General features: G+C 46.5%; 2 protein-coding genes across 2 annotated transcripts; one reads left to right on the top strand and one right to left on the bottom strand.

Annotated features, from left to right (window-relative positions):
* Positions 1–5,178: 5,178 nt before the first annotated feature.
* Positions 5,179–11,339, bottom strand: LOC121836675 (protein ALP1-like). The gene is made up of 7 exons (XM_042291633.1): positions 11,001–11,339; positions 10,673–10,798; positions 10,270–10,429; positions 7,551–7,714; positions 6,491–6,699; positions 5,541–5,954; positions 5,179–5,264 (listed from the first exon to the last, which is right to left on the bottom strand). Exons 1-7 carry the CDS (start codon positions 11,216–11,218, stop codon positions 5,179–5,181), a joined length of 1,377 nt encoding a protein of 458 aa, XP_042147567.1. The 5' UTR covers positions 11,219–11,339.
* A 16,171-nt stretch (positions 11,340–27,510) lies between these two features.
* LOC121836417 (venom metalloproteinase 2-like) lies at positions 27,511–134,666 on the top strand. The gene is made up of 10 exons (XM_042291306.1): positions 27,511–27,556; positions 41,857–41,993; positions 79,293–79,364; positions 81,661–81,806; positions 81,898–81,941; positions 90,590–90,695; positions 116,926–117,063; positions 129,448–129,577; positions 129,670–129,795; positions 134,616–134,666. The coding sequence occupies exons 1-10, from the start codon at positions 27,511–27,513 to the stop codon at positions 134,664–134,666; spliced, it is 996 nt and encodes a 331-aa protein (XP_042147240.1).
* Positions 134,667–144,179: the final 9,513 nt, after the last annotated feature.

Raw genomic sequence — 144,179 nt, 5'->3', positions numbered from 1 at the left:
CACACAAAGAGAAACACGGGAAATAACACTCTGTGACGAGCAAAGTCTCTGGGCGGAAAGCCCTCCATGACAAATGAGCACTGTTGGGTTACGGCAACGGCGTAATACACAGGTTCTGCTTCTTAGATGCCTTCACCGCTGCGGTGGGTGGTCGTAGCTAGTCGTAGCAGATAGTGTCACGTTTGTTGCTCGTACCAAAACACCAAAGCCGTGTAGTATTCTTGTTGCCGAAGTTCATAAGCCTACATTCCCGGTCTACACACACTACACAAAGCCAGCCACGAGTAAAGCTAGCTAACCCCGTTTCTGCTTCGGCGACAAGCCGCCAGGGCGGTGACACCGCCGCTGAAACTTCTGCCTCGGCTCTTCAAACCAGGGCCCTTCAGTGCACAAGCATGACACTTGCTAGGCTGCTCTGCCTGTACCAAGTGACACGCGCCCGCATGTTCCCTCTCATAATTCTTCTGACTGTACATGCCCCGTATTTTACACGGTCATACTGTGCACACGGCGAAAGTTCCCTTTTGAAAGTGCTCCACGGTCGGCCTACAATGCTGCAAACACATAGCACATGACCACTATAGGTGACGACACTTGGGATACTTGCCATCCGTCGTTGTGGCGCAGTCGCTTTCTCAGTCGTCCTCACAAGGGACAAGGAAAGGCAGGCACTGCATAAAAAATCAATACATATTATAACACTGGCTGTGGCAAACTAGTTTCAAAGATGATAGAGTCATGTCTTCTTAATATGGACACCTCCGTACTATAAAAAGATTTTTTTTTCTATAATGTAAGGTGTTTATATGAGAAAATTAAATTTAAAACAAAGATTGGATAACAAGCATAACCAAACAAACAGTCTATTCAGCTAAAAGATAATGAGATGTGAGTTTGCTCTATCGCTTTATGGTACGTTTACACTTGCGGATCCGCTAGCGGATCCGCCCAACTTTTGCCGCTGGAGCGAAACGCTGGGCGGGAAACGCGGCGGCGAGCCGAATAGGTCCCGGACCTATTTCTGCCGCCGAACGAGGCGTTTCGCTGACCGGAAGTGTGACCGGAAGTGACATTTTTGCGTAGCGCGAAGCTGCTACGTCACGAGTATGCGCTCTCCCACTTCGTTTTTGGCAATGGCGTCGACGGCATCCAGCGTCTCTGGCATGGCTGGGAACGAGGACAACTCAACCGCCCCATATTCAGCGGAGATGTTGATTGACATTGTGAAAAATTACCCTTGCCTCTACGACCTTAGGAATGCGTCGTACAAAGATAACAAGTACAAAGACGAACTGTGGAACAAGATCGGTGCGGGATTCGGAATGAAAGGTATGTGCTTTCAAAATCTTGCAATTTTTAGAGGGAGCGGGTTTGGACTGCAGTGCGCCGTAAGCTTCCCCCTATTTGGTATTATCTTGCGAATTGCCAGCTACCTTAGCATGCGACCCCGATATTAGTCATTTGTTCTTGTAACAATGTACCGGTGTGTCGCGGAAGCGAGGAAGCAATGCGGGCGTGTCGGTTAACTGAAGAAATGAACGCAGCACACCAGCGACGAAGAAATCGCAAAATGCAGCGAAAATGACAAGTACTCTTTTGTGCTGTAAAAACGGTGCCAGGTCTCGTCGGTCATGTGCGCCACAACTATCGTCGGTGCCGAACAGCACTTGTAAAACCACTGTATGTTGTGTTTGCAGGACAGAAGTGCAAAAATAAATTAAAAAATTTAAAGGACTCGTTCACGAAGGTGCGAAATGGAATTTCCACATGCATGAAGAGTGGCGCCGGCGCAGCGGACGTGCCCACGGTGAAGTGGAAACACTTCGAACAAATGATGGAAGTGATGGAGCGGGTCTCCGAAGCTCCGATGTAAGTAACAAATTTTTATATACGCCTCAGGCTGGTCCGTCCAGCAGTTTTGAACCAGTTTCGCTGATTCAAGGGCATGTTGTGTGAAATAGATTTGCGCATTACTTTAAACATCTTTCCGCCATGTTTATGACGAATCGGTTTTCATTGCAGCTGCGGACTAACATCGTATTGGGCACAGAGGCACGGTATGTTTCTGGCATTAATAATGCCGATCTCTACTTCAAAAACTAAGCATACAAAAATATTGATCATATAAAATGCAAATTATTACAAGTTGGGAGCACAGACTGCTGCAAATGACTGCTCCGTTCTGGTGTACAGTGCTCATGTGGGCGTAGTGCTATTAGAGTGGTACACAGCTGCAGGCACGTAGCCAGGATTTTTTTTTCGGGGGGGGGGGGCACGGGGCACCCATGACAAAATGCTGTATGAGGCGGAGGGGGAAAAGGAAATCCCAGCAAAATGGAAGATTTCGGGGGGGGGGGGGGGGGCATGCCGCCCCCCCTGGCTATGTGTCTGCACAGCTGTGATGCCTTACGCTCTAGTTCGTGTACTGTGCTAAGTCATGCATGTTATTGGTTAGCTTACTTTTTTTTAAATGCAAATTCAGTCGAAGGCATTTTCTGATTTGAGAACATTTGTGTTTATTAGAGACAGCAGCTCGCTGTCGTCCGACGGCAGCATCGCTGACCAACGGCACGTTGGGGAAGAACAGGCCGACAGCCCGTTTCTCAGCTACCAGGACTTGGGTGCAGCTGGTACATCCAGCAGCTCCACGGAACTGCATACAACTGAAGAGAGTTCAAGGTAAACAAATGACACAAACAAAATAAATGTAACGTAGGCTTATGTGCCCTCTTGGGACTGGTATTGTTGCAAAAACGCTGAGACGTTATACTCAGCATGCGGATGCAAGCGCACAGCTTTCGAATGTGCCTTTTGTGCAAGCGCTCACACAAACGAAGCACTGTGCAAAGCTCTGCCCTCATGCTCTTTCCTTTGCCCTCAGTGAACACAAATTGTGAATCGGAGTAAAGGCGTTGGTTTTGCTAATTGAAAGCCTGCTACTCCACGATCGACACTCAATATGCAAAACAAAGAACCACTTATGTTGTCAGTTCAATGAAAAAAAACTAGCACACCACTCTCAAATTAGATGTTACTCATATGCTAACATCAACAATCAATTTGAAGATTCTACAGGACCTAAAGAGGTGCTCCTTCTATCCATTATTGTGTGAAGCAGATATAGTTTGCTACCATTTTCTTTCGTGCTTCCAGGTCCCAACAAATGAGAGAAACGCTGCTGGAGCAGGAGAACTCTGATGAAGAGAGGCAAGTGCACTATTGTTTTTATGCAACCTGAGTCCAGCTATGACCGCTTTACCAACTTGATAAAATGTAAACATTACTTCTGAAAAGTCGGGGGAGGGGGGGGGGGGGGGGGGAATTGCTTTTGCACCACTTTCGACTGCAGTGACACTATCGGTGTTCCCTCTCCTTTAAAAGTTTGTCTTTTATTGCTTCTCAAACCACTGCATTTCCCTATGTTAAGGGCCCGAAGACCACGGAAAGTTGAAAAAAAAAAAAACGGAAACAAGCAACCACAACAAAGGTATGGCATGATTGCACTATTTGTAATCTGTTCTCACACCAAACACCTTTTTCAGCCCACAACAAAGCAGTGCGCCATCAGCTGTAATTGCTGCTGCCTGTTTGAGACAGATCGAGCTCAATAGAGAAGAGAGGAGGCACCCTCCTGATGCTGTACATCACTTTTGCATGTCACTGGCAGAGCAGCTGCGGTCACTAGGTGCAGATCAGCAGCTGGACACAATGCACAACATTCACAATTTAATGTATACTGTGATGAAAGAGAACACGACCGAACCTGCAAACTACATTCCATAGTTTTAAGCCAATGCATGCCAAACTTGGCAAAAGGCTTGTACCCAGTCCTACTAAAACCGTGCAGTGCAGCCGAAGCGACAGCCCCCGTAGGCCAATAAAGAAAAACCGCATACTTATACCCCACGGAGTGACTGTGCAGGGTGACCTTCGATCTTCTGATTGGCTGACGGGGGCTGCAGCTTGGCTGCACTGCACAGTTTTAGTGAGACAGAGTGGAGTTTACCTTGATCTTGCTTTTGTATCATGCTCTGCTACGTCTAAGAAGTGTCTGTGCTTCATGAGTGTGTGTTTTTTCTTTTTCCAATGTTTTTATTGTTACACTTATCTTGTGTCAAGCAAAAAAAAAAGGCAAGATAGGTAGTTTATTGAACGCCACATTTTTCATGTCAGTGTTTTTATTAAAAGTTAAATATCCCATAATAAAAAAGGCTCAAGGTACCCCATAAACACTGCTTATGAGTTGTGAATGCGCAAGCATGTACCTATGTCATTATTCCGCTCCCCTATTTTGTCTGCAGCGTATTTGTGTCGACGGCAGGGCGGCGCGCTCTGCCCGCACCCTGCCGTGCCGTTTGGCGCGGTTTCAAAGCTGATGATGTCGGCTCGCCCCATGAGACAGTTAATGCTTTCCCATTAAAAAAAAAATAAGCGGAAAATGAAAAAAAGACAACTTGGTGTCATACCTTCATCTATCTTTCTGTTCCTTCCCCATATATCTTTATCATTCCTTATATATCTAATAAAATGACAATTTGAGTTGAAAGTCAGCACTGTGTGTGTGTGTCACTGACTGTATATTTTATTGCATGCCACTTTCCTCGTGAAGCATGCATCATCTGCCCAGCTACCAACATTTGAGATCAGTGCTTGATTTCGATTTGCAACTGGATAAATGAAGAATCCCACCTACTTGTTCCTGCCAAGGCATCACACCATGTCGTCTTACCATGGCACCTTCCCAGCAGTGATGAAGTAGTGGGACAGCTTGTCCCTCATGGCATAGGCCAAGCTGGATACACCACAATAATGTGTATAAGATTTGAGACAATGTCATTGAACCTTAAGGATGCAATCATGCATGAATTCCACAACACAACGAATGAAGTCTACATTTTTCTGCTTTAAACAAGCTTTTTGCACAACATAAATGTCATCTCTGGTATTGCTAGTCACCTTATGCAAACATAACAAATACCTTGTTTCAACAGAACTGAAGAAAGTACTTGCTATGGAACGAGCTGATGGTGCATAGACTTTTGCACAATTACCCTTGCCATAAAAAAGTGTAGCGCAAATGTAGTTGCATATGCCGATGCCTGTAGCAGCAATTTTTTTGTAAGCAAACGTCAAATTGGCACTTTGCACAAACGTTCCTCAACGCCTTTTTGTAGCGATTTACTTCCACTCAGCCCTGTAACTATTATTGTGTATCCAGATGCAAATGGTCGACATGTAAAATTTTTCGCTAATGTACTTGAGCTCTGGAAATTGGAATTAAGAGAATATACTATGCTACGAGTTTTTCATATTAAGAGTAATCAAACTCGACTAAAACACTACCTGTGAAAACCTATTTATTCTTTGTACAGCTGACATGATACCTCTGCCACAAATATGCTCGACATTAGATTAGTGACAACATGTAAATGGGACTAGGGAACAGGTCATGGGTACCTGCATGTTGCTGCACTGCATTGAAGCCGAAATGACATGTACAGAAAAGTGAAAACTGGCCTCTCTGCCTGCTCTGGTCCTACCTGGTGGGACGACCACGTGTGTTTGCTGGCTGGTGAGTGCAGCAGTGGAGTTGGGCTCTGCCCGCCAACTGCCAGCTCTTTTATTGCCTTCCCAGTCGTCAGTGTCGCCAGTGCCTGGTGGGCAATAGGACGTTGAGGAAACCTGCGATTCCTTGAGCAGGAAGTTATGAAGCGCAATGCAGGCTGCCACATATCTGCTTGTGTTTTCTGTGTTCGCCCTAAAAGGGCGTCGCAGAATGCGCCACTTTTGGGCGAGAATGCCAAAGGCATTTTCTACAACCCTTCGGCCCCTACTAAGCCGGTAATTGAAGACGCGCCGCCGGTTGCATGCCTCGCGTTCCCCAGATGGCCTCTCTTCATTAGGTGCTTGGTCAGTATCGTCCGTCTGGCCTTCAGTGCGTGTGGGCTGTAGGCCTGCAGCACAGAGTCATTTTCATATTAGCTCGAGAGAAGCATATGCAAAGCCATTTAATGCAAGTAAGACTGATGGGGAATTCCAATGGTCGATTTGGCATGGATGTTCAGCGGTCTTTTGTTGCTATCTTTATGCACAGACAAGCGCGAGTTAGCATTTGTCGGTCTAAAGGCGAGAGCGAGGATCGCTTTTGAATCGCTCCAAAACGACGAGTGGAATTCGCCACGATTGTGAGAGACGTAAAATGCCCACTACACCACATTCATCTCCAGGCATGCCCTCATTATGTACCATCGCTTTACCCGGTGTGTCACTCCTCCACAAATTAATTTTTGAAGGTTACTTCCATCATGTAGTTGTGTCTCCTTTGGGTTTTTGTGACACTATCAAAAGCTGGCTATTCTGCACTGCTACACTGCCTTGGGAACTTGTTATATCCACAGCAAATAAATATATTCTTTGTGACCTAGATTTTATCTATAAATAAAGGGGGGAGGGGGAGACGGAGACGGGAGAGAGAGAAGAGGTCACTTGCTTTTTCTTGGATAAGGCCGCATAAGGTACTTCTTCAGTGGGAAGGCCTCGTCCCCAACCAAGAAATAAGGCACTGTGCCAATGTTGCCTAGACTAGAATCTGGGGGAATGCCCTGTTGGTCTGCGACAATGCGGCGCTGTAGCTCGCTACGTGCGAAGATGCCTCCGTCCGACTCGCTGCCATGGTGGCCAATCTCCACATACAGTAACCTAATATGCATGAAAAAGAGAAAACACATCAGTGCATTTAGCTTTCTGGTCTCCATATCATTTAAAGAAACATGTGAAATATCAGAAGCATTGACAAGACAAATCGGTAAATGTGAACTGCACAGTTTTCACGTGACAACATCCACTTCACCTCATTTCTGTAGCAGCAACGGCAGTAAGTGCTCAGTAACTATAACCTCTACATTTTTCAAATGAGACACCTGTGCAAATTGGAAATGACCACCCATAAACCTTTGAACAGCAGCCACCTGAGCAACTTCGTTTCTTCTGGCCACCCTGTACGGAAAAGAATTCTGTGTGTATGTGGGCGGGGGGAGTGGGGAGTTGCTGATGAACCATCCCTCCTTTCCCCCCCCCCCCCCCTTCCCTTCACTTGAAACAAAATCCTGGCTACGCTACTAACGTCACAAGCGGCTGAAATATGCCGACGCTGAAGCGTCAAGGTCTGGCATTCTGGCTAGCTTAGTGGCGAACAAATAATGCACTCCATGCAAAAACTACAACAAAAATAAATGTTTCATATTGCACAAGCTTTGCGCATATTCTTGCAATTCTGCAATGCGCAGTCTTGCATGCAGTGCTTTAGGAAAGTAGCCAGTTGCAAGCCTACTACTGATGTGCTCACGCGTGTATTATACATGCTTGTAGGCGTGGGGCACCACCTAGGATGCCTTTTTTGCAAATGCATATAGGAGAGGCATAGTCAAATTTGTGTTTTATGTCATCTCACTGATAGCCGAGATACTTATTAGCTCCTCTGATGTTTCCAGGTAATTAATAAGGTATGTAATAACTATCATACATTCATCATATTTCACAGGAAGCCTCACCTGTAGTAGGCGTCACTAACAGCAAGCAACGACTTGCTGAAGCCATTTTTATAATTTCTGTCCTGGCTGCAGGACTTCGCAGGACACTCGATGCTGACGTGCTTGCCGTTAATCGCACCCAAGCAATGTGGCAAATTCCATCTTTCCTCGAACTCGCCAGCAACCTGAAAAACAAAATTTGGGGGTTAAGTGTCACTCAAATAAAGTATCTGGTGCACACCAGCATAAACTTGCGATGCATTTCAACCACACGGGTGCTTTTGGACGTGCAACTGAAACCAGGGTCATAAGGTGAAGTTTTTGCACTAAGCCGAAATGATATTGTAAGCACATTGGCTGAGATTCAAACCCGTCAACTTGATATCCATCAGGGTTGCGACCCCGGAGTTGGAATGGTTCTGGAACCTTTCCACATTTCCATAGATCCAAAACGGAATGAGAATGGAATGGGGTAGTGGAGGGAGGGAGGAATGGGAGTGTGACTGGACCCTTTAATTCCGAAATGGAGTTCCGGCTGATGCACCATCTGCGTACACGTGCAGCATGCACGTGGAGGTTGCTTTGACAGGCTTCATGCGCATGCTGCACGTGTACAATTTTTACTCACATACAAGCGAAGAAATGGTGATGGCCGGTTGCCCTGCTTGCAATCGTCTACACATGACTAGCACCGACGTCCTATCAGTGGCCATGTTGGTGTTATCTGTGCTGCTGCTGAGCGCATACCTTCAGCAGCGTGCACTTCGCACCATCAGATTAGTTTTTCTCAGCTGGAACAAGTTGGAATGACCACCAGCACGGTCCGATGACGCCATGTGCAAGCCATGTGTGAGCAAAGCCAAGTGTGAGCAAAGCCGAAGATAAAAGCGTTGCCTTGAACAACACTTGCGTAGCACGAGCTCACGTGTACCACAGGCAGGCTTAAAACGTGAGGCTCACTCTGTAGCTTTGCCTTGGCTCGTACTAGTGAAACAAAGTATAGGTGCATTCTCTGATGAAGGGGCTTATTGTGCAAAGAAAAGCGGGTCATCGTGCAGTTGCAACGTTGACAGCACCAATATATAGAAGGAGCAGCCGGGGAAAACTTCAATTTGTCAGTAGTGTATCAATCCGCGTTTTCACGCCCCAAACGTCGCAACGGCAGCCACTAAGAAATTGGCCAGCCCCGTGCACGGGGGCAAAGCAAGTGGTCGTGAATAAAAGCACAGTAAAGTATGTGATCATTTCACTTTCACTGCCAATATGTCACTATGGCGGGGTATTGTAATAGATCTAGGGAACATATCGGTTGGATCTTACATTTCATTAGGAGCAAAGGAAAAGGCTTGACAAGCTTTTAAACTTTAAACAAGAAAGCTGTGTTTAGATCTTAAAGGGATGCTGAACCGAAATTTGAATTCTCCAAAAAACGCGGCAAAAGCGTGCAACGGGATGCTACAAACACCAAAACATCACTCATACAGCAATATCTCAAACGGATGACCGTATTTTTCAAAAAAGGAGGAGCATTTGGCAGGAATGTTGACGTCATGCTCCTCTGAGAAGGAGAGGGAACAGCCTCGCGTCTTCTCCGCCTCGCGGCCTTGAGGGAGCGAAGCAAAGAGAGGAGGAAGCACGGTATCTTGACGTCACGCGCCTCCTCGGCCTGGTTCAATCTCGACCTCCTTTTTCCAAAATATGGCCGTCCATTCGAGATATCGCATTGCGAGTAGTATTGTAGGGATTGTAGCGCCCCGCCTACATCTCCTGCATTGTTTTTTTTTTTTTTAAATCCAAATTTCGGTTCACCATCCCTTTAAGCACTTCGCTTTCGCGACATCGTCCCCTTTTCTCGCACAATATTTTGTTTTATTTTGATCACACATCATAGACAAGTGCGATGCACTTCGAGAGCTTTGGAAATATGAAAATGTCCTAAAGCACAGACGCATCTTAATATAGACCATACATTTCGAACACCTCACCGCTTTTATATTCAAACTTCCGAACTGTCACAATGCTCTTTGTGTCGGTCATCTGTCTTTTCTTGCAAGCTTTTATATTTGCGGTGCCATTGTCTTTCATCCACCGTTATAAAAGGGTTAAGTTTGTATCAAAAACTCTCATTTTCTATCCTACAACAGAAGGTTAGGTATGAATAAGCAGTATATTGTGGTGAATAGAAATGCTTTCATGTAGCGAGAGTGAATTTTGGATGTACGTTAAAGAATGTGCGCAAGTTATAGCCTGCATGCAAGATCTCGTGTATCAATACACACGATCACATGACAGCTGTATACAGAGCTTGAAGTTGCCAATAAGGACATGCTGCTTCGCTGTTATATTGGAATTTATTCAACTTATCCCTATTGCTTTCTTTCGTATAATGCTTTCATTTTTGTCAGCTTCGAAGTACAAACACCATGGACATTATTTCATATTGAAGAATTAAAGGAATGAAATAGGAACGCCCAGCCACGTCTGGAGAGGAATGGGCTAAGTCTCTCCACTACAAGAAGTTGAAAGGAATGGATTTCGCACAATCACCACTCCCAGGAATAGGAACAGACTTGAATGGGTGGCCACATTCCGCAACTGCGATATTCATGGAACGACCGAAAGGCAAATGGGACTTCATTTCTGTTTGTGCCCGTTGATACTACGACACTGACGCCAAGTTTACAAATGCGACACTAGCAGCACCTAACGGCATATCAACACCAGAAAGTTTGAACCATACCCTGATCCAGGCGTCTGCGGTCTTCGGGCATACAACGTAAATGGGACTCAGGATGTCCCAGATAGCTGCACATACCTCCGACACAATTTTGCACGCTGTTGTTCTCCCACAGAGGAAATTGTATGAGGAGGACCTCAGCGTTTCACCTGCTGCCAAGAATCTGCAAATAAAAATAACTATTTGTTCACATTCTCAAGAACCCAGGTGGCATGCTGATGAAATTCTTGGGGGTAGTAGGCCAAATAGGCAAATCAACATCGGACCTCTGGCATGCCACAGCGAAGAGCTGAAGTTTAATTTCAACCACCTGAGGTCCTTCTCATGAGTATTGACATCAAATTACGAGCAAGCATGTCGAGATGAGGTTTGCCGATGGTACGTTTTCAAATTTTCAAATCTTTACCTGACGGCCAAAGCCAGGCGATCGTCGGGAGAGATCGGGCGTCGGAATCGGGTTTCCTCCTTCGTAATGTGGGGGCCGACGAGGCTCAAAAGAGTGTCGAAGGACCGCGGCGGCATCCTAAGAAAACTGTAAGAAACCCGTACACAAATGATCATGGGACAATTGAGCATGGTTACCTCGTACAGTCGAGGAAGGGACACTATCCGAGTTTGTTTAAACTGCTTGAGGAGAGCCATAACAAAGAACGCAACGTTTTCAGCGTCGTTCGAGCCAACATGCTCGTACTCGCGGCATAGCGCACAAGTGTATACATTCCAAATTCACTTACTCTCGGTAATACTCCTCGTCATACGAGCGAAGACGAGGAAGGAGGCAGCTGGCTTGTCCCGTCCTTTCGCGGTCTCGCAAACATGGGCGAACCCACCACCGCCGACGGCGACGCTGCTTTTTCGGCGCTCGCTGCTCCTCTTCCTCCATCGCAAGCAGCGAAGACGAGAGGAGAATCATTGCGATCTCCTCTTCTTCATCTATGTAATCGTCCATCATCAGCTTCGCGCCGTGCTTTCCGTTTGGTGCAGCGTCAACGTGAAGCGCACGCCTACCCGTCGAGCCAAAACAAAAACAGGTGAGCGGCGAGCCGGGGAGCAGCGACGCCCGGGAGAGACAGCCGAGGTGGGAACTCTCGCGCCTTCTCGTCGTATTTGACGGGATGTCACGAGAACAGCTGCCGCAGCCGGCGCCGCCGCCGCCGCCGCCGCCGCTCGAAGGAAACAGATGTAAACACAACCCGCTTGTCGCCGCCGCCGCCGAGAGCGGATCCGCTCCTGCGGCAGCGGATTTCTTCTCAGGTGTAAACGTACCATTAGAGCCGTTTAACATGTAGCACTACGGTCCTTTACAAAAACAGATACCCAGGATGTAAAGTGATGATCGGCTGAATAGCAAAAGATGTTGCACTGTATGCACAAGCCGGATGTAATTGACACTTAGCTGCCGGCAGTTAGGATCCTATAATCTTATGATCGCAGACGGGAATTACATCTGGTGCCTACGGCTGGAGTAATGTCTTGCTTCGTAATAGAAAAAGCACAAAAAAAAACACAGGATGGAGAAACCGGGTGTCACAAATTCAGGCTTCTCTTCATTTTTTTAAATACTTTTATGATATATTTTTTTTGGACCACTTTAAGTATTTGTACGGTCAAAAAGGGGGAGTGTGGTGCCACTTTTAATCTCAGTTCGTCCCGTCGTAGTTCCTTTCCAAGTCCCTAACGAATTTGCTCGTTTGCGGAATGGGTTTTTGTTAACGGGCGACGTAGATCATCCCGGGTCACAGTTTGTGGCTTTGACCTCGCGGACGGACGGGTGCGTATGCTGGCTCGCGTATGGTGCCGATTTGACATGCGGGGGCGCCGCCAAGATACAAAGATGTTTACGCTGGCTAGCGCGCTTTTTGAAGGCGGCGGCTTTGCTCAGTCTGCCGCCAGTCGTGGTCTATGTATCGGCGATAATTGATGTTTTTGGACTCGTACGGGGGAATGGATGGGCACATATGTTTGGTTGTCTGAAAAATGTAATAGGTTTTGCCATTTGGGTCGTTGCTGTGTAGCTTTGTTTTTCTTGAAAGTTGACTGACCCGAAAGTCGGGGAAACGGGAGGTTGGTCGGTAGACGAGCCTATAAAAGGGGGTTCGGGAACCCCAGAGCTGGCCGGGTCGCTGCTCAACGCGCTTACTCCCTGCAGATGAGTCTTGGAACGTGTAATTTTTGGCTTCTGCCCTGCCTGTTGGGCAAGTGTTTGAGTTCGTTGTGCTGAAGCGTGTGTGGCTGTGTGGTGCGCGGTGTCGACCTCATCAAGCTTCTAATTGGACCGCCGGACTCCGAGACGCCGTTCTTCGACCGACAACTCCAGACTACGGACTGCTCTGGACTTAGCACCTACCGGAAAGCTAAGCCTGGTTTTCTAGGACTTGTCTGCTTCATTCTCTGGCTCTGAAGTATGAATTGTTGAATGTTGAGAAGATTTTTACACAGTGCTACTTTCTGTCGCGATTGTTTTGGGGGATTATCCCATGAGTGTAGCGGTAACGTTCGAGTTCCATCTCGGTTTGCTCTCGTTGTTAGTGTCGGGTTTTCTTCACTGTTTTGTTGGCTTATCCCGGTTTTATGAGCGCCGAGCCTTTTTAATATTAGTTTCTGGCTCGCAGGGCTCCATAGCTTTGAGCTGGAGTGTGGTTTGTATTGAGTGCTCTATTGCCGTGTACAGCTTAGTTTTTCACTTTATTAAATCTGATCTTTTGTTTGCTTATCCTCCCTGTGTCATCGTCTTTCTCTACTGATTATACACCAGGCGTGGACCTAGTGCTAGTCAATGGTCGAACTTAGCTCTTCTGTTCTTTTCCCGTAATTTCTCGTTTATCCTCAGAGTGGATCATTGAATTATTTTTATTAATTTGAACCCTACTCCGTGACACCGAAACAGATGGGAAAGCACCACAAAGTATTAAACTCGTCGAACATTAAATGTTCTTGAATTACACCTCACCTTCGAAATAAATAGCGCGAAGGTCAAAAACAAACTGACGGTATAGCGCTTGTACCGTCAGTTTGTTTTTGACCTTCGCGCTATTTATTTCGAAAACGCATATCCAACTAGCCCACCTTAATATTTTAGTAAACCTCACCCATGCTTGCTACGTGATGAAGCCCAAAGCTTAGTTCAATGCCAATCAATAATAAATGTCTTTATATGGGCACCTGCTGCCCGATCATGGCCTTTATTGCAAAGCACTGTCCACACATTTGCGAGTCCTGCAGTGCCTTGTGGAATGGTGGGCAATACTTGCCGTTCCGCAAGGCACTGCAAGACAGATCAGGCTCAACTTTTGAATGTCGACGTGCTTACGGAATGCTGCAGCAAACCAATCATTCGCCGAGGGAAAAAAAAAGGAAGCTGCATGCCTCCGTGTGCTGATTGCCAGTGTTTTCTGCTCTGCTATGTACCCTGCTTGTGTGCTGTGATTTGCAAGCCAGCGTGTGATATATTTCCTTGATTTGTTTGTGTGTTCAGCTGTGCGAGGTTGTGATTGCAACAACCAAGAAGTATAGACCGCCATTCTTTTCATCAAGCTAAGGCTTCGCTCATTCGAACCGGGGACGATGACTGCTGTTGTTTACACGATTTTCGACAGCTATGTGGAGTGGCTTTGTGTTTAAAATTGCAATCCCAAGTGCAAAAAGAAGTTACCGCAGACTATACTCTTAAAGGTTGATGTTTAGAAATTTCAACTGGCAGGCTCTGGCTACAACCACATTAATATTCATTCAACATTGTTTGCATTTCTACTTATCCGTGATCGCTTCATTTGCCTAACACGTTAGTGGCCGGTCACCTTACCAATGAAACTAATGTGCTGGTGTCTCCGGCGAAGAATTCCCTCAGGGCTACATGCCATGCACAACCCAGTTTGTAGCCCGTTGTGACTGAAAGCTTTCACACTGGGGAAACGTTGTTGTCACAAACGCAGTCAAAGAATGCGATATGATTGAGAGAACAGGGGGATTGTCCAAGTTGACTGACTGGATGAGCATATGTCTCTATCGCCACCGTGTTTCCTCCACGCAGGCGACGGAGAAAACGATATAGAGACTCCTCGCGCTTGCCAAGTTTCTCTAAAACGTCGAAATACGAGACACCCGGCAGCGAAGTGTCGATATTGCCGGAGAGAGCGGCGGGACAACGATCAGCGCAGGATCGCGGCTTCGCCACTTGCGACGGTGTCTTCGGTTTCCGCTCTCTGCAGCTTCCACCGGGACGCTAGCCGTGCCTAATTGTGCTAGCCACGAACGTTCGCGCAAAAGAACCGGCGAGCAGTCGAGTCGTTTCCAATCGACGGGGTGGCTAAACGCCGGTTGTGTGAATCGGGCTTAACGCCTGAGCCGGCTTGCTCAAAGCAAATCTAACGTTCTTGAACGGCACGTTATAAAAATCTGAGACGTGCTACATCCTATACAAACTTGAAAAAAAAAAATCAAACACTCACCTTCGGCTGCTACGTCCGCCGTACCGCTTCGAGGCAGAAGCAACATGGCGCTCGACGTTTTGGGGTGTTGGGCTGGGGTGTTTTCAGTGTTGCTTTCACGCCTAGTCGTGTAAACCGAAACCGAAATACCAATTTTTACTACCCCAAGTAATTTTTTAACGATTTATCACTAGCAGAGCGTGTAAGAATATGCTAGCGAGTGAAAATGGGGTGTAAACAGGCGTAATATTACATTTTCGCTAACAGTGTACGTTCCTGTTTTTGTCAGCGTGACCACGCGTTTGCAGTTTGCATTCTAATGACGCAAGACGAAGTGTCTGGAAAGCAAACCAATTTGTAGGTGGGCGGAAACAAACTTCAAAGCAGCGGAATGGGAAGTGTACTGTGACCTGAAGAACAGCACCGTCGAAGGAACCCAACCGACGACTTCTTGCTCCAAAAAAGAGCTTCCCAGAAGCGACTCGCCGATCGCAGGATCAGGCGTATGTGTTGGAGGTCGCTTGTCACGTGCCGCTGGCCGTTCGTACAATTGCTGCGACGAAGAAATCTTAAGGCTCTTTCACTTTCCTTTCAAATACTTTTATTCGTTTTATGCTAAAATATGGCATTGTTAGCAAGCATCGAGAGCCATTATCACATAGTCTGACATTATGGTATTTAATTCATTTCTTAAATATCTGTTTCAAGGGGTTCAGACAAATGTCTGTGAGAACGTAAATAATTCAGCGTTCGTAATAGGCAGCCGGCAACGGCCAGGCGGCGCCAGCAGGGTGAGAGCGCACGGTTATACCCTATCTCGTTGTAACTTGGCAAACGGCGAAAGATAAGCCCCACATTGCGTGCCGAATGCCTCGAAATGCGCGACGTATTCGAGCGCAACGCACAGATATTGGAGCATGACGCAGCGAAAAGCCTGATACTTCTCCGGAGTTGAGACGCGCTCCGGTGATACGCAGTCACGTTCCGATTGGCCCGCCAGGGCCATAGCTTTCGCTCTACTGGCACGTTACGCGGTCACGGCTTCCTGGGATACCCAGTATTTCTTGCTTCAGACACTAGGCCCAGCGGCGACACCAGAGTAATAACTCACGTTTGAACAATGCAGCCGTCACTCCCAGGGGTACCCAATATTTCTTGTTTCAGTCGCTAGATGGCGCCAAACCAAACAGCATTGCAGGTTGCCTATAAGAAGCGTATGCTGATGCTGCCTCAGTTGAAAATATAATTACGAGCCCGACGATCATTTTTTGAAATAATTCTTAATAGAATGAGATCCTGAAATGGGGATTTATTTTGCCTAATTATTTTCCAAATTATCTATGCACAAACCATGACAAGTCGTAAATCCACGAACTGTTGTTCCTGTGTCATTTTGTTCGAATAAGCTAGAAAGTGTGATAAATATAACACAGCAGCTTAAGCTATGGCACCGCAAAAAAAAACAGTTTGTCAGTATAAAAATTTTTTAAAAGCTCGACCTCAGGCAACTAAACGCTGATATTACTCACACTTTAAAACATTTCATATTTGTTATTTTTGATTAGACTAGAGAGCATCGGCAAAGACAATGACCGACGACAAAAATGCATTAAACATTTCTGCTAAGTCTGCCAAACGCGATGGCAAAATCATTTCGAGAAAATGCCTGTTTCAGAGACAAACATTTATATAATTTATACGATTCAAATGGTTGCACGTTATTTTAACATCAATGTAGATCCCCGGCAGAGACAATAAACAGAACATGGCCTTGAGATGTGTAAAAGTAAAAAAAATCACTTAACAAAGTATCCGCCCCCGGATATCTTTCTATTCTAATTAGCACAGTAATTGAAGTTCCCCAACCGTATATTTCAGCGTTCGTAAATCCAAGATGACATAATTTAAAAATCCCCTAGAAACGCGGCACGTGTGGATAAAAATTAATGCGCACGGTTAGGAAGCTTTTGGCATATAAAGGTTCAGGTGCGAATTCCGGATTCCTAGTTGTGCGAGCAGTCATGTCCAAGTAGCGCGCAGTTATCCCTGCTTCAATATCACTTAAAGGTCTACCCATCTTCACGAACGACGCATTGCCGAGCAGATGCAATTTTATTCAAATGCGTGAGTATCACATAGTGCGCAACCGACTAAGGAAACAAAATTTAAACGGGTCTCATTCGATTAATAAGGTTATTTTAAACTTTAATGGATCAAGTGTTTTGTATCTGTGTTAAGCGAACTGTAATGCTTCCACCTCATTGACTAACCATTGTGGCATTGGCTTAACTGCCTGATTTTTTCATGTATTAAAACATGTGTTTGTTTGTTTGGTTATATGTTTGTTCCTTTTGTAAATCGGGTTGTGTTAGAATCGGTAGTTAGGTTATCGAAGGATCTAGACTAGAGCACAATCAGAAGTGTATTTCGCGCATAGGATGAGGAAACACAACTGCGGATGTGCAGTTTTTATCGCCTCCATTTATGACAGCCCCACGCAATTTTTTTTTTTTTTTTTTGTTTGAATTTGTTATCGCCTCATGCTTTACAATGATACTGTTTCGAGATGTTAGAAATGCACGCCCACTTCAAAGCCCGCTCTGTGATGAGGGTGTTGAATACGATGCACCCCGAACCATACGGACAACGAAGGATCCATCGTCATATTTGCGAGATTGACGGACTAAACACATTGGGTGCAAGAATGATACGTAAACGGGTCAAAATATTTAAAGGGCCACCGATAATTCAAAATAAACATTTGGCTGTGGCAAACGACGGAAAATAACCCTCGGTGATTAGCCTCAAAGTTAAAGACCGAACACTCCGTCCATTGCGACAAATAAAAAATACTTTCAAAAATTTTGATTTCAACTTCCAGCGGAAGTTGATGACGATGATTGGGAGCTGGTGCGCCGCCTTGCTGCTCCTTGCATTTCCTCAACGAAAATGTCGTAACACTATGGCGCCTAGACGAACGCGTTTCCGACCGGAATGTGTAGCGTCCTATGCTGCTCCTGCGTCGAAACTGGTCCAGAAGTGGCGACGAATGACCTCAGAAAAGCACGAGTGTCATGCCAGAGAAGAGCCTGGATGTAGAGAGTGTCCAACTCAAACCGTGGCGAGTGTTTGCTATTTAATGGTGGCCGCTTCTCGCGTGAATAGATTGCAAGTACGCATGCAGCGCGTTTTACGCGTGGCGAGGAGGAAAGCAGGCGGAATGGCAGAGATGCTCGCAAACGATCAACGCGTTCGTCACCTCCTTGAAGCTGCAAACGCGGTCCATAAACCACGTGACCGCGATTGAGACTTCCTATATCAGGCTGTAGGATGCCACGATCCCGGCGGTTGGCGCTAGAAGTACCGGCAGAAAACACGAACGAACGGCCAGAACCCGGCAGCCGACGTCGGGCAGGTAGCGGTTGGGTGTAGCAACATCAGCGTCGGCCCGACCTCGGGACCCGACGCTGGGCCGACAATTTCTTCCGATTTCTCAGGAAGTAGGCCCGACGTCGCGCTGACTTTTTGTGCTACCTGGGGTAACATCTTAGGCCCTCTTTTACCTTACTTATATATAAATTCTATTGTTAACATCAGTGGAACCCCCTCTTCCATCATTTATACTGATGATACTAGCTTTTTTTTTTTTTTTTCACGCACCGAGATGCAGCAACCGGTGTATGAAACCAACGTCACATTACGGCAGCTATATTTCACGAGTGACAATTGATGATGCGATGAAACTGAAGCAAAATAAATGCTTAATGGGGCGAACTTGTGCCCAAAACAAAACAGATTAAGGCTAGCGTCGCAGGCGTCGAATGGCGGCAAAACTGCAGGATCGAACGCTGGGGCGAGACTGCCAGCAGATCGCCACGCGGAGCCTCTTTTGTACACGCGTCGGGTTCAGGAGCAATCGGCGTGCAAGGTTCGGCGCGTCATTCGGACCTCGAACATGGAACAGGGATCTCGAATTTACCACAAGTCTAAATTGAAAGAATAAATAAAATAAGTGTCCACCCAAGGGGAATCAAACCCAGGGCCTCCACACGAAAGTAAAGCGCGGTAACCACTCGGCCATTCACGCGCTCGCTTGCTGATGTGCGGTGCAACATGAATGGAGAGTAGTAAACTTGTTAGAAATTAATATGAGCAAAAGTCAGGCGATCCTTTTTTAACCTAAGTATAGAAATGTTAGTTCCACTTTTAATACTGTACTTTGCCCCTCCGAAATTAAACTCGTTAAATGTGAGATCGCTTGGAATTTATTTTAATAACCACATGTCTTGCAATTATCACATTGTTAATATAGCTTAAAAACGTTCAAAAGTGCTCGGTAAATCGTAGTTTAAAAATATACTGCCTTGTCGTTTATAGTTCCTTATATATTAAGCTCTTTTTGAACTCCTTTAAAATTACTGTAGCTTTATGCGGAGCACTACAGCCCTGTACAACCTAACTGATTTACATATCCTTTAAAGAAGGCTCTTCGCATAATACGAAGTGTGTCTTTTGACACACGCACTCCACTTCCATTCAAAGAGCTGCATTTAACATATATTCTTGATTCATTGGAGTATATCCTCCTCCCACGACATAGATCATCCTTTCGATGTATTGAACCATTTTTTACTTGTATTTCAAATTTAGCTTGCATTTCCAAACCCCATGACGTTAGAAAAAGAAAGCCCTAGAAACTTCTATTAAACCACACGAACTATGGGTTTCAAATGTTAAGCAACAATCTTCCGTCGTTCTTAAATAAAGTTGGCAAACATAATTTGTCAAACATTGAAATTCTACATCTAAATAAAATTCAAAAACTTTGTTTTCTCAAATATAAAAAAGAATGCCTTTGTGAGCTGTAAGTACGTTTGTTTTAAGTATTTTGTTTCCTTTATAGATCCAGTCACTTGATGCTGTCGTTCTTTGTGTATAAGGACAACATCCTTTCTCTACCAGCAAAATGCACAGTATAGGTGTTGATCATATACGTGTTTCCTTTCCTTCCATCCCATGTCACTGTTGCTTGGTTTTCCTGTTTGCTGTTGTTTTTGTTACCGTATGCCAATTGTGAGGCTGCAGAGGCTTTGTCAGGTCAAAACTGTTTTGACTTTTTGCCTCTGCAGCCCACATCACTACCTGGTGATGTAAATAAAATTGATTGATTAATTGGTTGAATGAATCAAGGAATGAATAAATGATTGAATATTTGATTGATTGATTGATTGAAACGATTGATTGATTGATTGACTGATTGAGTTGATCGATTGGTTGGTATTCAGAGGCAAGTAGAGGGCGCAGAGCCTGTCCATGCCTTTTCTGGGCCCTATTATTTTACACTTGACAAAAACGACTTAGTGCAAGCGCAGCAATCGTGAAAAAGGAGTTATTTGAGGACACTAGTTTTTTTTTTTTGTTTTTTTTTTTATTTGCGTGGCTCGTGACGCATTACTGAATTGTGATTTGAGAATACTGTAATTTGCCGCCGTAAACATCACCGCAAGGGAAAAGCCCGGTGGAGGAATTTTGTTCAAGGCGTTTTGAGGCGCTAATTTTTTATTGTGACTTTTAATGTTCTGCATGGTCATGTAACTCCATCCTGAAGCGTTTGAACAAACAAAAAATAAGGATTTTAGAGTTATTATCGGCGCTGTAGTGAAGGACAGACCACCGTTCACGAATTATTTACGGGGCATTAGGCCGTCTTTGGTCTCGAGTAGTTTAGTGGGGGATGTAAACAAAACAAAGCTTGTTCAATTGACGCTTTGCAGCTTCTGATTGTGGAGTACATGTCCCTAAAGGTATAAAAATGTTACTTTACGAAAGATCTGCAACACAGCTCAGTCGCATAAACCGTTTCTACAATTAAAATTCAGAGGACTTCTGACATTCAGACGCATTAATTGTGCTTCATGCGTGTCACGACGCATGGAGCACACGTCTAGGAGATATGTATCAAAACACTTGTAATAACAGGACAAACGACATCGGTTTGTTGCATCGAAAAATAAATTAATGTGAGTTTCTAATTTTGAAACATCATTCAAAACACAACAAAGAGTAAATTAAGATCAATGAAAATGATAAATTTCGCACTTAATGTCTAATTTCAAAACATAATTTTATTTTTACACTGCTCTTAAGTTTTTGCTTGTGGGTATTTTTATAGATGTTCAATAAATATATGCAAATACTTTTATACGCCGTGTTAATCATACTGAACTTAAAATAAAGCTTCCTCTGTCGGTGAAGTGCTAAACAACCACGTTCGCACGTGACATACAAGCATAATACACGCACATACACATTCTAAAGGACCCTTGAAGCCGTAGTTTTTTTATATATACCTTTTTGAAGACTCAATAACGGTTATAAAAACAAAACTAAGGATAGTACGATGTTGTGGTGACAACACATATAGTGCATCAAAAAAGAAATAGATGTCTTATCCCCTCCTTGATCCTCGGAATTCGTGACCCTTAATCTTTCACATGTTGTTGCGTAGAACCATCTATATCAAAATGCAAGAATAAAAGAAGCTTCCCCTCCCTGACAGTCTACATGAAGGCATCGTTTTGGCGCCCACACGTCGGAGGTGAACAATGGTATCGTTACACAACGCGCGGAAGCCTCTGTTTTGGTTTTAAGCTCTCATGCTCTAAAGCAGTGCGTCATGACAGAAGTTGTTGCAAGACCTGCAGTAACCTCGGAAATCATACGGATGTATTATTGTTTAACGTAACCTTTATATGTTGAAGCAAAACAAGTTGTGTGACGCCTGTAGCCTTTTCAATAGCCGAGCAAAGGTCAGTAGCTACTGCACTCGTAACAGAAATATCTAGAAGGAAGTGAAGTAATTTCCGTGCATTCCAAAAACAACGTTTCTAAAGTGTGGATTTTCATTTTGTATATGTACTACGAATTTAGTTTTAAAAATTAATTAAAGTGCATCCCGAATTTAGATTGAACTCGTTGGTTATACTGAAAACGACTTAACTAACCCTAAAGACACAAGCACGAAAAATGAAACACACAACAAGGACAGACGCTGCCGTTAGCCTGCCTTTTTTCGTCCGTTTTTTCGTCCTGTTAAACAAACCTGTGCGCCTCTAGCAGCGTGCCAGCGGCAGCGCGCATGCGCGATAGGGTGCGTGCAAGAGCCGCGACGTGTCCCATCAACAAACGATTGAAATGCGATGTTGTTGTGGTTGGATTGGAACCCCGTGCTCTTTTTTGCATTGGATTTGTTGATTGTGGAGTTTCCTGACATGTTTAGTGGCCTCGGCGATATGGACAAGCCCCATTACACTGTAAAACGTCGCATGACTTATGTGACTTACAGCAATTCATTTTGCGCGAACACCGCAGAATGGACGCTTCACCCTGATTCACAAGATGAGATTGTACTCGCTATTTGCAGTCGAGACGACGCTCGGGCTGCAAAAGGAGCGTGAACAGAGCTTAAGATTCGCGGCATCGATACTGAACATTGCAAACAGGATTGAACCGTATTATTCAGGCATAACAAATCGGTAATGGCCATCGGTCACAGTGATCAACATCCCTTTGTATTTACTGTTTAAACTGCGACCATTAATCTTGAAAAACTTCAAAATCTAAAAATCTTTTGAAGTCTGCACCCCCTTCTTATGGCATTTTCAGCATCAATGGCGCCTAACCTTTGATGTGGTCGAGGGATAATTGTCGTTCCAAAGAGCAAATGACATGTTTAACGAGCATTGGACAGTTTGAAAAAGCATACGACTATTTCGGCGATCAGACGTCCGGTTTAATTTGGAGACTCCCTAAGCGTGGTCTTGGTTTTCCGAACCACTCGACGGTTCTCCCGCGTTCATGTTATAATAATACAAATAAACTGTACAACCACTATAGTTTCCGTTCTTTCAACCCAAAGTGCCTCCCGCACAGGAGATAGCTGTTCGACGGCGTCTAGTTTTTTCCTTTTTACGGCACCTGTCCCGGCGCTCGGGAACCCGCCACGCAGAACAGACGTGAAAACGGATCTCGGCAAATTTTCTAGCTCTTTCGGAGCACCCCTAGCCGCGGCGTTCTGAGGAGAAGGAAGGTTTCAGTCTGGTTCATCCAAAACAACACATCCCGCATGGCGTTTCTCGTCCACACTCCAGACCGGAAGTCGCCGCGGCGTGACGAAGGAGGGTTTAGTTGGTGCGTAGTCACTGTCAGGGTGAGAACGGCCGGGAGTCTTCTTCGAAGGCCCGGGTTTCAGATAGCGCACGTTGCCCCTCGCACATCCCTGTAGGCTTGGAGCTGGACGCATAGGCGCTGTCACGCACCCCGCGTCCTTAGCACGGGCACGGTCGCGCGCCTCGTTGCCTCGAAAACGTGAGCGCGAATAAGAACCGTTCCTCGATGATGATGATGATGATAATGATTCTGCGGCTTTTCCCTTTGCAGCGGGCGAGCTTGAAGAAATTTCTTTGCCCTGGCCAGAATACTAGAGAATACTATATGAAAAAGCAAAAAAAAAGGAATTAAAGACGTTTACAATCCCCTGTAACGCCGAATTAGAGCGCAGCTCTTGAGGAGGAAGAGGGGAACGAGGAGCATGAGAAGAGGGTATGTCCCTCCTCCTCATCTGTACCCTCCCCTCCTCCTCTCCTGCTCACCTCCCTTTTAGCGGGAAAATTTCGCTAAGTTTCCCGCTAAAGTTAGCGATAAATGTTTCACCTAAATTTAGTTGGGAAGTTTTTGCGCTAAATTTAGAAGGGAATATTTTCCGCTAAGTTTAGCGGGGAACTTTTTTCCCCGCTGAATTTAGAGAAAATTTGTTTCCGCTAAGCTTAGCGGGGATTATTTTCCGCTAAGCTTAGCGGGGATTATTTTCCGCTTAATTTAGCGATTTTTTTTTTTGTTAAATTTAGCGGGCAATTTTTTGAGCTTTATTCAGCAAGTATTTTTTTCCGCTAAGTATAGCGGGGAAATTTTTCCGCTAAAATTAGCGGAACAATTTTGCCGCTATATTTAGGGGGAACATTTTTCCGCTAAATTTAGTGGGGATTTTTGCCGCTAAATTTAGCGAGGAAAGTTTCTCTCATAGTTTAGAGGGAATTTTTTTTAGCTAAATTTAGTCGGGAATTTTCTTCGCTAAAATTAGCGGGGAAATTTTCCCGCTGAATTTAGAGGGAAATGTTTTCCACTAAATTTAGCAGGGAATGTTTCCTGCTAATTTTAGCGGGGAATGTTTTCCGCTATGTTTAGAGGGGAAATTTACCTATAATGCAACGCGCGGTGAGGTCACACTTGACGTCACGTGTGACGTCATTATGGGAAACGTCCCATAATGCACCGCGCGGTTACTCCGACGGCGACACCGACGCCGCTCAAGCCGGAAACAGGCACCTATAAGAGCTGCGCTCTAAAAGATACCGTGCAAGAACTACCTTGTCCCAGTGCCAGCAGTGCCCCATCCTCGCCTTTCTCCTCTGATGAGACTGAGCTCTGAACCCTTTGCCTCACGCCAGGGTGCTTGCTGTGGCCACCCTGGTCGTACTAAGGTTTCGACTGGCATCTGCTTCACTCGTGTCGGTATCGTCGTCAATTGGAGTCAATGTCAACAATAGGGAATCCCTTGGGGTCGCTTCGGATTGAGGCTGAGGATGATCTATCACAGGTGGTAGCAGGCACTCAGAAGAGGGGACCAAATTTTCCATTGTCCCAAACCCGTCCCCTCACGCCCGCTCCAGATTAGATTCAACTTTGGGCTAGAATGGGTCCCGGGAATCTAACCCTCACAAAGCTCCCGCTCTGTCTTCGAACAACCATCGGCTGCCCAAACAGTTATCTTACAGTTGCCTTTTGGTAGCACGCTATTAGTTACTTATTTATCCAGTAAAATTATGGTTTCGGCTTTTTCTGGGACGCTTCGAGTAATCGGAGTGCCTTCCTCTCTCGCACGCTTATCCACACTTTAATGTCCCCCTCCTGTCATGCTGTGCCATCTCAGGGCGTTTGTCAGAAAAGGAAGCGAACCTTCGACACGCTTGTTCCGAGGTGAGGCGGCCACCGTTCAAACACATCTCTCCTCTTTCACCGTGCTCACTACTCGCGAGACGCCCAAGTGTCATTGAAAGTAGAAGGCTTGCGATAGAACAACACCGCATAGACTGACCAAAGCTTGTGAACAACCTCCTCTGCCTCCAGGTAACCTCATCACACTCGGATGACGCCAAGACAGCACTTGGGCCCGAGCCCAACGCTCAAGGTTCTTCGACGCATTGAGTGGACACGAAGCCCAGTTGAAGGCTGACGCAGCTCTCGTGACAATCAGTGACTGCGCTCCATCTAAATGTGATGACGTCGAAATGTTAGAGCATGGGGTTTGATTGTTCTAGATTTAGTTGGCTGTAGGCGGGACACATAAATGACCTCCATACAGTTCTCACCTTGTCAGTGACTACAATAAAATATGGGGTTATCACATGACGTGGTAACATAACGTGACAACCATCTGATTAAATTTAAGAGTCACTTTTTATTTATTGAAACCAAATCATATACGCAGTTCAGCTGGTTCAATGCTGATATGGTAACTATGGAGCGAGAGAAAAACGGGACGGACAACGACAAATTTCTAATTTCCCCGCTCCTGGATTACCATGTCACTTTTTGTTGTACGTTTGTTCCTACGTAGCCAGGGCTGTGACCTGTACATATGGCTCCGTGTTTTCGGATAAATCCGAAAAATGCAGAAAAACGCTTGCCTGTATATTTATCGCCAGTGAAGATTTATCGGATAAACTCCCATTTTCAAAATCAAAAAGTAAAAAAGCAGTCTACTACTAATAACATAGTTAGGTGCACAGATTCATTGGTTCAAAGTTTTCTTTTAAATATCAGATCATTTCCGAAAGGGTGCACCGCTTGTTTTGCACAGCTTAGGTCAAAAATATGTGCAATTATGCTTCTGGGTTACGACAAAACAAAACTTACAACAAAACTTTGGGTTTCCAAGTAGAAAAATACATTTTTTTTTTGCATTTTGGGGGCAGGAGGGGTTATGTTTTTATAACAATGTAGGCTATAAACCCTTAAATTTTATATGAGGGGGGTTAAGGACGGTTTAAATATCTGTATCCCTCGCTTCGACACTTTCGTGAAACCGTGGGGTGGAGTGATGGGATGATATCAGAAAACAACTGGTATCCCAGCGCTACGCCAGTGAGTTTCTAGATTTTAAGGCTCCAATATTCACTGAAGCACCACTCGTTTGCAAGTTTTGTCGTGGGACAGTATAGTATTACCAATCTTAAGCACGCTAACGTCAAATTCAACTCAAGGAATATAATTCGATAATGAAGGGTTTTTATGAATTTAGGGTGGAACTTTGAAAATCTGGGAACAGAGCGAAATAAAAATCTGAATTAAGGATGATTAAAAACTTAACGAAAATAAAACCTATAAAGTCCAAATTTTTTTGCAAAACAAAAGTTAACTTTTTAAAACACCCTCCGAATTTCAGGAAAATCAACTCTGAAAGCACGGAATCCCACCTATGCTCCACTAAAATAAGTAAAACCCGATTCGAATTTTTTCTTGACTATGCAGCGCAACAACATTAAAGTGTAACGTGACGTAGTCAGTATCCAAGGTGCATCGGTGACCTGATACGGATTGGGGGGGGGGGGGGGGGGGGGGCAGGGCGGCCGAGTTCGACTGAGAGACCGTACCCCAGCATTGCGTTACCACTAAGCTTGTAGTCGATAGCAACCAATTCGTGAGCAAATAGTTCGCTACACGTATGTAGGGTATTCGTTTGGCAACAAAAATTGCCGATCTCTAACAATTGCTGGTGCACCGCAGATAGTATTAACAGTGCTAACCAAGTACGTGACTGTTATGCACACTGGTGGTACTAGTCGATAAACGAACACATGAGGGCTCATAAATTTATAAAAAAAAGTATAGAAAGACTTTACGTGTAGTTTAGACAATTTCGCAGCAAAACTTACGTATCTGGTTCCCTGCTCTCATGTGCTAGTATTTGTATAATCTCAATCGGCAATGCGCACCGCTTGTAAAATTTGAACCCGATATAGTTTTGTATCACCCTTAATTTTCAATACAATTGACCGAAAAACGAAAAATATTTAGACTACCAAGTTGCTAAACAATAGTACTTCTCCGCGCGCGCGTGGCACAGGCATTGGAAAAACAAAATCAACGTAATTCACAGTCCTAAGTGCCTTCAGTTTTTCCGATGTTATAAACCAGTAATACGAATAAGGCCGCTTATAAAATGAGCGCAATTGACAATTAAAGAACGTTTCTTTTTTTCAACCAGACTAAAAACAACGTTTCAAATTCAAAACTCAAGCAAAGTTCATTTATTCTGCACGATGGTACAGTGCAGAACGTTGCCTGTTCAGCCGTCAAAGCTCGATTGCTGGCAGCAGTCAGCATTAAAGGTTCTTCGGTGGCCATGAATGTCACAAATCTCTCTGGCATTGCCTAAATACTATACAAATAAAATTTTGATATAATTACTAATAAAATTTACATAAATAAATAAATAAACCTTCGTGAATTAATAATAACTTAGTTTGCTCTTATGGAAAATTCGAAAAAGCTGGAATACCTAACAGGAGAAATGACAAACACTTTTTCTATGACGTACGTATATCCTGTTTTCTCCTACACCAGTCGACAGCTTGTTTACTTGTTGGAACAATCTTTTACCCATTGGAGGCTTGGCACTTCAATCTAAAGGTCGGCAACAGAGTCTGAGCTAAACAACAGTCAGTCGTCTTTGGGGATTCGAGAGCTTTTATCCAATATGAAAACTTTGGTGATGTTCATGGCTCTGGGAAGCATTATGGTCGGTAAGTCAAGAGATTGTCTTTGATTAAAATGTAAATACGCTCAGCAAGTCCTCTCTACTTTAAACTGTTGAATTAATTTCTTATAATATGTGTGCAAAGCAATGAAAACTTACAACGACTAATTGTTTTTCCTTTTCTTTTGTTTTTGTTTTTAGACAAGGCTAAACATTTGCCGTCTAGGATAGTGCTACGAATAGCATTTTCTGCGGTTCTAGTAGTTTTGATGCGGGTCTGAGGAAACGCTAACAAACTCTATTTTTATATTATTTGTCGGTATTGAAAACGCAGTGTTTTATGGTGTGTTTCGCTTTACTTCTCCTTATGAACAGCTTAGTGAACATTATAGTCTCTTTTAATGCGAAAGCAATAAATGGCTCATCAAGCGATCCGGTGTTATTTGAGCTTGAAGCCGGCTTTATTCTGTGTGTGTAGCAATGAATGATAAACGGCACTTAAGTTCCCATTGGCTGCGATGCGTCATGTGGCTCCAAAGCAACGTCGTCATCGTTGCTAGGTGGTCAGCCGAAATGCTGGTGGCGCAGCGCAAGGAATAAAAACACGTCAAAACAAAGTAAATTAACGGCTTTGGAAGGTAAATTTTGTACATTTAGGTCTGGGTGGGTAGCGAACCCGGGCTTCCGGGGTGCGAGCGGAGCGCCCTTTCCCGACGTCACGGCGGCTTCATGGTTCCGGCTGACCAAATCTGTGGCCAGTACGTGCGTCATGCTTTCGTATTCCCACACGCAAGCAGTCTGACACCGAGTTCCTTTCAAACGCACTGGCCCCGTTCGAGTTTTCTCTCAGAATGCATCGCACTAGCGGAGTGTCGCACGGAGTACTCGCCTCAAACAAACTTGCCGAATCCACCGAGTGCAGAAGAGTCATGCTGCCGCCATCCATGTTGTAGAAAGAGTACCGACCTTAAGCCGAAACTAGCGCCTTTTTGTTCGACGTCATGGGTGTGAATGCGAGAGTGCAGTCGCTATCAACGTTTATTTATAAACGTTGGTCGCTGCAGCCTGTAGTTTTTATTTGCGATGACTTCAAGCAACTCGGCTGTCGTAAAGATATTTACAGACGGCGTGAATTTCCGCAACCAGCTGACTACAAAGCACCTGGGGTTTACATTCGAGGGAACTGATGATGCTGTTTGCGCAGAAGCTTGATCCGTTTGAGCATAATATTATAAGTGAACCACTGAAAGGGTGTGTTGAATGTCCAGCAAAACCTTCCGTGGGACTTTCGATTTCTGTCATAGTTACTGGTAGATCAGATTTTAGCCATGGTGAAGGCGTCCAAAACGGGAGCTTCCTCAAAACAAAAAACGACGGGGCAAGATAGCTGACCTAAATGCTGAACATGGTGATGTTTCCTAAGCATCGGGTGAAGTCACTAGGTTTAGCTTTCTCGGATGTTTATGGGACAGTCACAAATTTCTGCTGAGGGTCCTTTGTCGAAAATCACTCCATCTTTCGCCAGCACACGGATGGTGATAAAAATCTCGGGGCAGCTGTTGTGTTTGCTCGGAGCATTTCTTTACAAACTGTTATATTTCAGCGCCTGCACGGCAACGGAGCGACAAGAACTTGCAAATAAAGCACTGGTTGTCAATCGCTTCCTTCATGAAATAGCAGACGCTCACAATTCAAGCTCGCTACGTTTTCGAAGGAACAACAGGTGGAACGGTGTTACTTTTTTGTAAATTTATTTCCAGTTTTACCCGCATTTATTTAGGATCTACGTTTTTTTTTTTAATCGACGAATTTAACCTTTAACTTCAATGGAAGAGAACGTGTCTGGCTTATTCACCACAATATCTCATTAAATACCCGAACGTAACGTTAATGTAACGACATGTTCCTCCAGTCTTTAAAACAAGTAACGGGAACGCGTTCCTTACAAGCCACTGAAACTTGTTACGAGAACTCGTTCCAAAATGGAGACGGAACGAGGAACAAGCCTTCGTTCCTGTTTTGAAGGAATACGCGGGTTTCGATTTCAATGATCGTACGGATCTGGGGTCGAAATTATGTAGTTTCGAGCAAAAAAAGATGAATGTTCTGGGATCATTCATGTAATGAAAGAGATCGCAAACAAAAAGTTGGAGGCCTTTTTTTTTTAGTTATTATTATAGAAGTGGCCGAGTAAAAAGTTGACGTTACTGCCAAATGTGATGGATTGCATGTTTAAATACTCGCAATTGTCTCTTTTCGATCGAAACAGAGCACTCCGACTCTTTTGTAACACTCGCGAAGTAAATTTCATTAGACTTAAAAATTTAAAAACAAATCACATATATAATAAATTTTTCTTAAATTGAATGTTGTAATTTTTGTTCTATTTCGCAATATTTGGCGCGCCTTGAGGTGTTGCGTATGGAAGGTATTTAAATTAACTTAACATCACAAAAATATCTCATCTTGATCTTTGCAGTTAATACAAATTCAATGATATATGTAAAAAATATAGTTTGTTTCATATATTTGATGATCGAAAGATTCGGAAATCTACCAAATTCAGGGTTGATTTTTTCTTTATTTTCGATAAAATCAAGGCACGATCATTTGTCCTTTTCCAAAAAAGGAAACACAATATGGAGTATTTTGTTGATATCAGCAGAATTAAAAGTTAAACGTTATCAGATGTTTGTTGTATTGGCGCAAGCTTTGTTGCGGAGTAAAATACTTTTTTGCTCCGGATTACGCCCGGTTTCACTTATTTTAAGATTAGTTGGTAATTAAAGTATCATTATTAGGTAAATAAATAAACCACGCCAATCTTGGCCGGAATAGAACTTATGCGAGGAAGCAGTGGCAACGAACTACTGGCAAGAATCAAGCTTTGATTCCGGTCATACAAAAAATACTATATTTCTTAATTGTGTTCAGTGAAAGAGCCTAATCATAGCTACAAATAAACACCGAAGCTACTAAATATTGGGGGTTTTGAGAAAATCGGTGTTAAATTTAATGGGTTTCGAAATATTCGTTCTTTAAAATTTATGTAACTTATTTGAAACATATCACATATAAATTTTATTCAAAAACAAGGGCCATCTTTACATATACCGGTAGTATCAAGGTCATTCAAATTCCTCACATAGGCGACACAGATATTCCCAAACTATAAAAATTAACAAAGAGAGACAGTCCGACTTCTTAATTAGTTCAAAAATTATTATTATTTTAATTCATAAAGTGTAATACACCTATGTTGAAAGTTTCACCGAAGAGACTAAGTGGAGTATTTTGACAGGGAACTAATTAATGAGAGGTCAAACATGCGATTTCCGACAGATGGCAGAAAACACGCTGTGTTCTTTTCATCATTTTTGACACAGTTCGGCAATTCGTTAACTGTCACATATTTAAGATATATAAATGACGTCATCACGGTAATTCCCAAACTTAATTATTTTCATTTACTAAAAATGAGATAGGATATGTAAATACCAATAAGAAACATTTCTGGGAAAGATGCGTCACGTGGTGAGTGTCAAACAAAACCAACATGAAGGGACACCATGACCTATGAAACGCAGCAAAATACACCCTGAACTTTCAAACACAACAATCGCACAGGGCGATTTCAAATACAAAAGGGATTTCGGAAGAGATCACAGCGCGCACTTTGCAAGACGACGAAAAGGGCATAAACAGTCACCCCTGATCATGGTTCCGAGCTGGCCTTGAAAGGTTAAATTTTCAAATTTTCGATTGTTATAGTTGTATTTTTAACGCGACAGCGTTAAGGAGCTCGTGCTGCAGAAAAGCCGGCGTCGATAAAGTGACGAGAAAATCGTGAACGCGAAAATCCTGATTTGTCAATAGGATAATGCCGTCAAAGCCACATGACTACGCGCGGGAACTTCAAACAACCCACAACTCTCACCTGAAGCGTGACGTCACTCGGGGAATGGAAATGATTTAAAAAACATAACACGCAATGCGAATCAAAGGTGAGCGTATGTCTTATATTATTTCAATTTATATAGCAATTCATTTGCCTTGAAAAAATATTTTGAAGAATTTTAGGCGGGATTCGAAACCCCGTCCCTTCGGTCTCGAGTCAGACAGGCTACTGGCTAGGCCACCGTGTCCGCCGACTTAGTGCTGGCTGGCGGGAAGAGCATGAGGAGCGAATCAGAAGGCGATGCGAACAAACCCGATACGCTTTCGCGTTCCTATCTTAAAGGCGAAGCTTAAGCTTCCTCCAATGTTTCCTGTTCAAATACATCTTAATGGACGGATATTTCGAACATGCAGCGAGTTCGAGACCAATATTCTCAAAGTGTTTATTTTTTAACTTGCATTTGATCGATTGCGATTAAGATATAATTATGTTTTATCAGTAAATACAAACATAAAGTGGAGTAATTTGAGTGCACGACATCATTTAAACCTTTAATATTGCGAGTTGTTCGTTGTGACCGCGACCTCGCATATATGTATATATGTGTGTGCTATTCTGCCCAACATTGTGGCGTGGAATAGTTAATTATCTGATATTATTGCTTTAATTACCATAAAATTGTGCGTACTGCGGAGTCAAAAAGTATATTACCCCGCAACAAAACTTGGCGTTATAGAATGCATTTCTCTCAAGGTTCAAGCCTGACTTCCAGTGACAAACAAATTAAAGATGTTATATTGATATTTTCTTATAAGGCACTATTATACTTTGCTGGTAGAAAATTAAGTAAATAAGCAATGTATTTTTATAGAAAATCGATACCAAATCGGGTATATTTTATTAACGTTCGTGCCTTCAAATGTACGTACCATATTTTATTTTTTTACATATAACATTAAATTTGCATTAAATTCGTTGACAGTACGTATATTTCAGTTCTCTGGTGATGCCACAGTCAATAAATTAGCTTAAATATGCAAAACTTAAACCCTTACTAAACTTTGCTGAAAATTATTAAAATAGAACAGTTCAAGGAAGTAGGTCGGCAAGCTGGTTAAGGATAGTGGGGTGGACTAGTTCACGCTCGCAGGTGTTGTGACACAGTTAGACGGAACACAAAGACATTGTGGTTGGAAACAATAAATATGATTAAGGATTTAAGACATTATATACAGATTATTAAAGAAACAGCACAAACGAATGTCACTGACAGTATGGAATAAGAGTGTTACAGGCCTTGCCGGGGAGCGATGCAACAGTGTTCGAAGCCTGCTGAGCGTTGCAGGGATGGCTTGGTTGGATGTCTCAGCCCGTCTGGTGACGTGTGGCTAGGGGGCGGCGTCTTCGTAGTCGGGTCTTGCGTGTAGCTGCAAGACTCCGTCGACCTGTCGACGGACGACCTTGCGTAAAGTTGCAAGGCACAACCCGCCGGCCTGATGCTGTCCCGTCGAGTTCCACACTTCTTGTTCTTCTTCGACTTCCTTCTTTTTCTTCTCCCACAGTAAAGGCTTTCTTTCTTTCACGTGAAAATCACCACGCTCACCCTAAATCACCGCAATCACCCCCCGCTTAAGATAGTTGTTTGGTTCAAACAACTACTACCACGTTCACTGTTACCAAACTACCATATGCTATAAATTATGTCCGTTGACCATACACGCACACACACACACACAAAACGTTTCTACGCGAAGGAGAAGGCATTAATAGTTACTGTGCGTTGAGAAAAAAAATATCTTTAACACAAACAGTGGTATATACGTCAAAAGTCACTGAATAAGGACCGTCGGCCACACGTGCACTTAAAACAAAACTACGCACCTAAAACCATGAATGACCTAAACAAATATTCTTGAGCAGCAGAAATCCGACTCATATATTCAGCGCCAACGTTTTCACTACCTTTGATATACTCAACGGCAAAGTCGTATTCCATATTATATATATATATATTTATATATTTCCAAATATATATTTTCTTCGTTTTCCTTTTTCAAGTAATAAAGTTTCAGTTGCGAGTCAGCGCTTGTACCGTCTGCGTGTTTCTTCTCCTTCGTCCGTGTTTGTTTGCGCTGTTTTTACATTATGATCGTATTCCATAAGAGCTAAGCTCCAGCGCAAGACTCGGTTGTTCACGTGCTTTGCAGAATTTATATAAACAGGTGGCTAGTGCTCACTCTGCAAAATGATTGACCTTCCGAACAAAAATACATGAAATTTCTTAACCGCCACGTAAGTGCCAGACCTTCTCGTTCGATTGTTGAATAGCCTGCTTAACGCGGGAGAAGTCGACGACTTGCGTAAGTGACCGGGTGAAGAACATCATCATGCCGTTGCATGAGAACGGCACCCACGCTGGTGCACGACGCATGGGTGCGTAGCACGAAAGGTTTCCAGAACTTTGGTGCTTTTAGAATGGGTTCTTTGGAAAATTATTCTCTTAGCTTGTCAAAAGCCTCTTGTTCCCTTTTTCTCCAATTTACCCTGTTTGGTGCCCTCTTTCGTGTCAGTTCGGTTAGTGGATGAGAAATCTCAGCGTACTGAGGGACGAAATCCCGATAATAGCCCGGAAGGCCGAGGAATGATCGCACCTCTTTTTTCGTCCCTGGCTGTTTAGCAGCTTGAATCTTCTCCAGTGTCTCGACCTGCGCCCTCAGGAGACCATTGCCAACGATGTGTCCGAGGAACTTCACAGAGGAAAAACCAACTTCGCTCTTTGTAGGTCAGATGGTTAAACCGGCATCCTTAACCCGCCGGAAGAACAACTCGAGCGCCTCCAGGTGTTCCTCCCAATTATTTGTGGCAATGAGGACGTCGTCAAAGTAGTGGTAGACCTTTCGGAGACCCTGGACCACTTTCCTCATCAGCCGGGTGAAAATGGCCGGTGCGGTTTTGATGCAAAAGGGCATAACACGGAACTGGTAGAATCCCAATCTGGAAGAGAAGGCGGTCATCGGTTTTGCGTCCTCATGCATTGGAACCTGCCAGTGCCCCTTCGTGAAGTCGAACTTTGAGAAGTACCGGCTTCGTCCTAATTGTGCAAACATCATGTCCACCCTTGGTATTGGTTCGTTGTAGGAGATCAGCGCCCTGTTCAGTTGTAGGAACTCAATGCACAGCCACATTGACTTGTCTTTATTCTTTACCACCACAACAGGTGATTGATACGGAGACTCCGATGGCTCAATTCTGCCTTGCTGTAGCATTTGCTAGATTTCACTTTCCACAGCTTCTTGTAAAAAGAATGGTATCGAGTACTGGTTCACTTGAACAGGGGCGTCTGTTGTAAGCTTCAACTTGCATCCACCAAATCGGTCTATCCTGGAACATCTGAAAACTCCCCTGATGTGCCACCAAGAGGATAGCAACCTGAGTTCGTTGATCGCTAGTTAATTCGTCAGAAACTTTCGCGTCTCGGTAAGTTTCCTTTTGGTGCAGCGTCAGCACAGGTACATCCTCTTCCTCCACTTCTTCGTGTTGGAATGCGGCTGACGCACGTTGGGGTGTCTGATCGGTTAGTGGCCTTTCTTCATACTTCTTCAGCATGTTGATGTGGAAGAAGCGATCGTTCTGGTCCCGAGGTCGATGACGTAGTCGACGTCGTTTCGTCTTTCTAAGACGGCAAAGGGACCTTTCCAAGTCAAGATAAGTTTGTTAGCGTCAGAGGGAAGGAGTAGAAGAACCTTGTCTCCAACAGAGAGTTGGCACACTCTTGCCTTTTTGTCATAGTATTTCTTCTGTACGGCCTTCGCTTTCGCGAGATGTTCTTGGGCGATCCGGCATCTTTCCTCTAACCGCTGGCGCCAGGGCTAGTCTGTGGAATTTTGCGATACGCGAATAACAAAGGCGCTAAGTACCTGTCCCAACTTTTAGGGCACTCCTGACACACCCGGCGTATCATTTGCTTCAACGTACCATTAAAGCGTTCTACAAAGCCATTGGCCATGGGATGGTATGTTGTGGTCGGCAGCTGTCTGAACGAGAGCAGACGACTGAACTCCTTCATGAGTCCAGACAGCAACGATCTCCCACGATCGCTAATGATTTCGCGCGGAAACCCCAGGCGTGAGAACATTTCGAGGAGAGCTTCGGCTACCTTCTCGGTCTCAATGCTTCGCAGAGCAATGGCGTCAGGGTAACGTGTCGCGAAGTCCACCATGGTGAGGACATAGCGGTTTCCCTTCTCTGAGGTTGGTGCTAGTGGGCCCACAAAATCGATGGGTACCCGCTGAAAAGGTGCAGCAATGACCGGCATGTTTCCGAGAGGCACACGGCCTACTAAGTGTTGTGGCACAGTTCGCTGGCAGATGTCAAACGACTTTACGAACCGAGTGACATCTCCCTGCACACCCGGCCAGTAAAACTCCTCGAGCACCCCATCTGTTGTGCGCTTAATTCCCTGGTGTCCAGAAAGAATCCCCTCGTGCACCATTTTCAGCACGAAGCTTCGAAGGTTGCTTGGAACGACCAGCTGTTCAATTTGCTTAGCCGGTGGTAACCTGTAGTGACGGAAAAGAATTCCATTTGTCAACACGAACTTAACATCATCTGGAGAACATAATAGCGCTTCACGACAGGGACGAAGAGTAGGAAGGAGACAACACAATGCGCTAACTTCAACTGGTTCAATCGTCAGAAAATCAAGAGTATAAATACTCTGCATCATTGCGCCATTCAACCAACCCCAAGCCACGCCACTGATCGCAAGGACTGTGTTTCTTGGACGGCCAAATCGATCGACGCCACGCTGACACATCGATCCCTGTAGTTTTTTATCAGGTCTGCCTCTATAATTTCCCTTACCGTCTTATCTCTATGTTTTCTAATGACAGTGCACAAATTAAATTCAGGTTTGCACCCACAGTCATGGCGGTGCGTCGACAAATGACTTTCACGCTGTCCGCTCACTTTTTGGTTGTGCTCGCGCAATCTGTCATTTGGACATCTTCCCGTCTGTCCAACGTACTTTTTACCGCACGTCAGCGGGATCTCAGAAACGACGCGTTCTGCGCAATCTACAAGCGGGCTGCGATGCTTCTTCACGCAGCCAACCGGTGGTTTGCGGTAAGGGTCCGTCATTTTGCACAACTTGGCAAGTCTTTCCGGTGCAGAAAAAACCACCCGAGCATTTACGCGGTTTGCCTGAATGGCTTTAATGGTAGTAAGGTTTTTAGTTTCGTCGACAATTATTTAGTTTTTCTTCACCATGATATTTCTAACTTTCCCTCGGTGGTGAATAGCCTTTTAACAGTTTTGAGTACCGTCCTAGACCCTCTCAAGCTTACGCACGAGGTACCTGTGGACATCGTCATACAGTTTTTAAATATCAGGCTCACACTTTCGGAGCTACATGTGTGTTGGAAATACCAACCAAGAGCAAATAAGCCCCTGCTGCCATTCAATTCATCTCATTCGAAACTTGTTAAGAGAGGAATTGTAAATTTGTGCTTTGTCAATGCCATCAGAAGGCCGTGTCATCATGCGATGCCTTCAGGTCTGAAGAAGCAGTCAGAACGCTTGGTGGCTGCCGGTTTTCCGGGGTCGCTCCTGGTGTCGGTTGCAGAAAAGTTTTTAAAGAAGCTACGAGTAGTAGCAAGTACAGGCGAGGATGTGGCCCAAAAGAAACAAAGAGTGGCGGTTGTGCCTTACATGCACAAAACAGCGCACAATCTCAAAAGGATAGCAAACCGCGTAAATGCTCGGGTGGTTTTTTCTGCACCGGAAAAACTTGCCAAGTTGTGCAAAATGACGGACCCTTACCGCAATCCACCGGTTGGCTGCGTGAAGAAGCATCGCAGCCCGTTTGTAGATTGCGCAGAAGGCGTCGTTTATGAGATCCCGCTGACGTGCGGTAAAAAAGTACGTTGGACAGACGGGAAGATGTCTAATCGACAGATTGCGCGAGAACAACCAAAAAGTGAGCGGACAGCGTGACGGTCATTTGTCAATGCACTGCCATGACTGTGGGTGCAAACCTGAATTTAATTTGTGCACTGTCATTAGAAAACATAGAGATAAGACGGTAAGAGAAATTATGGAGGCAGACCTGATAAAAAACTACAGGGATCGATGTGTCAGCGTGGCGTCGATCGATTTGGCCGACAAAGGGACACAGTTCTTGCGATCAGTGGCGTGGCTTGGAATTGGTTGAATGGCGCGATGATGCGGAGTATTTATACTCTTGATTTTCTCCCGATTAAACCAGTTGAAGTTAGCGCAATGTGTTGTCTCCTTCCAACTCTTCGTCCCTGTCGTGAAGCGCTATTATGTTCTCCAAGTTTCAGTACCAACTCGCCCAAGAATCCGCATTACTAACATCAGCTGCTCGTGACACCACCTCGCGTCCAACAGCTTCAAAGCAGCCGTTTAGCGAAGGGTCTTCTCTTTGCTTGGTTCGCAGCTCCTCTGGATGAATGTCCACTGGATTGACCGTTGCCACTGGTAGCCGGCCAGCTGCACCCTCAAGCTGCTTGTCCGTCGGATCCATAGCAGCCAAGAAAGAGGGCGTATTTGTACGAGTTGGTTGACCGTCAGACAACTGTGGCTCTCATTCGAGGTCTCTGGTGCAGGCTCTTCTTTCTGGGTTGGAGCATACTGCTCTGCTTCCAGTTGATATCAGGAGCAGAAACATCCCGTACGCCAACAACGTTTCCTAATACGACGTCGTACAGCGGATTTCCCGTGCACGTTGCAGTCACTCTGCCCCTGGAATAAGGAGAATCGATGTCCACCTCCACTTCAGGTAGACACCTGACTGTCCGGTCCAGCAGGTAGAGCATTCGGCTTTTTCCTGTCAGTTCGCCATCAGGAACTAATGACCGCTTTACTCTTACTTAGTTACATCTGGAATCCCGGAGAACAGTGACAGGGTGTTCCTCAAGCAGTCCTGTAGCCGTCGGCATATCTTCCGCTTGAACCTCGGTCCCCTTTGTCCTTGTCGTTCCCACCGGATAGTGCTTCGACAAACAGGCGTCGGAGCCCAAGTCCTTGGGACTGTTGCAGTGCATCCCTGAGCACGACGCTTTACCACCAACGTCTGAGTTTTTGTTATAACAAGCCTCGGCTTTATGCCCATTATCGCGACATTTCCAGCAGAAATTCGCATTTTGTTTAGGTCCTTTTGAGTTGAACCAGCAGTCTGCGGCCCGATGGCCCAGTTTGTTACAGAGGAAGCACTGCGGCTTCCTTTTTTCATCTCGATGGGTGGGAATTCTAGCTAACCCGAAGGCTTGCTAGAACATTTTTCTTCTTTATTTTTTTCCAAGGTTGGTCAACCCCTGGGCCTCGAGGTAGTGGTCTGTGGCATCCGCTAGCTTATCGGGGCCCTGGCAGCCCCTTTCCTTTAAAAAGATCACGAGCTTCTCGTGGCATTGTTTTAGGAACTGTTCGGACACTATTTTATCTCGAAGGGCGTCGTAAGTGCGTTCCGTTTTTGCCATCTTTTGCCAGTGGTCAAAATACCCTAAAATGCGGCCAGAAAATTGCCTACCCGTCTCCGTGTCCTCCTGTCTCGCGCTCCGAAACTTAGTGTGGTACCCGTCCCGGTGTACAGAAAACGTTGAAGGAGGGTCTGCTTGAACTTATTATCGTCCATGGCGTCGTCAGGAGCCATGCGTCCGACCACACTTAGCGCCTCTCCTGTCAGGCATAGGCTGAGGGACAAGGCCCATTTATCCGGGGGCCACTCCTGACTAGTTGCCACCCGCTCAAATCTTTGAATGCACGCATTAAGCTCGTCGCGCCTCTCGTTAAATGCCGGTATTAGCTTGTGCGGGCTCCGATGTCCGTGTACAGCGCCAATTGACGTACCCTCACCAGCCGCATATGGAACTACCGTTCCTGCGATCCCCTGTCGCTCCTGTAAGCGTAACTTCAGCTCTAGTACTGCGCGTTCTGCATCTAATCGAGCGCGAGCATTGGCTTCCGATTCTTTGACAGCCTCGCGCTCTGCCACACGCTGATCTCGATCGTGAACACGTTCATCGTCCATCCATTGTTTTAGTTCTGGCCCCGAAAGCCCCAACTCTTTGCCAACCTTCATTAACTTCTCGAGATCCATTCTCGGTCGTCACACAAACACTAGTGAGGTGAAGCTCTTTAGTGTGGAAAACAAGAACAAAGTCCTGCCGCGGACGCCAGATATGCGGTGGACTAGTTCACGCTCGCAGGTATGTGACACAGTAAGACGGAACACAAAGACAATGTGGTTGGATACGACAAATATGATCAAAGATTTAGGACATTATATACAGATTTTTACAAAAACCGCACAAACGAATGTCACTGACAGTATGGAATAAGAGTGTTACAGGCCTTGCCGGAGAGCGATGCGACAGTGTTCGAAGCCTGGTGAGCGTTGCAGGGATGTCTCAGCCCGTCTGTTGACGTGTGGCTAGGGGGCGGCGTCTTCGGAGTCGGGTCTTGCGTGTAGCTGCAAGACTCTGTCGACCTGTTGACGGACGACCTTGCGTAAAGTTGCAAGACACAGCCGGCCGGCCTGATGCTCTCCCGTCGAGTTCCACACTTCTTCTTCGACTTCCTTCTTTTTCTTCTCTTTCAGTGAAGGCTTTCTTTCTTGACGGTGGAAATCACCACGCTCACCCCAAATCACCACATATAGACATGGTAACCCTGGAGAGAGAGGTTACCATGTCTAACAGAGTCCGGCTTTATGATGATTACAAAAAAATAGTAAGGTGTTTTTTTTCATTTTTTGAGTTTAATAAAATCGACTTCGGGAATGTCACAAAAGAGTAGGTGCTTTATTTTGAGAAGTACGAAATATTGAGCGGTCAAACATCCGATTCTCGACCGGTGGGAGGAACATCAGTTCCTCCCACCAAATGTCAAAAGAAGTTTTAGTCTAGTTCTCTTTTAACCGCACATTTTGTATCAAGGTATAATAAGCCCCTTTACAAATTCAGTGCCGTCTGGTGGCTGAAATGTCCGTCCAAATTGCTGTATGCTCATGGCAGATAAAATCTGTTACCTAATCATCAGCGCTAGACGTACGACAGTTGCTTCAGTTTCGAGGGTGTCAACAAACTACCTCTGCAGGTATAGTTGAGTAAACCTCTCGATAAAATTAACATTTCATTGTCACGGGCTGTCTGGGGCGTGCCGAAAACGAGCATTCCAAGGAATTACGTGGCAGCCAGAAATGCGTAGCGCATAGAAGCTTATAAGTCTCGTCTCCGCGTCATCGAACAACAATACAGCGAACAAAGGTCTGGATGCTCAGGCTCCGCATCGGTTTCTGTCTTCAAATTCCTTCTTCACCGGCCATCAAAATGCCGCCATTAGCATGTACAGATCATACACACTTAGGTGATGATAGCTCTCCAAGTGACCAGACTGAATTTATGAAAGAGTCTATTCAGAAAGAAACGGTGGTTACACTTAGAAGAATGGATAGTTGGGCGAGTTTGTGGGAATTTATCTTGGGACACAGCGCGAACAACAGACGTGGACGAAGAAGAAACACACGGGACGAGCGCTGACTATCAACTGAAATATTTTAAGAGGAAAAAAGATGAAAACGACCATTCATAGAGTGCCTTCATACACACGCGCTTTTGCTTGAGTGGTGACATCTCAGCCATTTTTCCGCCCAATCGTTTTTTTTATGCATTTTGAAGTGCGCGCAATTCGGTGTCACTCAGCTCGAGCGCGTAGCTTTGGCTGATGCATAGACGCCATCTTACCGCCCAAGTCACGCACCGAGTGCGCGAGAGCGTCACGCGCTGGCACATTCCGGACAACAATGGATGTCTTCACCCTGGGACAGACAGACATCTAGGCACCCTAACCATTCATCCTTTGCAGTTCACCCCCCGTCAGTGTATTAGGAGACACCTTCATACCAGCGTGATGGCACGTGTTGCTATCCCATAATCAAAAACACCACCTCACTGTCCAGCAGTCCCAAAGACAGTTGGCTGACACACGAGGTACCAAGCGTACCAAATAAAAAGGGCGGGAACCTCGTGTCTCAGCCAACCATCTTTGGCACTGCTGCACAGTGAGGTGGCGTTTTTGAATATGGGATAGCAACACGTGCCATTACGCTGCTATAAATGTGTCTTTTAATACGCAGACGGGGGGTGAACTGCAAAGGATGAATGGCCGTTTTCATGTGTTTTCCTATTAAAATATTTCAGTTGATAGTGAGCGCTCGTCCCGTGTGCTTCTTCTACGTCTACGCCTGTTGTTCGCGCTGTGTCCCAAAAAGAAACGGTGGACCCAATAAAGAGGCTATTGGCGGATGCACATCACGGCTTAAGAAATGCTACGCAGATGCTTTTGCTGTAATGAATGCATTCAAATTTCAAAAGAAGTTATATATTGAGGCTGTCTTTCAAGCTTGTGCTCCTAATTTCACTTTTCAGGAGCGAATACCATATCCATGATGCCAAATATAACACTAGGTGTGCGTTTTGTATGTGACACTTCGTTGGTGAAGGCACGCCAAGACAAAAATCATACTACAGCTCTTCGGGAATACATAAGTATATTTCTTAATACGGTAAGTGTCGACTGTGTGCGTCTTCCAAAATTCTTATTCAATTCTGAACGAATGCTACGCACTCCTTCATGTGTGGCTCAATCTGTAACTAACAAAGTATACTGCATGCTTCTGTAATATATTATAGCTACTTAACTTCTGCGTATGGGGGTAATGCGTCCAACGAATTTGATGTGGTATATTAGATTGTTTTATGTACAAATTAAGGTATTTTCAATCAATCCACATGAAACCTTCTGCTTAAGCCACGCTAAATTTGGCGGGAAAATTTCTGCCTTTAATCTAATCATCAATACCGTTTCCCCGCTATATCTAGTGGGAAAATGGCCGTCACTTTACCTATACAATTCAGTTTCCCATTCAGTTTAGGGGCAAAGTATACGTCACATGAAACACCGAATTCCTTTCCCCATTTCTCTTCCCATTTCATATATCTTCCCGTCTCTCCCCTCGTTCCCCCTCCCTCTCCCTTCTCCCATCTGCCTTCCTTCCCTGCGTTCCCCCTCCATCTCCCCATCTCTCCCCCATTCTCTTCGGTGCCGTACAAAGATGTAAGAACAGAGTCAGATTCGACGTTATCCAGTGACTTCGATTCGCGCCGGATCCATTTAACCGCTTCGATTGTTCCGGTCGATTCAAAACAATCCTGGCGATTCCAATCTCGCCTAATCCAGCCGAAATTGTTAATTCTTCAGCTTCCGACATAAAGAGCCGTAGGACGAAGGAGATTTAGGATTCCAGGAGGTTCGAATCGGAACCCGTATTTCTCCACGATCGATTTGCTCTGCTCTGCCCGTTCGATGGCCCCGTCGGCTCCTCGTTAGTGGCTGCCGTACGCCTTTCACTGCTCCGGCGGCCGATCCCGCCTATTACTGGCGTGCTTAGGGAGCATTTAATACGACATTGATAATTCGAAACACTTTCAGGTACTCAAAGCGGGCACGGTTTTAGCGCCTGCAGGCGCTAAACTTCACTGGGCGCCGTCTTCCTATGCATGTAAAATCATTTTTTTTTTACCCGAACTCAAAGACAAGAACGAAAAATTTCAGAGGGTTTCATATGACCGCGTACTGATTATAACGTTTTAATATCGATCCCTTGTAAGATCTCTTATAAGTGGCAACATTGAACCAATTCTAATTTAAGCGATACATTTTTTTGCTGGCGCAGTGCTGGAGACAGGTGGGCTAGTCCTCCATGCTTGGTTATCTGGCTCACATCAGGAAAGGGATTTCCAGGGTGCGATAACTTACGTGGTGGTTTTTGAGGATGATAAGAAAATGTGGATGGCATAGCCGTGCACTTAAGCTTCGTAATGCCAAATTTTACAAGATAGCCGTTTCACATTTTTCATCTGTTAAACAGAAACTCTACGGCGTTGATGCATTGGACCATCTGTCCAAGCCTCTCATAGTGAGCATTAAAAAGGAAAGAAATTAGTGACAGGCGAGCAGTACCAAAACATATGAGGTCACTCTGCAACTTTGAATTCATAATTCATAAAGAAATTGCAAATTCAGTCAGACAGTTCTTGGGGTTCGACGATGATGCACTACAACTTACAGGCGTTTGAGAAATATCTTGAGATCAGGGTTCTAAAACAACCAGGCTATTTCAGGGACTTTATAGAGCGAAATTCAGAAAATTTAACCAGTTGGCGTTGACCGGCAAAGAAGGAAGTCACCCACAGCTCCCGATTTCGGGCCGGCGGGTACCATTAGAAAGGATACAGAGACACTTAAGACTGCTGATGTGTTAGAATGCGAAAGCATTCGAATATGTAGCGTATTCCTACAAACTACGCTCCGCTTGGAGGAATACCTAGCGTATTCCTACAAACTGCGCGCCGCAGACGTCACTGGGCCAGGCTGAGCCCGGCCGAGCGACATCTGCGTAAGCTGCCCGGGCGGGCAGTGCGGCCGGCCGTTTCGCGCGCTCTGCAAAGCCCAGCCACCCTCTCCCTCTGACAGGTGGCCGGGCCGCTGCGCCATGAAGAAGGGTTCTGTGTGGGGTGGCGTTCCTTGGAACTATGCCACGCGCCAGCCAATGGGAGTTTTTCATCGATTTGCTCCTACAGACTGCAGGCTTTGCTCCATGAGACAGGGTAGTTTAGGTGCCGTTTGACGTGGCTTCAAAAGCTGATAACGCCGGCTCGCCTCCATGGGACCCCCCCCCCCCCCCCTCCACAAGCTAATGCTTTCTTATTAAAAACAGAACAAGAATTCCGCTACAGCTCCGATGCTTTCAGGTTCTTTTGGTGCATTGATTATGAAAATAACTCGCCTTTCACAGCCTGTTCGAGGTTGCACGCTTCAAGATTTTAATTTCAATTCTCTGCTGCCAAATGTTACGCCTCGCAACAGCTTGGTTACCGAGGGGAACGGAAAATATTGCCTTGTCTTTGCCCGACTACGTTCAACAGCCAACAGCAAAGCACCCCGTCAGGTCATTGTTGAATCACACCGTGAACCGAATTTAGCGTACCGCGTGGGCTTTTTTTTCGAGAGTAGCTCTTAGAGCGGCATCGGCGTAACCGCATGACGTCACACGTGACGTTATGAGGACCATGAGTGACGTCACGAGGGTGACGAGTGACGTCACGAGGGCCACAAATGACGTCAAGATGGCCACCAGTAACGTCCCGAGGGCCACGGATGACATCACAACGGTCACCAGTGACGTCAGGATGGCCACGAATGACGTCACGATGGCCACGATTGACGTCACAAGGGTTATTCGTTACGTCACGAGTGCCACTAGTGACGTCAGTAGTGACGTCACGAGGGTCACCACTGACGTCACGAGAGCCACCAGTGACGTCATGAAGGTCACGTGTAACGTCACGAGGTTCACTGGGGTCACGGGTGAAGTTGCCATCGTGACGCCACACGGACATATTCTCCCCTCCCTTCCGCCTCCTCAAAAGCTGCGCTCTGAGTCGATATTACAGGGAATTGTAAACAGCTTTATTTTTTTTTTAAGTCAATTGCTAACAACCGCTTTTGTATCTTGATCGTTGCACAAAAAAACACCCAGGAACAAAATGGCTGACGGAAACGGAAACCTGAAACGGAACGCCGGCGTGGGCCAATGGCAGAGCGCGTCGGCACATCCATTCGCAAGTTCCAGCTACGGTGTCGCCGCACTGGCGGCTAACCTTAGAAACAAAAAAAAAAGAGATTTGCTTTGTCAATCTATGCTGGCAACGCAGGTGAAAGATGCTCACAAACTCCGCCAGAACTAATATTACGCGGCCATAGTACGATATACCGGTAACGTGGTTTTCTACTAAACCACACGCGGCCACAAGACCTCAAAGAAAGCGCGGCCTGCGTCCGCTAGGCGCCTAACCCTCCGCTCGATGGTGCTCGTTCGGCCCAGTGCCATGGGCTTCTCCCTCCAAGATGTGAAGAAGCTTCGCTACTACTTGACACTGAAAACGTCTTCTCCATGGTCAGTGTCTGTTCTGTGGTTGGATGATTCTCGTGGAGCTGCTTTGGCAGCTCCCGTACTAGCCCTGAGCGGAAGTTGTGACGGGCGACGGATAGTGAACAAATGCTCCCGCGTAGACTCTAAGGATTAATTTTGACAAAAAAGGTGGGTTAAATATTGCATTATTTTTTATATAACCAATGTAAGAACACTAATTGCACTATGAACACTTAATTGCTGTTTTAATGAATGCGCGTAACACTCTGCTTCACCGCTTTCGTCCAAAAATATGTGCACTGTTAACTTAGCAGTCGTCCGGTTTCTTGAAGTGCATCTCGGAATTGTCGATGTAGTTATATCAAAGTTTGTTCTCAATGTTTATGATAAGCACAGAAACGTATTAGTCGGGATACAATCGCTACTGCGCCTGGAGTTTCCTCGAGACTGAGCATAGAATAAGTACCCCTAGCGACTGGAAATTATCGTGTTTGGCATCAAATAAATTGTTATGAATTCCGGGACTGACTCTTAGTTATTTTTGAAGCAGTGCGAAATGACTGCATATAATTGCATGTTGGGCCTTGCTCCAGTGCGTAATGCACGTAATGTCTGCGGTACACAGCAAGTTAAAAGCGAAGGGTTCGGAGCTTCTGCCGAGCTATTATATGTTGCATTGTGTGTAGCGATCCACTTTTAGTCCAGCGTTTGTAATATGGGTGTAAAAATATGATTTTAATCATGTTCACGAAAGTGGAATGATCCTGGCATGCTTGTCATGGTTCGTTTGTTCGCTATTTCCGAACATTTTTGTGCCTGCTTGAAGAGAGCAGTGAGCAGGGTTAGTTCACTTTTCTCGAGATGTTCAAACCACTAGTCGTTTTCTGAACTTTTTTGATAGTTGGCGGTCAGAGCTCACCACAAAACCAATCGTGGCATAAAATGCATCGCGTTTAATGCAGCGGCACAGCGGTGCCTCACTTAGTATTAATGATAGGTATTACAGGGTTCAAATTAAATACGAACAGCGGAGCGCGTGGCTGTCAACACGTACGATGCCTGCTGGGGCTCCCTGGAAACTGATAAAGCTGACGGGGAGAAGAGTAGGGCAAGGCGAGATTTTGAGTCCTAGAGTAAATGTGCATCAGACTCCTTGCTGTACATGCTCAGCGTCAGGAGCACACTATCGCAATGGTGCTCTCAGGGCGGCCATGTTGGTTCCAAGCTAGCCTACAGGAAGTGACCGTCGCTTCTTCAGGGGACACGGAGGGGCGGCTTACGTGGCCGTGATTCGGCGTGCTACGGCTTGAAGAGCAGTAAAGTTCCAGTGCGGCGACACGTCACGCGTGTGCTGTCGTCCCGTCATTTGTCGCCTGTTTCCCTCTATGCCTACCGTAGGACGTGGTGGCCGACAAAAATGTGGCCCCTTCGCAAGTCATAGCTGCGCGCTGTTTTCTGGTCCGAGGTTCCCTGATGTGCCGGTAGACTGCTACTTTGCGAGCGCCGGAGATGCGAGCAACGCGAACGTCCTCCGTGTCTGCTTCCCACACTTTAAAAAAAAATGTAAAACACGGATCTGGTTATAAAGCAACGCTGTCATGCTGTACCCATTGGGTACAGATAATGTACAATGGTCAGGGAACCTCAAATTTTCTCCGATTTTAGTGTAGGGTGTATATTTAGCAAACACTAATAGTGCACCGCCTGAAACTCGGCATCTGCCAGGTTGCTTTCCCGCATAAGGTTTAGATCCAGCTCGGTGCACATGATCGCTTTTCCACCAATCAGGAATTGGCGGTGAAGGGTAAGTGAGCGCAGTACCCTCATTCTGCAAGCTTAGCCTGTACAGTTAACTAGTGCAGGGCAGCCAGCACGGAAAGTCAAAAGTTCGCTAACAAACGCCTGAAATTTCCCTCTTTCTGCCTAAATTTCCAGCACTCTCCAAAGGAATTATATAATAGCTGTTTTCTGCATCACTTCTATTTTTACGTTGAGAAATAATTATATCGCCGTACGTTTCGCAAAAATGAGTTTATCGGACCGAAACCGTGGAGATTCAAACTGACTATTGAAACCCTGTATTCGCCTTAGATGTTATATACATCACCAGAAAATAACAGTGCTTTAATAACTTTATTTGGAATTTTTATAATAGTTATTCGAAAACAATAGGTGTAAATCAAGCGAGTTCTCAAACTCCAACACACAGAACACGGGACACAGTAACTACTATTTCGTGCAAGACACTTCACGAAATATCATTATTTATAGCAAGTCTAATCTACAGACATTGTACTATTTCATCATTTACTCAAGCTTGCTTTTTCCAGAACGCACAGCAGCGCTTTCAGTAGCTTCGACATGGCAGCTCTTTTCTTTCACAGTTTCAACGGGGACAATAAAGAGTTAAAACCTGATTATGCAAAAAAGAAAAAAAAAGTGTCTGAATGTTGCCAGATGGTCGCACAACCAACCGTCAAACGGTTGGAAGAAATAACCCAACTTTTGCCAAATCCGCTCAAATAAAATAGAACCTCGAAAACAAAAGACGTAATTGACCCATAAAATTCCAGATGCGGTGGACAAAATTTCCCTCAAACAAACATCCTCATATAGACTTAAATACTACCTTAATCTGGAACATTTTCCTCGGGGTGGCGGCCGTGCTCTAGTGCGTCTGACTCCGATGAGTTTCACCCTTGCCCAGCACAGCCCAAGCTTCTACGCTGCGGCAATGGTGCGCTGGATGTTCGATCACAGCCATTTTTCTTGCCTTGTCACGAACCAGGAGAGCCTCATTGCTGGAGTCAGCGACGACGTACTGGCGCTGTGAAATCGCAATCTCTACACATTGCAGTCCATAACTGGGAATCCTCAGGCATATCCGAAGAAGGCTCGACACTTGGCATTGTCGCGTCTTTTGGAGCTTCAGCGTGCCTGCGGCCAGCATCCCATCACTGCCACCTGTCCAGACTGCCTGCAACTTTCAACCTATTATCACTTGCATCAAGGGGGCTATACCTTTGGCGCATCGGAGCTTGAACACTTTGGTGGCGGCAGCGACGACGTGCTGGCGCTTTGTAATCGCAGTTTCTCCTATTTAGAGTCGATTGCTGGGAGTCCTCGGACATCTTTGAAAAAAGCTCTAGACTTCGCATTACCGCTTCCTCTGGAGCTTCAACGTGCCTTCGGCCAGCCAGAGCCGTTTATACTGAGAGCCATATCAAAAATCTGTCCCTTGGGCCCCTACAGTATTTCTGAAACGTTTTGACGTATCATTTAAAAATTATTGAGGAGTTTGAGATGTTCTTCAAGTTTTCTAAAGGGCCTGACGTGCCTTTTAAGGATTCTTAAAGGTGTAAAAGACCCGTCATTGTTTTTGAGAGGCCTGTGGGAACTATCCCAATCCTATCGAAACCACTCCACCCATCAAAATCGTTTTAACGGGTCTGTGGGAGAGGTCGCGTGGCCCTTCAGGATATATGCGTTGGGGAAGCCTCTTGGCCATTTTGTATCGGCCAGGCGATACGAGTGTTGGAAATAGTGGGGTCGTTCACACGTCCCTCCTTGCGGAGTCTGCGTGTTCTGTGCATCTGTTTCACGGGCTGGACTAGAGAGAGAGAGAGAAAGAGATGGCGTTTTCCCGACACCTAAGGGCGCCAAGCCCTCGCTCACGTAGGAAAGAGGGGGCGTGGGAAATTGGGAGGGGGTCTTTTGGGGTGTTTGTTTGAAGATAACCTGTTTTAGTCGAAATGCCGCCTTCGTTGGAAGCTGGTCACCCTGTTTTTTTCTCGGTCGACAAGCGCAAACTATATGCGCAACAACCAGCGGACGCAGTTTTGGCTTCCCGTCCCAAGCGTGGGACGTATCTTCCAGAGCAATCGGGTCTGTGGAACAAGAATGTGTCTTAGATCCCTGTTTCTTGTGCTTTTTCGTCTGTTCGGCTCCATGAATATCCAGCGATCAAAGACGACGCGGCGGCGGGAGACGTCACCGCGACGCTACTATGGGACGACACAGTGGCTGTGCTAACGACTTCTCTACAGCGGCGGATGTTGGTTGCGCGTTCATTGGTTTCGCTAAACGTGCTACTGACAGTGTGTGTGCACGTGCGGTGCATGTGCTCGTTTTTATTTGTCTAACCACCGTACCTCTCAGGAATTTACTTTGCGGCATTGTGAGAACCGCAAAATATATTTTTGCGACAAATAACTCGGTTGTCCCTGTTTGGTCTGAATACTGCGCTCTTGTCTACAGCATCTTGCGCCCTGGTATGAGTAAGCGTTGGTTCTTATCGTATTCTTAGTTACAACAGGCATGTAAATATAAATTTCCACTAAGATTTTAGACATAATTTTGGTCGTGTATGATTCACGGTCATTTTAGCGTTTAAAAGGTTGAAAGCCGGAGGGGGTCCCAAAGTCTGAAGGGTTTGAGGGATGAAGGCCTGAAGTAGTTTGGAGGGCTCAGAGGTTTTATTGCCCGAAAATATTTGAGGCGCTGAGAAGGTCCTGTAAAAGATAAGGGCAGAAGTGTTATTTTCAATAGGGAGAGTTTCGCCTTTTAAGGAGATTTTGATAGTCTGTCAACAACAGCAGTGTGGTCGGACAACCGATGACTACTTCCGTTCGCAATTTTGGGGTTCTTACTCATAGGAATTATCTCGGATTTCTCATGAATAAAGAAGAGACAATGTCACACCATTTTGTGTTATTGCGAACTACGCTGGTCCTAACAGGCAAACAATTTTGCCAATTGGCCAAACTCTTTCACTATAAATGGCTCTTTGGCCAGCAACCTAGGACTGCCATCTGTCCAGACTGTCTTCCACTATCAATTATCGTTTCCATTAAGTGGGCGCTGGATGTAGCACATGGCAGCTTCAACACTTTGGTAGCGGCAGCGACGACGTACGGGCGCTGTGTAATCGCAGTATCTGCACTTTACAGGTTCGTCGCATAATTTTATGAAGTTTTCAGCGTTCATCTGACTTACCGTCTTTGCTGTACTTTTTTGTAAACCGGAACAAGCTATTAACTACATCGGTAGTTGTTTTCGAGATATGAGGGACAAACCCTCCGGAAACCTTAATTACATGGTTAAGGCCATAGAAGAGAAGCAACCAAGTATCATAAAAGAAGTTGTCAAGGTTCTAAAGGACTCGGTACAGAAGCTGGATGCATTTGCTACGGACATGAGAAATGATGTCGAGGAAATGACAAGTTCCTATGCTGAAATCTACACAGAGCTTGTCAGTATACGAGAATCAATCACGTTCTTAAAGGCGGAAGTATAAAAAACTATGTGGATGGCTTCTTTCGAGACATAGTGGAGGTGAAAATCCGTAGCTAGCAGCATCACAAAGAAGACCAGCAGTTAAGCAAAGCACTCGAAGAAGCGAAACGATAACTAGCAGAACTGATACAATATTGTATAAAAACGAATCTCGAAATCAAAGGGCTTCCAGTTGCCGTAAAAGTAAACTTGCGGAAGGTTGCGGGAACTATAGCTACCTGCCTTGGCACCGGGTCACTGAAGGTGACATTGATGTTGTGCATCTGGTGCAATCTAAAGACAAAATAAAGCCTAACAATGGGCTAAAGTTCACCACTCGTACAGTACAGGACAAGTTTCTGCCTGCGACAGGAACACGAAACTAAACACTCGACTTCTTGGCTTCAAGGCTAATGATCCCTTGTACGTAAATGAACACCTCTTTATTAAGATTAAGAAACTGCAAAGCAAAGCTTTTCAAGAGAAATGAGAGAACTTTAAATTTATTCGCGCATCAGAAGGCCAGGTTTTAATGCGACAATCCGACAGCTCGCCTGTCCTGCAAGGGTCGCCTGAAGAAGACCTGGCAAGAGTATTGTAGCTATCATTATGCCAGTTTTCATAATTGACTTCTTGTGGTCATCTTGCTTTGCATTTTTCATCAGGTTAATCAATTGCAACAAAGCGGCGATACTTCTTTCATATTCCGTACCAATGTACGTAATGTCGGAAAAAATGTAATGCCCTGGTTTTATATATTTCTTTGACATGAGTGTTTTCATGTAATTTCTGTACGTGAAACAGGACTCCAAAATAATGCAACACCTTTGATACCTGGAAAGAGTTTTCCTCCCTTCCATGGCTTTCGCGCGCAGGAGGACGTGGCGTCACGTTCTCTCTAAAAGATGGAATTGTCATTGAGGTTTTATCTGCTGCTTTTGTCACCGGGGATATTATAGACGCATATTTTATAAAACTACCTTATGGTGTAATAATTGGCGTGGTGTACCGCCCTTCTAGCTCTTCCCGACATTATTTCTCGAAAAATGCAAGCAATCTCTCACGACACGATTTCATGACCATAAAGGTTGCATTGTTGCTGTAGAATAATTTAACGTTGATTTGTAATGAATGCTTATAATTGCTATGGCCTGCTTCTTAATTCACTTAACTTGCGCAATCTTACGAATAAACCTACTCGCACAATGTTGTGTTAGAACGCCCTGCCCTCACTGGTTCTGACTGAAAGATAGTGGGTAGAACTCAAGATAGCTTGCTTTGAGGTCTCCCCACTATGCTTCAATCAGAGCCAATCAGAGATCAGGCGTCGTTCTGACATCACCGCAACTCCTGCGCAAGGAGCCGACGACTTGCTCTACGCATAAATTTTACCCTTCGTGGTTTGTGGTGCCAAAGTCTATCACAGCCTGCATTCGCTGTGGATGGTAAGGGCGCGGGCTGTACTTTGGGCATCGTACTGTAAATGCCATGAAAACTAGGGTTTCATGCGAATGAAAACCAGAATATCCGCTGACGCACCGAGCTTAGCGTAACACAAGCGCATCATTTGCGTAGTGGTCAGCGTCTGAAATTTATTTATGGCACAGTCAGTGCAACGATAGCGATAAAGGCATGATAAGCTGCATCCTCCTGGCTTAAACTTTATACTTACATAAGTTCCTAAAGAGTTCCCCTTGGCAGACAGTTGGCGTGGCATTGCATTCAGCCTCTTCGGGAGACAAAACATTGATCTTATAAATAGCACAAAAAAGACGTGTAAAAAAAAAAACAAAGAAGCAGACAGGACAAGCGCTAACTCCCAAGTAAAGTTTATTGAATTCTTCTAAATTTGCTACCGCCCTGCACGCGCGTAATCTCGTCTCAACAAAAAAAAAAAAAAAAAAACGGTGCACCGCCAAGTTAGTAGATATAGCCCACCCACTGCCTGTTCAAAAAGTTATCAAAACAGATAGATCACCCCGCCGCACTGTTTGAACGAGGAAAGGAAAAAAAGCGCGGTGTTAATATTTGCAAGCTAGATAGTGTTAATAAAGCTGTACTCTTTCTGTTGCATATACACCGATGCGACGCTGATGCAAATGTATTTGTTGCAAGCAAGTGTACTTGGTGCCTCCAGCAACTCTCTTTAAAACCTTCCTTCGTTGCGTCCCTACCCTTGCGCAGCGTCCAGCATGGGGGAACAGCCACAAGTTTTACAATGCCCCGGCAAGTGGGGACCGAAATTGTTGCTAAGAGAAGCCGCATGTTTTTGAAGTCTATCATTTAACCAACGTCCCGTCTGGCCTATGTAAACACGACCGCAAGTTAAAGGAATCCTGTGAACCACCTCAGTAGCACAAGGCACAAACTTTGTGACTTGTTTCTTGCGGCAAGCAGGTTGCTTCACTTTTGGCCCGGTCACCATAGCGCACATTTTTGACAATCTGCACGGGACAGTGGAAGCAACATCCACGTCGAACTTTTATGCTATCCTTTTCAAATTTTGCGAAACTTTAGGAGTATAGGGTAGCACCACAAATTTCTTTGGTTTCCTCTTGGGTGCAACGGTTGAGCTTTTCAACTTTTTTTAGAAGGGATTTTGCGACTCCCTGTATTATAACCGAGAGAAAACCGGGGTGTTAAGAGCGAAGTGTCATCACCTCGTAGTTCAGATCCCCGAGTCGACGAAGCACTTTGTAGGGTCCAAAGTAACGTTTCAGGAGCTTCTCGCTGAGACCGCGGCGGCGAATCGGTGTCCACACCCACACCCTGTCTCCGGGCTCGAAGTGGACGTCCCGACGACGAAGGTTGTAGCGGCCAGTGTCGACACGTTGTTGAGCCTGAATCCGAAGTCTGGCGAGCTGACGGACTTCTTCTGCCCTTTGGGCAACCACCTGGGCGTCGTCGCTTGCGTCGAGAGCCGCTTCGTGGGGTAACATAGCGTCCAGCATTGTCGTTACCTTGCGCCCATGCACCAGCTGAAAGGGTGTCATTCCGCTGGTCTCTTGTACGGCCATGTTGTAGGCGAATGTGACGTACGGCAGCACCTCGTCCCATGTCTTGTGCTCCACGTCGACGTACATGGAGATCATGTCGGCAATGGTCTTGTTGAGTCTCTCCGTTAGCCCGTTAGTCTGCGGGTGGTACACCGTGGTGCGGCGATGGCTGGTGTGGCTGAGACGAAGGACTTCTTGCGTCAGCTGGGCCATGAATGATGATCCACGGTCTGAGATCAGGACTTCGGGAGTGCCGTGCCGGAGGACGATGGATTCAATGAAAAACTTGGCAACTTCCACAGCAGTTCCGGAAGGAAGGGCTTTCGTTTCGGCATACCGCGTGAGATAATCTGTGGCGACGATGATCCAGCGATTTCCCGACGTCGACGGCGGAAAAGGGCCAAGTAGATCCATTCTAATCTGCTGGAAGGGTGCTGTTGGCGGAGGAATTGACTGCAAGAGTCCGGCCGGCCTCGTCGGAGGTTTCATTCGTCGTTGGCATTCATGACATGATCGTGTGTACAGGTGGACGGTTTTGGGGAGCTTGGGCCAGTAATACTTTTCACGAATACGGGCCAGGGTCCGGCTGTAAGCAAGGTGTCCGGACGTCGGGTCGTCGTGGCAGGCTTGAAAGATCTCCTCCCGAAGGTCGGTCGGGATTACCAGCAGACATGGCGAGTTGTTGTTCCCGAAGTTCTCTTTGTAGAGTACACCTTGTCTAATGGCGAAGGTCGGCAGCGCTCGTGAAAAAAACACGTGGCATGGCACTCCCGCGCCCTTCCAGGTGCTCTATTAGTGCGCGCAGCTCAGGATCGTCTCGTTGACGCCGGGCCATGTCGTCGATGTTCACTGCGCCCAGAAAATACTCGTCGTCATCGTCGTCGCTGCTGCCGGAAGGTGTTGCGACGGGAGCTCTGGACAGGCAGTCGGCGTCGCTGTGCTTGCGGCCTGACTTGTAGACGACGGTCATGTTGAACTCTTGTAGTCGGAGACTCCACCGCGCGAGGCGTCCTGACGGGTCCTTGAGGTTCGCAAGCCAGCAGAGCGAGTGGTGGTCCGTGACTACCCGGAACGGGCTCCCGTATAAGTACGGACGAAACTTCGTGATTGCCCAGACGACCGCAAGGCATTCTTTCTCAGTCGTGGAGTAATTTCTCTCCGCCTTGGTCAATGTCCGACTTGCGTAGGCGATGACTCGCTCGGTGCCTTCTTGTACTTGAACCAAAACCGCGCCAAGCCCTGCGTTACTTGCGTCCGTGTGAATCTTGGTTTCTGCATCCTGGTCGAAATGTCCAAGAACAGGAGGAGTCTGCAGTCGTCGCTTCAGCTCGTCAAATGCCTGCTGCTGTTCATCGGCCCATTCGAACTTCTCGGCGTCCTTCGTGAGGTGTGTGAGCGGTGCGGAAATTCTTGCGAAATCTCGAACGAAGCGCCGATAGTAGGCACATAGCCCAAGGAACCTTCGGACGGCCTTCTTGTCTCTTGGCGCTGGAAATGCTGCGACGGCACGAGTCTTTTCGGGGTCTGGGCGGACACCTTCGTTACTAACCACGTGGCCGAGGAATTGCAGTTCGTCATAAGCGAACCGACACTTTGACGGCTTCAGGGTGAGTCCAGCGGTCCGTATGGCTTGGAGAACTGCTCGGAGTCGTCGCAAGTGCTCGTCGAAGTCGCTGGAAAACACGACGACGTCGTCGAGGTAGACGAGACAGCTCTGCCAATTCAGTCCTGCCAGTACGGTGTCCATGACACGTTGGAAAGTTGCTGGCGCCGTGCACAGTCCGAAGGGCATCACTTTGAACTCGTACAGTCCATCCGGCGTGACGAAGGCTGTCTTTTCTCGGTCCCTTTCGTCGACTTCGATCTGCCAGTAGCCGCTCTTCAGGTCCATCGATGAGAAATATCGAGAGTGGAGCAGCCGGTCTAGAGTGTCGTCGATGCGGGGGAGTGGGTAGACGTCTTTCTTCGTCACCGTGTTCTGCTGCCGGTAGTCTACACAGAACCTAAGCGTCCCGTCTTTCTTCTTAACCAGTACGACTGGAGAGGCCCAAGGACTGCTTGAAGGTTGAATTATGTCGTCGTTCAGCATTTCTTGAACTTGCTCCTGGATCGCCTGCCTTTCTTTAACGGAGACTCTGTATGGCGATCGATGCACAGGGCGCGCGTCGTCCTCGGTAACGATGCGGTGCTTCGCAACGGTGGTTTGGCGCACCTTCGACGACGTGGCAAAGCAGTCGCGGTATTCGGCGAGAAGGTTAATCAACTGTCGTCGTTTCGGGCCCGGGAGTTTAGGGTCAATGTCGAGCTGCGCTGGCGACGCACTGTCTTGCTGAGGTGGCGAGAATTCGTCAGTAATGGCGGCGACTGCGGCGGAGTTTTGGAGTTCCTCGACCTGGCCCACGGCTGCACCTTTTGTGAGGTGTTGCGCTTCATTTCGGAAGTTCGTGACGAGGACCACAGTGCGGCCATCCTGAAGTTCAGCAACGCCTCTTGCGACGCCTATTCCTCTTCCCAGAAGCAACTGGAGGCTTCCTTCGAGCAGAACTTCGCCGCAGAAGTCTTCAGTGATCCCGACGGGTACGAAAACACTCGACCGCGGCGGTAAGTTCACGTGGCTGGCGAGGACTCGGACCGCAGATGACGTAGCTTTGGGTTCCTCCGGTGGTGAAACAGGCTTTCGCAGCGTCAACCGGTTTGCTCCGAGGTCGATGACGGCGCCATACTCGCAGAGGAAGTCCATTCCGAGGATAAAATCCCTCGAACAGTCTTGCAGAACGACGAACTTTACAGGGCACGTCTCACCGTGGATCTCGACGCGACCGGTGCATCGCCCGACTGGTGTGATGAGGTGCCCACCGGCGGTTCGTATTTGAGGGCCCTCCCACGGCGTTGTCACTTTTCGCAGGCGACGGGAGAGCCTCCCACTCAAGACTGAGTAGTCTGCTCCGGTGTCCACGAGCGCTGATGCGTCGTGGCCGTCGATGATGACGTTTAGGTTATTGGACACCGTTGCAGGGGCGTGCTTTCGATCTCTGGTAGCGTTCGAGTGGGGGCCCTCCGACGTTCGTGGAGGATCTTGGCGTCGGTCGTCTTCGGCAACTTCACCTCCAGGGGTTGCCGCGCCTAGTTTCCCCGGCGAGGAGCGAGGGGCGACAGGCTTTCACGTCGGGGTCGGTGCATCGGCGAAGCTGGACGTCGTGGCGACGGCGACCGGAACTCTCGGCGGGACGTAGGCTCGGGGGACTGAGGTCGTCGCAGGTACTCGTCGATCTCCCGAGGGCGTTCACCATATCGGGGTCGCGGGTCGTTCGGGTGGAACCCGCGCAGCCCGAGTCGACGGTATGGGCATCGGTGGTAGGTGTGGTCTGCTTCTCCGCAGTGGAAGCACAGAGGGCGTCGGTCGGGCGTTCGCCACACATCGGTCTTCCGGGGTGCACGGGGCTCCTGACTGGCGTACTGGAGCTGGTCGTCGCGGCGTCGGTATTGCTGCGGCGCTGGACAGTGACGTCGGGGGTACTGCGGCGTTGGGGCGTCTCTTCGGGGTGGCGCCGTGGCTTGGCGGGAAGCTTGCGGCGGTCGTCGGGCCATGGCGGCATAGCTCAACGTCGGTTCCTCGGGTGCCACCCTGGTGACGGGAACCTCTGGTTGGAGCGCTCGATGCACTTCTTCTCGGACAGCCTCGGCGACGGAAATGGTTGGCGGACGGCTGGTGGTTGGCAGCAACCTTCGCAGTTCCTCCCGGACAACCTCCCGGATAATTTCGAGGATGTCCGTACCAGGCACGTTTTCACCGCTAAGCGGCGCGGTTGCAGTGACGCTTGGCTGCCGCTGGTAGTGGGAAGCGCGCGCTTGGAGGGCGCGCTCGATGTTTGTCGCCTCGCTGACGAAGGCGTCGACCGTTGCCGGCGGGTTGCGGACGAGGCCTCCGAAGATGTCGTCCTTCACGCCCCGCATCTAAATGCGCAGCTTCTTTCCCTCGGTGGCCTGAGGATCGGCGCGGGAGCTCAGGCGGAGCACGTCTTCCACAAAGCTCGTGACGCTTTCATTGGGGCCCTGGGTCCTGGTTCGCAGTAGGTCCTCGGCTCTCTCTCGGCGGTGGTGGTTGACGAACGTAGCCTTCAGGTCGGTCTTGAAGATGTCCCACGACGTCAAAGAGGACTCATGGTTCTCGTACCAGTGCTTGGCGGTTCCCTCAAGCGAGAAGTAGACGTTGTGCAGGCGTTGCTCGTCGGTCCAGCCATTGTGGCGGGCAACGCGTTCATACTGGTCAATCCAGTCTTCGACGTCTTCGTAGAGTTCACCGTGAAAGGGGGCAGCCGTCCGCGGTGCGACGGGCATGTACACACTTAAAATTTTTACACCCTTATTCGTGTAAATGGCTCGTCCTCTGGCTAACGCCTTTATTCGTGTAAGGGTGTTAGCCGCCGGAGGTGGTGAAAATCGTGTTAACTGCTAACACCCTAAAAACAATATGGCGGCCAGTATGCGACAGGCGATACGAGCCTGGCGAGCCGTACGCGGCTTGTCGCCGGAGCAAGAGCATACGGCTCGCACGCTCGTTTGGTGTCATCTGTAGGCGCAAAAAACTTTCCAAACATCTCTATGTCCTAGCGCCAACACCGCAAATAGTACGAGTAAGGCCGAAACCGCTGGAGAATGAACAGCAAAGACTGTCGCCGAAGTCTCGCTCGGCCTGCTCGATGCCGGTCGCATTTTCATCGCATCAGAAGCGCTTATAAAGCTTTACAAAACACTGACAGGCTGGCTTTATTGAACAAAACGCCCACTTGCCGTGGACGACAAGTTGACAACGAATCGCTCCGACACCCTCTGTCGACAGCGGCTAGGAGGTATCGCACTCGCGCTCCGTGTGGCTCTCGATTAACTATTGCCTGTGCTCACCTCTGTTACGTGCGTTATCCACTCATGAACGTTTGTGCGTGAACAGCGGCATTCAGCACCTAGAACACGCGCTGGGGAAGCCGCCTAACCTCCTTTTGTTGCAATCAGGCAGCATAACACGACGACACAGCTACCAGCGGAACGAGCGGAACCGAACAACTCGGAGCGATCAACACGACGGATGGACTAATGGCATCCAGCCCTCTAATAGTTATAGATCACCAACCGCCACACTTTTCAAATTGGGCGGCGACAACCCCCATCTAGCGACGAAAAAAAAAAGTGATGAACATTTGAAAAAACAAAAAAGCAGATTTTTTGCTGCCCACCGCGCGGTTACATTCACTTACGACATGGACATACACACAACACTGTACATACACACGGGCATACAAGCGCTGATCAATTGCACAATACACATCAAATAGTATATGCATCCTACTTATACAAACCAACAAGTGCCCCGAGCGGTATATATGCCCTCCTATTTCGCGCATCGGTTAGCCCGGTGACCACGCTGGTCTTAATCAAGATATGAAAAGATTACGCCAATTTTATTTTTCAATAATATTTTTTCTGCATTTGTCTTAGGCAGGTACACATATCCCTTAATAACTTCTTACAGCATAATGTATTATAATGATACGCGCCTAACTTCTAGTAACTCAACGTGAGTGACGAGAAAAAAAAATCGTGAATTCTGTCTGGCAACCACACTCGCGGCGTGGTTGCTATGGTGACGCTGTCGGTACGCGCGCCGGCAGCCGTCCAGCTGGTTCGGCCGTTCGGCTACGGCCGAGTGCGCGAGTCCACGGTGAACGCCGCGAACGCAATCGAGAAAACAAAGCGTCGACTACTGAAGCTGTACGTAATCGAGTTTCCGCCCGTTCGCTGCCGAATTCTTCGTAGTCTTCTTCCGCCCGCTCGAAAGGGAGCAGCCTACCAGTCCGATTACCGCCGTGGCTTCAGTGGCTTCATCTTCGGAGGGAACTGTCAACTGAATTAGTTCCAAAACGCGGGTGCATCAGGCAGCGCAACGTGGCGCGGTCCACGCACAAAGTCGGTAAGTAAACAAAACACTCAATGCCGTTCCATTCTTTTTTTTTTTTTTTTTTTTATCTACGGGGGCGCGCGGTGTTTCTGGGTGGCTCAAGGTATGGGAAAGCAACCGGAAAAATCGGCGCCTGATCGACCATGGGGTGAAAATTTCAAGGCGTATCGTATGCAAACGACAGCGTTTGCCAGCGGAAGACTCGGTCGTCCGTGGCGAACGCATTTTTAGTATTTTTAAGGATGTTCTAGCTGCAAAAGAAAGGAGCGCCTTAAAATTTCACAAGGTAAAATACACTGCTGAGGAAACGACGCCCCTTTGCGTGCAGGCGCCGATTTTTCCGGCAGAGTTTAGCGCGCTGTGGAATGCAGTGTGCATTTAGGGAGAGTTTTGGCATAATATAATGTTGCTCATTGGAAATAAAAAAAAAAGAAATGCTGGCATCATATGTTTACAGACTCTTAGTTATTTTTGGAATCTTAAGTACCCTTTTTGTGGCAGGTATTGAACGCCAGCACATTTTACGTAGGAACGAAGAGTGGAATCCGGCCAATTCCCTTCCACATTAACATCAAATGAGTGCTGTGAAAGCAAAGAAGAAAGTGAGGGTGAAACAGTTCCTGCAGTATAGTGCCAGAAACAAGAAAAGTGCCCCGAAGTGGAAAATATACTCCTTTGAAAAGGATCCAAAAGAAATAGAGGTTATGAGGTATACCGCCGAGCGTCACAGACCTGGACACTCCATTTCAGTTTTTTAAATGCCCATGCCCTGATGAGCTGTTTACAGCAATATTTGAGGGGACCATCCTGTATTGAACTCAATGCCACCATGAACGCCATTTTCGGGTTCTGGTCACACCTCCACGCAGGATGTCCCGCTTCAGATCAAGGAGGATATCCTTGACAGAATCTCCTGTACGACAATGCGGGCGGTCCTGGCCCTGGATATAAAGGGCGCCTTTGACAACGTCGCACACACTGGTGTTCGAGAACTTGGCCTCAACTGGGTGCGGGCCCTGGATGTATGATTATGTGCGGGACTTCCTGAGCAACTGGATGGCCACCATCGGAATCGAGTCCATCCGCACAAGCACCATCCCGATACCGAGCAAGGGCAATCGGCAAGGCTCGGTCCTGTCACCCACCTTGTTACCTGGCGATGTGCAAGCCACCTCCTCTACTGGAACGGATTCCCCGGATGAAGCATACACTCTATGCCACTCTATGTCGACGACCTGACGATTTGGGCTACGTCGGGATCGGACAGCGGGAGGCAAGACCTCCTCGAACAAGTCATTGAGACGGTGCAGAACTACCTCGAGGCCGGCAACCTCCAGCGCGCCCCCGATAAGTCTCAGCTGTTGCTCCTCCACGCGGGCAAGCCAATTCCTGAAGAAGAAGAAGGAGGACATCCGCCTCACGTTAAAGGATGGTACCCCCGTGCCGGTGGTAAAGCGGGTTCGGATCCTGGGGCCTTCACCTCCAGCGGGACGGCGGAGCCAAGTACATGGTCGACCGACTCGTCAAGACAACCACGCAAGTCATGCGCATGGTGAGAAGGATAACGAGCCACAGACACGGGCTCGAGGAGTCGGACCTGATCCGGCTGACCCAACCACTCGTCGTGAGCCACATCGCCTGCGCAAATCCGTATCTCAACCTGCTGTCGAGAGGTAAGGGCAAGATGGATGTGATTATTCGCAAGGGGTACTAGCTGGCACTGGGGGTGCCGCTATACGCGTCGAACGCCAAGCTCCGGCGGCTAAGTGTAAACAACACCTTCCAGGAACTCGTCAACATGCACCTAGCCAGTCAGTGGGAGCACCTGGCCCTCACACTGAATGGGCGGCATGCCCCGAGCTCGCTCGGCATCCCCATCCCCGCATCGCAATGCGAGGCTATCCAGCTGCTGCTGGCCCTTTGGGACAAGATCCAGGTGGCACCAATCCCGTGGAAGCTGAACCCATCTTTGCATCCAGGTCGCTGGATGGCTCCCGGTCCCTTGATTCCGCCTGGTCCCGTCGTGTAGCATAGGGCCCCTGGTAGCAATTGGTTGCTAGCCCAGCATTTAAGCATACTCCAGCCTTTTTGTATGTAAAGCAAAACAATTACTGCAACTGAATACTTCTTACCTGACAATAATCGTAGTTTGCACTGCTCTATGCCCTTCTGTTTTATCTAAAATACCGCAACTAAATACTTCGAGTACTGGTCGGAGCACTGCGGTGCAGGTGAAGTTTCTACTTCACCTGTTGCCCTTCTGTTTTATCTAAAGTACCGCAACTAAGTACTCCGAGTACCGGTCGGGGCTCTGCGGTGCCAGGTGAAGTTTCTGCTTATAAAAAAGTGTCTGCCCAAAAGCTTGCTTCGGTACCACGAGCTGCAACAGGAAGCCTGACGCAGAGGCTTTAAGAGCAAGCTCCATGCTTTGAATGTTGCTAAGCATGCGCGCTTGTGCAGTGCAACTGTCGTTCAGGACAACGTGCTCATTCTTGGCATTTCAGTTTCACTTGCACTTAAAGGGATGTCGAACCGAAATCTGGATTCCATAAAACACGGCGGCAAAAGCGTGTAACAAGATGCTACAAACACCAAAACATCACTCATACAGCGATATTTCGAATGGATGACCTTATTTTTAAAAATAGGAGGCGCATTTGACAGATTTGTTTGTCTTGTTTCTCCGAGAAGGAAAGGGAACGACCTCGCGTCTCCTCCACCTCGCCGCCTTGAGGGGGCGAAGCAGAGAGAGGAGAAAACGAGATATCTCGACGTCACGCGCCTCATCGGCCTTGTTCAATCTCAACCTCTTTCTCCAAAAATACGGCCGTCCATTCGAGATATCGCCTTGCGACTACGAGTAGTGTTTTAGGGATTGTAGCGTCCCGCCTATGGCTTCTGCATCGTTCTCTGAAATCCAAATTTCGGTTCACCAGCCCTTTAAAGGGAAACGGAGTGTGGCAGCGATGGGATGATTTCTTGTGTCAGCCGGAGTTGCCTACCATTACCACTGTAGGGCAGCAAAGGCTACAGGCATGCAAGAGCGACTTTGAGAAGCGCTTTCGCAGAACAAGAGCTTGCGATAGAGCGTGTACTAGCTCGCACTTGTCGCCTTCGACCGCGCTGTCACCCTGGCAAGCCTTCGGCAACACCTTCAGAATGCCCGCATTCTTCAAGAAAGCCACAATGTTATGAATATACCACAACAATGCCTGGCTTTTATTTTTTTTCTAAAAAAGAGCATTTATGAAACTTTGAAAATGCTGCAATGCACGCTCATTACCTTCGGTACTGCTTAGTACGTGCTCACTCACGCTCACCTTATCCAGGCTGAAAAGCTTGCGCTCGGACGGGGCATATTGAACACTGGTGGTGTCTTTTGACTGAAGTAATATACAAAGTATGAACAGGAGTGATAAAGAAACACAACATTTAATGCCGGTCATCTCCAGTTTTAAAAAGTATCTCAACGTGAGACTAATTTGACATTTCGTAGTAAGGGTGATGAATTCCAGACAGGGTGACACAAACCGTTTTGATAAAAACGTAAAAACAAAATGTAACTACTCCATACAGGTGCCTAATACCTAGTTTGATGACTAGGAAACAACACGGAGGACTAGAGAAATGTGATGAATATAAACGAATAAAGCTGGTCATGAATTGAAGCATACTTAGGTATGTGAGCCACACAACTTGCAGCTGCCATCTCAAGAAAAACAAACAAAGCCTTTAATGATTTCGAAAATCGGAACAATCCTGGCAGGAGTTTCACGGGAGGCACTCACTTGATCGAATGACGTTTTAGCGAACGCCCACGTTTCATCGAACGACACTTTAGCGAATAGTCGGACGCCGCGAAGCGGCGTTTTCGGGTGGGCCAAATGAGTTCATATTTTTGTAATGAGTTGCCGCAGACTGTCGCCGCGAAGCGGCGTAAAGCGCAGCGCGACGGATGGGTTAACGCGCGCCCCCGTTATTCGCTAAAACGACCATTCGCTCAAATGTCGCCGTTCGCTAAAATGTCATTCGCTCTTCTGATCTGGACCCGGAGTTTCACAGACTTTGGCGATTGCACTATGTGATCAGCAATCAGGCTACAGGTGTTTTCTTGATTGTATTAATCACCTTGATTGCAACTGGCCGTAGCTGTGAGTAGATTAGAATAAGACAAAGCCTCTCAAGAAGGCAGCTCGTATTGTACGTCTTCTGGCCATGGGCGAAGCCGAAAAGCCAGTAGGCCGCCATGACCACAGTAAAGCCTTCGAAAAGCCAAATGGTTCCCTCCTGCATATAAAAGCAGAATTGATTCTGTCGGAGAATAATAAAGGCCGCACTGATGAGTATGATTTTAAGCATGAAATGCTTTTAGCTCCCGGCCACCAAACTGATGACATATCTTTTTGGGAACTACTGCCAAAAATCCCTTCAAAACATCCCAAGTTTCGAAGTTGACTTTTGCGTTGGTTTTCTTATTTGAAACCGGCTTTGAAACCTACTGGGTCTCGAAGTCAGTTTTGGATCAGAAAGGTGTGCACTAGCAGGGTTCAAAATTTGCTGTCAAAATTTTGTTTCCTTGAGACAAGGAAACAAAAAGGAACATACACACCACCGTCTCAAAACCAGCACAGCATACAGCTGTCATTTATTTCCACAAGTCTTCTTCCTTGTCATCCCACACGCTACACATGTTATGGAACCTATTCCTATACACACTGTGAAACCTATTAATTCCGAACTACAGCTGTAAAAAAATTATCCAACATTCAAATTACTTTTTTGTATGCCATCTCACTACCGAATTCTAAACCAAGAGCGCATCATTCGTTTAAACCGTTTGAAGCAATCGCCTGACGAGGAGCCCGTTGTCGTCACGCTTTGACGGCGCACTTTAGTTCACCTTTCTGCCGCCGTCTTGGGGGGGGGGGGGGGTCTCAGGCATCGTCCCCGCGTGAATATTACCACAACTGTTTAATTGATTGGTGCGGCACACAAACTTCTGTTCGGGCTGGAACTTGGTCAGCAGTGTCTGAGATGAGCCCGACGCCCATTTCAGACGTCAAATAAACTTTCGAAATTGCTTTTATAATCTCTTTAAGAGTTTGAATGCAGGCGTCTATATTTCGCAAAATTTAGTGGCCGCGATTATGTCCTCTGTGACCGATTTGCAAAAATAAATGGTTTTACAGTAATGATTCAGATTGTGATTTATTGGGAATTAACCAGTGCTGTTAATAACATGCTCTGTATTGTCCGCTCTGCTGGTGTTTTTTCTGCCGTCATTGCATCCACGCAGCTTGAAATTGCACTGCTTTCTGTGACAGGTGGCACGCACACACCGTGGCACTCCACTTCATAGCGTGGCATGTGGTGGCAGCAAAAGCCTCTGCCAAAAACATGCTAAGCACAGCATTTGTGGCGGCAGAAAAGATACAAGGCTATTATCTTGTTCCCGAGAGTATAGTATGTTGCAGGTTAAGACGGTACAGTGAGGGGAAGAAGCTCCGTCTACACTCTTTCCGCTTTAGCAGAAAGGATGCTATAGAGAAAAGAAGGAAACCGCCAATCGTGGCAAGCAAACCCTTTTTGGACTGGCAGAAGTGATGGGAGGCGCCAGGCAGTGTCAAAAAAGGGGAAGGGGGGGGGGGGGGGGGGTGGACTGCAAACGTGTTTACCAAGAATAAAAAGGGGGAAGAGTGAAAAGAGGTATTCTTCTGTAGATTCCTTTTTCTCCCGGAGCTGTGAATGTGCCATGGCCGGACTGGGCTCAACTCAATGCCCCAAATCATATTTAAAAAAAAAATTATTGCCGGCAGAGTTTTGCGGACTCCTAAAATGCCTTTACGGAGAGGTTCCGCAAACCCTCTTTCCAGACCCGTTGGCCTAGATTGCGGGCATGGGCATCTGCAGTACGTTTTGCAGGAAAAGGAGGGGGAGGGGGGCAAACCTTGTTTTCTTTTAAAGTTATAGGTTTGAAAGCTACACCCCTTCAGAATAATCCCCCCCCCCCCCTTTTCCGCCACTTTGCTGACGCCCTTGATTGTGGGCACCTCATCACTTACAAAATGTTTCCTAGGACCCATGTGTAGAAAGTAGGAGCCACCATTCAAGCCCCTGTCATGACTACAGCGCAGACATATCACAGTAGCAGGGAAGAACAATAAATAATAATGGACAGTCTGACCGGAAACAATATTGGTACAGTTTCAGACTCGCTGCTCAGCTTGCCAGCTGAACCAGGCTAGAAAAACGAAATTGGCAAAGTGAATGAGTTGCGAGTATAAAGATGCAACAACAAAACCCTACTGGCATTCTTAAAAAATGCTGGGGCCTTCTTGTCAATGGAAAAGGCACTCAGTAATTAAATCCAATACTCTTTCGGATAGTGAGATTGATATCGACGTAAGGTGGGTGCTTGTCCCAAGCTCTTGTTTTAGCACCAGTGGGTGTCAAGTTACACACAGCCAGAAAACAAATCAGCATAGCCAAACGAAGCACAGGACAATTGCATCCGTAAAATAGCCGATGTTCCATATTTCAATTAGTTTTTGATCTCACTCTGCGCAGCACACAATTCATAGCAGACGATTGTCCCTTTTTGGCTCTGTTCGCAGATGACTTGCCAGTCTGTTCGTCGTTTTGTTTCTGTCAGAGAATGATACCTACCTAGTAGCAAACAAACTCATTATTATTCCCTCATGTTAGCAGACGATGCATCTGGTAGCGGTATTTTATAGCAAGTTCGTTTCACACGCACTGGCACCGTTCGAGTTCTCTCCCAGAATGCATCGCACTCGCAGAGTGTTGCACTGAGAACTGGACTCAAACGAATTCGCCAAATGCACCAAGTGCGGAAGACTGATGCTGCCGCCATCTATGTTGTAGAAAGAATACCGACCTCAAACCGAAACTGGCGTCTTGCTGTTCGGAGTGATGGGTGGGAATGCGAGAGTACAGTCGCTACCAACGTTTATCTACAAACGTTGGTCGCTGCAGCCTTTAGTTTATAGTTGCAATGACTTCAAGCAACACGGCTGTCATAGGGATAGTTACAGACGGCGTAAATTTCCGCAACCAGCTGTCTACAAAGCAGCTGGTTGCGATCTTTCAATTCTCATAACCGTTTACACTAAAGAAAATGGATGATGCTGTCCGAGCAGAAGCTTGATCCATTTCAGCATGGCATTATGTGTGGACCACTGAAAGGGTACGCCTTAAAACTAGTCGGCTGGAATACCCAGCAAAACTTTTCGATTTCGATCGTCATTACAGGTGGATCAGATATTAGCTTTGGTGAGGGCGTCGAGAACGAGAGCTTTCTCGAACAAAATATGACGGGGCAAGTTAGCTGAAGTAGGTAAATGTTAAACATGATGATGTTGCCCAAGCCTCGGGTAAAATCACTAAATTTAGCTTTCTCTGATGCTTATTGGGCAGTCAAAGTTTCTGCTGGGGCAGTTTTGTCGACAAATGTTCAATTTTTCACCCGCACACGTTGGTGATAAACATCTCGGGGGCCGCTGGTGCATTTGTTCTGAGCAGCTCTTTACACACTGGTATATTTCAGCGTTTGTATGGCAACAGAGCGACATAAAACCTCCAAATAAAGCACAGTTTGTCAACTGCTTCCTTCATGAAATAGAAGACGCTCACAGTTCAAGCTCGCGTTTGATTCCGTTGACCGCGGGACGCAATTTCTATCAGAAAATCTACTTTTTTTCCTTTCAGTTCTGCGACACATCGTAACCGACAAACTTTCGTCATCTGCTCCAGCACCTTGCCGGCCTAGCCGGAGCGAGGCACGACGGGATTGCATTTTGGCGCAATCTCGATTTTCTCAGTGCAGCGAGTGCATGCACGCGTGGGGTGTCAGCAATGAAACGAACTCAGAGAGTGCAACCACTTGTGGAGTGCCGGCTGAAACGAACCCGCTCCACGCTGCGAGTGGACACGCGTGGGCACGAGTGCCGTGAAACGAACTCGCTAATACTTCTTCAGTGCAAGCCGGTTGAGACCTCAATGACCAAAATCGGGCTCTCGGTGAGATGGAATGGCAAACTGAGAATGATTTCATGACCAGGGGCCAACCAAATAACAGGTGCATTGTATGGTGAGAGTATTAGCACCGAGAAGTTTGGGTGGCGACCTTTTACAGCGAGCCGGGGTGACGTCCTGCTGAGGACAAAATTTACCCCCTCACTCGCCCTACAATGGCCCAGACGGCGTTAGCTGTCGGCGTATTACTTTCGGTTTTTTTTGTTTTTGTTTTTTTTTGTGCGCATTTTACGTAGGAAATGTGAATTATTATATGCGGCCTTATTGAGGTATGGTCTGTAGCTGCAGGCGAAACTTCAACCAACATTTCGAGCATGGTTTCCAGGGCAGACAGTGCATGAATCACAGCTGGTATATGAAAAGGAAGAAATGCCACCACACTTGCAGGAACATTGCAATATATTTACATCCCGCACAATCAACGCTGCTGATGATTTGAATAAATTAAGAGGTTTTTTCCAGCTTTGTTTCTAAACAAAAACGTCTCAGCGAAAAAGCTGCACTCTGCTCGAACAGCATGCTGAATATATTCTGGGCCATGTGGAGAAAATTACAAGTGAGACCGCCCAAAGGCCTTTGACTTAAATGCCATTTGTATGCCCGCAAAGCGGGGTCTGATGTTCTCCTAAAGCGCGAGACAAATGGACGGCAGAATCGTCCGATCCGACAGTCCGAACGCCGCTCCGAATTGAGACACACGCACACACTTCCGATCTTGCAAGCGACACAACGATCCGTTCGGCTCCGCCCAGGAGATCCAACTTCCAAGCACTCCAGTGGAGGTCCGCGTTCATAGATCTCTGGTCTCAGATTGATGGTTTAGCTCGCACGAGCGAAGCTAGGAGCTCGTTCTTGTTAGCGCGTGCATTCTTTGCCGGGGCCATCTTTCTCGAATGGATCAGCGGGATCCACGCGTCCGGCTTCCCGTCGCCCGTCCCGTTTTCTTATTCGTCCCGACAGACCAAGTATGTCATCATGACATTCGCGCTAGCTGTGCTGTCATTGGCTGGACGCATCGGACAATCCGTCCGCCGTGCAAAACTATCTGGCGCGTTTGACGCATGTCGGATCGCCAATCTGACGCCTGAAGCGACCAAATTTTTCGGATCAGGCAGTCGTACTGTCGGATCAGACGTCGGATCGGATGGATTTTTCGCGCATGTGTCTCGAGCTTAACTCATGAATCTGCAAAGAACAGAATTTCAGTGTCTGAAACACTTACACCGCCGCTTCCAGAACCCCTTGCACAACCGCCTTATATTGTGTGGAGGGGGCGGGGGGGGGGGGGGGGGTTCATCGACGGGAGTTGCCTCCACCGATAGCTTTCCATACTTATAACCCAATTATAAGGGTAAACGTGACAAACACGGTTGGAAAAGCTATGAAAATTCTGTCGGCATAAGTCTCACCCAGCGCCTTTTAGACTGGGTAAACGAAGCCCCGCTTCTCAACGTGCTTACAGCTCGCAACGGCCGATGTTGACGGTGCCTTTCCCATCCTTAGTCTGACTGTCCATGCTCTTTTTAATCTCGAAGTTTTCGGGTGGTAGAATATCATACCAGCTTCTTTTTGGAAATTGCATTGCAGCGCTGAACAGTAGGTCAGCATGATCACAAACCTCCGATCGTGAGGAAACGGGCACAGGGAAGCCAGCCAGAGGCCAGAACGCGAAGCGGAGTCCGTCACCAGACGTCACGGTACACCTCACCCAATCAAGACATGGCGACCGCAGCGACACTTGTGTTTGCTCTGAAGACTAATAGTACACCGTGCAAGCAATACCATTGATCTCCACGACAATTCGCTGGATCGCGTGTCTCCGCTTGGTCGTTGCAGCTCAGGTGCGGCCACCGGATGGCCACCTTGGGACAAAGATTATCAGTCAACCTTTTGGAGCGTTGCGGAGGCTGGGCGGCAGTAAGCTGAAGACATGTTTTCTGCTCGTTCGTTGTCATTTACCGAAGAAGTTTGTTAAAACCCCGAACGGTGAGAATTGCGTTTGAGAAGACGTGGAAATTTTTACGAAAGCTCAGCACCGCAAGAAAAAGGGGCAACTCGTCTAACGCAAGTCTTACCGTTCTGGCGGCATGATAAAAGCTTCCTTGGCATGCCAAAGTGCTGCATCTTTGTCTTCGCACGCTTGAATACCGATCAAGAATTAACGCCATGTGGATTTGTTTCGTGAGTGCAAAGTGCATGAAGATGCATGTGCCTCTGGAGCAGCATTCTACTTTACTCTTACGACTGTATGTGTAATTTGCGGCACTTGCAGTCCAGAAACGGGCATGATCCAGTGGCAACAAAGGAGGGGTAGGAGGCTATGGCGACGACGACAGATTGCACACAACCATATGGACGGGCCACGTTTGAAAAACTTCATATATCGCCGCTTCATACTTTTGCCTTCGAAAACCTACCTTCTTCCACAGCATTGCCCTATTTGTGCTGTCATGTGATCCATTTGAGTAGATTTGGAACATAGCCATGGTTAATCCATAATAGCAACCACCGATTTCGTTTCCTATTGATAGCAACTCGCTGGAACAGCTGGGTGATAGAGAAGACGCCTATGTGCGACATAGCTTCAAAGCTCTGCCATGGCATCGATTCTTGATAAGTATCCAAGCGTGAAAAGGCACACAGACGCAGCAGTTTGGCAGGCCAAGGAAGCTTTGATCACGCCGCAAGACCGGCAAGACTCGACGTTCGACAAGTTGTGCCTTTTTCTTACGGTGCCGCGCTGTTGCAAAAAATTTTATGCGATTTCAAAGGAAATTCTTATTGTTTACACATTGCGAGCGTTTGGCGCTCCTTTCACTGAACAGAGGGGAGCGCCGCCAGAGACTGACACTCGAGCGTGCTCTTCGTGCTCAGAGCATTTCTTGGAGCACAAGTGACTTCTTTGCGCTCCGTGATGTCACGTCCACAAGCAAGATGGCTGTGCCATTGTTGAGATTGTTGAAACAAAAGGCGTAGCCGGACAGCTGCTCCTTTTCAGTCATTAGTGGTTAATCCAGCAGGTAAAAACAATTTGATTTGAAAGCCAAGACAGCAATTAGCATTCCGGAAAAGGTTTGTTCATGTGCCTTGCCTGAGAACAAAAAGATCTATCGAACGAGCGTGCTGATAGCTCGGCGACAGAAAAGTTGCCGGCCGAGAAGACAGTGGGACGGCTGCCCTTTTTAAACTGCTTAGTCCAGCTGCAGCGAATAAAGATACTTAGATTGGAAAGCCGAAGCATCAGTTAGCATTGCGGGAAAGGTTTGTTTGTGCATCTCGCCTGAAAACGAATTCATCTATTGAACGGAAGGTTACCGACAGCACAGCGACAGAAAAGTTGTTGAGACGAGAAGACAGTCGGAGCGCTGCCCTTTCTAGGATGCTTTGCCCAGAGAATCAAGATACTTCGAATGGAAAGCAGAAACATCATGTTCATGTCTTGCCTGAAACGAATTGACGTGCTATCTATTGAACGACAGTGTTCCGGTATCGGCATAGCACATCAACAGCTTCCATCGCATTCCGTCTCGCTGCAATACGGAACCACGACATATCTGGCAAGTGTGAGGGTTTCGTGCGTCGACAAACGGGTTCAAGAATGTTGTCTTTAATTCAAATATAAACAGCTTGCACGGTCAATAAATAGATCAGCCAAGGTGCCTTTCCCCGCACGTGCTCGAAGCGAGTCTCCAAACCTCTCAGAAATACTTAAACCTTCGTAGAAACTTCATAACGTCGCCGTCTCTTTTACTTTGTACCCTGCTGCTCTACATTGGCTTTAATTAATTTACCACCGAAATAATTTTGGCTTCTCCCACCCGTATCCACGGGATGCCATGTTCGTCATAACCGTGCGGTGGGAAGGAGCTTGTGCGGCTTGTCAATAGATTCGGTGTGTCGCGCTCCTGTACGCCATGCGCCGTTTAGTTGCTGTGCCTGGAGTATGAAACTCGGAGCGTCAGAGTAGGAGTAAAGGAGTGTGGACTTAAAGGGGAGCTGCAATCATACTTAAGCGTCTACCTCTTTTGCAGTTTCCACGTCTCTTTGGGTTCGGGTAAGCCAGTGGGCACGGAGAGAATAACTAAATATCAGTGAGTCATATTTTAACTGGACGACACGGAAACCTCCTCCACCTACGAGGGCGACCCGCGTTGCCGAAAGCGCGGGATATGTGACGTCTTTGGTCCTGGGCTTACTACTGGTCAGAGGCGCTAAAAGCTTCTTTTAGTCGAAACACAAAATATAAGTGTCGCGAACCGTTTCAATTATTTATAAAAGTAGTTTTTGTTCAGTATTTTAGATCAGAAAAGAAACAAATGCAGTTTATAAAGTACGGAAACAAGAAAAGACCCGTCGACAAACCCGCCACCAAGCGGTGAAAAAAACGGCGCATAGAGTAAAACCTCGTTATAACAAAGTTGAAGGAGCGATCGTAATTATTTCGTTATAACCATTAGTTTGTTATAGCCAATGTCCATTTCTTCCCACTATTAGCAAGCAAGGGGGATTATGATTGCTTTGTTATATCCCGTTTTGTTATAACGAGGTTTTACTGTACTAGAAAGGCGTAGTGGGATGAGGCTTCGACGAACAATGGGCTTAGAAAGGTCCCGGATGTACGCGGTGGCGCTGCGGTCGTATACCGGCTCGAGGATCCGACCGCTTCCGAGCGTTCCCAAGGCTTTCGGCGCGGGCTTGGCTGGCGATTTGACCCTTTGGCGGTATGGCAGCGCGAAGTGGCTCCCGTTCTGAACTGATCTTTACCCCGTGTTTACCGTCGTTTGTGCCCAATGAAGTGTTATGCCGAATTAGTCTTTAATCGCGTGGCAAATGCAATGCGAGCTGCCCTGGCCGCCCACTTCATACAGCCTAGTCAACACATGCTTTAGTGGCACCCTCTCGATCCGTCGACACTGAGTGCGGCAGCCGTGAGCGCTCGATGAGCTCACTACTTCACGGCCACTCAAACCAGGACCTACGACGTCATGAAGGATGTTATTTTTTGCTTGTTTTTGTAAGTCTAATTTGCCTATAACTTTTAAAATAAAGCGAAATTTGAGAAAAGTTTCTTTAAATTACTACGTTCAGTGCGCTCAGGTTCGGTCCAAATTAAAAACCAGTCAAAAAGTTATTGCAGGGCCACTTCAATGCTCCCAATGACGACAAACGAGCAAAAAACATGTCTGCAGCACGCTGCCGGCCAGCCTCTGCAACGCTCCAAAAGGTTAATTTTCCGTGTCCCAAGATGGTCGTCCGGTAGCCGCAATCACGGAGCGGGGAAGCGCAATTTAGCAATTTTTGTCGAGATCAGTAAAAAAATATGGAATGCATACCCTCCTAGTATCCATCAGGTAGGAATAAGCATTCTGTGCAGTCTATATGCCCACCAATATCAACGCATGTAGCCATTTGCAGGCAGTCGCATCCTTTCGAAGATCAATCTAGCCTTCGTCAGGCACCAGCTTTCGCTCTCAGCACACAGCCACTGTTGGTGGGCTTCGAGGATGCTCGCATCTTCACCCTCCGCAGGCGCCCCGGTCTGTAAATGTAGAATATGAATATGGCAGGTATTATTTGATAACACTTTATGTTTTGGCCGTGGAAAGAAAATCTGCATGCCATTTTCTAACATATCTGTTATGAAATAACAAGGTCAGGTGGAACGGCTCGAGTTCGCTGACTGAAAGACAGAGGGCTTAGCCTGAACCAATATCCTAGCAGCCTTCGATATTATGTGTGGGGGGAGAGAAGGCTGAACCTCTAAAGGTGTCTTCAAATGATTCTCTAATTGCTTAACTTTTTTTAGTTTCAGGCTGCTGCACTTCAACGTTCTGAACTTTTTCCAACATATATTTGCGCTGTCGCTAACCATGTTCCATTTGCCAATTTTTTACACGCCCCTTCTCCTCCAATCAGAACAGCACGAGAGTCCGCCGTGAACAGACTTGGCATCATCGTGTGTCATATATCCTCGATGATTGCCTTCCCCACTAAGATGCATTAAAGCCAAGGCTCGAGCACAAGCTCATAGCATCGCTAGATGGTCGCACTGCACGAACCCTCGTGCAGCCTGAGTATCTACTAGTACTGGTAAAAGCGAGCGAGTTGAAAATGAATAAAAGCGCGAGGGACAAGCCCAGGACAACCACGTAAAGGCTGGTTCAAACAGTTGCGTTTGACCGCGTTGCGGCTGCGAGAAACCAGGACATCCCTGCTGCTTATATCGCGTGCCAAGATGATTCTTTGAATTGGAATCCACGCTTCATACGAAGCACAGATGTGCCGGTGACTCGTTTTCGGTTCGAAACGCAACGCAGACAAACACACTCAAACGCAAGTGTCGGAACCGACCTTTACGGTACAGGCTCACAGTAAAGCTGTGAGCCCGAACCGTCTCGCACGTCTAGCCTTCGCTTTAGTACATCTCAGGATGAGACGGAATGTATCATAATAGAACCGATGTGGTCTCACCATTCTGAGCAGAAGTGCGTGAGTAACCGCTGCTATTTTCGTGGTCGCTTGCACGTAAACAACCAAGGAGCTTGTACACAACGCCGGCATTCATCTGGCTTGAAAACAACTTGAGCGTTGGCTTGGCTTGGATGTCAGCTGCCCATTGTGCTTACTTGAACTTCACGAAATCCTCTAAATTGAGCAGTCTGCTTCTTGACTTCTGCTGTCGGCGCGTATGTCTGCAATTCGGCGGTTTCCGAGTTCGACGATTCGGAAATCATGGGTGTACCACCGCAACACCCTCTTAACACGATTTCGGTAGCTGTAGGGTGTAAAAAGGATGTACGAAGGGTGTAGGCCTTTCCGTACACCCTTGAATATCCAAAAATCATGTAAAAATGGTGTAGGAAGGGTGTGAGCTCGGAAAAACACCCTTTTAACACGAACATGGGTGTTGAAATTTTTAGTGTGTAGACGACGGGAGAAGCGGCGGGGGCTTGCGACTGGTTGGCCATCGTCGTCTTCTGCGGCTTGGGCTTGTCCAGGAGCAAACCGTACTCCGGGTCCTCTCCCTTGGTGCGGCGGCTGGTCCGAATTTCAGGTTCAGCGGTGAGTGGTCTTCTCACCGAGCCGGCAATCGGACTTGCACTGCGGTCCCTTGGAGGGGAACGCTGCACGGGCATGCGGTACCCCGCACCTCCACCAAAATGTCACGGGTAGTGACCAAAAATAACAAATAAACAGGACAATTAGAACTGAAATTTAACAACGAACCACGGGAAAAGGAAGCAAGAAAGAAGATAGCAGTAATCCCGTATTTCCACGGGATTTCCCACAACCTAAAGGCTCTCGCAAAAAAGTTCGGCGTGGACGTAGTTTTTTCTTCAGATTTAAAATTGAGCCGGTTGACGCCCTTTCTGTCGGACCACAAGGGTTGTCAGAAGGCCCATCGGGAACCTGCAGTTCCTTGCAAAGAGAGTGTAGTAGATGAGATTCCGTTGACATGTGGATTTAAGTAGGTGGGACAAACTTCAAGATGCCTTAATGACAGGTTACTAGAACACCAGAGAAATGTACGCACGCATGCGCCGAACTCCGAAATAGCAAAGCACATAGAGGAATGCAATAATTGTAATGCGCATTGGTCAGAGACAAAAGTTCCGCATAAAGAGCGAAATGACATTAAGAGGGTTGTTAAAGAAACAATAAGAATAAGTTCTATCGGAAACTGCATAAGCCAAGAATCGATGCAACTTGGACGCAACTCCAAAAAGTTTCTCAGACTTTGAACGAACGCATTCGGTTTACGAGAAGAAGGTGGGGGAGAGACAATGTATATGTGTATATACATCTAAAATTTTTTTTTTTTTTTAAGTGCTTGTGATCGCGATTTCGAGATCACTTGTGTGTGTTTTCCCAAAGAAAGGAAAGGGGAAAAAAGGAGAAAAAAAAATGTTAGTTGTGGTTTTTTTTTTTTTTTTTTTTTTTTTTTGTCTGGGTGCGTCGCCACGGTTTAGAGACCACCTGTGTGTGTGTTTTTTTTTTGTTTTTTTTTGTGCGCTTTGACGCGACTGTTAGGAGAATTCGGGACATATCTCTGTCAAGGTCACTGCGATGATCCGCAGTGTCCCATTGTTAAGTCCTCGTCTCATGTGTGGGTTGTTTTGTATCTTTTGTATCCATCCGGTTTGAAATGTCTGCAACAAAGGAGTTTATGTGTAGAGTGTGGTTGGGAAAAAGTTCCGTGGGTACTTAAAGGCTGTTTGAGAAATAAACCAGTTAGCTGAGTTTGAGACGTTCTCTGTGTCTGTTCCTTCTACTGAAAGTTCTTCCGATTTCTTCCACCGCAGTCTCAGGTGTAATACGACATGATTAGCTACCACCAGCTCGCCTGCACTCTCACCGTATTTTCACAGGAAGAAATAAACGTTTAATGTGGCGAACTTGTGCCAAAAATAAAAGAGTACAAAAAGATAATAATAGAGCGTCGCGGGCGTCGAAGTCGGCGTGGCAGCAGAGTCGAACGCTGGGGCGAGACTGACTGCAGATCAGCACGCGGAGTCCCTTATGTACGCGCGTGGGTTTCTGGATCGTTCGGCGTAGAAGGTTCGGCGCGTAGAACATTCTAACCGCGAATCAACAAGACGGTTCTCGAATTCACCAGAACATCAAATTACACTGTCAACGAAAATGTGTAGCCGCTGCCAGGAATCGAACCCTGGCCTTCTGCGTGAGAGACAAGCGCGATAACCGTTAGGCTACGCGCGCGCTGCCTACTTGGCCAGCTGCGCTCGCGGCAATATGTCTAAGTAGTGGATATTACACACGGATCACTTTACTCATACAAGAATGGCGTGCATGTTTCCTTTTTTTGTATACCTTACGCTCTGCTATTAAAAATATATAAATAGCATCAAAATAATAAGTTGTGCTATTTGGCTTTCTATCTGAACTCAACGCCTAAAAAACAAGGGCAAGATCAAGAAGAGACAACACGTTGCGTGTTCGCAACTGAAAGCCTAGTTTGAAGAACACACTTATATACGGTTTTAAATACACCACGCCTACTACCTGAGCCACCGCTCTTTCCGCAAACATACAAATTTCTTCTCAAGAAGGACTAATGATGACTCGCTGGCACACTTGCTTGTACCTCTTGTTTTTATTTCAAAGGCTTCCTGTATCTTTCTTTTTTTGTTTTATTACTGAGCCTTCCGAGGATTTTAATCTCCAAAAAAGTAGACCGCGCTTTAGCTATTGCAATGCATTGTCAAGCGGCCTGAGGGTGACTGTTTAGTGGCAGCAGCATGCACCCTTGCTCGGTCATTATCGGATCGACCAGTTTCGCCCCGATAAGCCTGTGGCAACATCAATTGGCTTGTTTTGCAAAAAAGGAACGGAGCAACAAGGGCAAGCGCCAGGATGTAACCTTCCTAGAAGGCACATTGTTGCCAGAGGACATCCGGCACAGACTCGACAACGGGCCCAATCTCAGCGTGGAACCAGGACTTTCGCCTCCAAAGAAACTACCGCTGGTCAGAAGCGTGGCGGAAAAGGTAGGGACCTATGCATTGGCAAAGCACATCCTGTGGCCCTGTCTGCGGCAAAGTGGATGTGCTTTGCCGCAGACAGGGCCACAGGATGACAAACATTAAGACCGAAAACTTGTCCGACTACTTCAAACGCAGCGACCTCAACCTGCTCACGTCTGACCAAGAAGGGGGCTTTGTTGTCATGCCGCAAGAAATGTACGTTGCAAAGAGGAGAGAAGCCATCTTAAAGAACGTCAAGCCTGGGCTGCCGGCTTTTCAGATACAGGTGAAGTCTAGGGCTAAGGAATTGTGCTGTGCTCTACCTTTTCCGATGTTAGGAAAGACGGTGAACTTCAGCAAAAAAACTTTCCCTTGACATTTTCTTCACGGCTAAAAAGAATACAATGAACATTTCGTTGAGGGCCATTGTGACGAAAGGGGATTCGTGGCAGTTTCAGATAGCATTCTTCCTCAGCCCATATCTCTACGCTCTGAAACTGCATTACAAATTTTAGGTGCACAGTTCAGAGGAGGTTTCGAAAGTCCTGAGTGGGGTCCCAGGGGAAAGTGTGATGGTTTTTCGATTGATGTAGAGGACCTCTTTTATTCTGTGCCCCATGAAACCCTTTTAATGCACTAAAACAATGCATCAAAACTAACGTTTATACGGCCTTCCGGAACACCTGCGGGATTAGCGTGAAGGGCTTCATTGAACTTTTGTCGTTTTACTTAGACCACACTTTTGTTTCCTTAGATGACGAGGTGAAGGCGTCTCTATTGGGTACCGGGTTGCCTTTCTCCTTGGCGACATTTTCTTAGCTCACTGCGACAATGCTATTCTTGAGATGCTGGGGGGAGAAGAGATTTTTAAGGTGTTTCGATAAGTAGATGGCTACTTAATCATCGCTCTCCCACACAATGAGCTCTCGGACACAGTTACAGCCGATTTGTTAAGCATTCTTTTACGGCTTGCACTCATAGATTAGAATTTACGCGTGAAAACATTTTGGAGGGAAGAGTCCAGTTTTAGGATTTAAAACTTGAATTCTCGCTTGACTACGTTCGTTGGGCGTTTGAACCCCGCTTAAAGAAGGCTGTGCTCCCATACTACTCAGCCCACTTCAAACTGGTAAAAAGAGGCATCGAAACTTCGTGTCTCGGAGCCTCTTTGACGAAATCAAGTCCTGATAAAACAGGAAGCAGCTTCCAGAGGCAGATCGACCGACTCTTGAGTGCGGGGTTCCCACACCAGACGTTGATTGACGTTGCAGAAGGCCTAATAAAGTGGCTCATCTGCGCCGACAAGAGCCCCCGAGAGCACTTGAGGCAAAGGCCGAAAATAATTCTTTACACACATACCTTGTCTCAAATTAAAAAAAAAGAGTTGCTAAACTCTATGATGCCTCAGAACTTTTTTCTGCTCCAAATAAGCTATATTATTTATGCCGACAAATAAACACCCCTCATTTGGGGGAGTGATGGCTGCAAGAAAAACCTAAAAAAAAAATTTCTGGAATGCTCCACGTGTGGTGTATGACATTCCACTTCCATGCGGTCAGAACTGCAGACAGACAGAACTGGGCGATGCTCATTGACCGTGCAAGCGAGCATGCTACTGTCAACAAACAGTCATTCTAAGGCCATTTGGTGGTGTATAGCAATAGTGCGAGTGCACTACACTTTTTTGGGCGATTAAGATCCTCGGAAAGCATATGAATAAGGCGACAAGAGAGATACGGGAAGCCTATACAATGAAAACAAGAGGCATTATAAAGTGTGCCAGCGAGCCTTCATTGGCCCTTCTTGATAAAGAATTTGTATTTTTGCAGAAGGAGTGCAGCCTAGGGTAATGACGTGGTGTGTTACGAACCATATAGAAATGTGGGTTTTTCAAATTGAACTTTCAGTTACGAATACGCCAACGTGTTGTCTCTTGTTCCTCGTTTTCTTGTCTCTAAGGCGTTCAGTACAGTTATAAAGAACTTTGAGGGCGTAGTGTGTAAACATCTTTTGATATAATAATTTTAATTTTAATTGATGACATGTGAAAACACCTTACACCTCTGAAAATCGAAAACAATCCGAATGCACCTTTTTTTCTCTGCAGGTGGATCTTTATTTACGGAAATCAGAATGTCCGAAAGTCAATTTAGTTCTCACTGGTGTAAACGAAACAACGGTATGTTCATCATAATTAGAGAATTGGCGTCTTTTAGCATATCTCTCTGTTCGTTTTCTTGATATCGGCAATCACAAGTTTTCTTTGAGCAAACATGAAACATTTACTGTATATGTTTTAACGTTTCAATAGGTTTATGTCAAGGTTAAGTGGGGAAATTAAAGGTACTTTTTGGAATAATTACTTCAGTTTACAGTTAACATGTAGGCCTCTAAAACATGTCTCAATACAAGTGTCATTTAACAGTACTCAGATAAGCAATTTGGTAGATAATACTAAATAAGCGATTTAGATGCAGAGGATAGCGATTGTGAAATTTCGGCTGAAATCGAATTCGTACCGGGTTCTGCAAATAGTAGTTACAAATTCGAATGTCCAATCGAGTATTGATTACCGAAACTTGTATTTTCATGGCACAAGAACAAAACAAAAAACTCTAGGTACAACAAATAACGGCTATGTTTGTAGTATTCCGTAGGGACAGCGGAAAGAGCGTCTAGCCGGAAATAGAAACGACGTTGGTAACCGCTTTCAACTGCCAAAGATGTGAGACACAGCTGAAGGATGTCCGTGTATTCAGGCGTGAATATGTAGTGTTTTGAATGAACGGACCACTGACCTTCAACAGCGAAGCCAAACCTCATCCCTCGCTGCCTGCGGGTGATAAGGTTTGTTAGTAGAAGCGTTAGTAGAAGAGTGGATTTATATTTTCATTCTTGTTTTGTTAATTACTTATTGTAGTATGGTCGTAAATTATGAAATGAGTTTGTGTAGCGTACAGGTCTGTCAAGAGGTATGTGAATTATTAATTTATTAAACACGATATTATTAATAAATTTATTATTATATATTACTTGGAAAAATTAAATCAAGCTGTATTAAATTAAAATTCTAATTCCAGCAACCGTACAAAGAAACCAACTCATGCGGATTAAACCAACACCCAGAGCATGCCACCCAGAATACATATGTACAAAAATCGTACAATGCGCTTGCCCAGAAGCAGTTCTATCTTCAAGACAAAACCATCGGTGCTCCAACCTCGGGTGCCGAGACGCGCGGGCCGAGGGCGACGCCGGTCGATTCCCTCGAGGGAACGGCGGCAGCACGAGCTCAGGCCGGGTGGCCCTCCGAAAGGCGGCGGGACCAAGCGGTGACCGATGGGTGCCCCTGAAACCGGAAGGCGGGTTTCGTCCCGCGGCGCCGAAGGGGGGGGGGGGGGGTATGTAGAGGTGATACGGGTGGGCCCCGAGAGGCACTGGTCGTCACTCCCCGAACATCTGGAACACGTGCTGGTACTTGGGCTTGCCGGGGCTAAGCGGGTTCAGAAGATTGGTTCAGGCCACGGCGGGCACCTGGCCTGGCTGCAGGCAAGCCGGGAGTGGGTGGGCCGCGTGTGGCCTACCCGCCTTCGGCCCATTTGGGCCCAGGCCCCCGCACACCACCGCGGCGGGGGCCTGGGCCATGCCCCGCCATGGTGATGGGCGGGGGGCGGCGCCAGGAACTGTCCCAGCACGTACATAGGCGGGTGCTGCAGGCGGGGCAGGTAGGTTGTCTCATGCTGCTGCCTGCCCCGTACACCGTGGGCCGGCAGTACTTGCGGCGAAAGGGGGCGTCCTAAATTCGCTATACGGTACCCGAAAGCGTCTTCGACCGGAGCGCTTAGTGTCTATACCGCCCACATAGAGAAAGTGTTCCCGTCACGTTTGGCCGTCGTGTGTAGGACGTCGCAATCCAGGCGGTTGGTTCCAGAAGCTCCGGCAAAAGAGATGAGTAAACGCATGTTTCGCCGTCGTCGCCAAATAAGGAGTTAACTACTTTCTTTCGAAACGGTTGGTCATTCAAGGGATCTCACCGCAGACGGGATTGAGATCTACTTATGTCCCCTTCGAGTACAGTCACCATATAGGCAGCGTTCTTTATTATATGCTGATTTTGTACAGCTATTCAAAATTTTATTTATTCGAAAACTCGACCGGTAAATATCTCAGGGCCGAATAGAAATCTTCGTGCTATTGCCACTGAATTCAACTTTGAAACTTTGATATTCGCACACCCATTTAGTCTAATGTAATTGGGGTAACGACGAAAGTACTGCCTACAACTTATCTTCTCCAACTTAACTGTACGCAAGGCACGTAAACAAATGCAGGGTTCCTTTGAAACAATATAGATTTACGCATGCACCTATATCTGAAAACTTCTCACAGAAGAACGAAAATATAATGTCAGCCCTTAGAAGTATGCATATTGCACAGGAATAGCTAAAATAAGCTTGTGCTTTGATGTATTTCAGGAAGAAGTGGAGTCTCGCTTTGAGAAAATGAATAACGAATTAGGTGGAAAAAGGCTTGACCCAACATTTACACTGGGATTGTTTCAGCATTGGGTTCAAAAAAATATAAAATTTAATAATGATGACATTGTATTCCTGCTAACCAGGTACGAACCGTAACACTAAACAAAGAACTTCTTCGGGTATTTTGTCAAAATTGAGTGTAAGCATATATTGAATTATTTTTCTTTCTTAAAGCATCATCATCGAAGATCACATCGGCAGTGCAGTCAGTCCGAATGGTAAGTTATGTTACAGCATATGTATCCAACGGTTGCAATGATATCTTTTTTTAAATAGAGAAAAAGTTTCCTGAATTCACACCGTGAAAAATGCTAGTCCAGACCATTTGCGTCGAATTTACGCAAGTGCTACAAAAACGTGATCGCACGCATGTCTATCAGAAATGGGACAAATGTTCGCTCAGGTTCTTTGTTACTGATATTTATTGGCAATTTCTTGCGTTTTCTTTACGGTGTACTTACTGCTCCTCATTCCTTCTCGGAATGACGGGCAGTAAGGACTTGTGCGGGAGCTGGTCCTCCCCCTTCCAGGGAAGACAGCAGTTCTTGCTGGCTCTGGGACCTGCAAGCGCAGAGTTCACTGCAAATGCATAACCTTTGGGGAAGGACTACGACCTGCTCATGATGAACGGTGCCAGTAGCTAAAAGTGCTCTACGTGTGTGAAGCGCCTGGGTTCGTAAGAAGCGAAGGTTGGTGACGCGTTTCGCACAGCAACTATGAATCGCCCGTTACCGAGGCCAATCTTCAGATGCTTGTCGCCCAGTTTTGCAACAAAATTGACGAACAGGCGAAAAACATGAAGATGCTAAAAGCAGACAACAACGCATTACGACTGCAGCTATCGCAAAACACAGAACTGTTGCGCAAAGCATGCACACCGTTTGAAGTGCCAGGTTTGCCAGTCAGCCAATCAAGTTACTTCGCTGCTGCGTTAAAAATCCCGAGCAAGTCTACAACAAGCACAGGTGCTGGTAGTATTGGCAGCCGATCAACTGAACCCCTTCGTTTTCCGCAACGCTCAATTTCGACAACGGCCACTGAATCAGACACCGAGAGGGATGACGTGAACGCCCAAGGGTTCCAGACAGTCATGCAAAAAAAAAAAAAGGTCAAACTTGCCAAAGAAAGGAACACCGTCAGCAAGCTGAGCTCTTTGCCGCGCCAGCCAAGACCGTCTAGTGCTCTTCATTTCCCGGATGAATCCACTTATTACTGAGTCGGACATTACGAAATTCCTGTCTGGTGTTCTCGAAGGCAAGTCAACGAAGTGCACCCAGCTTCCAAGTAAACATGATAGTTATGCGTCTTGTCACGTATCGGTTGAGTACGATGACTTTTATGAAGTTAACAGACCTGACATTCGGCCGAAAGGGTGCCGTTTACGGCACATTTTGGAATTCTCAAAGAACTCTTGGCCACTTCGGTCGATGAGCGTCAAGCAGTGCAGTGTAGCTGATTGCTGTAGCTAAGTGTATGTTGAATATTTGTTTTTTTGTAGTGTAAAATTTCTTATACTAAACAATTATTTCGATGTGATTAATGGTACTCTTCTTTATATGGCTGTGCTATATTTCTCAAAATTATCTTCGGTACAACTATATCGAACATTAATCTCGTATAAAGGGTGTGAATCACGGAAAGCTTCCTTCGACACTAAAATATTATCTATGGAAGAACTCAGCTTCATAAACACCATGTCAAAAAGCCGAATTTGTCTGTTTAATTGCTTTTATACAGAAAGATATGTTTCCCCTGACATTTGGTTTGTAGCACCCATGTAGAAGTGCGCGTTGTACATGGTGCTCGTGCAGATTATCTGCAATGGTAGCGCCCATTCGATAAAAAAAGTGAATATTTGCGTTAGAACATTTTTTCTTTGACATACTAAATCATTGTGAAACATTTTCTAAACGTACTTGTAATATATGAAATCTCAGTATTACGTGTTGCTTAGAGACTAACAAACATGTCACAACTTCCCCATTGTGGGACACTGGCCTTTCTGTGGCGTCGTGGCTGTTCAGAGATTAAGTAAATGTTATTATTATTATTATTAATTTTATTATTGATATTATCATTATTATTATCATTTCGCTGCGGAGATGCCGCCTAGTACGGACGCATGCACAATCTGCTCCCGTGTCTTCTACGGAAGACATAAGTTTCTCCGCTGTTCTGAATGCAATCTTCGTGCGCACACAAAGTGTGTGTGCTGGCCGGACAACGTGGAGACATTCCTTCAGTCTGGGGTAAGCTCCTTTCTCTGTGAGAGCTGTGCGATTGTCGGCGGTGCTGCGAGGCCTAACAGCGATGGCGTCGTCGGCAATCACGACAGCAGCGCTGCGGACTCTTCCCGTACCCCCGTGGCCCTCTCTCCGGCTCGACAACTTCCCGCGGGGCCACCCTCCTCCTCTCCTCCCGTTGACCTTGGCGCCGGCGTCGAGTCCCTTCGGAGCCTGCTCCTCGATGCTATGGAGGGAATTTTGTTCCTGACTGACGAGGTCGCCGCTCTCAGGGACGAAAACGCACGCCTCCGACACGAGCAAAAGCGCGACGCCGAGCTACAGGCGGGTGCCATGGTCTTACTACGGACTGAGGTCCGGGGTCTGCGTGACGCACTCGGCCAGCGACGAAAGCTGGACGCGCCCGATCGCCGGCGGCAGCCCGTGGATGGGGCTGCGGGGGGGTCTTTGGGAAGAGACTCTTATGCTGCCGCTCTACACAGCTCTCTCCCCCGAGCTTCTCCTACGAAAATTGTGGCGGCAGCCCTCCCTTCGGATGGCCAGAATAATGCTCCGCCGAAAGACGACATCCCTCCCAGTGGCATCAACTCTGCACGACCAAAAGCTAGGACCCCGGCGCTTTTCGGGGCGTCGGAAACCTGCAAGTTGATCGTTGCGCCTCCATCAACTCGACGAAGAGCCCTGTTCGTCACCAAGCTGAACCCGGACACCAGCTGCGTAGACATCAGTTCTCACCTCTCTTCCATCGGAGTTGAGGAAGTGGAGTGCCGGAAACTAAAGACGCGCTACGACTCCTACGCCTCCTTCCATGTGTCTGTGGCTGCAAAAGACTTCGAAAAGCTTTCCGATCCTGCCGTGTGGCCCAAATCATGCCTCTTTAAGGCTTTTCGAGGCGCCCTTCGCGAAGACCTGCTCCATGCATCCGAGGCAGCCGCCTCCCCTTTGAACGTTGGATAGACCAAGGATGAGTCACATTGATTTATTTTACCAAAACGTTCGCGGCCTGCGTACAAAAGCCGATTGCTTTTTCTCTAATGTTACCTTATCCAATTGCTCTATATTCTGTTTAACTGAAACATGGTTGTGTTCTAGCATCGGCTCATCCGATTACTTCCCTCCTTGTTTTGAGGTGCACCGTCGCGATCGTGATTCTACCCCGCAGAGCAGAACGGGAGGTGGAGTGTTGGTAGCAGTCGACAGGCGCTACCGCTCTAGGAGACGCGAAGACTTAGAGAAATTTCCCGAGAGCGTATGGGTCGAGATTGAGGCTGCAAAGGGAGTACGCGTTTTAATCGGTTTATTTTACCTCCCTCCCCAGACACCGCCAGATGAATTTCATAGTTGTCTTGTTGGCATAGAGAATACAGTGAATGACTTACAGGGATGCGAAGTCTTAATCTTGGGGGATTTTAATGCTCCTGGAGTCAACTGGCCGCAGCTTGATGTTTTTACGGACAACTTTTACTGCAGGCAGAAAGGCACCCAGCTCTTAAACTTTTCTTCTTTCTTAAATCTCAAACAACACAATAATGTTTTGAATCACCAATTTAATGCTCTAGATTTATGCTTCTCAAATATGGACAGTGTGCGTGTAGCACGGGGTGAACTGCCATTAGTTCCTCAGGATATATATCATCCTGCACTTGATATAGTACTTTCTTTCGAGAATTCTTCTCTTCGTGCTCATTCTAGCGATTCCCCGCCGCACACCTCATATAATCTGTCGGCAGGGGACTATGTCGGGATGCATCATTACCTCACGAGTTTTGATTGGGCATTGATCTTGGAGTCGCCTGATGTGAATGACCAGGTCATGCTCTTCACGCAAACTGTTCGGAAGGCCATGGATACTTTTATTCCGTTAAGGACAGTTACTAAATCTCGCTTTCCTAACTGGTTTTCCAGTGAGCTAAAAACACTACTGAAAAGAAAGGACTTCTTTCACAGGAAGTTTAAGAAAAGTGGCCTTTTAAAGTGGGAGGTGGAATTCAAGAACTGCAGAAAGCAATGTAAGACGGTCCTGGATCGCGACCGCCAGGCTCATCGTTGCTCAGTGGAATCAGATCTTGTCAATAATCCGAAGAAATTCTGGAAGTACATTAATTCACGTTCTGGGAGGCATATCGAGTCGAAGATTGTCCTGAATAATCACGAGAGCGATTTGAAGTCCGTGCCTGAGTTATTTGCTGAGCATTTTAGGTCCGTCTACAGGGATAGTACGCAGCGTTCTGCACCTGTGCTGCCTCACTTAGATGGGTTTGGTGACTTGTTAAGTTGCATTAATGTTGATGAAGAGTCCGTACGATCCTGTATTAAGAAAATGAGAGCAACATTGTCAGTAGGGCCCGACGGCATTCCCTCTGCGATTCTCAAAACGTATCACGACATATTCACGCCGGTACTGTGCTCTATATTTAACAACTCGTTAAGGTTGGGAACCTTTCCTGAAACGTGGAAAGTCGCTGCTGTTGTTCCAGTCTTAAAGTCGGGAAAAAAAGGTGATATTTGTAACTATAGACCTATTTCTCTTCTGTCTCCATTTTCTAAGCTCTTTGAAATGGTAGTTCATCAATTCCTGTCTTTCAAATTTCGAAACTTAGCAATTCCCAATCAGCATGGTTTTATGAGCGGCAGATCAACAACTACCAATCTCGTTAGCTTTATGTCTGCTGCATCTCGTGTAATATGTAACAGAGGTCAGTTGGACGTTGTCTACTTTGACTTAAGTAAGGCTTTTGACGTAGTCAATCACATTATTCTTTTATCCAAACTTTCCTCCTATGGAGTATGTGGCTCAGTACATGACTGGTTAAAAAGCTACTTGTCAGAGAGAGAGGCATATGTCCGGGTTAACAACATGAACTCTTCGTTGTACAGGACTCGCTCTGGCGTTCCTCAGGGATCTGTTTTAGGACCCCTTCTGTTCACAATTTTCGTAAATGACGTCTCTTTTGCTGTTTTAAATTCTTCATTCCTGCAATATGCTGACGATATAAAAATTTATCGAGAAATAGTTACTGAACGTGATTGTGCTAAGCTCCAGGAAGATGCATGTTCTTTCTACCGATGGTGCTCTGAAAATGACCTTCTCTTGAACCCGTCCAAAACCAAGGTCATGACGCTCTCTCGGAAAACTCACAATATCTATTTTGCATATAATATTCAAGGAGAGACTTTGTCTCGAGTAAGTGTAATGAAAGATCTCGGAGTCATGGTTGATTCTGGGTTGCGTTTCTCTGATCACGTTGGTAAACTGGTTAACTCGTCTTTGCGAATGTTGGGTGTTGCCTCTCGCTTAACCAGGGAGTTCAAAAACCCGACGGCTTTTATCACGTTATACTGCTCGCTATCCAGGTCACAGTTAGAATATGCCTCAGTTGTTTGGAATGGAATTTCTAAAAGTCACTCCTTGGAGATCGAACGTGTGCAAAAACAGTTTGTTTCTATCTTTAAACATCGCTACATAAAGGAGGATGTTCACTGTTTAACATATGAGTCTGCGTTAGAGCGTGTTGGTTTGCTTAGCTTGCACCGGCGTCGGGAGAACGCGGACTTACTATTTTTGTTTAAAACGCTGCATGGACTCATCAATTCTCCGAGCCTGTTATCTGAACTGTGCCTTAGGGTCCCACGTGTGCCTACTCGTCTTCTGTCATCTTTTTATGTTTCTAGAATGTTTAGTCCGGTAAACCCAATTGTGAGAATGGCTCAGCGTTTGAATCATTACTCTGAAAAACTTGATATTTTCAACCCTTGCTACAGGACGTTTGTCCTTTCTATTAAAAACTTGCCCGTGCAGGATGAGCATTGCTGAATTGCTTTGTTATGTCTGAATGCCGTCATCTCCATGTCGTGTTTTCTGGTGGTGCAGTTGTTGTCCTTCGGTCTTGTGTTCCGTCTCTACTGTTACTGCCTCGTTTTTATTTCATTGTACTGTACTCGTGCACTGCCTAGTATTATGCTAAAAATGTATCTTATTTTCTGCGGAGATGTGTATAGTGTGTTTTTTTGTTTTTTGTTTTTTTTATCTACCAGTGTACCAGCACCAAGACCTCAGGGTTGTTCCTGGGCACTGTATAATAAAGATTGATTGATTGATTGATTGATTCCTAAATCAACCAAAAAGATGATATCTAATGCGTTAGCGTACAGTACAATTCATTCATTCATTCATTCATTCATTTGTTTATTTTTGTCCTCATGAACAGCTTTCGCCTTTATAATGATGCACAATTAACATACAGCAAAAGGAAGAAGAATTCTACAAATTGACAAGAGAAAAATTGAACGCTACAGAATATTTATAGATTTTTAAAAGGAAAACTTGAACGCTGCAAAAGAAGATTTAAAAACGTCAATGCAGGAAGCATCGAAAGTATTATGCAAGCTGTGAATGCGTGTCCTGGGGCAGGTTTGGAAGAATTAATTAACATAAAGTGGAAGAAAAATTCGCAAAAGTTTTCTCGGAACATGAATATTTACCGCTGAAGTTAGGTCAGGGGAATCAATGACTCCGTGAAGGCAGTTGAACGAAAATATGAGATCGCTGTCGTGTCGTTTGGCACTCAAAGTAGAATAAAAGGTAGGGTATAAAATTTCTGGAGATGGGTTTGTGATGTGGTGTCAAAAAATAAATTCAGTTTTGAAAGGAATGTTTAAGAGCATTGTCTAAGGTCTAGCGTCACAAACTAAAGAAGAAAAACTAAAAATATTAGGGTTGCCATTATTCAATACTTTAGTAGTTTAGACATTTATACTGAGATGTTTTTTGGAACGATGGCTATAAACGACCTCATATAGTGTCAAGATCACTTCGTCGGACCGAACGGTATAAAGTGCCTTCTATCACCACGAGCTACGGAAAAAAAGGTTCGCAATTTTATAAGCCTTCAGCCTTCAAAAACCTACCGGAAAACATACATGGTGCGGACTCTCTAAAAAAAAACTCAAAGAAGTACTTCAAGATCTCAGTGAAAAAACATAACTGTGCCTGAGTTTTTGTTTTTGTTTACTTTATCATGTATTGCATCAGAGTGTAGACAATGAAGCTATGCGCGTGTTTTTTTTCATCATATTTTATTGCGTTACAGTGTGGATATAGCGTGAGATTGATACTGTTCATGTGTGGAGACACTGTGATTATGGCTTTGATGGTGATGTCCCACAACCTTTTACTGACTTTAACAAACCAGTGCCTAAACTTAAAGAACTATCTGCACAAATAAATATATTATTGTTATTATTATTATTATTATTACTAATATTTTTATTTTTAATTATGTTTTACTTTGTTTATTGAGCTGCATTACTTAATTCCGGTTTGCTTTTTTCTTAGTGTAATCTCTGGACCTAGTTTTACACGCCCTAGCTGGCTTTGACCACTTCGACATCAACTCTGCCAGAACAGCATTTCTGATTAAATATTATCAATATTATTATTATGAACTTTGCTCCACGAGGGTATGGCTAAACAAAATATGATATCAAGGATGCAAGAGTAAAAGTTTTGGCTTAAGTGGTGTCATCCAGCAGGCTGGTCCAGTCTGGACTCGCCTGGCTAATCCTGGATGCTCTCTGTTTGCCTAAGTGATGGTAAAAAAGAGACGCACAAGCCGCGCCCTTGAAAACAAAACAAAACAAAAACATATCAACGAGGGTTGATGATACTGCGTTCATTTTTCTACACGTGGGACAGCCGATGGCTCTACCGAATATATTAGATTCACTGCATCATTCCTTTTTTCCTAGCACAATCAATTGACGCAAAGAGGGTTGAGAGACGTAATGATAAGTCACTACTGAAGCTAATCAACCAAATGTCCAGCGTAAAAAAAAAGCTCTTTTGACTTTAGCAGCACGCAAACTCAATCCCTACGTAGTATAATGACAGCTGACTGCATGTTCTACTACAGCGACACGAATTGACACCCCCATGTTTGTATAAGTTAAAGTTTCTTCTTGTTATTTGGGAATTTTATAAAAACATATATCGCGTTAAATCAAGCATATAGTACGCTGTCTTTCAAAATAAGTTCCGCTAAAACTATTGGGATATAGGGAGCAATTGTGTTTCCTAGTACACAGTTACTAATGATGACCATACAAAGCAGGAACAAAAGTGCCGGAACGACGTAACAGAAATCTTATAGAACGTTGTCTTGTGGAAGTCCATATCTACTTTTTAGCATGGCTAATGTTCCTAGATTAAACGAGCTTGTCCGCATGAACAGGTATATTTTAGCAATATATTCATTTTTATTGGTATATTTATTATTCAACATATCTTCTGGTGTCAGGTGTGCTTTGATCTTCTAGACAGTTTTATTTTAAACCAGTTTGTGTGAAAACAATAATTTTTATTCAGATAAATTTTTACCGTAGCTGCTCAAACACAAATATCAATTTCCCCCCCTAATAATTAGTCGCAATGATTTCACAGGAATTATCAGTTTTACATAAAATCATAGAGTTTATGTCGAGTTTATAGGGTAGGACTCACGTAATACGCATGCAAAGTCGTCCACGTCAACACTTTAACAAATCTTATACATAATGGACTATTCCGGATTACAGTTTATTATGAGCTGTGATGTGCTTTTGAATTTATGACAATTTATTTGCAGGCTATTCCTATTTCAACGAAATCTGCTCTTTAGGCGTTGGGCTCGTCCGTGACTCAGGTGTTATGTTTGACGGAGTGTTATCTGCGGCACAGCAAATAGCACACATGTAAGTCTCTTCGGTTTAAACAAAAATATATTTTTCACATCCTCTTACAATACTTAGTTGTCAATGGCGAATGTCTTCCTAGATGATTGCTTTGCTGTTATGCTCCCCAGCTGTTTCAGCCTTTTGATCCGTGCAAGTTGAGCGGAATGATAATTGAGTATAAAATAAAACAATCCGCTGCGTAGAGAATTGGCCATAAACAGGCGGTTCTGTCGCTAGCCTATGACTAGGAATTTGCAGAAACAAAATAAGACTAAGGCGGGGAACGACATCAAGAAAATGCAGATAGAGTTTGTCTTCTGCTTAATTTAATTTTGTAAAAGCGTTTGATCACGTATCGCATCCGGAGCTATTGTGAAAGCTTAGTTTCATTTTAAAGGATAATAAGATTATAGATTTGTTGAAAGTAGTGATTAACCAAATCCATCAAAGTTCAAAATTGAAGAAATTTAGGAGTTAATTAACTTTAAGAGGGAAACTCGGCAAGGATTTCACAGACCTCCGTGCATGCGGCAGCAAAAAACAAAGCGACGGAAGAAATAGGTAATAATCACGCTGATTATCCGGCATCGCAAAACGATGGTAGGCGAAGTACAATTTCCAATAAAATACAAACTTGAAACGCATGGTAATAGCATGGTTTGTTAGGGGATACGGCGACCGAAGAGCGCAACAGGTAGGAGTGCGTAGAAAAATGGTTCCCTCTGCGCAAGGCGGGAACCCTGGGCTCGATCCCCGCAGCTGCCCGTTTAAGTCTGGATTACCGTCGTAGCGGCATGTGATCATGTACCGATACTCCGCGATGCACGCTAAAGGCCTCAGGCTAGCAGTGGTGCTTCTCTGGCAAAGTTGCTCGCTTACAGCAGAGACAGGCGCCTCCTAGCAAGAATAAATTCCTGACGCTTAAATTTACATATGGCAAATTACTTCCTACAGCACGCTTGTCACTTCCGGGATTATGGGGAGAGCAAAGTCGTCTGCTTCTTGCGCAGGAGTTGTGATGACGTCAGAACCGCGCCGAGCTCTGATTGGCTCTGATTGAAGGATAGTGGGTAGACCTCAATGCAAGCTGCCTCGAGGTCTACCCCCTATTCTTCATTCAGAACGTATGAGAGCTCGGCGTTCTGACGTCACCACAACCCCCGCAAAGGAAGCAGACGAACTTGCCATCCGCATAGTGATCGTGAATGTTTTATGTAAGGAGCGGAAGATCAACGAGGAAACTGGAGCCGAGCAGTCTGCAAGTCACAACTGGAAAAGCCTTTTTAAAGCGAGATTTTAGTTTGATTCACTTACTGGATATTGATAAGACAGCAAAAAATAGAGGTCGTGAAACATTGTTGCTATGCACAGTGGCTACCTTTTGTGCCCAATTCCGATGCAGTAGGTCTGTTATGCGTGCTGAAAAAGGGCAGTTGTTTATAATTATCTCCTAGGTGACTTCATCAGGCTTTCCCTGTGTCGATATTTCTACCTTCGTAGCCACGTCGGTGTAGCTAAGCCGAACAAATTAGTTTAGGCGCGTTCGTTTTAGTCATCTATATTTGTGCCATCTCTTTATACGCTTTCTTTTTCTGTGTGATCAAAGCAATCCAGTTTTAAAGGGCTACTCCACCGATTTTTTCATTGTCTCCGATTTGCTTGAAATTTTGCTAAACTAACCAACAAACATCGCGAAAATAGTATCCCAAATATTAGGTCGAAATATTGTTTTTTCGCGAAGTTATTGAAGTTACAGTTTTGGTCCTCACCGTGTTTCTCAAGCTCGAAGTCTCTACTGGCAACAATGAAAAAGTGACGTCAGTGGAAGGCAGGGGTTCACTCTTCGGGCTGTAGATTTTGTTTTAAACTGATTCGAATCAGTTTCATGGTGTCAAATGAATGCTTGGGAAGCTCGCTGCAGTACCCGCGCTCCAGCACGGAACGAATGATTGGCATATTCTATTTTTTGGCTTCTTGCTCGACTGGCAAGCCTGCCTGCCACTGACGTCACGGCCCCGAAAAGCGCGCGTATATTTGAATGTTGGTTTTTGCATCATTTTCATTTGCCGATTTCGCAATAACTATTATGAATTTCGCGATTCTAAATAGCATACCGGAGAGAGTAAAGGCCGGGGAGTCAGAAAATATAGTTAGTTGAGGTAGCTCAAAAAATCGGTGGAGTACCCCTTTAAGGACGGTGATTCAGATGCAATTCCATGGTGCCTTGCCATATTTTGTTGGTTCGACCTGTAAGGGCCAATCTGGGCAACTAATTGCCTACTCAAAGAAAGTGGTCGAAGCTTATCATTTTTTAGCTGTACGTTTTTCTTTAGAATGTCTATCCAATGTTTCACGAAAGTGTCTAACAAAAGGTTTATTTAAATTGTACTTTAAGCCACCAATGTACCGAAAGTTATATAATTCACTCCCAGGACACGACGTCCTTGGCCTTGTAAAAAAAATGCTGATAGCAACGCACATTAAAACTTTCTTTTTAAATCTGATAGCGGGACTCTCCCTGTAAAGAGATGACTCCTGGAGAAGGGTATCTTTCTACACTGGACTGTAGACGGCCTTTTGTGTACGCGACTGTCCAAAAGAAATGGAGGTGTTGTCATGAAAAAAATCGCTTTAAGCAATGGACTCTTACAGAAGAGTGTTTCTAATAAGGTTTCACAACTAAACACCAAGAAATGCCTATTAGTGATATTTATTTGTTTCTTATTGAAGAAGCGATGTTAAGATTGGATGGGCGACCACAATATTTTATTTCCAATGTCATTTCCTGGTTATCTTAAAAACAGTCTTCTCGCAACTTGTATTGTGTTGCTAGCGCACATCAGACGTCTACATGCTGAAGAGTTAGGGATATGCACACAACTTCGATGGGTCTAGGACGTTTCGGTACCGGACAGTTCGGGACCGGACATTTCGGTAAGTGGTAGTTTAGGTATCGGACATTTCGGTACCGAAAATTTCGGCGAACAGTGCATTGGAAAATTTTGGGTTGCGTGAGCGCCCGAAGGTATTTTTTTTTTCTAATTTAAAGATTACTCGCCGATATACATTACCTACTCACATTTAAGATAACCCTTTAACGAGCTTGGCGACTTTTACAAATAGGTAATATCTGATGTTGTTTACGCAATTTCTGATATATTTCTGATATATATACAAATAGGTAATATCTGACATGCTGGAAGGAAACGGATGTGTTCTCTGCAAATGTGAGAACTTGCGTATTTGTCAGTTCTATTGTCAGTCATACATACATGTTACAAGCAGAACCTCTAAATAATTCAGAAAGTTGTAGGCGTGCTCAACTTTTATGGAGAAACAAATAAAAGTCATTGGAAGCACACAGTTTTAATAACGCAAGCATCTCGACGATGGTACAGTATGCTAAAACGAAACGTTTTTAGCTACATCTTTAATATAGCCGATGATACCCGCTCTTGCAAAGCGCGCCGCGAGCGTCTGAAGCCGAGAAATGGAGTCTCTACATTTTTTCGCCGATTTCTCTTCAGCCCCCATGATGACACGCTCGAGGCGGTGCAGGTTCAGGGCGTTTTCTTTCTGCAAGACGGCCAGAAACTTCCACAGGCTTGGCTGGTGACATTGAGCGTGGGTCTGAAACCCTCGGTGTCACGCTTCTACAGAGTTTGTTGTTTTTGCATCGCAGCGGAGCACGGTTGCATGGTGGTCCCAGAGAAAGGCTGCAAACCTTGGATCCCTTCGGCCGCGGGCTGTCAGTCGACCCAGGAAATCGTCCTAGAAGTAATCCAGGACCGGTAGTAACTCCAAAGGGAATCCCGCCCCGAAGGCATCAAAGACGTGCCCTTCGGGTACGAGGGCAACAGCGGGGATCAAGCGTGCCATCAGGTTAAACGCGCCGTCAACCCGATACGACTCTTGAAGACCCTCGCTCTGCAACTTCCTGTACACGCATTGGCACAGATAGAAGAAGCAGCCAAGAGCTTGAAAAGGAAACACCCTCCTAAATGCGTTTCTAGCTGCTTGTTCGAAGTCCAGTAGAACAGTGAAGGGATCACCAGTGGCACGCTTGCTCTTTAGAACCAAGAGCAGCTTAGTGTACGCAGCTTCTGTTTTAGACCTCATCAAAACATACACTGGAGGGATGACCGCGCCGTTATCCTTGCAGTGAACTGTATACAGCTGGTAGGAGGGAGCAGGTGCCACTTCCACTTTGAAGGTTCCATCTGCAAACCACTGCCGTGAAGAGAATAGCAGCGCCAGCATATCTGGGCTACAGAACCCAATGAAGCGCTCTGTGTCAGTCGCACCAGAATCATGAAGAAGGAACGGTGCTTCATCCCTGTTCACGGCGTATTCGTTTGGAATCACGACGTCCCGCGGGCGGGAGGGCAACGAATGAGGCCGTGTTTCGTGGGCCCGAAGTCTCCTAGAAATGAAAAGCAATAACCGTATATCACTTAGGTATTGCCACTACAGTTGAAGTGGGAGAGGTGGCTAGGAGGCTGTGGCTAGGAGGGTGGCATATTGTACATCCTCGTCTTTCATGTTTTTCCCGTATTTATACTTTACCCCTATCAGCACGCTCTTTATTCGAAGTGAACAGTCTTGCTTCCCCTTATATCCGCCATCGTTTACATCCATGTGTAGTGATCGGCCAGCGGGAAAGGAGAAGGCGATCACGCCGACACGAGCCCAGGACCGCCCCGCCTCAACTTAAAGGGAAGCTAAAGAGGTTTTTGAAAAAAAATGATTTAGAGGTGAATTCTAGAATGTTTTTTTTTCCCGTGAATTTGAATATCACGTCCGGTTTCCCTGAAGATGTAACTAAACGCGAGAAAACATGAAAACCCTCCGACCACTCGTGACGTCATATGCAGACCTTTGGGCCACCAAGCGCGTGTCACTCGTGTGGACAGCGCGTGCTATTGCAAAGCTTCCCCCGCACTGACACCAGTCGCGACGTCTATTTCTGACCTTTTTGAAAATAGCAAGAGTGGGCGTGCATGTTTTTGATAGGCGCTGAAGATGCTCGAGAGGGGAGATTCCGAAAACTCTGAATATGACGTCACGCTCCTGGAAGGAGGGGCTTCAACAGTACTTTAACACATTATCTGCAGCCTCCGTGCACCAAATTGAAAAATAATTTTAATATTTGTGATTCCGGAGGCGAAACGAAGACGAATTAAGTGCTTTTTTCTTAAATACAGAACCGCTTCAGATTCCCTTTAAGATGATTTCGCTTTTCAGTTATAAATTGTTCTGCACGTAATGTAATTAAAACGCGGTATAGAGGAAACGTCCCCTACGGCTGGCATTCAAAACCCCGAAAATTTAAAAAGTCGAAAAACCGAAAAGTCTAAACATCAAAACTTCAAAATGCCTAAACATCACCTAGTTATAAGGAAAGGTAAACGTTTTCGCCGCGATAAATTTTCTTGGCAATGTGATCAAAGTTAGGGGAGAGGTTCCGCCGGCCGATGTGCGCGCTTTTGATCTCTTTTCTAATGGCTAAGAAAGGTTGTCCCCGAGAGCTTCCATTCGCATGGTTCGAGCCTTCAAAAAAAAAAAAAAAAATGTATTACTGCATATCTTGTCGCATAGCAGATCGATTCCTTGTTTATTGCATTTTGAGACTGATAAGTTGTGTGCAATTCCTTGAAGAAAGCTTAAAACGTCGACATTGTCCCGGTTGCCCAGAACAGCTGCCAAACGATTTTCGCGCAACTTTTGCTTCTTGCTTTGTGAGCGGCGGGGTTGGCCTCTAATCGCTCCATCGATGAAATGATTACTGCCGCACATTGCTGCTGTTCTTGCACTCTGAACACTGAATAGCGCTGTTTTTTTTTTGTTTTTTTTTTGCTGATCAATGAGAGTTGTTTTGTCCGACTGATATGCCTAGCTTTACGACAGATAGAAGAATACGAAATTTTACATTCAGTTTAATTTACTAATACTGGAGTCTTTGAGAACGAGTTACACAGGCTCGTGTCAGTGGAAAGTGTTCTGCCGGAAAACGAACAAGTGGTAGTCACAAACAGCGTGCTTTCTTTTTCACATGGTTTTCGGCGTTGTGTCTTTTTGGCATTTTGATTATTCGGCATTTTGATTAATCGACATTTTGATTTTTTAGCAGTTAAATTTTTCGTCATTTCAATTTTTCGGCGTACTGATGTTCGGCGTTTTCATAATTCGGCCTCTTGATTTTCGGCGTTTTGATTGGGGCCCGTCCTCTAGATATGCATAAAAACAATAATCGTGTAAAACATTCACTTTTACATAGAACTACGAATGAGGTGATTATCGAAGCTAATTACCAGCTCGAACTTACCTCAGGCTTCTTTTCATGGTTGCTCTTGAAGGCAGGTAGCACCAGGACTCCGCAGACGTTGCTTCCACGAAATTGACGACGATGCACTGGTTTGTTTCTTCCGTCTGGCGAGACCTTTCCTTCATGGCGCCGTAAGCTAATTTCGCCTCTTGTTTGAGCGGCGATGGCCCGTGTGTATGGTAGTTCACTGTTTTGACCACGTCTCCGTTGATAATGTGGGCTCGGGCCTTACGTTCGAGGTTTCGACTACACTGCCAGTAGATCTGGAAGATCGTCATGCAATGGATCAGTATCTGCTTCCAGGAGCCATATGCGTGGAAGATCGTAATATAGATGTAAATTAAATATTTCTTTCGAGGCCAATTTTATATTTACATGCGTCTTAATAAAGTAAGAAGTTTGCATCGTGAAAGCTAGATGGGACTACACTTTCCAATAACGGGTACTTGGCAGTGTAAGCGGGCATAGAAAAGTTTGTGTTTGAGTATCAACGTTCACTGATAGCTACCGAAGTCATGCTTAAGTGGCTAGCATTCCAATGCAAGTCATAGAGCATGTATTTTTTACGAAATATAAGACCGCACATACCTTGTCGCCGTTCTCTCGTTGGTCGTCGTATTCGAAGCCATCGAATAAAAGCTTGAGACCTCCTCGCTTGCGCGGTAAAAAGGAAGCCATCACCGAAGATCTAGGACCGATGCGCGAAAACAGGCAATGACGGACAGGAAAACTAACCCTCTTATATACACGACTTGCACGGACGTCACAACGCATACTTTTGTCCACCATGCAAGTGGAGAAGAGGGAACCTGATTTTGTAAAAAAATTTGAGTTACGGGTTAATCTTATATAATCTTCTGGCAGGAGAATAGCGACGTCTGTGCAAATCCGGGAGGCACAAAAGAGGATCCTAATAAGAAGAGAGCTCCTTCTTCCTCTTTTTCCTGGTGGTCATCGAAGAGTTCTCTGACTGACGTCACGTCATTCAAGCCTTGTATAACCAGAGGCTAGTCTAAGCGTCGCAAGTACAAAGTAAAAAAAAAAAAGAAGGAACACTTCTTGTTTTTGGTGCAGGCAGCAGGGAGATATATAGGTCAGCGGGCAGGTCAAGGTACGCGGCGCATTCATCTCAAATGACCGGTACTGACATCACTACGTACCGAAATGACAACGTACCGAAACGACCGCGCACCGAAACGACCGTGCACCGAAACGACCGTGTACCGAAACGTCCGCACCAAGTCGTCAGTTACCGAAATGTCCGGTACCCAAACGTCCGGTTCCCAACTTCGATAGCGGGTGTCCGGCGTTAAAAGTAATGTATATGGGGCACCACTTATGTATTATATCGGACATCGCACTTATGAAACAGTTTTTCAGCCAAATCTGTGATATGAAAACACCATTTGGGACATTCTTTTATAAAGTAAAGCACTGCAAAGCTAGGGCGAATTCAAAATAAATTTTTAAGACTTATATTTAACACACATGGAAGAACACCAGTTTCGGGTCTAATCCAGAAAGCTGACCTTCCATCATTGGCGGAAAGAAATCGAGTATGTAGATCAAATTTTTAACATTAAATTATTCATGGTCATTATAAACGGTGGAGAAGTCGAACCGGCAGTGAAGGTTCGTTTTCTTCTTAGGATTGCGTCAGGGACCCGATGACTGGGAACGCCGATGGTGTGCGGATGTTGATGGTCTAAAAAAATGACTGAAAAGACTCCATCAGTGAGAGAGAAATAAAAAGGAACGTCTATTTACAGTACAGATTGAAAGGTGGCCCGACCGACGTTCTTCCCGGCCCTCGCGCGTCTCCCCTCTTCTTCCTTCTCCTCGAGCCACAGCCGCGCCGCTCACTTTAAAGTCATTACTCAGAGAAAAGAAAGACGAAACCGAAACTACAGCCACTGTACCGAAACCCTGCGCATGTCGCGCCTCTGAATTTGTGGCCGTAATTTACGTTGACCTTCACACCTCCCCAACAAGTATAATTTTGGGGCCTGAATGTCACAAAATTATCACACACAAAAACAAAATGTCCGCCCGTCATACACTGGTCGCTCTTGTAAGGTGGTTTTGAATGTGCCCGCCAAGGCTCTAGATACCCCGTTACTACCAAAAGTGCCTTAAGGCTTGCATAATATGAACTAAAACGTGCATCTAAAAAAAAAATCTGCAAAGGCGTATGCGGAAAATATGCTCTCTCTAAACCAGGCTATTTTACCGAAACCCGCAACTGCCCGTTCAGTCATACCAACAACAAAAAAAATCTCACCAACTTAAAGTATACAATCCATCTAAAAAGACACACCAAAACTTCGGTTCGCGCATGCGACGAACCAAAAACCATTGCTTGACAAAGCAGTCGCTCCTTCTCTATGCGGTCCGTGTGGACCACGTGGACCTCGTACTCCACAAGCTGGTCCATCTCGAAGGCTCTCAGCTGCGGCACCCCGCCCCCAACCGGGAGCTCTGTGGCCTTGGCTTGTTTCTCTTTTGGGCTGGGCCAATCCTCCTCCTTGACAGGTTAGCCCTCGTCCACTTTGTCGGGGTCTCCACCCTGGGTTGGGGGCGCCTCTTCGCCAGTAGCCGCCCCCGCCACCGTTAGGCAGCCATCGTTTGCACGCCCAGCATTTGCCTGTCGACCGTCGGGCTTGTGGTCCACGGCCGAGGCGGGCACCACCGAGAAGATGCCCCGCAGGCTGTGACGCACTTTCTCCTTGATCCCCAAACGCTTCGCCCCCAGACGCGGAGACAACCTTGTTCACCGTGAAGCTGCCCGGCTGCAGGTCCGCGTGGGTCACCGCCGCCTCCTGCGGGTACTTGGCCTCGAAGTTTGAGGGCTTGCTTCGGTAGGTGGTGAGCATCTTGCTGAAGGGCAGCTGGTGCCAGCGGGGAAACACCTCTGCCCGACTTTCCTCTCCCTTGCCCGGGTCGTAGCACAGCTCGATAGGGTAGAGCTGGGCGTCCTCCGCCGCAAAGTCTCGCATCTTGAAGATGGGTGACAGCATGGCACACTGCAGGGCGCAGCCCCGGACCACCGCTTTGTCCTGTACAGTGTCGTGGAGGGCTACCGCTGGAACAACTTGCGGACCAGCTGCTTGACCGCCAGCGCCCGGATGCCACCCCCGACCAGCTTCACCGACTCCACGTCCGGCGGCCGCAGCCCGGCCACCGTCAGCGCCCACGCCATCGTGCGCTCGGCTCGCGCTAGCAGCTCGGTGCACATGGTCTCGAAGGTCTCCCGCTTCATCTTGCCCGCAACGTCCCGGTCGTTCTTGAAGCACTCCATGTTGAGCGGCCAGTCGTGCGGGTTGGCACCCATCTGCTTCTTGAGCCTCTCGCACTCGGTGATGAGGCGCATGAGGGCGCGCCAGTTGGTGGCCACGTCCAGCATGTAGCGCTCCTTGAACTCCTGGACGAAGTAGCGCACCAGCACCATGCCGAAGTCGTGGGGCCCGACTCCATCGACGGTGGTAGCCAGCATCTTGAGCCGGTCCTTGTTGAAGGCCACCAGCACCACCTGGAGCACCTATTGGCTCATGTCCACAAAGGCCACCACGCGCGGTTTGTCCTTGGGCCGGTCGTCCTTGTAGAAACCGAAGCTGTGCGCCATGGCCGTCGTCTGCGACCTCATTACATTCGTTAGTAAGTGCGTCTTCAGCTTCACAAACCATCGGTTTCAAGTCGACCCTCCCGCACGCCAACTTTAGGCTGTCGTAGTCATCGGGCGTCAACAGCATGTCTATGCCGTTAACCAATTGTTCAGTGACGGCGCACAAGAGCGGCACCTCTCGAGGGACATACACAACGTAGCTTGTGGGAAGAGTCATCGGTACATGCCGTAGAACGGCGCTCACGCTGTCCCCGAACGCCTCAGTCAGTGTCACCCTTCCGGCCGACCCCTTCATTTCAGGCGCCACCCCCTTACGCACTACGCTAATCTCCGCTCCAGAATCGATAACCGCCTGCACCATCCTCGGTCCGCATTTCACCTCTACTTTCCGCAACTCAGCACGCGTACCGTTCTGATTGACATTTATGTCCTGAAACATACTCTGCTGAGATGGTGTTAAATTTGCTGAGATGTTGCCCACCACGGAGTAATTTCTTTGTTCTCCATCTGCCGTCTTACGCGGACAGTCACGAGAAAAGTGTCCCAATCCCTGGCAGCTGAAACACTTCACCGGAGAAGCTTTAGGTTTAGTGCCCTGTTTTCGGTTCTCGCGTTTCTCCTCAAGAGAAGTGGCCTCTGTTGTGTTGTATGCGCGGCTCTTAGCTGGCGGGTGATCTCGCTTTTTGCATCGCTCGCCCTCGTCGAAACGATCAGCCAGCGCAGCCACCTCTACTGGTTTAAGCCATTTTCCGGTCTCTATTAGCGTTACATAGGTCTGCATGTCGACAGGCAAGGAATCTCTAATGCAGTCAGAAACCATTAATGCTAGCAAGTCCTCAAGAGAGTCGATCGAGCGACTTCGAGCATAATACTCAAAGCAGCTCTCAACCCGTGTCGCAAACTGAGTCCAGGATTCTTTCTTCATTCTAGTGGCTTTGAGAAAAAGCCTCCTGTACTCAGCCGGCGACAGTTTGAGTTCCAAGAGAACTCGCTCCTTAATCGCACCGTAATCACTCGCTTCGCCGGCAGGCAGCCTATTCACCAGCGCCCGCATGCGCTCCGTAAAATAAGGTCGCACGAGCGAACCCCTCAGGCGCTCAGGCACCTCATATGTCGCAAAGACATTTTCGACACCGTCGAACCAGCTTGGTACGAGCAGTTCGGACGACGGCATTTGTGTCAACACACCCTTCATGAGCCTGGAAAAGCTAAGCACCTCTTCCCTCAGGTTGAGTTCTGCGCCGCCTCCACTGGTTCTGGGTCTGTTTTCCGCACGAACTCGCTCTAGTTCAAGCTCTAGACGCACTAGCCGTTCTTTTTCTCTTACGAGCTCGATCTCTCTTTCAATTAGTGAGCTACTCGATCGGCCACCACGGTCCCCGTCCTCGTGCGTCCCCACGGTCGCCGCTGGTCTACTCTGAGGTGACGGTTCACCTCGCTCGTCGACATCGTTATCATTAGCTCCATCCCGATCCAACGAGGTAACCGGCCTAAGCCGTTCCCCACTACGTAGCTCCATGGCGGGCACTAGTCAAAATAATCACCTTACCCTTAAAGGTTGACAAATCCCTATGGCAAGCACACGCAGTCTGTCCATCGGAACAGTCCGGCCCGATAGCGGTGTCCGAGTCGTAGACACTTCGCAGGGCTGTGGGTCTGCAGCACTTCTCGAAGCCGCGTCGAAGCGACGTCTCGGCGATCCAAGTCTTCTTCGTTAAGCACGGCTGCTGAGGCCCAGGAACTTGCCGCCTCTCTTCTTGTTGAATGGAGTCGCTGTCCGCTGAATCTGCTGAGTCGTTCCAGCCGGCGGGGCCCGCTGACGCAATCCTGTCGACTGCGCCAGTGAAGGTTCGTTTTCTTTTTAGGATTGCGTCAGGGACCCGATGACTGGGAACGCCGATGGTGTGCGGATGTTGATGGTCTAAAAAAATGACTGAAAGGACTCCATCAGTGAGAGAGAAATAAAAAGAAACGTCTATTTACAGTACAGATTGAAAGGTGGCCCGACCGACGTTCTTCCCGGCCCTCGCGCGTCTCTCCTTTTCTTCCTTCTCCTCGAGCCACAGCCGCGCCGCTCACTTTAAAGTCATTACTCAGAGAAAAGAAAGACGAAACCGAAACTACAGCCACTGTACCGAAACCCTGCGCATGTCGCGCCTCTGGATTTGTGGCCGTCATTTACGTTGACCTTCACACCGGCTTCCTCTTGACACAGGCCAATATGAATCTCTAGGCGTGTTCATTGCGCGTCTGGTTTAATCGGTTTATGCATCGTCAATAAAATTGATCAACTCGAAGCAACAATTGTGAGCACTGAAATAAATTTGAAAGCTAAGTGCTGATCCAGATATTTTAGAAATAGCCAAAACAAGGTTATCAAGCTGCATACGAGATAGGTCACACCTCCCAATTTCACAACCTTTCTCAAAAATGGTGCTTCGCGTGGCGGCGGAGTGGCGGTCTTGTACGAAGTGGGATTTTCTGTACCCTGCTACACAATGTCCAAGAAACTGATACTTTATAGTCTCACATTGGGTACGAAAACAGGTCTTACTACATTGCAGCTGCCTACAGGTTTCTAAATGCTTCCCACGAGTTCTTTAAAAGAATTATGAATACATGCGTAAAAGCTTTATGACTAGTAAAATAATGGCTGGCAATTTTAACATACGTCCTTTTGATTGGTAATTCAAGAAACCACCAAGACTTCTTATGGCGTAGACGATCTTACTAAACTATGCCTTTGTTACAACGGAACTGAAATTGGTACCGATAATACCGGCATTCCAAGGTCAACGCAGTAATTGTTAGATAGTGTTTTCGGGTCGTGATCAATTTATAAAATAGAAATAGAGTGTTCACGTTTTAAATCGGATATTCGATCATGAAATGGTCAATTCCACTTCTGTTATACCGCAGGTTTGTATAATCCTAGATTTTAACAGAGGAGACGACGTAGGCCTACTCGATTATTTTGACGTACATTTCTATACCTTCCAATCGCTCGCCATGAACACTCCCGCCACTACCGACAATCTTTGGAAGGACTTTAAAGGAGCGTCCATAACGTTTTTAGACCAAAGTTTATCCCGACTAAAAATAGTCAGAAAGACTCCTTAGATAACACGAGAAAACATTGACAGAAAACCCGAAATAATCAGACTGCGCAATAGTGCAAAGAAAATGAAAACTCATATAGATAAATTACTCGGCAGAGCTTAGTTCTGAACTCTGCTTAAATATTAAATCAACTAAACATAATGCTTTTTTTTAATATACGCCTTCAATATTTCATTAGATCATCACATCCGAAATTCTGGAATCACGTTTACCCAAAAGCCAAGTACAACCTAAAATAACTTTCATTTAATAAAGAAATCCTTGGAAAAGCGTGTCATAAGTGCTTATATTTTGCATTTAAAGCTGGCAATGTGCCATACCTTCCTTCGCCTCTTGATCAGACTGAGGCATCGGTGATGTGGTCACCGAACAAGGAGTTTGGTCGCTTTTAGTTAAAACAAATACAAAAAAGGACTTGCTGAGGCATAATGCGAACGTATTCATAAGACTCTATGACGAATAGGTTGAAAAATACCTTGGTATTATTTTTAGTCATTCATCCAGTGAAGAGAATATTCGCGAAAACCGGAAATTCACTTAATCAATTTCTATATATAAATCTAATAACAAAATTGAACCCACAACCTACAGGGATATTTCTTTTGCTGCAAAATGCTTGAGAGCATTACCTCAAAACACATTGCAACCTTCGTAGAGCAAAACATTCTATTAACCTCACTTCATCACGGCTTCAGACGCCAATTATCGACTGTGCTGCATTTAACTGAAAGCATTCGTGATATTTCTTCTGTAGTTGTTAATGGAGGCCAGGTGGATTTCGTATTTATAAATTTATTTAAACCATTGACAAGTTATTCCACAAAAAAAGGGATAACTAAAGTAGAAACAAATTTTCGAGGAGGTAGAATATTTAAGTGGATAAAAAAGTACTTTGCAAATCGATTTCAGTGAGTTACAACTAACGCTCATTAATCATCGGATGGGACAGTTTCATTTTACGTTCCAAAGGTGTCTTACTCACACCTTCTTCGTTCGTGATCTATATAAATTATATAGTTAAAAAAAATTAATATGAAAATCCGCTGCTGTCGGTTATATATTTCGTTCACAAATTAATAATCAAATCTGTAAAATCATCCTAAATAACGTACTACATAGATCTAAGTCAAACACCTCTGGGACCTGCACATTAACTACGTAACTCATAATGTAACTCAGAATTTTAGGTTATGCAACAAATGCATAACCTGAAAAATTCCTAAAATTTGAATCGGCTGAAACAATGCTATCAGCCTATACATAGGGTTCCATGTTTTCGGACACATCAGAAACACTAAATATCAAAATAAAACACTTGCAAGTAAAATATCGGTTATTCCACCCCCACCCCCACCCAGATTTATTCGAAAATACTCGGAATCTCCGAAGCCAGGATGCCAATATAAAAATAAAAAAATGAAAATGGGGGTATTTTACAAATGCATTCCTAGAGAGCACAATGGGTCATGAACGGAAGGTTTCATTCGAAGCTTTGGACTATGGACAAATGTCAGTTTCCCATTTATCTCGCCAAGGTTTGTTCTGAACAAGTGTCAATGGTCGTATGGTTCACGAAAAAAAAAACACTATTCCGGTTCTCAGTTTGGTTTATACTATATTTGCTTCATAATAGGAGAGGAATTGTTTTCATAACAGTGAAAGCTATGAATTTTCAAATTTCTTAGGGGGCAGCGCAGCTAAAGCTTCTTTGATTCTCTGCGACTAAGTCTAGATGTTTAGTTTAAAGATTTGTCATGGGACCAAATGACAAGGGGGTCAATGCCAAATGCAGCTGCAAGCGTGTCAATCCATCAGGCAAGCTCTTAAACATTTAGCGTACGTTTGTGTTTCGATATTATCTATTTCGTTTTTTTTTTCTTATTCTTAAAATTTTAAAACCGCAAAGTTTAACTCAGAAATTCGGAGAATTAGAAAAACACCGAATTTTTAACGAAAAAGAAACTCTGAAATGCACACTCCGAATTCCAGAAAAAAATAATACTTTGAAAACACGGCATCCTACTGTTAAGCAAATAGTCCGTCTTATTCTCGAGTACGCCAACGTCGTACGGCTTCCACAACTGTCCCAGGAACTAATAAGTAAAAAACAATCCAGAAAAAACCAGCAAAGTTTATAAGTAATACACATAGTAAACACGATTTCCCCAATGAACTCCTGCAGACTTGCAGGAGTTCATTCTACTTCTAGCAAAAAGGGCAAAAATTCCAAAGCTCCAGTTTTTATATGAATCAGAAAAAAAGCTTCAATAATTCTCAAGCAAATTATTTAATCCTTAATAGTAAACGGTCGCGGTAAACTTTTTTTAAAAGTTCGCATTACAAAATAATTCATTTAAATTATATTTCTTCCCTCGAGCCATTGATGAATGGAACCATTCGCCGCAAAACATCGTACATCCTACTACCATAAAATTGTTTTAATGAACTTAGAACCGCACCTGTCGACAGATACTAACATACAAGTTTCATGGAGGGCTTGTAGCAAGCCTTTAATCTTTTTGTATCGTTTCTATTTTGTACAAGCGTACAAGAAGCTTTGTACGAGCCTACAAGAAGCTCTAATGCGATTAGTAGAATTGTATATATATTGTCACGAATGACAATTGATGAGGAGATGATAACTGAAGAAACTAACTGTTTAATGGGGCGAACTTGTGCCCGGAACAAAAGGGAACAGAAGATAATAACAGAGCGTCGCGAGCGTCGAAGTAGGCGAAACTGCAGAGTCGAGCGATGGGACGAGACTGAGTCCGGCTGGCCAAGCGGAGCCCCTTTTGTACCAGCGTGGGCTTCTAGAAAAATCGGCGTGGAAGGTTCGGTGTGTAAAACATTCTAAGCTCGAATCAGCCCCAACATGGTTCTCAAATTTACCAGAACATTACATTAGAGTCGACAAAAATGCGTACCCGCGGCCAGGAACCGAACCCTGGCTTTCTGCGTGGAAGGCACACGCGATAACCGTTAGGCCACGGCCGCGCTGCCTGTCCAGTCAGCTGCGCTCGCGGCATTATTTCCCCCTTTAAAAAAGTGCATCGTCCCAATGCAGCACAAAGCGAAAACAAATGGATAGCAAACACAACAAATGGATAGCAGAGTCGCGAGCCACAGTTCATAGTTCACTCTTTGACGAGAGTCCAAAGTTCTATCGTTCGTAATACGGCTTGAGCCGGACGACGTGCACCACTTCGGGTCGTGGCTGGCGTCTTCCACATAGGCACGTTCCGTCGGGTAGAACTTCGTAGTTCAGATCGCCGAGGCGTCGAATGATTTTGTAGGGCCCAAAATAGCGCTTGAGAAGCTTCTCGCTGAGACCGCGGCGCCGTATCGGTGTCCACACCCACACCCAGTCTCCGGGTCGGAAGTGGACGTCCCTGCGACGAGTGTTATACCGGCGTCCGTCGACTCGCTGTTGCTCTTGAATCTTGATTCTTGCCTTGACGAGCTTCCTCCGCGGTTGGCACGTGAGGCAACATGGCGTCCAGCATCGTGCTAACTGTCCGACCGTGTACCAGTTGGAACAGCGTCATTCCTGCGATCTCTTGTACCGCTGTGCTGTACGCAAATTTAACGTGCGGCAACACCTCGTACCACGTCTTGTGCTCTACGTCGACGTACATGGAGACCATGTCAGCGGTGGTCTTGTTCAGCCGCTCTGTTTGCCCGTTGGTCTGCGGGGGTTAAGCGGTGGTTCGTCGATGGCTGGTGTGACTGAGCCGAAGTCAGATGTGCCAGGAAAGATGACCCTCGATCTGTGATGAGCACTTCAGGTGCGCCGTGTCGGAGAATAGACTCGACAAAAAACTTGGCGACTTCCACAGCTGTTCCCGATGGAAGGGCTTTCGTCTCGGCATATCGTGTGAGACAATCGGTCGCGACAATAATCCACCGGTTTCCATGCGTAGACGTTAAGAAAAGCCCAAGCAAATCCATTCCGACCTGCTGGAAGGGCGTAGTCGGGGCACATATTGGATGCCGGAGTCCTGCTGCCTTTGTCGGTGGCTTCTTACGTCGTTGGCACTCATGGCACGACCGTGTGTAAAGACGGACAGTTTTCGGGAGTCTCGGCCAGTAGTACTGGTCACGAATCCGGGCGAGCGTCCTGCTGTAGCCAAGGTGTCCAGCCGTCGGGTCGTCGTGGCATGCTTGAAAGATTTCTTCTCGCAGGCTGGAAGGCACAACCAGCAGCCAGGCAGGGTTGCTGGTTCCGAAGTTCTTCCTGAAGAGCACGCCTCGCCGCAGAACGAAGCTTGACAAGTCTCGGGCCAAGACTCGCGGAACGAAATTTCCTTGACCTTCGAGGTGGTCGATCACGGCGCGAAGTTCGGGGTCGTCTCGGTGAAGTGCTCCCATGTCGGTATCTGTAACTGCTCCGAGGAAACGAACGTCATCGTCGTCGTCGGTGCTGTCGGGAGGAGATTCGACTGGGGCTCTAGACAAGCAGTCGGCGTCATTATCCTTCCGGCCAGACATGTGCACAATGGTTTCGTCGAATTCTTGCAGTCGAAGACTCCAGCGAGCGAGACGTCCTGACGGGTCATTGATGTTTGCGAGCCAGCAGGGGGCGTGGTGGTCTGTAACCACGCGGAACGGGATCCCGTACAAGTACGGACGGAACTTGGTTTTCGCCCAGACGAGAGCAAAAACTCTTTGTCGGTCGTTGAATAATTTTGTTCTGCCTTAGACATCGCCCGGCTTGCGTAAGAGATTACTCTCTCTCTGCCCCTTCTTGTCGCTGAACCAGTACCGCACCGAGAACGACATTACTGGCGTCCCTGTGTATTTCTGTCTCCGCCGACTGACCGAAATGTCCGAGGTTAGGGGGCGACGGCAGCTTTCGCTTGAGTTCGTCAAACGCTTGTTCTTGCTCCTCTCCCTACTGGAACTGCACGTCGTTCTTCGTCAGATGCGTCAGCGGTGCAGAGATCTGTGGAAAGTCACGCACAAAACGTCTGTAGTAGGCGCACAGCCCAAGGAATCTTCGGACGGCCTTCGTGTCCGATGGCGTCGGGAATTCGGCGACAGCGGACGTTTTTGCAGGATCAGGACTTACACCCTGAGCACTCACGACGTGGCCCAAGAATTTGAGTTCACCATAGGCGAACCGACACTTGGAAGGCTTGAGTGTCAGCCCAGCAGCCTTGAAGGCCCGTAGCACGGCTCGCAGTCGTCTGAGGGGCTCGTCGAATCCACTTGCGAACACGACAACGTCGTCGAGGTAGACGAGACAGCTCTGACATTTCAAGCCGGAAAGGACGCTGTCCATAACACGGTGGGAGGTTGCCGGCGCTGTTCACAGCCCGAACGGCATTACTTTAAATTCATACAGTCCCTCCGGTGTGACGAAGGCCGCCTTCTCACGATCTCGTTCGTCGAAATCAATCTGCCAGTTCCCGCTCTTCGAGTCCATCGACGAAAAGTATCTGGCGTGGCACAGCCGGTCCAGTGTGTCGTCGATGCGAAGCAGCGGATAGACGTACTTTTTTGTCACTGCATTCAGCCGGCGGTAGTACACGCAGAACATCAGGGTTCCGCCTTTTTTCTTCACTAGGGCTACTGGGGAAGCCCACGGACTGTTTGAGGGCTCGACGATGTCGTCATCAAGCATTTCCTGAACTTGCTTCTGGATAACTTTCCTTTCTTTCACGGAGACTCGGTACGGTGGCCGATGCACAGAGAGGGTGTCGTCATCAGCAATTATTCGATGTCTCGCAACCGTCGTTTGGCGCACCTTTGACGACGTGGAGAAGCGCTGAGTGAACACGGCGGGAAGGTCACTGAGTTGTCGTCGTTGTGGGGCTGGGAGGGACGGGTCGATGTCGAGCTCTGACGGCGTGGTTCTCTTCTGCTGCGTCGGAGAGGCGTCTTCTGAGATCGCGGCGATCGCGACTGAGTCCTGAATTTCCTCGACGTATCCCACTGCTGTACCCTTTGTAAGGTGCTGCAACTCTTGCCGGAAGTTGTTGACAAGGACTACGGTACGCCCGTCCTGGAGCTTGGTTACGCCTTTTGCAATGCCAATCCCTCGTCCAATGAGAAGTTGGACGGTTCTTTCAAACAGTGCTGCACCGCAGGTGGCTTCTTCGGTCCCAACGGGCGCAAAGACACTCGACAGCGGCGGCAGGCTTACGTGGCTGGTAAGGACTGGCACTGCAGCTAACGTCGCTTTGGAATTTTCCGCCGATGGGACAGGTTTCCGAAGCGTCAACTTGTTCTCCTCGAGGTCGATGATGGCGCCGTATTCACACAAAAAGTACATTCCGAGAATGACGTCCCTCGAACAGTCTTGCAGAACAAAGAACTTCAGACGGCAGGTTTCACCGTGGATCTCAACGCGAGCGGTGCACCTACCAACAAGTGTGATGAGATGTCTGCCGGCGGTTCGTATCTGCGGTCCGTCCCACGATGTCGTAACTTTCCGAAGGCGGCGAGAGAGCCTCCCACTCAAAACGGAGTAGTCTGCTCCGGTTTCCACGAGTGCCGTCGCGTCGTGGCCGTCGATAATAACGTTGACGTTATTCGACACTCTTGCAGAAACGTTGTTTCGGGGCTTTGCGGCGTTAGAGTGGGAGTGCTCTGACGATCTTGGAGGTTCTTGGCACCGTTCGACTTTGGCAACACCACCTCTCGGCATTGCCGCGCCTAGTCTTCCCGACGGGAAGCGGTAGGTGACAGGCTGTCTCGGCGAGACCGGTGAAAGGGCGATGGCGAGCGTTAGGGGGACGGTGAACGGAATCCTCTGCAGGGAGTTGACTCAGAAGATGAAGAGCGGCGGAGGTAGTCCTCGATGTCCCGAGCTCGCCCTCCGAGACGTGGTCGAGGTTCGTTGGGGGCAAGCTCTCGTAGGCCTAGCTGGTGGTAGGGGCATCGTCGGTAGATGTGGTCCACTTCACAGCAGTGGTAACCAGCAAACTTGGGTCGGCCGTCTACCAGACGTCGGTCTTTCTTGGCGCAACTTGTTTTGGACGAACGTTCTCCCGATCTTCCTGGCGTCGGGAATGCTGCGGCTCTGGAGGCACACTTCGGGGGGGGGGGGGGGGGGGGGGGGCGCCATGTACGGACGCGGGGATGGTGAGGTTTGTGGGACCATTGCGGCGTAGCTTAACGTCGGTTCTTCCGGTGTCGCCGTGTTGATGGGAACTTTAGGGTGGACCGCCAGTTGTACTTCCTCGCGCACGGCCTCGGTGGTGGAGAGTGTCGCTGCACTGTTAGCAAAAATAGCACGCCCAGACGTGTAAACCGTTGTCCCATAGCGGACCCGTCGAAACGTGTTCGTTTTACACGAGGCCATCTGTGTTTTTCGTCTACACATGAGTTGCTGTGTAAACTTAACACGCTACACCGTGTCTGCCTTCCGGAAAACCGTTTCGAGCGTGTTCCTTATGAAGCATGGCGGCCAGCGGCCGAGAACAGGCGAGAGACGAGCCCAGCGAGCCGCGCGCCTTTCAGCCGAATTGAAAGCACAAAGGGCGTGTTAGTTCTCGTTCGATGTCTTTTATACACATTAAGGTCTCCAAGCGGCGGACGTAGCTACTTGCAAATGTACGTACGTGTGTTTTCGGCGGTCGGCGGCGTCAATAGCTTCAACGAGCCGCTAGAAAAAAAAAAAAACGAATGCCGAACTCACATGCATAAATAACTTGAGCAAACAATTTAGAATCGGGCGGTAACTTGCGCCACCTATGAAGATTTCTAGCAGCCTGTTTAAAAAAAAAAGACGAGTCTGTTAACACTGGGAACGACCACGGCCACACAGCAACCCTACATACAACGCAGGCAACGCAGCACACAGCTACACGGCACCGACATACACACAAACACAACAACCGACACAACGCCCGACACTTCCTACTCGATATCCATTTCTCCCCGCGGCGCATATAAGCTTGACATGTGCGGGTGAGCTCCTTGGTCACTGACCATTACAGATTTATAGAAGAATACACAAAACACGGCGCAATGGACAGCCGTGTGTTAGAACTGTTTGCATTTAAAAAGTATGGAGGCACAATCTATAATGCTAGTCCGTTGCAATAAATGATGATATGTTAACAATAAATCTTAAACCGGTCATGAAAAAGTTCAAATTTCTGTTATTTTCTTGCTTGACCAGTGTTATGAGCAGTCCGACTAGCATGAATCAGATAGAAAAACAAATTATTGGGATTTTGTCATTACGTATACAATAATAAATGAAAATGATCCTTGCGCAAAGCATTTTTTATATATTTTTGTGAAGGACATCCGGACATCCGCCCAACACTTCACTTCCGCTAGTTGCAGCAGTTGCAGTACGGGAGCAGACGCCTTCACTTTTGGGGCGTTTTGATGCAGTTTGTTGTCGTATGTCGGGTCGGTGTCGAGAAGAGCGGTGGGGCTTGGGAGTTTGTGACCGGTGTTATTCGTGAACACTGGTGTGGGGCGCTGATGCGTCTTTTTTTTTTATACTGCCACCACTCCGAACTTTGAAGATACACGGGCCCGTAGCAGTGTATTATGCTGAATCGCGAGCTCCTTCTCTGTTGACGTCGCTTTCCTGGTACCACTCGTGGATACTGCAAGCGTTTAAACAGTGTGCACCGTCTCGCCTACATCCCCGGTGACGTACTCGACCTGTTAAAACTTATTGCTTCCGTCATTTTAGAGTACGCAAGGCAGTTATCTCGTTGGTCTGGTTTCGGTTATAAAAGCAAGGCAAAACGCTCGTAGTTCCCGCCCTCAGTACACGTTGGCCATCTTCCACACTTTGACACCGGATAACTGAATGAACGAGGATTTACATTCACTTCCGAGGTTACTCTCGCCGCTTCCTCGCCGTTGAGCAGCAGGATGAGATGGCGACAAGCCGCGGATGAAAGGCTTGAGCATCAACAGCCCAAGCGCACTCGGTGCCGATGCGGGCGACGCGGGTTTCTGTCAACCGGGAGGCCAGCACAAACCGTGACCATTCCAGCTCTTCGTCATGACACTGTGTTCCAGAGAGCAGGGTAAAATACAGCTACACGGATCACCGAAGCAAACGACTGCTATCTTAAATCTTGGCTTGTGATTGCGCCTTTGTAGTAGATCATCTTATTCGTTTTGCTGGAGAGACGCAAACGACGGGCGTAACAAAATCGCTTGCATATTCCGCATATCTCACAAAAGCATTTACCCTGTCACCTTGCGAAAAGCGCGCAACACGGAGTCCGCACCGTCCTAAGCTTCCCGTTTTTTACCTGCTTTAGAGCAGTTTGTACCTGCTAGTAGATATGCCTACTGAAACTGAAACAGGGCAGTGCCAGAGAGAAAGAGACAAAGTTGAGAAAGCTTGCTCGCTCTCTAATTTCTCAACTCTCAAGTGATTGTACCCTAATAAATGCACCAACGCGTCTTCCAAGATAAAGAAAGAGCACTACGTTCACAACATAAAAAATGGTCTCAGTACATGCATCTGTGGGCAGGTAGGAAACCTTGCCCTTATTTATTCACGCCGCATGATTGCCGCAACAAACTCGTTGCAGGACCGAATCATACTCGAGCGGTGTGCGTCGCTATGCAAACGCAGTCCAACACGAAGCATAAAAAACGGCAGATTTAAGACAACAATCCGGAGTCCATTATTCAGTTAAAACAACGTAATTTTGTTGAAAACGCCCGCTGCTTCTTACTCACGGTATGTGTCGGGATACTTCCACAGTTCGAAACGGAACGAGGGAAGATTTACTTTTAAAAACGCTCGCTGCGTCCTCCCGGACCAGCTGGACCGGATCAGCTGACGACGACGGGACTGTACCCGTTGAACCTCCACCACGCAACAAACAATTTGCGCTCCGTGTTAAAAGCGTGGTTCAAACAGACCCGGAATACAAAGCACCGCACCACACACGACGTATGTTTCAGCTCTTTTTCGCATTGCCGGGTTGCACCAAACAGAACGAGATCGCCGAAGTCAACGCCGCGCTGTCGTGAACCTTGGCTTGTGAACTCGTGGACCATGTGACTCCCTTCGCTTTCAAAGCACACACGACGATTACGAATGCTACTTTCCGTCTTCCAGGAACATCACAGGGGCACTTCTCCGGTCACGTCTTCACTATGTGCTCGCAAACTTCGAAGCTCTATGCGAAGCTTCTCGCGTCCCGTCAAACCAAGACAGTAGCGACGCCATGCGTACTTGCCAGATTTTCTCCGGTCGATCAAAAACAACGAAAGCCAACCGGCGCTTGCTTCCAGCGTACATCGGCGTTGCGCTTGCGCCGTGGCCAGATCGCCAGATCGCTTGCAGTTGAAGGTTGAAGCAAAAACGAAACCAACTGCAATGTCACGTGTTCACATCGAGGACACGCTTTTTATATCCATTTTAACTGTTCGGAACGAATAATTAGACCCATAACTTTATTTGTGGTGTCTAAGAAACTGTTATCAGGACCCCTAAACTAAATACAAACATGGGCGACATGAAGCAAGCCGCATTGCCATCGACCAGAAGATGGCGGCGAGCCCGGTAAGCGTGGGTTTCGCCAACGTCCTGGGTCATGGCGCAATTGCTTTTGGTGCATATCTGTCTCCGAGACATGTTTCTTTCCGCGGCATTTGTCTCGACGGTCCTTTCAAGGTGTGTCCCCAAGCATTCCGGTGCTTCGATAGCCGGCAATGCCGCGGTCGTCGCCGGGGGCGATGCGTGTTTTCGAGGTCGGCTACACGGTTATGCGTGTATGACCGAACCAAAACACGTTTTTTACAACCTCGCATGATTTCTGAACAAATTATCCGTTACTCATCGTGTAAATTTATGGTAATTTGTGTAAATGGCGTGTTTTTCACCCCAAATATTCGCCAAATACACGGGACTTGCTAACAGTGTGGACGGCTTCCGGCTGGCAGCAACTGGCGGATTTACTCCCGGACGACCTCCCAGATAATTTCTCGGATGTCCCTACCAGGACCGTTTTCGCTGCTAAGGAGAGCGGTCGCAGTTACACTTGGATGCCGCTGGTAGTGGGAAGCCCGCGCTTGGAGGCCGCGCTCGATGCTTGTTCCCTCGGTGACCAAGACGTCGACGGTTGCCGGCGGGTCGCGGACGAGGCCTCCGAAGATGTCGTCTCTCACCCCGCGTATGAGGATTCGTAGCTTCTTTTTTGTATCCCAAGGGTCGGCGCGGGCACTTAGGCGCAGAACGTCCTCTACGAAGCCGGTGACGCTCTCTTTGGGGCCCTGGGTTCTGGTTCGTAGTAGGTCCTCGGTTCTCTCTCGGCGGTGGTGGTTGATGAATGTAGCCTTCAGATCGGTCTTGAAAATGTCTCGTCAAAGAGGACTCATGGTTCTTGTAGCAGGGTTTTGTGGTCCCCTGAAGCGAAAAATATATGTTGTGCAGGCGCTGCTCGTCAGTCCAGCCATTGTGGTGGGCAACACGTTCATACTGGTCAATCCAGTCTTCGACATCTTCATATTGCTCGCCGTGAAACGGAGCAGCAGTCCACGTACGACGGGCAGGTAAACGACGGCAGAAGCGGCCGGGGTCTGCGGCTGGTTGGCGATCGTCGTCTTCTTCGGCTTGAGCTTGTCCGGCAGCAAACCCAATTTAGCAGCCTGGCCCTGGATGCGGCGGCTGGCCCGAGTTTCACGTTCCTCGTAGAGCGGTCTTTTCGACGGGCTTGGAATCGTACTTGCGCTGCGGGCCCTCGCAGGGGTACGCTGCAAGGACATGCGTTACCCCGCACCTCCCCCATAATGCAACGAATGACAATTGATGAGGCCATGATAACTGAAGAAACTAAACGTTTAATGGGGCGTACTTGTGCCCAAAGCAAACAAAAGAATACGGGAGCAGAAGAAAACAGCAGAGCGACACGGGCGTCGATGTCGGCGAAACCGCAGGATTGAGGGCTGGGGCGAGACTGACCCCGGTTCGCCAAGCGGAGCCCCTTTTATACACGCGTGGGCTTCTGGAAAAATCGGCGTGGAAGGTTCGGCGTGTAGAACGTTCTAACCTCGAATCAGCCAACACGGTTTTTGAATTTACCAGAACATTACATTAGAGTCAACAAAAATGCGCACCTGCGGCCATGAATCGAACACTGGCTTTCTACGTGGAAGACACGTGCGATAGCCGTTAGGCCACGAGCGCACTGCCTATATAGTCAGATGTGCTCGCGGCAATATACATATAGTGTACCTGAGAAACGACAAATAGGTGAGGCGCGGACTCGAGCATTATGTGTTCATTTTTTCGCTATACCTTCGCTTTATGCCGCCGCAATAAACGATCATGCTTTGCCCTTCCTCACCTGCCCAGTTAAGTTCCGAACCACTGTAGGGTCCGGGGAAGACGGCCCGTTTCTTGATCGGCCGCGCGACGGTCGTCTTGTCTGGCGCTGTGTAGCCCGTCTATCCCCCCCCCCCCCCCCCCCGGTCGTTTTGTGGGCTTTTGTTTGTCTAACGAGGGACCAAGTGCTCCTTTCCACCGACGCTTCCCCCTTGATAAGAATCTTTTTGTGTCTCCCCCGTCAGGATGGCCCCTCGGGAAGGGATTATGTGTTTCTTTTGACTCTGGATGCTTGCGTATTCTACGGGGCTTCTTGGGTTTCAAGCTGGGGGTTCCCTTCTTATACAATCTTGTGCGCAACAAAGACGAGGACAAAAGCAGAGAAGAGGACACAAGGCGCCGCTGTGTCTGCAATGGGATGCATGGACGAAGTTACGGTGCTGTCGGCTGTAGTTCGTTGGGAAGTTAATGAATGTGCGTCACGTGGCTCCAGCGAAACTTTTAAATGATTGATCGATTCTCACCTGAGAGTGAGGAGGGTAGCGCCCTCAAAAGCTCGTGACTGGGGAGAGACAGGGACTTTTTGGCTGGGACTTTGGCCGAGACTCTGGACGAGTGAGGATGGTCTCGCAGGTTGGGACTTGAAACTTGTAGTTGGTCAGATGTAAATAAATGCACATAGTTGACTACAAGCAGGGACTCGACCCGTCACTCAGCGACGTTCGGGCCGCCACGCTCCAGCCAACCGGAATGGAATCTGCCTCCCATACCACCGGGAAGACCAACAACCACAATTATTATTTCATATATTTATATTTCCCGTTTGGCGCTTGCCTTCTCACTCTCCCTTTTTTCGCCAAATGCATCGTAAAAGTGTCGTGTTTCTTTTTTTTTTTTTTTTTTTTGCTTTTTTCAGGTTAGGCTCTCCTTGGGATATAAGTGATGCCTGTCCAGGAAGTGGTGAAACCTTAATGGCCCCGAGGTATTTGAGTAGACCCCAAGGTTTATCAGAATGCACCAAAGAGGCTTTGCGTCAGCAATACAACAATAATACGTAAGTACTTCTTTCAATAAAGTTGTCAATACATTATCTAAACACAGTAGACGACTGGAAACGTAGAGTCTAGTGTGCTTAAGTGGATTTCTGCCGCAAGTTAACACTGAGACATTATGTGTGCGTCTTAACGTTAATTAACGTTAGGTCAACAATGCCCAAATATTTTTTGTTATAATTCTACATTAAAGTTTTCTATGAAAGTTTCGGGAGCATATGTGTTAGATTTAGTGAGTCTAGTATTGTTCAGTGTTATCACATAACACTCATACATTACAATACAATACAACACAAAAGCCATATTTTTTATATTGTTTGAAAATAATATAGTATAAAGCCGAGGTAAGCCAATAATGGCATGTTCGTGGGACGCGACAGGATCATCTGCATTTTATTGTGCAGATAACTAGAAACAACAGAGCACACCAATATTAATATGATAATTACTACACTTCCACCTTATCTTACAACTAATGTATATTCCTCTATTTTGAATAACATATATCTAAAACAAGTCCAATAATAGTGAATTATTATTTACATCCCACAAAGGATACTAGAATTCGCGACTTATAATGTAATTCTAATAAATTAAAAGAAAAAATAAAGTTTTATATTATGTGTGGTCTTATCGCCTCAAGTGTCGTCCCCTGGACTTCAGCAGAGGCTGGTTACGGTAGTCCAGTGCAAAAGTGTGACCAACCCAGTCCCCGAGAATCTGACTGCATTCTGATTGTCACCCCTATCATCACCGAGGAGGACGTGACAGAGGCGCCAAACTGCATAAATGACTTCCGGGTCCAGGACCTAATGGCATTCACCCGGCATTTCTACGTGCCTGCGGCAGCGGATTAAGACCGTGCAGTCCTCACCGTGCTGTTCACTAGCTCTTTATTGACAAGAAAAGTCCCAAGACAATGAAAAAGTGCCACGGTGACACCAGTGTGCAAGGCGAAAATGCAACCTCGGACGCCACCGCAGCGTACCGCCTCATCTCAACGACCTCCACTGTCTGCAGAACTTTGGAGCGAGTTATCAACTGTAAATTAATTAATCGCCTTGAAACACATAACCTGTTATCAGTGCACGAGCATGGTTTTAGACTAGGTCGCAGCTGTGAGTCGACGCTGGCTGTAGTCATCCATTCTGCCAGTGAGTACTTGGACAGCCGTACTCCCTCTGCGCTCGTGCAGCTAGACTTCAGGAAAGCGTTCGACAGGGTACACCGCAAAATGTTTATTCAAAAGCTCTAGGGCTTCGGCGTTTCTGGGGAACTTCTTGACTGCCTGGCACACTTTTTGTATAAGCGAACCCTGCTCGTTGTCTTTCACGTTGCTACATTTGGTCCTGTTGAAGTTTTATCTAGAGTGCTCCCGGGGCAGCGTACTAGGTCCTACCTCATTCAACGTGTTTGCCAACGATGTTGTTGCGCCGTTTCAGTGCAAGCCTTCGCTCTATGCAGACGACCATACACTCATCCATCCCATCTCCGACCCTATTCCCCAGTAGCAGCTCCAGCACGACCTTCAGGCAGTATATTGTGGGTCCTGCCAGAATAGGCTACCCCTAAATGCTGACAAGTACTCGGCCGTGATGTTCTCCTGTGCCCGACATCCGCAGCCCCCCCCCCCCCCCCCCCTTGACTTATAACTCGACGGTGCTACCCTCAGCTGGAAGGGAAGTGCGACGCTGCTTGGTGTCACTTTGCACCCTCAGCTTCGCTTCTCTGATCACATCGGGGATGTGACCTCGAAAGCACGTCGACAGTTGGGTTTCTGTCTCCGTGTGTCTGAAGGGGACCTTGCCGCAGCTTTTCACTGCACTAATGCTCCCAGAGCTTGACTACTGTTGCCCAATATGAAACCCGCACCAACTACACCTTGAGGTGCGCTGAAAACTGAGCAAAGTCGGGCTTCCTACGCCACCCTGAAGAGGCAGAGACACTCCAACCTCGCCCGTTAACGGGACATGCGAAATGTGGATCTGCTACATGCCGTTGGATGGCAGCCTCTAGGTCTACGACGAGCGATGGCCCCTGTGAGTACTTGGGTTAACGTTTTGAGAATGCAGCCAGACGTGCTCCCTGGCGCCTTGCGTCAAAACCGGTCGGTCATCATGCAGCCAGTGTTTGCATGGACAGAGAGTCATCGTCAGTCTTTCGTAATGAGGGCCATTGCGCACTGCCGCTAATGTCCCCCTGTGCCCGCCAACATCACGCGGGGAAATGGAACTCTTCCGTCGAGAGGTTGTTGTTGTTGTTGTTGAATTATGTTTATTGATGAGATGAGTGGTTCGGCTGTCTTGGTGGGGTGGCCTGAGACAGGAAGGGGGGTAATCGTGACCAGTCATCTCTGCCACTCGCTGTCATAATCCTTGCTGTATATGGACAGTCGGGGCGGGATGGGGAAAGGGCGGCCGGTCGACGGTTCTCGGGGCGCCGCCGACGCTGCGCGGGGGCTGGGGCCCGCCGGGCTGGGGTCGAGCACATTCGAGTCGGAAGTGTTCGGCCCTAGCATGGAGGGTCGCGGGCTTCGACGTGGCGCTGGCGATGCCCTGAAGGCCGACGGCCTGCGGTTCGTGTTTCGTTCTGTTTCGTACCAACACCATGTCGTCGTCATCTTGCATGTATATTCTCATCACATTATCATGTTCACTAGACGCGGCACCGCGGGCCTGCATGATACCGGCTGCTACCTTTCCGCGGTGCCGCGGCTCTTTAGAGCCAAATAGATAAACACAAAGACAAAGGTAGCAATATTTCTATATTTTTTAGAGCGCAGCTCTTGAGCGCCGGGTTTCGCGTTTCGCGGCGTCGGCGTCGGTGTAACGCCCCGCTAAATTTAGCGGGAAATTGAATTGGTGTTGAGGTCACGTGACGTCAATTTTCCCGCTAAATTTAGGGGGAATATGACGTCACATGATTTTGTGTCACGTCACCCATAAACTAATTCAGTTTCTCCGCTAGATTTAGCGGCAAAATTAAAGCCTGGGACCTCAACACCAATTGAGATTTCAACAACAATTCACATTGGTGTTGAGGTCACGTGACCTCAGTTTTCCTGTAAATCTAGCGGAGAAACTGAATTTGTTCATAAGTGACGTGACGCGAAGTCATGTGACATCGTTTTCCCGCTAAATTTAGCGGGGCAAACGGGGAGCAGGAGGAGGGCAGGAACAGGAGGAGGGGAGAGGGGAGGAGCATGAGAGGAGGAGAAAAGGAAGGGACGAGGAGATGAAAAGAAAAGAAGGGAAGGAGAGGGGAAGGAAAAGGAGGAGGTTAGGAGGAGGAGGAGAGGAGGAGGGGGATCAGAAACAAAGCAGGGGAGGAGGAAGAGCAGAGGAGGAGAACGGGAGGATGAGAGGGTACGGAGAAAGAGGAGGGCATACCTTCCCCTCCGTACACTCCCATCTTCCTCCTCAAGAGCTGCGCTCTAATTCGGAATTACAGAAAATTGTAAACATCTTTTTTCTTAATCGATTTTAGCATCAGTTTTAAATATTTGCCACAATGTCGAGTGATCTTAATGATTCGAACCTCAAGAAAATGAAGTTCTTCGCGCGAGGGGATTCACCCGCTCGTCACTCAATGAGCGAGTTTCGCTTCACAGACCCGAGTTTCAGAAATGCACGAGGCCAACGAGTAATGTCACTGTTTGATCTCCGCCCCAATAACACGAGATGAGTTCTTACACCGTTAGAGTTCGGCAATTTTCGAAACGGTCGCGAACGCAAATTTAACTATCCGTAGACTGATTGGTTATTACCAAACACAGTACGACTGACGGAATCCTCGTATCCAATGTGCAAGCTGGGTTCGGCTGACGTGCATTTATACCGCGAATAGACCGCAGCCAACAAAATAGACACAAAGCTTTGCTTTGAACACACGTATATTAGTCTATATTTTCATTCGAGATTTTAGCGCGAATATTGCGTTTGTCTTATCCTACACTTCTCTGCTAGCTTCATTTCTCACCCTTAAGCGCTGTGCCGTTAGCAAGAAAAGATGCAATAGCATTAAAGTTCGTTCTATGCACCATTTGCCTCCATTTTTCATAACCCTTTGGGCAGCTAGCTGTTAGACTCTCGATACAGTGCGTGATGCGGCAGGTGGAAAGCCGGGTTACTACAACATCTTTGCTCCGCGAAGTACAACGCGAAATACATTCAATGCCTCATTCAGCATTCTCGAAAAAGTTATCAACTCCGTTCCTTTCACAGTTAACCTAGTACACTGCTTCAGCCATCACATTTATGTAGATGACTGATTATACCGATTCATCTCATTGGGAATATTTAGGCACTCGTTCAGACAATTCTGAGAGATTGGACACCAAACCACACGTAGAGGTCAAAGCCCCCTTAAACGTTTGTGTTCAAGAAAGCAAAAATTAAAGGTTCCGTTGCTCAACATTTAAGGTCGATGACCGCTTCTTGTTTTACCTTTCATGGACACAGATATCTCCCTCTAAATGATGTTCTTGTTCTCTTGGAAAAAAAAAACGCAATTATTTTTGCCCTCTCATAAGAAAGAGTTGTACCTCTCACGCAGCCAGTTGTTAAATGAAATGGCGTCTTTTAAAACGATCCAGTTTTTGGGTGCATTCAACGCGGCTGGCGATAACAAAATTGTAAACTGCTAAAGAAGGCGTGCGGCGATTGACAGCGGCAGCTGTTGTGTTGTTAAAATATGTTCCTCGGGAGGATTGAACCCAGTGGATGCGCTTTAAAAAGTTTTATGAGCTTTGCTTAGCACAATAGTTCTAGTACATGCGCTTTAGAAGATATAAGCTTTTGCAAAATGTTTTTACGACACGTGGCTGTTCCTCGCGAGCATGGGGGTCGTGACGCCCTTGCTGCTTACGCGCTGCCTCTTGTAAGGATAGTCGGGGTCCTGCACCACTTGCGGTTCTGGTGTCGATGTTTCCCTCCGTCTGCTATGCTCGGCAAAGCTCGCTCCCCCTTTCCGCTCCTCCAATAGAGAGCAAATCTTTCGTACATTTGCCATGTCTGGGACGGAGCGGGGGATCTGAGCGAGCGCCGTCTAGACACGCAGGAGGACCTTCCAGTACTCCGAAGCGGCGGTGGCGAGGGGAGGGGCGGGAAAGAGACGGAGCGCGTCTTGCCATAAATGACGTGGTTGTACATTGTGATAGCGAGAGAGCGATAGCGATAGCGCGGCAGCGCAATGGCTCTCTCACAATCACACAGTTACGTGGATTTTTGCGTACGGACGCCGCCGGATTTCGCCGAAATGGGTGTAAAAGGTGTAGCTGTAAAAGCGTGACCTTGGCCGGTCCAAACCACAAAACGAGTATACACTATCAAGTTGTTCGAGCTCGAGATTGGGTCCAATAACTGCGGCCGCTGACCTTCTAAGATACGACACAATTCCGCGCGAGAAGTCGTTACCCGTCGAAGTGAGCTTTACTACCTGATCGGTATAGACCAACACGCGTCCCTGACGTCACGCAGCTGCGGTGGCTCTGTCGACGGCACTGCGCATGCGCAGAAGCTTCCGTTCACTCGAATTCGGTTTCTGCGCATGCGCAGTGCCCACACCTGGTGTGGGCAAACGCGGGCTTGTTTGTAAACAGCGTGTCGATCTATAGACAATTCTGGTCATCGCTTTCTGTTAGCTAATATTTTGGTCTACCGTGCTCTGAAACGTGGTCTGAACAAGCGCGTTCAGAAAAGTCATTCATGCAAGTTCGGACGTATTTTTTTTTTTTTTTTAGAGCGCAGCTTTTAGGCGCTTGTTTCCGGGTTGAGCGGCGTCGGCGTCGGCGTAACCGCCCGTTGCATCATCGGACGCTTCCGATAATGACGTCACACGTAGCGTCACGTGTGATGTCACGAGGGTAAAGTTTTCCCACTAAATTTGTCGGAAAAACGTTTCCACTAAATTCAGAGGGGAAATTTTTCCCCTCAAGTAAGCGGGAAATTTTTCTCCTAATTTAGCGTGAAATTAACCGAACATTTCCTACTAAATGAGACGGGAGCAGAAAAGGTGAGGGGAGGGTACGGAGGGGAAGCAGGGACATAGCCTTCCCTCGTACCCTTCCCTCCTCCTCCTGAAGAGCTGCGATCTAATCCGGCATTACAGAAAATTGTAAAAGTCTTTTCGATTCCTTTGCTATATTTTGTATACATTGATCTTCAAAATATGCAGGAAACGTTAACAAAAATTTTTTTGCGAAAAACGTCATAATTGAAGAGAAAAAAGTTTTGACTGCGCCAGGACAGCATATTTCATTTTTGAAGTTCTCATTAGGTATGTTTGGGGACACCTACTACGCAAACTGCAATTATCAGAAAGCTGACAGATTTTCCACTTAAAATACATCATGGGAACTATTCATTAAGTATGCACAGCACTTTAGAGGTCATATATTTTGCTCCAAAAGTGAGCAAACACTCCTCCTTTCACGCTCCGTCACTAGATTTCACAGTTTTTATTTTAAGAAGTTACATAACTATAACATTTAAACGTATGTTAAATATTTTTATTGAAACGCTCTTTTCAAATATATATATAAATATTGCTTTATCTCAAATATTGCATTGTTTATGTCGATCCGAACTTGTCCTAAAATACAAGATATGAAATTCAAGGAACAACTAAAAAACAAATTTTCGTGTTTTAGTTTTTAATTTATAGTGATAGTTTTTTATTTTCATTTCATTTATTTCCACCTTGAAGGCCCAGTCAGGGCATTACATAAGGGGGGGGGGGGCAGTGCGACACAATAAATCAACATGTAAACGCAATAAAATACAATAATATGCAGTCAGGAAAAATTGGAGTAGAAGTTATACATGATGAAAACAAAAGAACACTCACAAAACGTGGGTTTCAAGCGTATTCAGGACCGCTGACGCGTCGCTAATGGTGAGTAATGATGATGGCAACTGATTCCATTCGGATATGGCGAGAGGAAGAAGGGATTCGTTAAAAGCTTTGGACTTACCAGAAATTCGTTTGATGGCACAGGAGTTATTTAGACGAAACGACATTCTTTCTTTCATCATACTCTTGTGTTTATTCATAAAGAAAACATGTTTCATCTGTTAATTTTCTTCAAAGTTACAGCGTTGCAAAGTGCACCTTTCACGACGGCATTTCTGGCGAAAGCCGCAGACGCTATTATCATTTTATTTTGTGTATTTTATGACCCGATATATCTTTCTGTTGCTTTCGGGTGCTGGGCTCAGGTGCAATTATTAACTAATTAAAACGATTCCCGCGTTGTTTTTTTTTATTAATTTAACCGATGAGCCTTCTTTCCTCTAAAAAATTACAAGTTCTAGGGGCTTTAGCTGAATATTTTCCACACAGTTGCGACGAAACCAATTGTAACTGCTGCTACAACATTTCTCTTTACAGAAACTGTAAAAGTAAGTACAGCCGTGGAAAGTATGTGCAAATATTTATACGTAAATTCGCGATGAAGTGGAAATGTTTGAGCCACCAAGTTTGTTGCTCCGCTATTCATGACAGTTGTACGTCCGGCTGAAGAAAGGTAAACCTGCGACTTCACTGGCAGGCTTTCAGTAAGACGTCCGTTAAGATTAAATATATTCGGAATTATTGATCCTAATAAAACGAAATAAAAAATAACGAGTAGGGACGCCAAGCGCGCTAGTTGCCCGCGTTGGCAGAAGAAGTCCGAACTTTGTTCCTCTTCAAACCAGAGTGATGAACTGCGCGAAGCACTAACCTGCGCTGCAATAAATCTATCGAATACTAAAACATCGGTCAGCTCCGAATGTGGCTACAAATAGGAAATGCACGAACTGGAGAATTTTGCCCGATTCTCTTCGCAGAATCGACATCCAGATCTTACACACTGTAAACACTTATCTGCTTTGCTATCTTCCTTCTGTATTTACTAATATAGTCACCACAGGATGCACTACGGACGCTGTAAGTCGTTGCCATGGTTGAAGACCTTCCGCCAACACGCAACTACAAGCGACTGGCTACCACTTTGTTTGTGTAATACCGCAGCGCGCGTGTTGTCTTGTCACACAATCATAAGGCTCCGCGACGTCACGAAAGCATGTCAGGAGAAAGAAAGAAGGAAATATAATGAGTTATTAGCTTTTCTTTGAAGCAACGTACAGACTGCGTCTAAGCATGTGGCAATCAGTTCCTCCGAAAAGTAAAGTCCACCAGGAGAAAACAGGCAATAAATGCGTGTGCCCTGCGGTCCATCCGTCCCTGGTAACCTAAAACCCCTCTTTAGGTATACGAGGGGGCCACCGCCGCGTTCTGGGGTTTGCTGCTGTTCTGATTTAGTACGGAATAGGTTTGTGCCGCTACCATTTCGCGCGCCGTTTTTAGGACTCGCTGCATTTCGCTTTTGACCCCGGTGTTGGCTCCTGGGGACGATATCACAGGGTGTCCTCGAAAAATATTTACAAGGTTTTTCTTAACCGCAAACAACTACGATTCGACGAACGCTCATTCTCCGCCCAAAGAAAACGCTAACATCCGCCGCAGATGACGAAGTTTCAGCCCGCACCAATATCTTATTAAAAAGTTTTAAGTGATTATCTGAAAATTTCAGTGGGAAAATCTTTTCGCCCGTTTTCGGTTTCTGGCGCCATACCGTTCCTTCGGCTGTCATTTTCCCATTGAAATTTTCAGGATATCGCTTATAACTTTTGAATAATGTATCGGTTCGGGCTGAAGCGTTGCCATCTGGTTCGGACATCTAATGCTACCTTCGGGCACAGAATGAGCGTTTAGTGATGCGTAGTTTATTTTTGCGGTGGAAAAAACCCTGCAAATATTTATTTCGGCGACACCCTCTATATGGCAAAAGATTTGCTTAGCACCGGTGCCGCCAGCGAGTCAAAGCGATAGCACGTCCCTCTGCAAACCGCGTGCACGCGAAGACTGGGTTACAACGAATGCCCTTCGAGCCTCGCGACTGAAATTTATTTCAAGGGTGGCCGAACATTAGGCTCAGCAGCTTTCAATTGCTCTTCCATCTGACACGTCAAATGATGGAAGGCAAGAAAACAACAGCCGCATCGGTATAACGCCATACTATAAATACCCCGACAATGTATGTGATTATCGATTCATTTTCCCTGGAAATTTCAGGCCTAGTTTTGTCTGATGTTTTAAGAAGAACTCGCTGCCACGTGCCTAAACTAGGACAATCAGAGAGCCGGAGTTGAACTTACTCCCCACGGGCTTTCCAATTCTCCTCCCGGAAAGCTGCAGCCATGAACAAGGGTAAATCAGTTCGTGCATTCCCTATTTGCCCCGTTCGGAGTTGAGAAATTTTCTCGCACTCGTTGGAATTATTGCAATGCATGTGAGTGCTTAGAGGAGGTCATCAGTCTGGTTTAAAGAGGGGCAAAAAAAGTGAAAGCCGTTTACAACTCCCTGTAACACCGAATTGGAGCGGAGCTCTTGAGGAGGAGGAGGGGAGTGTACCGAGGACCACGCGTTCTCGGGAGGGGGGGGCCACGTGACCCCCCCCCCCCCCCAAGGGCACGAGACCTTGGTGAGGTCACGTGGTGGGAGCGTGCCCCCCTCCGAGGTCACGTGACCTCGGGAGGGGGTCACGTGACCTCTGGGTGTCACATGACTTCCCAGGTAACGTGACCCCCCCTGTCACGTGACCAAAATTTCCCTGCTAGATTTAGCGGGGAAATTTTTTCCGCTAGATTTAGTGGGGAAACTTTTCCGCTAGATTTAGCGGGGAAATTGTTTCCGCTAGATTTAGCGGAAAAAATTTCCCCGCTAGATCTAGCGGGAAATTTTTCCGCTAGATCTAGCAGGGAAATTTTACCGCTGGATTTATCGGGGAAATTTTCCCGCTAGATTTAGCGGGGAAATTTTCCCGCTAGATTTAGCGGGGAAATTTACCCATAGTGCACCACGCGGTTACGCCGACGGCGACGGCGACGCCGCTCAAGCCGGAAACGGGCGCCTAAGAGCTGGGCTCTAAAAGTGAAAGCCGTTTGCAACATCCTGTAACACCGAATAAGAGCGCAGCTCTTTGAGGAGGAGGGGGTAAGGGTACTGAGGGGGGGGAGGTCACGTGACTTTGGGGGGTTACGTGACCTCGGGGGGGGGGGGGGGTCACATGACCTTGGGGAGGGAGTCGCGTGACCTCGGGGAGGGGGGTCTCGTGACATCGGGGAGGGGGGTCTCGTGACCTCAGGGGGGGGGGGGGGGCTCACGTGATCCCCCTCCTCGAGGTCACCGAAGGTGCCCGAGGTCCTCACGAAGGAACCCGGGGTCCTCCAGAGGTTCTCCCGAAGGAACCCGAGGTCCTCCCGAGGTCGTCCCGAGGTCGTTGGGGGTGGGGAGGCTCGCGGTTTCGCCGCCGCCGACGCCGCTCAAGGCAGAAACGGGCGCCTAAGAGCTGCGCTTTAAAACCGGACTTCTCGAGACGGCCTTCTGCCAACGCGGGCAGCTAGTGCGCTAAATATTTTAAGCCGTTTTCTTTTATTTTTATTTTTGCATTTTAGAGCGCAGCTCTTAGGCGCCCGCTTCCGGCTTACGCGGCGTCGCCGTCGGCGTCGGCGTAACCGCGCGGTGCATTATGGGTAAATTTCCCCCGCTAAATTTTGCAGAAACATTTCCTCACTAAATGCACAGAAAAAAGTTCGCCTCTAAATTTAGCGAAAATTTTTCCCGCTATATTTAGCGGGAAAAATACCCCGCTAAATTTAGCAAAAAAAAATCCCCCCCCCCCCAAATTTAGCGGAAAAAGCTTCTCCGCCAAATTTAGCGGACGAAATTCCCCGCTAGATTTAGCGGAAAAACTACCCTGTCAAATCTAGCGGAAAAATTTTCCCGCTAAATTTAGCGGAAAAGATTCCCTGCTAAATTTAGCGGAAAAAATTGCCCGTTAAATTTAGCGGAAGATTTTCCCCGCTAAATTTCGCGGAATGAAATCCCCGTTAAATTAACCAAAAAAAAAATTCGCCGCAAAATTTAGGGGAATATTTTCTCCTAAATGGTAGGAAAGGAGGAGGGGCATGGCCTCCTCTCCGTACTTTCCCGTCCTCCTCCTCAAGAGCTGCGCTCTGATTTGGCGTAACAGGGGGTTGTAAACGTCTTTCATTTTCTATTATTTTATTTTTATTTTATTGAAATAAATATTTGCAAATATCTTTTTTTCTTAACTTAACGGTCGTCTTAGTGAAAATCTGCCAGTAAAGTCAAAGGTTTACCTTGGCCAGCAAGACCTACAGCTGTCATGAATAGCAGTATAACAAACTTGGTGGCTCAAACATCTCCACTTCATCACGAATATCGATGTAAATATATGCATATAAGTTGCACCGCTGTTCTTACTTTTCTGCGACTTTCTCTAAAAAAACGCAGTTGTAGCGATTACAAGTGGAAAAACTTCGGCTAAAGCTCCTGGAACTTGTAAATTTAAAGGACAAAATAGGCATTTCGTTAAATAAATGCAAAAGACGAGCAACGCGGGTATGTTTGTAATCAGTAAAATCATGAATTTGTGCAAAATACCCGAATACAGCACAATACTATGTATCTATTCATAAGATACACGGAATCAAAGGATAATCGCATCTTTGGCATTGTGCGAAAATGCAGTCATGCGAGGTACATTTTACAGCGCTGTAACTTTGAAGGAAACAAAATGATGCAGCATTTTTTTATGGATAAGCACAACAGTATGATGGAAGAACTATCACTATAAATATCAGGAAAATCGACGATAGTCTTTTTTTTTCATTTACCCCTTAATTACCTTTTCAGTGTCATAAAAATTTTTATTTTTGAAATAAAGGAAATGTTTAGATGTTAGTAGAAAGAACGTTTTAATAAGAATTTATGGCATCAATGTTAATGTTCTAGTTCTTTAATTTTGTTTCGATAAGGGTTCAGGAATCTAGTGACAATGCGAAAAGGAGTCATGTTTGCGCATTTTGATGGGAAATATACACTCGCAACAATGCTGTACATACCTAAATCAATAGTTCCCTTGATCTATTATAGGTGAAGACTACTTGAGATTTCTCATATTTGTAGATTACGTTGTCTGCATCACCAAACTTGACATACACGAAAACTTCAAAAGTCGAATGTGCCGTTGTGGCGCACTCAATTTATTTTTCTCTTCAAACATGTTGTTGCTATTTTTATTAAAAAAATTTGATTGCTTTCCCTACGTATGTTGTGTAGGAAAAGTAATAAAAGAATTTAGTCAACACATACGGATGATTGTCGCTGTTACTGAAGAGAGTAACACTTCACTAAAATGTATGCTTATTTTGTTGCGAACATCCTGCACGTCCATAATTGAAAAGTAGCCTAATGTATTGCATAAAATGCAGCGGCATTACGTAAAGGTTCCAAGTGTATTTGTTCCAATTGTTTAGAATAAAAGACGCCTGTTGGAAAAAGACTCTGAAGCCCGATGCTTCTTCCAATCGGAGCCTTCCAGTGACGTACTTCCAAACAGAAGACTACTGCTCTACTCGTCATTCACACAGAGTTTTCAAATGTCCTGTGAGTACAAGCCTGCCCTAGCAGGCATATATATATTACAAAAAGACTTATATATTTGAACCACTAAATTTCTAAAATATTTGATATTGCAGGAGGGCAATAAATATCACGTTGCGAACGCTACAAAATGTTCCATGGGCTGTTGCGTAAACAATACCAAGGAAGCTGGTGGTTTCAAGTACTCTGTGCCGGATGGCACTCCATGTGGAGACAACAAGGTATGTATGTCGGCACCTGAAAGGTTTATCTAGAATGCAAAGCACGTTAGTCGATTATAAACGTAGATTAGAACGGAAAGTTGGGCTAGTTGGTGTGAAAACAACCATTAACCGAGTGGACAGTGAGATAGTTTTTTTGGGACATGGGTTGACCAGAGAATTGAAGTTCGAGATTGAAGATCGAAGAAAGAGGAAAGAAGGAAAAAGACGCGATTACTTATACTTTTACCGATGTGCTTTAATGTGCTGGTGTGTTTTAATTTGATATGATTTACAATGTTGCGTGAATAATGGCGAATGACTGGGGGAAGAGGAAAAAGAATAAGGCGTCGTCGCGGGAATTTCTCTGTATGTCTTCTGAATATATAGTTGATAGTCAGCGCCTCGTCCTGTGTGTTCTCTCCTCCTTGTCCGTGTGTTATTCGCGCTGTTTTACATTGTAGATTAGAAATTATTTACAAACGTATCAGAGCACGTCAAACCTTTTGAATACGAACAACGAAGGTTATAAAAGCTATCAGTGGTCACTCTAAAAAAGGGTGTAGCCATTACATCCCTTGCCACATATAATACACCCCAAAACTTCAGTTTGACCAGCAGCGCATTGGCGTCGAACAAACGGTCCCACCTTTTAAGAGAGGCTTAATGATTGCACGATATAACATCTTAAACAACTAAAGTACGTATCAAAGAAAACAGAAAAAAATTAGGTTTTGCAGAAGGGCCCGGAAAACACCCATTACTTTTTTTTCTGGCGGGCAATGACACGTACATTACCTATTTTGATAAATTGTACATCTCGGCTATCAAACTGCTCGTGAAAGTTGGTACCGCCGGTTCAACGTTAGTGCGCTGCACGTCGAACTAAAGTTTTGAGGTGTATTACATGTGACAAGTGGTGTAAGAATATACACCTTTTTTATGTGTGCATATATTAACTATGCTGCTTCGAACTGAAGGAAAGTTATTTTTCATAAGATAGTTTCCACGTAACGTTTGAGGACTTGAGAACACGATATAACAATTGCCATCCCTTGCACATGGCTTCCAGCAGGGTTTTCTTCTCTATAACTTAAGAATAAATAAAAAAACAAGACCTGCGAGAGTTAAGTTTTGCATAATTAATCACAAGAAAATACTAAATCAGTATATGTTTCACGCAAAACTCACTCAAAATGATTCTTACTCGTCGCCTTAGAAAGGTTAAATGGTCAACAGGTCTAAGCAACCTTTTCGCAACGCTTCAGGATGACACACGAAATGTCTCTCTCTGAAATATTAGTGCTGATTGGAGTTAGTACAAGCCTGAGTTTGTTTGGGGCACCATTAAAAGTTTCGCAACTATCACGTAATTTGGTTTTAGTGCTGACAAAAGGAAGGGCGCGTTGCCTCTGTAGAACGATTAGTGTGCGCGATCACTCGTGCATAAAAAAATATAAGTTAAAAATTACGCTCTCGTGCGCTTCCGTTTGCCAGGTTTCCAGGAAAATTGTGAAATAAAGTACGAGTACTTTCCCAAGAGAGTAATTATGACTAATTCATTTTACGTGCGCGTTCAAACTCTCTAACACGCAAAAATTGTTATAGTTTTCAATTGGTGTGATGTAGATTTTTACATAGTTTAAAAGAACACAAATTATTGCGACTGCTCAGAAAGAAGATTCAGCAATCATTTCAGTAGACTGTACATGCAAGTTTTTAATCTCAATAAATGCTGTTCTTTTTTTTGTGCTCCCCAGACGTAAAATGCAAAGTGTAAAATACACTATTCAAGTAATGCTTCTATTACTACAAAAGCCATTCCGTCATCTTGTTCAGTGTGGGATAGCTGAGTTTAAGGATTTTGTTTTTACCGACGCTGCAAATTAACATGAGTGATTCCACTAATGGGGTTGTTACATTCTCACTATCATTCACTGTACCACAGATATGGAATTGAAAAAAAAAAAACTTCATACATGCCAGACAATAATTAGTCATATTTTAGGCGAGCTTGAAACTTAATTTAAGCTTGTAAGGCCCTGATATTGCATAGGAACCAGCGCCTTTATTGGTCATATTTAATTCTTCCTAAACTATCTGTTGTCCTCAAATTTAAGCGGTAGGCCGTTTGTCAATACCTACAAGAAATAATTATGTATCGCCTATAAATGATTCGTATACACGATTTGTTAGGTAGATCACTATACAATAGGATGTGCGCCAGGAATGTAGTCAAAATAAATAGAAATAAGCACAGCTGCAGCTAAGAGCCAGCTCAGAACCGATAGGCACAAAACGAGGTTTCAATAAAAAAAAGAAGAAAACTCATATAATCGAATTTCATGGTCTCATCAGGACTGGTTGCCAATTCATTGAAACCTGCCTTCAATATGAGAATTATAAGTTCCTGGTGTGTCAATGTCACATTTGACGTAAGATAGTTAGACAACATGAAGTTGATCTACCAAAGATTATGGCTGCATTATTACACGCTGTATATGACAATAGCCAGCACGACGTAAGAACACCTGCCTAGGGTATCTGACGTGCACTACACAAAGGTTGCTACACGAACTCACGCTGATGCTCCTCCATGCTCAAGCGGGTAAAGGGGGAAGGGGGGGGGAGAGAGGGAGAGAGAGAATTCTGCAGCACGAGCTATCGCTTCACTTGCTCCAAGCTGCAGTTGGTTAAAACTCTCCGTTTTTGTTTTCTGCACAAGGTAAATGAGCTGTTATACTGGTGCAAATGTAAAGTGCGTAAACATACAAACACACACCGGTGTCACTCTCCAGCAGTAGATCATAGAAGCCCGGAAATTGCTAATTCTGACACTTTGCATAGGTTATAATCTTTCAAAGCACATGAATTTCTAGTCAGCTTTATTGGCCCACTCCCCAAGTCTGCATTCCTAGTGTTGCAGAAAGAACAGTGATTGCGCAGGCGAGCTGGTGAGCAGTTATACTAAAAAGACCGGGAGACAAGGGATAACAAAAAAATAAAAACACAACACCGTTTTTATTTAAAAATTGTGTTCCTTTTGTCCACTTGGGTGTGTCCCGGCGTCTCCGGAGTTTTTCAGTGTGATTTCTATTATAAAGCTTAGTTCACACTTCAAAAATGTTTTATAGGAAATGATGCCTTTCATACCGAAGGTTCTGCATTGTTTTTACCGTCATATCCACAATAAAAACTGACGTCCAGAAACAAAATACGAAGGCAATCGAAGCTTGTATGCATAATTTTAAATGAGAACCTTACGGAAACCTCAGATTCAGAGTCGTAGTCTACGTTTCGTTAATTCTTTTAAAAATTAACTGGCTTTCAACCTGATGCGCAGGGAGCTTCTTTCTTAAAAACGAAATACATTCAATTTCAAAGCCAAAACTGATTAATTACGCCGGAGTGCCGTAACTGTAGCTTTCAGATAATTTCTTCAGTGCTACATGCGCCTCTTCGCTTTTGCTAAATCCTAATGAATTAAGCACACTTTACCATTGCCATCAGTTTCACTAGTCTTTTTACCTACATGCGCCTATGTTCCCACCCGTATTGGCTTTCAGAATTTTTTTCTATTTACACAATTTAGAAGCTTTATAAAAGTGTTTTACTCTATTTATGTTTGGTGAATATTGAAAGCATATTCTTAGCACTGACAATTTGAGCTCGAAAAGCTGTATCGTGTTTTTTTTGTTTTTTTTAAAGTTAAAATGGGGAGTACTCTAAATACAGCCGATGCAGTGATCTTGGCTGCAGTGCTACTACGCGAGTAATTAAGGGCCTGGTTTATGGTGCAACTGCTTGCAGGTAACCAACGGTAGGAAGCGGTCCTCTTAAACATGCCAACTTCGGCAAGACACCATCAACGACTGTATGGTGGGCCAGAACGGAAAGTATCACAGTCGCGTGGGCAAGATTGTTCCACCATTCAGCCTGCAGGGAAAAGTATCATCCGCAAATCGAGAGCAGTGTCACCCTGCCCTCGTACGCAGCAGGCGAGAGTATGCGGTCGAAAGTGAAAGGACCAGTGCAGCTCACAGTAGCGGATATTAGTTGTTGCACTGCTGTCGACTCGAAGATGGCGCTGCGCTGTCTAAGCTGAATCTCAGGGCCATTCTCGCTCGTTGCGCAATACGAAAGACTCTCACACATACGCCATTCAGCCCAGAATCTCGACAGGCTACAAATCTTCAACTGAAATTAACTTGTCAATTAAATATTTGTAGCTAGAATTCAAAATATGTTGTGGCTGTTATATTTTAGAGAACCAAATGTCGCTTCGCGCTATTTATATACAAGTTAAAATTGCCAATCCGCGATATTGGCGTCAAGTATCTTCGGTGGCGCTCTCTTATGACCCATACCCGCGGCACGTCTCAGCTACGACTTTTATTTGCAACCGAAATGTTCCGTGGTGTGAGTAAAACACTTGATGGAACCTTAGATTCATCGGGTTCCAACACAAACAACGTGTATGTTGCGAGTTGCTCGTGCACGTTGCCAGTAAAAAAACTAAGACACATGAAAGAAGATCGCTGAATGAAAAGACGTCCGTAATGTGCCAATGTGCTTATAATCCCATCGAGCAATTTCTAAAGAACACAGGAGGACAGCCATAATCCCACCGTCAAAATTGCCCACGTAACGCACTCGCAGACGTTAATAAAAAGATTTGTAACATTAGAAAGCTCAGAAGCTTCTTGGTCAGACGAATAAAGGCATGATGACTAAAACAACAATAGCTGCTTCGTACGTTCATATATTATATCGCCATGTCACTTCCGTATTCCGCGATGTGGTTTAAATAGAGCAATTATAATTACCAACTTTTTTTTCAGATCTGTATTTATGCGGAATGTTCAGAATTTTCCAAAGAAAACAGCGACTAGCAACATTCAACATAAAACGTTTGATGAAGAAACGCCTATGATTCCCAAATAAAAATATTTCTCCGGGAAAAACGAAAAACATCTACATAAAGTGCACCTGTAACCTGTCTGAAAATAAATAAAAGCCGCCCAAGATGAGGAAAGTTCACATGCCCTGCTCATTTAAAAAAAAAAAACAAAAAAAAAACATCATCTTTTTGCAACGTCAAATGTGCATATTCTATTGCGCACAAAATAATGCCCGCTTCACATTTTCCTAAGATCTAATGCTAAAAATATGATATTCACAGCCACGAGTAACCCGCTACTCTACCGTAAAAGTCATAAATGAGAGATGACGAAGTTGTGAGGATAAAATAAATAAACTTTTTATGAGGCAAATTCGCGCCTGGATAAGGTAATGAACAATGGGCGTTTAGTATGCGGAGCAGAGGAACTCTCTCGACAATTGCAAGAGTCCTTGTGCAGCCACTTCAAAGCCGATAAGTTTCGGAGGTTTGCACACTTTCGCTCTAGAACCTGGTTCGTGGTTGAGTAGGATTGAGTGCGCTGTGCCAACACCTCCTAAACAGCGTTAAAGCCTGCGCGTTACGTCACATGACATCACGTCCGGGGTCCCGCACAGACGCTGATTGGATGCGAGTGCCGCGTCAGCGTTCGCGTGTTAGTATGATAGGAAACGAGCCCCACGAGCACGCTGACGCGGCACTTGCACCTGATCAGCGCCCGCGCGAGACCCCCGGACGTGACGTCATGTGACGTGGTGCGCAGGCTTCCTCTCTAGGAGGTGTTGGCTGTGCTCGCTTGTAACCGCTTGCGACGGAAGAGCGCTGGCACACTAGCGCCATCTCTCAGATAGACCTGGAAACTCTTTCGGTTTTCGTCTTTATTTTTTCATTTGTTTTAAACAATCATACATTTACACGAAGCATAAAATAGTTTTGACAATGTTAAAGCTGTCATAATATAATTAATGGAAAGGTGCAAGCGAGCTGGACAAGATTGGCGAAAATAATCCCTGCAGAAGGGGAACAAGGGGGACAAAGGACGAACACAAATCTCCAAATTCACCAAAGTGACTGGTGCGTGACCGATTTGTATTTGTCGGTTGTCCCCCTTGTTTCCCATCTCCAGGGATTATTTTCACGAACGTTAAAGCGACCATTTTCTACTAATGATGATCATTGTTGATCTCGCGAATACTCCGAAGCTTTATGAACAGAACTTAAAGTGTTCCAAACGCACCTGATAGACAACGCCAGCGTGACAGATGGTTCTTTTGTTGTTTTGGTTACAACGATTACAGCACATTTAATCACACTTAAATGCAAATGTGTCAACTAGTCCTGTAGATTGGCACACAACAAAAATTATCAAACGAAATTGTTGAAGGAAGACGAAGGGGTTTCGCATTAAATGGTCCAGTAAAAAATGATCCTAGACAAGGCCACTCCTGGCAGAGTGGCTCCCTAAAATATAATTACAAGTGTAAACCCGGACAAAATGGTCTTCGTTAAATTGTGCGGCATAGTTTACTCCCCCTTAACGATAAGCAATATTCATTTTATGCAACTTGAACGTACAGAAAAGAAACTGTTTGATATTAAGTTATCAACCTATAGTTATTTTCAAGGTTATATTGTATGGGTGTTTATGGACACAGCACCATCTTCACCATCATCCTCATTATTGGAACGTGCACTGCCCCACGGAAAGTGCGTGCTCCATGCCAATGGCAGTTGAGCTAGTTGAGCTGTGGACCTGGGAAAGTAAAGATCACGCTCAGCAGCACGCCTTCATCTTCTTCATATTGTCACGAATGACAGACGATGAGGCAGGAAGAAACAGAAAGAACTAAACATTTTAAAGAGGCGAACTTGTGCAAAAAACGAAAAAGAAGAAAACACGTAGCGAAAACCTCAGCGAGCGTCGACAGCGGATAAAGCAAGGGACGATGCGTCTGCGTAACAGCTGTCTATCTCGAGAGGGAATTAGTGAATGAATTGGAAATACGGTGCTCGGCTTTTTATATGCAATGCTCGTCATCTCAAAAAACAATGTTCGAGAAAGAGCTAGGGCGAAATAAACTAGGCAAGGTCATCTGGCCTCCTCTTCCTTTACGCTCGAGGTAAGTGCGTACATCAATCTTCTAGATCAGTGTTTCGGACCTGTCCGGGTCTGTAGACCAATTTGTAGTCATAGCTCTGGAGATGCAGACACCAGCGATTTTTCAAAAGTTTATTGACGTCTGCCTGGCTGGTTTACGAGGTGTTTCCACGTACCTTGATGACATCCTCATCGCGGGGTCTACAGAGGACCAGCGCCCAGAGCGACTCGAAGGAGTTCTTCGACCGTTGAGTGAGGCCCGCCTCAAGATCAAGAAAGAAAAGTGTCATTTGGAGGTGTCGGACGTTGAGTTCCTTGGAAACCGAGTAATTGCTGCAGGCGTCCATCCGACCCAAGAGACACTGCTTCGTTATTATCCATACATCAAAGTCGTAGAGTTACAGTTGCACCACAGCGGGTATATCTTAATCAATGCTCACTTATCCCACATGCTTGGCTTCGGTCAGAAAAAGCGTGTAAACTTCCTTCTCGGTGGCACAGCCTGATGTTATATTATTTCCCAGCAAATACATTTTTACCTATTGCGATATCATAGAAGCGGAGCACGTCGGCGACGTGAAAGCTCCTCTCTTGAGAGCCGTCCCATTCGTAGTGTCAAAACGAAACGAAATGATATCGTATTCCTTCAATCTACCCCAGTATAAGAAGATGATCGTAAAAGAAGTCAGCACCATTTGTCTCGATCTTGTTGGCGAGAGAGGAAGCTACATCCCATTTCTGGACGGATCGGGTTGCGTTGCAGCCACTCTTCATTTTAGAACATGCACGTAAACTGCCCACCGTGTTGTTTAGAACATTTGTCGGGTTCCGGAGAAAGACCGCTCACGCATTTTGTGACCGGGCCCCTGTTCCAATTTGGGAGCGGACTACTGTCGGACATTTATCAGAAGCTATCGCCAGTGTTTACAAAGCGAGTGGCCCCTTACCTGGGTCAAAAACTAGTGTCCACGGGTAGAGATATCGCAGAGCGAATGAGACAGGGTTCCTTGCTGAAGGACGGCGTAAAGAAGGGAATCGGTCGCACGTATCGAAGCACCAGAGACGAGTTTCTCCAAAAGCTGCAGTCTGGCGGAGGGCATAAAAGAAAGGCGTCCAGACAGTGCTGTTCAGTTTCTGGACGACAAAAGAAACGAAAGGTCGTGCATGACTTTTTCGATACCTAAAAAAAATGACGCGCGATATTTTTATCCTGTACGAGCGTTCCTGTCTGTGCACCAGCGGAGAGCTCGATCTGTTCCCTCTTCCGCCTACGTCTTTTGCTTTAGAAAAGTCCGAATATATCGAATTCTTTCCGGTCGCCACGACAACACCCACTTCCGTCTTAGAATTTCACGTTCCCTCTCTAGGACCTCACTTTTAAGATCTGAAATCAAGCTTCCTGTACATCCAGTCAAAAATCGTGCGAACCATTGGCGATCCCGCGAGCACCACCGCGACGGACGGAAGAGTCACGCACGCTAAGGTCACACCGGTTCAGGCATTTGAAAGCTCCCTTTTTCAATACTTACACGTGTATCTGAACCAGACTTTGGTGAGCCAGTACGAGAATCGTGCTTATCGTTCCTATCTCGGTATTCTCCTGCACGCAAACCCGACGAGTAGGGATCACTCTCTTTCCGCGATGTTGTACGAAAAAGACCCGGTAAATACGTCCGAAAAGCTCGACATACCCGCCGATGCTAAGGGCCTTATGGGACGTTTCAAAAGAACCGAAGGAAGTAGGCTTTGTGATTTGTTTTGTCCTCTTTTCAGTGACATATGTCACCAAGACAAGCTTCTCTTGAGCGGGGTGGACATTCCCATCGTGCTGCGGCAAAATACTGAAGATTTCAGGCTCTTGGCCGCTTCGACGGTTCCCCAGAAACACGTCGTCCAACTTCCTCGCATTGTGCTCTACATTCGACGCGTGCAAGTGGCCCCGACGGTGCTTGTGGGCATCAAAAGACGTCTGCAGTCCTTTCCCGCGACTTATCTACTACGTGGGGTGGAGATCAAGACCAGAACCGTTTCTCCCGGTGTGTCGCACATTGTCCTTGACGATCTGTATCCGCATCGAGTGCCGTCAAAGCTCCTCGTCGCTTTCGTGAAGAGCCAGGCGTTTCAGGGAAGTCGCGAGCACGGCCCATTGAAGCTGGAACACTTCAACTTGAAAACGGCGGTCCTGGACGTGGGTGGCTGCCAGCAGACGGAGCAGTTTGACTTTGCTCAAGATCTGTACATGAAGGCCTATATGAGCTTCCAACACCGCCTCAATCGAAGAGACGTTCCCTACTCTAAAGGTGCCTTCTCGAAAGACTCCTTTCTGCTCTACTACATTTTGACTCCGGACAGGGAAGAGCAGAGTCTTTGTCCAATCTCCACGGCGAACGTGAGACTCACCTTGACCTTCAAGCAAGATCTAACTAAAGCCATCACCATTCTCTTTATGTCAGAAACGCCTCGCGTCCTGGAAATTGACAGGGAGAGAAACGTCAAGTTTGCCGCTTGAAATGGAAGAACATGAATTTTACCCAATGTTCGCGGGAAATCATTGCACGCGTCCCTGGTTTCGTGGCACCTTCGCGTGCGACGAGATTGGTCAAGATACAGCGTCACCCGGTCTTTACGTAGTAAATATGGCACCGAGGTCTTTGTTCGGTGAACATTGGGTTCTTTTCTACGTATGCCCAAACGACAAGGCAATTAGTTATTTTGACAGTTTCGGAATGATTCCGATTCACGGGGAGTTTTACGACTTCATTGGAGGCGCAGCGAGTTTCTTCTACTCCAAGAGAAGAATTCAAGGGACTCTGTCGCACACGTGCGGACTTTACTATCTATACTTGGGTGCGCGGCTGTTTTGGGGTGTACCGCACCGCGAGTGCATCCAAGCTTTCTCGGCGAGCGACTTCCGACGGAACGACCGACACATTTCCATACTCGTGCGCAAGCAATTTCCTTCTCCCGCTTTAAAGCTACCCTGCTGCTCCGCCTTGTAACCTGATTTTTAAATAAATAAAAAAAAAACAACCACGAGACTGAAAAATAAAAGCGAACGCGCGGAGTGTCAACACAACGTATTTAATTTGCATATAAAAAATCACATTCCGAGCTCTCGAGACACGTACAAATATGTCTAGACTTGTTCCTGTTAGGTACGTACTTGTATCGCGCGGTCAGCTCCGAGCTTGGGGAGCATCCGCTTTTTCTTTTTATCGGTTAACCTTCGTTGGGTAAACATTGTGATTTGGGTATACGTTCGGGCGTCGTTATAAACCGCACTGTTGCGACGCGTGTGAGCATTTATCGTGAAGCAAAAGCCGCGCGAGTCTCCCGCCGCGCGGGAAAGTGCTTCGAGCGGGTACTTAGAAACATGTCTGCGATGCCTTTTTTTCACTCGTCTACGAGCGTAGCATGCATGGTCACCGACATGTCTTCGGGCCTGGACAAATTTCGTTTCCAAACGCCGGGGTCAATCACGATGATTGGATCCTCTAAATAGGGCAAAATCACGTATATTCGCAAATTGTTGATATTTAGAAGAGAAATGTTCGACAAGGAGTTTCACGTCGTCTACTACGTTTTTGTGTTTCCCCAGAGCTGGTTTTCGGAGACGAGCGGGGTCATTTTCACCAAGGAGATCCCGCAAAATTTAGACCCCGAAAGAAATTCGCTGATCATATTCGACGACTTTCTCGCAAATCTAACGAAGCTCAAAGACATTTGTGAATATTTTATAGGAGCTGCTCATCACTATAATGCTTCCGTCATTTTCATCACGCAGAACATGTTCCTCCAAGACGCGTACTTTAGAACAATAAGCCTAAATTCTTCGGCCTTAATTATATTCCGTTCAGTTAGGATAGCCGATCAGCTCCAAGTGCTATCCCGACAGCTCTTTGGGGGTAGCAGGGGGCAGGCTCTACCGCGTATATATTCGGACGCGTGTAGAACGCCGTTCAGTTAATTCTGATCGACCTATCGCAAACTTGTCCCGATAATTTCCGTGTTAGAGCAAAAATCTTGCCGGACGAGGGTCCGGAAGTCGTGTACGATACGTCCGTCTCCTAACGAACCGCATCACCAAGCACGCAAGATTCTTGCACCTGTTGTCGGAAGCCAAATCGTGTAGGCAAAGGGAATCACTACTACGTCACGCCAAGGAGAAGCATCTGAAAATATTAAGGTAAATTTGTTTAAACCTGTGGGCCGGAAACCTCCCTCTCTCCGCAGCTATAAAAAAGAGAGTGAAGAGATTTGCACCCGTCACACGGTCACTGGGAAATCGAAAAGACACGCACAAGAGCGTAAGAAAGACGTTCGTATTGAAGGGAGGTTTCCTACCCCTGTTCCTTCTTGCTCTTCTAGGCCTCATATCAACGATCGGGGGAAGAGCCATCGCAAAGGCTATCGGAGTCTGAAAAGCATGAGAAAGTACCACCTCGTACCTTACAGAAAGAACATTTCCGAGATTCTGAAAGAAGATGACGAACCGGACGACATCAAGCTAAAGAAAATAATTCAAACGCTACACAAAATGGTACGTCCGTACACGTCGAATAATTGTAGCACACACATCGACGAGGTTAAAGCGACACCCATCAGGGAAGAACGGACAACGCAGACGAGCAAGGAACAGCGTGGGGACGACCCTTCCGTCATAGTCAATTACTTGAGAAAAACCTACAAACAAAAGGGTCGATCGCTTCTGGCTCTACTGAGGCCGCTGCTCAACTGGGACCCGCAAACCTTGGAAATTTCGATCGACGAAAAACCTCTACAGGGATCCAACACTGTGGACCTGGTTTCCTATTTAGTTTCACGCTCAAAGAAATTGCCAGTTCCGGCTCATTTCGATCGCGTCACGAGGTTATTAGTCAAAGAGAACCTGCCAGTGACCATCGTGAATCACGATCGGTTTAAAAGAAGGACTCTCAAAGCGCGGGCGACCATTCGTCGAGGTGCGTCTTCTTCTTCGGTCACCCCGCCGAAGCGCCTTCGTACCGCTTCCCCGGAGCAGCGGACTGGGTCACCGACCCTATCGTCGACCTAACCGGCTCCTGCTGATCTCGTTTCTACCGCCGCACCTTGTGCCTCGCAGCGCCTGGTCGAGAGAGCATGGAACAAATTCTAGACAAGGATTACTTTAACGACGAGGAAATTCTTTCCGCTTTTCACCCACGACACCGAGCAAAGGTCGAGACGCTCCTCGGCGCGATTTCCTCGGCAATTGCCTACACCCCCGAGAGAACGCTGGTGGTTCACAGAGAGCCGCTCGATGGATCGAGCATTGTAGAGCTTCTGCACTACGAGCTGTACAACAGCCGGCCTCCCCGGATGAGAGGCGCCGTTTCCTCTCTCTTAAATTGTCACCTGAACCTGACAGCGTTTCGAGCTCGCAACTACCGACCAACGAAGCGGTGCGCCCAGAAAGCATGTCTTCGTCACAAAAGAGAGGGGAGCAAAGCCTTCTGCTACGAAGCAAGTCATCCACCCTCTTTCGGTGCAATCAACAGGCTCGCACAACATACGGGACGAAGAACGGTGGAAAAGTTTCTGGAAGGATCGGACGCATATACGCTGTTCAGGGAAACCAAGCGCCCTCGCGTTTACCGCAAAACGCTATCCTTGGGACTTCGATACCTCTATCAGCTGACCTAGTGGAAATTCAAAAAATTTCCAAATACAACGATGGAAAACGATATATTTTGTCTGTGATTGATACGTTCTCACGATTCCTCACCGTCGTCCCGATAGCTCGAAAGACGGGCGAGGAAGTTGTCAGGGCGTTGAAAATTGTCTTTCGCAAATTGGGGATAAGCAGGCGTTTATGTACGGATCGTGGTCGTGAATTTTACGGAAGACTGGTTCTCTCGTTTCTGGAGAAAAACCACATTAAATTGTATTCCGTGAATTCGAAGCAAAAGACTTCGATAGTGGAACGCGTACAACGCACCATAATGAGTCGGGTTTGCAAGTACTTTGAGTGAGCACAAACCAAACGATTAATTGAAATTTTCCAGGAAATCATCAAATCTTATACTTTTAGCCACTACAGGACACTGAACGCTAGGCCGGTCGATGTTACCCCACAGAACCAGACCGAATTTTTCTTTCACTTGTTCCCCGATCTCGGTCGCGTGAAAATACCTTAATTTCGCGTGGGTGAGCATGTGCGCATCTCCAAAGATCGTCACGTTCTCTTGAAGAAGTACAAGCAGTCGTTCACGGACGAGGTGTTTATCGTGGACCGAAGTCAATTAGGTGTGGCCAATACCTACCACCTAGTCGATATGGCGAAAAAGGAGCCCGTTCTCGGTTCTTTTTACGAGGCAGAACTGCAGCGCGTTTCCCTGGCCAAAAACAAGACCTGGATCCTGGAGAAGATTTTGAGACGCCGACCTGCGCCCCATCTGCAATGCCTCGTAAAATGGAGAGGCTACGATTCCTCGCACAACAGTTGGGTTAATGCCAAGGATTTTGAGCAATAACAGAGATGAAGAAAAAAAAATGTTCGCGTCCTTTGCCCGATGCGTCGAGCTATCTGGGCTCTGTATGCACACAGATCGCGCGAATCACACACACACGCGTAATGAGTTTTATCATTTTTTCTTCAAAAATTTTGAAAGGAGCAATATAGCTTCACGATCGAGATTTATTCCGTACAATGAGGCTTTTCTTCCTCCGATCAGTCGCCGAATTTGATAGATGTTCAGAGGACATCTTCGAAGGTACATGGACTCGCTGATGATGCAGCTGTCTTCACACTCCAGATCATATTTCCGGGGAGCAGGAACGTCCAGCTCATTGAGACAGTGCTTCAGCGCCTCAGTCTGATTCCTGTCCCAATTTACACCGGCTCTTTTCGGATAGCCCTCTCTTGACCATACACGTATTGCTAGCACGGATGCAGGACACTGATGTACTGTCGTGAGCAAAAGTCTGGACAACACGGGAGCGCCGACCGAATTGCATCGCCGCGCTCCCTGACGGCGCGGCGCCTGGTGCCGAGACCCGCGCAATGCGCACGCGCGTCCTTTCTTATCTGCTGGCCCACTCGTTCGCTCGCTTCAACGCGATGCGCTCCTGAGCGATTAAATGGGCGCTAGGTGCCGCTCCGGGAACCAAGATTCCGAGAGCCTCGCTCACCGCTCTGGACGAGCTCGCGTGCTCCGCGGCACGCGCCGTTCGCCCATATCTTTCCCGCGACTCGGCGGCGCGTTTAAAACTGTCGCTTCCCTCCAATCGTTAGTTTTAAGCTTCCCATCCTAAATTTGCCCCGGCTAAAGTGTAAACAGCTGCTGCTCAATTTATTATGCACGCGTTGTAAAAAGTCAAGAAGTCAAAACGGCTGCCGTCTGCTGCAGCACGACAGAAGCCCAGTTCACAGAGCGTTCTGTCAGCGCC

The sequence above is a fragment of the Ixodes scapularis genome, unplaced genomic scaffold (genome assembly GCF_016920785.2).
Source record: "Ixodes scapularis isolate PalLabHiFi unplaced genomic scaffold, ASM1692078v2 PGA_scaffold2__306_contigs__length_199485367, whole genome shotgun sequence".
Lineage (NCBI taxonomy): Eukaryota > Metazoa > Arthropoda > Arachnida > Ixodida > Ixodidae > Ixodes > Ixodes scapularis.
This window is presented reverse-complemented; position numbering and strand designations above follow the sequence as displayed.

Bases quoted from the DNA above. Each gene is read 5' to 3' on its own strand.
- LOC121836675 (XM_042291633.1), bottom strand. From the start codon at position 11,218: ATGATGGACGATTACATAGATGAAGAAGAGGAGATCGCAATGATTCTC. The intron at 10,430-10,672 runs GTAAAGATTTGA...TTTTATTTGCAG, and splicing joins CGCCTGGCTTTGGCCGTCAG to ATTCTTGGCAGCAGGTGAAA. The intron at 7,715-10,269 runs GTATGGTTCAAA...TTTGTTTTTCAG, and splicing joins CCGCAGACGCCTGGATCAGG to GTTGCTGGCGAGTTCGAGGA.
- LOC121836417 (XM_042291306.1), top strand. From the start codon at position 27,511: ATGAAAACTTTGGTGATGTTCATGGCTCTGGGAAGCATTATGGTCG. The intron at 27,557-41,856 runs GTAAGTCAAGAG...TTCACTTTTCAG, and splicing joins TCTGGGAAGCATTATGGTCG to GAGCGAATACCATATCCATG. The intron at 41,994-79,292 runs GTAAGTGTCGAC...TTTTCTCTGCAG, and splicing joins TAAGTATATTTCTTAATACG to GTGGATCTTTATTTACGGAA.